This window comes from Leuciscus leuciscus (assembly GCF_965113295.1).
Source record: "Leuciscus leuciscus genome assembly, chromosome: 1".
NCBI lineage: Eukaryota > Metazoa > Chordata > Actinopteri > Cypriniformes > Leuciscidae > Leuciscus > Leuciscus leuciscus.
The window spans coordinates 11,632,547-11,776,725 of NC_138725.1; the positions used below are offsets into that span (position 1 = coordinate 11,632,547).

Sequence of the window (144,179 nt, forward strand, 5' to 3'; positions counted from 1 at the left end):
AGGGCGGGATCTAACCCGCCTTGCCACAATCTACCTCTAGCTCTTGCATCGTCACCCCGACGATGGACCAACTCCCATTACCGCCAAGAAATGACCTAAGTGCCAGGGCCTAAAGAGGGCAGAGACAGAATTAGACACAGGGGCCACCATAGAGACACCACCCCTCACCACTTCCGCTGCCCGAGGGAGGTGGTGTCGATTAGAATGATGACCAGCATTAGCTCGCCCCGTCTGTCGCAAGGCAATTCCACTATTACCAGGTTGATCTACAGTTAAGGGTTCCACTACCAATTCTTCACCACTATTTCAAGGACAATTAGGAAGAAAACAAATAAAAAGCTTTTATGTAACTCAAATATTACATATTTGTTAATTATTCCGTAATTTAATGCCCTGGGTTCTTCCCTACCCTGGGCCCGGGACAACAGACCCGTTTGTCCCCCCCTATCAGCGGGCGTGGTTCACAGTAGTGAGAGGGTATCTTTCAGAGAGAATCCCATTGTCTGCACTGGTGTTGGAGCTGATGTTCACTACAACACCATCTGAGTTCTGATTGTTCAATGGAGGTATATATTAAAAAGTATAAATAATTAAATAAAATTATGCGATGAAATGAAATGAAGCTAATTTTAAGATTTTAAGATTTAAGATATTTACCTGAATCTCAAGAGATATGTTGCTGTTGAAAGCTTGGAATTCATGATTGGACACAAAAGCCCTGTAATGAACTGAGAGATTCAGAGACAGAAAGTGAGAAGTAATAGTGATACAGACTTGTAATTTAACAAGCACTGTGCTTACTGACACAAATTTCACGATTCAAGTAGATTTCAATTCAGGAGCTTTTGATTAGAATCAATTTGATTTGATACAGATTAAGTGGGTCCTTGTAACATTGGTTTGGGTTTTTTTGGTGTTCATGTCTTTTATTTTGTAATTTGCCTTAGTCATATTCCCTGCTTCCTGTTCCTGTGTCCTTGTGAATGTGTCATGTTCTGATCATAGACTGTAAAAAAAGATGGAGGACGACCCTTCGCTCTCTTCCACTGGTGAAAAGTGAAGCCACCAGTGTCCCGATATGGCGCTGACATCTCGGGACCTGAGTCTGCGCAGTAGCGGTCTGTGGACCAGACCTGCACAGTAGTGAGCAGGAAGTAAAGCCGCGAAATCAAGGCCCCGCCCTCACTCTCGCAGAATCAATCGCTAGCACACGCTCCTGCACTTGTTTTCATGAATTATAGAAATTTAGACATTCAATTTAATGCTCCAATCTCCTCAGTCCTCCGAAGATCCCGAAAAAAAGTCTGTTGGTGCTTCAGTGACTACTTCACTCAGAGAACCTGTCAATCACTGTCAATCATGATGTCACACCACCGCATCAAATAAAAGCAAGCACTTCAACTTACATCAGTGTGATAACAAAAAAAAAAAACTACAGTAAATGACAGAAACCATCTTTGGAAAAAAAATATTTGAAGTGTAAATTAATTGTTTAGTTGGTCTCACGTGCCATTAAATAACATGGGGAGGCGGGGTTTATGACCTATACTAGGACCAGTCCCCGGGGGCGAATCGAGACGTTTTGGCTTCACTTTTCAGGGCTTGTGTGGCACACTTGGTTCTGATTGGTTGTTTTAATCATGTGTCTCGTTCTTATTGGTTCATTGCTTTCAGGTGTTTCTTGTTAAGTCTGTGTATAGCTCTCATGTTTCATTGTTCCTTTGTCTAGCTTTGTTTCCTGTAACTAGTGATGGTGAAATGAAGCATAAAGTCAAAGTGGTATCATTACACAAAGCTTTTCAACAAGGTGCACACTAACGACATCTTGTGATCAAAAGGTGGAAAATCTGCCTTTACGTCCCAGATGACCAAGCCATTATTTGGTTGTTTCATAATAAATCAGTTTGTGCTACAAAAATCACAAGACAATACAAGTATTTTGTCTATATAAATTAAGTTTTCACATATCATTGAACTTAAACAATATGAATAAATGACTCAAAAAATGAGAAAATACTACATGCACAAAACTACACGTTTAATATTCGTATTGTGTTTTATTCTTATCAAAGAAGCGAATGACTCTTGAACCTGCGCAAGTGGTTCGCGCTATTTTTGAAACAGAATACGAAGCAGTCACGTGGTTTGTGCAAAAATTAAGCTTTGGACGTTTTTTTTTATACAAGCTTCAAAGCCTCGGTGTTGAACGTCACGTCACTTCCTGTAACCACTGTTTGGTGAGTTTAATATAAAAATGATCATGTTTGTCTTATAGTTTTGTTTATTTTGTATCACGTTTAAATAATAAACTGCACTTATAGATTCAATTCATGTGTGCTCCGTGCTGCCGCTTGATCTGAGGTGGTAAAGTGATCTGTTGTGCCACATTAAAGAGCCCCAAAACAGTATATGTTTGAATTTCGTAATAAAATTGACAGATCTTTAAAGCTGAGTCTTGGTTTCATATCAAGAGCAACAAAGCACAAAGCTTACTGTGATTTATTGGATAGGAGGCAAAATATGCTGTGTTCAGCATAGACTGAAATATCTATTCTTGGGATTTAAGCATTCAGCTCTTCAAAATGATAATTGAATAAAATCGAGAAATCTTTAATTTTAACCTTGCTCTAGAGTGCTTGGTAGTCATGGAGCTGACCAAACCTGCTGAAAAAAGATTCGGAAAAATCTGTGAGACTGGTTGCGGAATTTGGGAGTTTCCACAAAGCTGAGAAAATTATCATGGTGTCAAACGGTCTGGATACATCTTCCTTCAAACTGATAAACCGCTTTACAACCCTGGAGACACAGGATTGATCTTATGAAAAGAGAAGAAAAAAGATTGTATGTGCTAGTTACTTATCTCAAAGCTTTACCTGATTTACATTTCTAGTTTCTACACACACAGACAATAAATACACTTGGTCTTCTGAGCCAACCTCAATGGTTTTGAGATCACTATAGTAGTTGTCTGAATTGAGGATGGCAGAATCCCGTGTCAGGACGGATTCCTTCCCGAATGTATAGACAATAATTTTGACTGTGATTGGCTCGGACAGGCTGTGCGCCTCTAGAAAGATATTCAGTTTGGTTCCAAGTCTCAGTCTTGCTGGAACTAGCATGATAAACCTGAGAGAGAAAACAAACACTTTCATTACAAAGTCCTTATCAGCTTTGCATAAAGTAAAAATGCATGCATACTGGATCACCTGCTATCTGCTTTATGTTTTTGTATGTGTTAACACTGACGAGACTGGAAAGTTATGTACTTACTCTGGTGCCGAGTCAAGAGCTTGATTGCCACTGTAAACACAAACAAAATACTTAACATTTATCATGTCGTTCCAAACCCATAAGACTCCCGTTCATCTTCAATGCCAAAACAATATTTTTAATGACACATCAGAGATTTCTGCTATCCACCCAAAACTTTGACGTTCATAAAAACATTGTACAAGTAATCTATATTATTGAGCAGTTTGATTCAAGTCTTCTGAAGAGCAGATCATTTCATACATTACAAACAGATTTAATTTACACTGTAAAAGTTATTAAGCAAAAAAGATTTTTTGTGTGTGTTTTACAAAAAAAAACTGTTTTAGTCTTTCTACTTAATAATTTCATGTTTTAATTCAATGTGTTACGTGCTGTTGCGAAAAACAAGTGTTTACCTTTTTATGTATTTGTTTAATTTAATCATGGGCTTCTGTTGCTCTTCTGAACTACTGAAACTAGTTACCCAAGATTGTCCTCATCTGTCTTGTTGTTATTTGATTCATAAGTGAAAAAAAAAAAAAAAAAAAAAAAAAAAAACATAAATAAATAAATCACAAATCAACCTACAAGTTACACAGTATATTTAAAATTCAAGAAACCTTGTAATTGGATACCAACAGTACCCATAAAAGCCGTGGAATAAGCAGCCTCAAAATGCAAAGATGGCAACAGTAGGAAAGCTTAAATAAGAAACATCCCTCCTCCTCCTAAAGCAAAAAAAAGAAAAAGAAAAAAATCTTTTGGAAAAAAAAACTCAAACACTCTTGGCCACATAGACCACATAGAAATCTGTAGTGCTGTCAAGATTCGAGTAGTTGAGTTAAATTATTATTATTATATATTTTTTTTATTAAATCAAGTTACGATCCATCTATTAACCGAAAAAAACAAAAACAAACAGAAGTGCTGCGTCCCACAGACGAGAATCTATGAATCGCATTATTATAATGCATGACTGTCACACTCACACACATCAGATGGACTTTGTTTTCAGTTTGCACCATTTGTCATTTACATTTATATAGCGCTTTTAACAATATAGATTGTTTCAAATGAGCTTTACAGTGATAATAGGAAATTTAACAGATTGTTTTGGCTTTACAGCAGCTCTAGAATAAAGTTATTCTCCAGCTAAAGTTATTACCTTGTTTGTTATTACCTATTACCTTGTTTGTCTCTTGTATTTAAGTTCCTGTGTTTCAGTTCTTAGTTTCGTCTAAGAATATGTGTGGTTGTGCTTAACCTGTTTGGATCTATGTTTGCCTTTTGTATTATATATTAAATATGTTTATTTGATGACTATCAAATGACTATATTTGATGACTATAAGATGACTTTCATCTTCATCGCTGTGTGCCTATCTACAACCGCAAGTTGTGACAATGAAATTTGAAATCATAATATGTAATGGTACTATTGTGAGGACAATCTGACCAATCATAACAATGCATTTTGTCTGAAAAACACACAGGAGAGTTAGTAGATGTCAGTGTACTCAAACTTAAAATATGGTGTGCATCGACGTCTTTCTGCGGTTGAAACAACAAACCTTCTGATGTTCGTTCATGTTTATTACGTGCTATAACTAGAAGAGATGATGATCGGTTCACATGCTGCTTAAAGTGAGGTGCTACATACAGTATAAAACATTATTTCACATCAAAAGTAACTGCTCTGTCTTATCTGTTGGCGTGTTGTCAGTGCCCTCTTTGCTCTACGATGGATAGCGGAGTAACCCCTTCAGCCGTGACATATTCACGATACAGCACTAGCCTCCAGTACCTTATTATTTTTTATAAAAATTTTACCACACAATACAAATATTAAAGCCAAAAAATATGTATCAATGCATCTTTCATGAAGTAAAATCACTAAAAGCCTTCCTTCCGCTAGAGAAAAAAGTCCCTGACCGTGAACAGCAACAGAATTTTCCTATGCGTCATCTCATGGAGCTCAAATGAAAAACAGACTATTCCCATACACTGTGTCCTTATTTCTGTTTAACATTTCCAGCACATCTACTGAGATGTACACAGTGACGAAGTGATTTTGCCAAGTTAGACATGATTTTGTTCCAGGAACATGTACTGTAAACAACATATAATAACAGCATTCATTGGTGGACAGGTTTGCTCTCATTGGCTGCTAGGCTGTAACAACATCACTCTGTATACCTTGTCTAATCTCTCGAAAAAGGTGATGTTGTCAAACTTACCTACGTTTATCTCTGATAAAGCAATAATAAATGCTGAATTCGCAACGCTTGATGTGTCTGTAAAAAGGTGTCTGTAAGTCAATGAAAGACTTTGTCTGTGGAAAATATGATCACATTAAAACTAGGGGTGTGAACCTACACTGCTCTCACGGTTCGGTTCGATTACGATTATCATGTTATCGATTCAGTTCAATTTGATATCACAATGCATCACGATGCACTGCATCCTCGATTTTCAATTTTACTTCACAAGTGATGTGTGCGTACGCGTGTTTGTCTGTTCGGGAAGTCGCAGTGACATTCCAGTTTAAGTTTCAAGGGAGTAAAGTATTTAAAAGCAGCGCTCATTCCTCAGTGTATTATGTGATTAGATGCAGGAACCATGGGCACATATCCAGGCCGGGGGCCCGTTCTTCGTACGTCGCTAACTCACTTAGCTGGATTTGATTGTTGGCGATTTGGCATGATCTTGGATTGTTTGGTTCTTCAACGCTCATCCTGAACTTGCTGTCATAGCAACAGGTGCGCAATCTTAAACCTGCTCGGGAGCAGCTTATTTCATGTTAACAGGATTAGACTGCGGCTTCATAAGCGGAGCTGATACGGGAAGTCCAGCGCAGTGCGATAGTGCACTTTCTGAGATATATATTTTTTCTCGTGACTCGTGAGATTGTCGTTTACATTATTAATTTGTTGGAAACGCACATTTATGTTCGACTTGTCGGAGTCGGGCTTTAACTACAGCACAAACTGTTTGCATTGCCCTATGATTATTTGCGAGTGGCTCTTTCCTTTACACTATTGGAGATGCGGAGAACTTGATGGAAAGTGCTGTCTGTCGTGTCATTCGGAGTTTACCTGGCACTTTCAGGTTTAAAAAACAGTTTTAGGTTTTTTTGTGGCATTTCCAAGCCACTTAAGACCCAATGTTGTAAAGCAGTTTTTTTTAAAGCAGTTTTTTTAGGCGATCATAATTTTTTATGAAGATCATGCAATCATGACCATGCCGATTACAGTATGTGTCACTCAGGCTTCACTAACGTGATTGGTACCACCATAGACTATAGGCTAGACCATGCCATCAAGGCCTCAATGAAGGGGATTATGTGAACAGAAAGGGGATTCACAATGTAAATGTGCAGCCCAGTTACTATTGGGATTCTTAATATTCCAGATTAGTAATATAATATCAAATTAAAAAAAGGCAGTTGACTAAAATCTTCCATATCACAAATGTGAAAGCAAAATGGCCAGGATCTGTGCATGACTTAAGAATTTTCAGAGATTCACATTTATGCACATTATTTGAAAGTGGTAAGGAAAGTTCCACAATTAAATATCAAGCTCACTGTATTACATACACTTATGCTGATCCTAACAGAACTGCATTTTTTCATAGGTGATTATGACATGTTCCTGCAGACAGGTGTTTTATGACCCCATTCCCTGACCCAAACCAGTTACAATGCAGCTCTAGCCAGGACAAGGGCACACAATGAAATGAACTTTGGCTAAAGGGAAGATTTCAGTGTCTGATAAGTCTGAGGGTTGCACACCTGACAGGGCCTGTGACATTGTTGCATGTGCCATATTACACAACATTGCCAAAAAAAAAAAAAAAAAAAACTTTTCATTAAATGTTAATAAAAGACAAATATGCTTAGTTCCTTGAGTTTTATTTCAATTGTTCTTTGTAAAGAAAAGCCAGTGGTCAAGTGCCTGCAACAAGAGATATTAGACACATGCCTCATGCAACAAATAAAAAGGAAAAGTTGGCTATACACTGCCCACCTGTAGGCCTATGTCTCCTCTGTCTGTGCAGACTCTTCTGTAGGCCTTTCTGTAGATGTGGAATCCTGCAACTTATATTGCAGCCATAAAGCATACAAGTATAAATTAAGTAAAGTTATTTATGCACTTGCAGGTAGGCTAGTTCCTCCATATGACAGTTATCTGAGAGGGTTTATTCACTGTCCAGTGCAATGGAAACAAATGGACATTACAAAGTCTTATACTTTCTTTCCTTTGGAAAGTTAGAAAATGTCCACTTGCTGCACATATTTCAGCCACCTACTTTTTGCCAGCCCTCTCTCCTGGCTTTTGTAGACTTTGAGGTGTTCCCTGGCGTTTTAATTAAACATTAAAATTCCGAATAAACTTCGACTATTAGTTCTTGCTCTGCTGAGGAGAAAAACTGAGCGCGCTCTTTGGCCACGCTGAGCAGCCAATAGCAGCGTTGCTGATCAATGTTTCTACTATCGATACATATCCCCTTTTAAACCGGCGCATGAACGCGCAATTATCTCACTAACTCAATCCAGCTATACTAATCATAACCGGCAGGTGTGTTCGAAGAACCTAATTAGCCAGATCATGATTACCACGATGATATCATCGTGGATGTCTCATTAGATCTCGGATGTTTTAAGCAACGTACGAAGAACGGGTCCCGGGTCTCAGATTTGCTGAGAGTTAGCCAGCCCGAATTCCAGGCACGATTCGTTGACCGAAAATGCGTGCAAGTCCCTACCCTCTAGAGAGAGACCAAGCAAGCAGGAGAACTGTTTCTCTAAAAACAGGATGTTTAACTCACTGCCTGCAGGGCTCAAGGGAGGTATATGCAGTGCAGTAGCACCGACGATAAGTCCCAAGAGGGTAAAGAGGGGGCGCAAGGCGGATTCTGTCTCCTTGCTCCCCTCAGGAACCTGACAATCAAGTCGTGCTGGTGGAATGGTATCCACTCATGGGCGTCGGAACCATTGTATATGGGTGGGACAAGACCCACCCACTTTTTAAGACCAATGATTTTGGACCCACTTACTTCTACCGTCTCTAATTCAGCGCATTTTTTCTAATCGCTTTTCAGAGCCGCTGTCAGTCAAATCAAATTATTAGGGAATTCCCTAATAAATTAAACTCTGCTGAATCGCTACATTATATTTCTCAACGAGCCGCAACTGACGAAAGTAACCGCCCGTTGTACCTTTCCAGTCAAATATTGCGTTGCAAACATTAATAACAGCTTTAAATTGTCATTGCAGGCAAATGACCATGGTATTAGCGGGATAATCCACAGATAGCTGTGCATTTAATGCACGACGTGGAGGCAAAGAACCGCCCGACGTGAAGTGGAGTTTAGTTTACTTGGTTTAATTAAAAGGCACCAGAATACATGAAATGGTATACTCCAGTAACATTTTTCTGGGGGAGGACCCACCCACTTTTTTTTTTTCTTCCGACGCCCATGTATCCACTGCATCATGATGGGCATCAATACAACAACAACATTTTGAGGTGGAGGAGACAGCCCTCAGTCCAACCCATTAGCAGGAAAGAAGCACTGAAGTGATTGAACACCTTCGGGATCTCCTCATGGAGAGAAGACTCAATTCAACGAATAGGTTCCACTTCTAAGGGGGAGCGTGCCTCATTTTGAGAGGGTGCTCTCACAGAAGTGATGGTCTCTACGGCATACAAATTATTGTGGTAGTAACCAGAACCTACGCATCCCGTTCTTTTTAGAACCAAACCTGGAACTCTCCAAGGTCTAGACGCGGGTGCCATCATGCCCCATCCCTGAGAATGTACTCAGAGGAAGGAGTCAGGAAGGGCTGTCGAGAGGAGAGATCTGCTTGGGCCAATAAGGGGCAACTACCCTGTAGCAATACCTGATCCATCTCCCTGATTTTAGCACAGTTGTGTACAAGAAGGCTCACTGAGGAATGCATTTCTGCAGGTTCCCCAGGGCCAGCTGTCGCCAGAGTTTTTTCTGTGTCGAGGGATGTCCACTTTGAAAGGAGAAAAAAAAACTGGCGGAGGGACGAGTCCGGAGGGGCAACATATGTCACTTTGCGGCCCGAAGTGGTCCCAAACATCTTGACCGACTGAGGATGGAGACTCCACTCTCACTGGGCCATAGGCTGTCGTGAGGCCCGTCAGCGGCACAATTGAGCAGGCCAGGAGTAAAAAGTGTAATGAAGCGACCTGAGAAGCTTCTGACACTGAGGAGGAGGTGACGGGCAAGTTGTGACATGCGAGGGAAGCGTAGCGCAATGGTTGCAATGTTGTCTTTTCAGACCAGTACAAATTTGCTGAGCAGCGGTGTCTCAAAGTGAGATGAACTGCAAGCAACTCGAGGTGATGGATGCCAATGCAGTCGGAGGGCCGCCCAGGCCTCCGTTACTTCATGCCTTTTTTATACGTGGCCCCTCAGCCAGTATTGATGGACACTCGTTCTATGGACCGTTGGCCCGGAGAAACAACAGGTCTGTTATGGACTGAGGGTTTGGGGCAGGCCAGGGCTGCATTTCCCAAAAGCATCGTAAGCCTAAGTAGATCGTAAAAACGATTGTACGACTGATCTTAATATTACGGTCTGTTTACCAAATGGATCGTAACTTAAGTTGCACTTAAAAATCATCACAGATCTACGAGTGCTCTGGAGTAATCGTAAGTGCATCGTAAGAAGACAGATTTATGAGGTCGTCTGCAGGACAACCGGCAGATTACACTTTTATCTAGATTGAACAGATTACACTGCAACGTGAGTGTAATATAAGGTTTTGATTGTACTTTATTGTACACTTTGTTGTACTCGTGTTTTGTTTAAATTAATTTATAAATGAAATAATTAAAAAGGGAAGAAAAAATAGAAATACACATCTAAAATTAAATGAATGAAGAAAATAATCATAAAATAAGTAATGTGGGAAATATGCTTTAAAGACTGGGCAAAATAGGGATGAATTAAAAAAATCTGTCAATGACTTGCTGACGTGCACGAAAACCAGCCATGTATTGGGCATTTCTTGTGGACCTCCTTCCCTGATCTTTGAACACCCCTGGTTGCAATTAGTTTGCAATGTTTTGTTTTTTCCTTATTTGTATGGTGTCCTTTAAATCTGTTAAAAATAAAATATTTGTTTCGCTCTATCTCCTCTAAAAGGACATTATTTTTATCTTTTTGAAAGGTATCTTCTCTTGTTTTGTTTTTTATTCAGCCATTTTGTCAGTGCCTCCGCCTGTATAGGTGATTTATATAGTCTTGTCTTGATTTCTTATCCACAACAAATGACGATTCTTAGGTTCAACGTTCAGAATACGATTCCATATAAGGTTATATTTCAGCACTTCACGAATGGACAGCGACGCTTAAGTAGCACGTAGAACGCGTTCTCGCGTGTTCATGTTAAGTGCATTTTTTGGAAATGCGCGTGGAATTGCGGCGAGCGTTCGTAACCTTGCGTACAGAGCGCTCTTAAGAGCTAAGATACATCGTTATCGGGAAACCCGGCTCAGGATGCTTTCACACGGAGCGTGCCGCTCTGCCACGGCCACCTCGGGACTCGGCCGTGAAGTCAGTGCTGAAGCGGTCTTCATATGGAGGAAGCCGAGCGGCTGCGTCTACCATATGCCCCAGGAGCCTCTGAAGAGTTTCAGTGGGACCCTTTCTCACTTCTATACAGCACTAACCATCCACACACTCTTTTTCAGAGATGCGGTGGACCGAATCCACCTCCAAACTAGAAAAGAGGTCCTCAGCCTGTGGACTAGTTTACTCTTTCCCAGTTGACCTGAGGACCCAACTGGCTATGAACACTTGAAGACAAGGACTTTTTACTGATACTTCACACCTTTTGAACGCACGGACACAGGATGGCCTGTGGTGCGGAAGGATAGAGATCTGAAGAACATGTGTGTAAGAAATTGAACTGAGGCTTTCGAAAAAGGGGCCGTCTCAATTAACACAGGACCAAGATGGTCGTGACCCACCTCTCTAGGGTACAATGAAGTAGGGACTTATAGAAGCCATCCTTCATATCGACTGGAGGGAGTACTGTAACGGATTCTGAACGAACTCATCTTTGAGATGAACGTGTTCTAACGCATTTTTAGTCAATAAAATGTTAACACAATTGTAAATTGTGGGGGGGGGGGGGGGGGGGGGGCAATGGATAAGACACAAGCCTTTGGTGTGAGAGACCCGGGTTCAAATCCACTGTGAGACACCAATGTGTCCCTGAGCAAGACACTTAACCCCTAGTTGCTCCAGAGGCGTGCGACCTCTGACATATATAGCAATTGTAAGTCGCTTTGGATAAAAGCGTCAGCTAAATGTAAATGTAAATGTACATATTTGACCATTAATTTTGTTGACATTATAGGGGAAGCCGAGCTTCCCTTGCAGTCTTAAAGAAATCCCCACTGTAGTGCAAGTATAAGATCTGCAGTCCTGCACTCCTTCCTAAAACGCTTCGTTCAAACACGCCCCCACAAATCTACGTCAGTGTGTGTGTGCAGAGTTTCATAACACCGCCCAAATGTACACGCAAAGAAAGAAGGCATAACTTTAATTCTCACTGTATTATTAATATTCATCACAGATGCAGACATAGTTTCATGTTTACATAGTGTTCTCACACCCGTAGCGCGACGTAAAAAGACAGTATAATCATTATAATCAGTTATTATGTCCCCAATGAAATAAAACCTTACCAATCTGATCTATTCTGGTCCAGTCGCGCTGGCAAAGTTGATCGATCAGCTTGGTCATAGGCATTATCCGGATCAGATTCGGGCTTGAATTGATAAGGTAGAACCCACATTATCACCTATCATTAATGCTTTGGGAGCTGATGTTCCAAATATGGTAACGAGCGTGACATTTCCCTTACTCTTAAGGTTTTTGGGCCAATCAAAATGCACTGGATCTCTGGCCAATCAGAGCACACCGCACTTTTCAGAACGATGAGCTTTGTAAAAATTGACGCGAGTGAAGGGAGTGGTGTGAACCTTGGGCACGTATCCGAACACCACTCAACAAACAGGTTCCACTTCTGTAAAAAAAAGGTTCCACTCCACAAATGTAAAAATGAGGAGGAAAATTAGTGATTTGGTTTATATCCTTAGTACTGATATTAACATTTAGTGCAGCAGCAGTGAGCATGTGTATTAATTCAGACCTCGCTCAATCACTGAAGCTGTCAGTTCAGCACAAAGTCACTGATTTCAGCACGCTTGCAAAAACTCCCATTTTAATCAATTCAATCTTTAAAGGTGAACTAAGTAACCTTAACTTTTACCTTAACCGAACAGCTTCGGAGTCATTGGAATAATTATATGGCTTTTTTCGGGTTGAATGGTGGTCGTCTCGCACCCCCCGAGCGCCTGTGAGCCGAAAAACCACCCTTGCAACTTTGGGCCGCCGGCCGCAGCGTCAGGAGGTATCACGTGATATCAGGTCTCGCGATGTAACGAATTGCTTTACGGTACTGCACACATACACTATCTAAACATTTATATGCTAGCCTTCTGTGTATCATACATACCTCAGTGGACATGGCTACGTGCGTTCGTCGGCTTCTTTGAAAACAAATGCACATGACCAGCGGGAGAAGATGGGAGGGGGGAGAGTCGCCAACGAGTTTTGACGACAGTGTTGTCAAATATCTATTCCGAAGCTGTAGGGGGAGCTCTATATAGAAACCCGCGAGCAAAAAGCGAGAAAACAGCGAAGAAATCGGCAAAGCTGCATAGTGCTGCTTTAATTGTCAATGTTTTTTTGTTTTTTTTCCACACGAAAACTTAATTTCTACTCTTCTACTGACATCTTTGACAGACCCAATTTGTTAGTTTACAATATTAAAACATACTGGAACAGATACTGAGAAATACTTTACATTGAGCCTATAATGAGCCATGTGAGACATTTCAAATCTATACATAAATGTTAATATAGATAAATATGAATACAGTTTGACACAGAAACATTTTTTTTTTTTTTTTTAGTTTCTGTACATATAAAAACTGTAACGTGTCAATGATCTAATTACATAATCGCAGTGAATGTAGTTTTAAAATCAGACTATATATTTAAATCAGTATGGACATATTATGGTGCTGTATTTATTAAGGTGTAGTGGTTGATGAAATTGAGTGTCATTGGTGTTTGTTTTTGTATTATTGATGTTTTGTCCATGTCATATTGCGAGAGATAACAGTATTAAGGCCCGTTCACACCAATAATGATAACTACAAAGATAACGATAAATATATAGTTCTTAAAATTGTTCTAAATAAAGAATAGCTGAGTTCACTCCACAGTTTTAATGATTACGGCACAGAGAAACAATATTGTTGGAATTACTTTCAGAACTATTTTTCTCCAGCTGATAAACGTGTTTTGGATATTGATGTTGATATTGTTATTCAAAAGAAACCTTTATCAAATAGATGTTATTTTGCTTGCTTTTAAGTTAATGCCATATAAAGATGTTTGAATGCTGCTTGGAAAGAACCTGCAATACTTAAAATGGAGTTCATGTAGAAATAAATGTATTTGACTTCCCTTTTTTTGAAGAAGAAGAAGAAGAAGAAGAAAGAAGAAGAGATGGGCAAAAGTTGTGAAAGTTAGTTTCCTGAACTTAATGTTTCTTAGCCAACCATGAGGGGGAAGATAACCTTTTTGAAACTACAAGACAGACGAAGACTACAGTGAAGAAGAGCAAGAGTGCTTGAAGAAGACAACAGTGTAAATGACAGAAGAAGGACGGTTTGTATAACTACAAACTGAACCTCAATAAAGAAGCAGCACAAGTGAGTCTCCGTCACTTCTGAAAGTCTTCAAACTGTGGGCGGGGGAATATTATGAGTGAGCTGATTCAACTGATGCACATCCTTCACATAGCATCAAATCTGTGTCAAAATGACAATAATGTATAGCTATAGGATATAACAATGACAAATCATGCATTCAATTAACATCCAACAGTCACCTGGTATGAATACACAGAGTATGTGTCTTGAGACATCTCAAGATCAAATAAGACATTCATGTTCATTTCCAGTCACAATCCTGCCTCCCACTCTCCCACCCAGACCCATACTGTGTTTGTTTGTTTTTGTTTTTCCTGAAAGTTATGTAATTTACTGGGAAGAGAAAGCAGACATATGATATCTCAGTAACATGCAGATCCTATGATTGGCTGGCATACATCTTACGTTACATGAGTACACGTATATAAGCCCACAATGTTGTGGCAAAATAATACAGCAGAAGAATTCAAGAAAACAAGACACATCTCTTATATACTATCCAGCAGAAAAACTGTTTGCTGTTTGGAACACAGATTTCCTCAGGTTTGACTTTTTCACATTTACATTTACATTTATTTACTTTTACTAAAACCCATGTAATAATTTTTTGATTCATGCGCGTTCTGTGAATATTAGTTCTGTTGAACATTCCCAGACCAGAGCCTAGATTATAATTTTTTTTGATTATTAAGAATGTATCCTGTGTTTTATGTTGTGCGTGTGTGTCTCACGCAGGTTATAGGCAGATTAGTGATTCTAAAATGCTCAATCTGGAAGTGCTGAACGTGCTTTAAAGCATTAGACAGTAATGTTGGAGGATACACATCATCTAAGCAGCCGTCTTGATAATCTCTGTGGTTGGTTAAGAAACATTAAGTTCAAGAACCTAACTTTCAAAACTTTTGCTTATCTCATTCTGCTCTACAAAAAAAAGAGGAAGTCAAATACAGTTGTTTATTGACTCCATTTTAAGTAATGCAGGTTCTTTCCAAGCATCATACCAGAGGGTTCAACAGAAGACAGTTCATTTATCCAAAAAGCTTCTCTTCTCAAGACCAGTTTAACTATGTGACCTCCTCTAGGGTTTGGCAATACCCTCTCAATACCAGTAAACCTGAGGGAGGCAGCAGGACTATGGTTCTTCTCTGTATAATGTTTAGCAATGGCATAGTCAAGGTTATTGTTTCTGATAGCAGCCTTATGTTCTGCGATCCTCAGCTTAAGGTTACGTTTTGTTTGTTTTGTTTGTTTGCGTAGTGTTGGCGCAATGAGCACATCTACCACATCTATAATTCCCATAGACTTGTTGAGAAAGCCAGTTTGTCTGTGTGGGTTCCTGATACATATATATATATATATATATATATATTGTTTTTTTTTTTTTTTTTTACATTTATGCATTTGGCAGACGCTTACATTGCATTTCAAGGTTTGAGCTACAGGAAAGCTGTATTCCCGTTTATTGGTGTGAATGGGCCTTAATACTATTATTTCTCACAATATGACGTGTATAAAACATAAATAGCACAAAAACAAACACTAATGACACTCATCTTCATCAACCACTACAGAGAAATAATTACAGCAGGATAATATGTATTCAAGTTTTTTCCTATTTTTTTCTTTTTTTATGAAATAATTAATTAAATTCAGAATGTTTTATATCTGGCAAGAAAACATTGCTGCTGAAAATCTCTTAATAACAAGCAACCACTTTTGATCACATTAGTCAATTTTCCTTTATGATGATGAGTGATGCATCACCTGACCATCTTTGTTAGCTAATAGTGACCTACCACATTCAGCAGAGTTATTAGAATGTTAATAGTGCATTACTCATTTGTTGCTGTGTAGTTATTCATTAATGAAGGAACAGTATTCAAAGTTCTTACCATTCACAGTATATCCCAGTAGGCTACTTTCTCGAAAACAACAAATATTACCCAGAATTCATTGTTTTCCACAGTATCTACGGTTCATTGATCTCATTACAGTCTTAATGGGAAATGGTATGTTACGGTCAGAATTTGGCCTTTTACAGCAAGGTTTTACTGTGTAAATATTTGTACATATTTGCTGATGACAGCAACAATCCTCCATTCATTCCAGGTGAACAAAGAGCATCTTATGAAGAGTGTGAGAAATTAATAAACCATGTACATAAAACATGCACTCTGATGCAATTACAGAATAGATGAATAATATCTATTTATTCTTTATAACATTTATGCATACCAAGAACACACATAAAACAATAATGGTATTATAACAGAAGTGGCTCAAGTACAAACTATACAAAAACAGTGTTTGCACAGGAAGTGAGAACATGAGCATGTGAATGATGATGCTGATAAACACACTCCCTTCCAGAATATAAAAAGATAAACCAGGGCTCCGCTCAACAACGCAATATCCAGACGTTGATATTGATCTACTGAACTGGTTCGTGTCACAAAAATAAAAACGTTGAAATAATTAATTCTGAATATTTCTGTTTCAGTATTCAGAGAAACAATGGCGGTCTGGACTGTCTACCTGTCTCTCTGTCTTCTCGTAGCTTTGACTGCTTCAGGTAAGAGCATTATTCCACATTTCACATCATTTTACCATGAATTGTAGCACACCTGGGACTAATCAGAAGACTGAGCTAATACAGTATGTGCACTAAAGTAAACCTGAGTTTGTTTCTTAATTATTATGATAGCATTTAGACAATAAAACAATAACAATTATATCAGCTAACGTTATTGATTCTTATGAATGTGTTTTCTATTTGTATTTGTTGACAATAAACAAATACACATGTTAAATCTGTAGTATATTGATTATTATTATTAGTAGTAGTAGTAGTAGTAGTAGCAGGGCCGTTTCTAGGCATAGGCAAACTAGGTGGTCGCCTAAAGCGCAAACAGCTGGAGATTTGCCAAACAGCTGGAGATCCGCCCCACCAAGAGATTTGTTTTATTTATATCTATTATTATTATTTTGCTATTTGGAGGCATTATGATTACTTGCGAGTATCTGAGTGACAAGTCTCCCTGGTGATAGTGGCCTCTGCTGTTAGAGAAATGAGATGTAGCCTAGAAGGCGGCAGGGAACGTCGTCATAGCCGAAAAGGTCAAAGCCATCAGGGGCTCAGTATCATAAAAAGAAAACAGGATGAGAAAAAGAAAGCGAAATATACAGGTATGTTACTAAGTGGTTAATTGTTCTACTACAAGCTGGTCGCTCCATCATCACGAGCAAAACATGACGGTGACTGCATATTAGCACCACGGGACGGATTTACCACACGTAATGCTCATTTCAGCAGCGGAATATTATAGCATAGTAAAGTAAAAAAAATTAAAAAAAACATTATCAGAGATGGCTGTTTAGTGTAATTGATCAAGTGATAGTGTCATAATCATGACAAGTTTGACAACCAGTGTGGACCAAGTTTGACAACCAGTGTTTTTTTTTTTTTTTTAAATACAAAACAATAGAGTTTTACATGAATTCAGTGCATATCAAGAAATAACTTATGCATAAATACAGTAAATAAATGCATTTCTTTCTGCTGTAAAAGTGCAGTTGAAGTCAGAGACAGACAGGCATTGTGATTTGGGTGTGTAGATTATGAGAATCTGTTTGTTTATGCTGGAGAGTTTTATATTAATGGTTCAAACTATGTCAAATTATGACAGGTGCATTTTTGGAGATACACAAGACAGATGCTACTGTAGGAAGAGAAGCATCAGAGGCTATTATAGAATAGTTTCAAAATGGTTTAAAATGGTATGTGGCAATGCCATGTCTGATTGTACATGTAGGTGAAGACGACACATCGAACTCAGAGGCAGGCAGTGGATTGACACCACGGGATTCTGGCCAGACTAGGTCATCAGCAGGTGTGTGCATGTTTCTCATATGAAATACTGCTTTAAACCTCCTCAGACCCGGTGTCCACATACGTGGACATCACATTTTTGGATGTGTGCAGCATAATACTTAATTCTGTGTAACTGGAACATGTTTTTCACAAACGTGGACACTTACACTGCCATCTGGTGGTGTCAGAAGAAAAAAAAATGTAACATAAATGTCAAGATGGCGGAGAACACAGGCGAAATGTCACGCAGCCACATCAGACCAAAACGTCCACAATGTAAAAAAATGAATAACATTTCATTGTTGATTCTTGTTAAGTTATGCATAATAGTGTTGTATGATTAAAATGGCATGCACATTTGACAAACTTTTGTAACAGGGAAGATTTACTATGCTGCTAAATTTGATGTCCCATATGTGGACACTGGGACTTAACTTCGAAGAAACTGTATAAGAATGTGAGCAAAAAAATGAGAATTTGTAGTTGCACTGAGCTTCGTGACGCAAACTGGCTCACGATCGCGCGCGCGCGCACACACACACACACACACACACACACACACACACACACACACACACACACACTCTTGCTCACTCGCGATCGGGTGCACAAACACACACACACACACACACACACACACACACACACACACACACACACACACACACTTGCTCACTCGCGATCGCGTGCACAAACACACACACAAACACACTTTTGCTCACTCACTCGCGCACACACACACACACTTGCTCACTCGCGATCGCGTGCACAAACACACACACACACACTCTCTTGCTCACTCGCGATCTCGCACACACACACACACACACACACACACACACACACACACACACACACACACACACACACACACACACACACACACACACACACACACTCTCTTGCTCACTCGCGATCTCGCACACACACACACACACGCTCTTGCTCACTCGCGATCGCGCGCGCGCATACACACATGCTCACTCTCTCACACACACTCTCTTGCTCTCTTGCTCACTCGCGATCGCACCGTACACACACACACACACACACACACACAAATAAAAAGAACATTACTAGTTTGGAGAAGTTGAAGTTTTGGAGTGTTACAAAAAAGAAAGCAAATTTTCATGTTTTTTGGATCAGTTTTTTATGCATTTTGTTTTTCCATATCAATGTTCAGAAGTGGTGATCGGTTGACAGCTCCGCCCCTCTCTTCACTCGAGTGTCCAAGACATACGGCCAGATGAAACGACCACAAAGTCGATCATTGACCTCCGGCCTAGGGCGTCCTGGTGCCATGTGCACTGATGGGCACCCTTATCCTTGAACATGGTGTTCGTTATGGACAAGCTGTAACTGGCACATAAGTCCAATAACAGAACACCGCTCGGGTTCAGATCAGGGGGGCTGTTCCTCCCAATCACGCCCCTCCAGGTGTCACTGTCGCTGCCCACGTGGGCGTTGAAGTCCCCCAGTAGAACAACGGAGTCCCCAGTCGGAGCACTTTCCAGCACCCCTCCCAGAGACCCCAAGAAGGCCGTGTACTCTACACTGCCGTTTGGCCCATAGGCGCACACAACAGTGAGAGACCAATCCCCGACCCGAAGGCGCAGGGAAGCGACCCTCTTGTTCACTGGGGTGAATTCCAACACATGGCGGCTGAGCTGGGGGGCTATAAGCAAACCCACACCAGCCCACCGCCTCTCACCATGGGCAACTCCAGAGTGGTAAAGAGTCCATCCTCTCTCCAGGAGTGTGGTTCCAGAGCCCAAGCCGTGCGTAGAGGTGATCCCGACTATCTCTAGTCGGTACCTCTCAACCTCACGCACAATCTCAGGCTCCTTCCCCGCCAGCGAGGTGACATTTCACGTCCCTAGAGCTAGTTTCCGTGTCCAGGGATCGGGTCGTCGAGGCCCCTGCCTTCGACTGCTGCCCGATCCTCTAAGCACCGGTCCCTTACAGTCCCTCCTACGGGTGGTAAGCCCATGGGAGGGCGGCCCCAGGTTGCTTCCTCGGGCTGAGCCCGGCCGGACCCCATGGGGGGAGGCCCGGCCACCAGGCGCTCTCATACTCCAGGGTGGGGCCCCGGCTAAATTTTCGGATCCAACTCACCTGGGCTGAGCTGTGGGTCCTGTGCTGTGGGACATGACTGAAAGGACAAGATCCCCGATACAGGTGACCGAAATGAGCTTTCTCCCCAGGGTGGCTGGGCGATCCCTTAGACTAGAGATATGGTGAGAAGCTCGGTCACTCGATAGGAGCTCAGCTGAGGTGGCTCGGGCATCTGTTCCGGATGCCTCCTGGACGCCTTCCCGGGAAGGTGTTCCGGGCGCGTCCCACCGGAAGGGACTATGTCTTCCAGCTGGCCTGGGAACGCCTCGGTGTCCCCCCGGAAGAGCTGGAGGAAGTGTCTAGAGTGAGTGAAGTCTGGGCATTTCTTCTTTCTTCTTCTGCCCCCGTGACCCGGCCCCGGATAAGCGGAAGATGTATGTTATGTATGTTCAGAAGTTATACAAGAGTAACAACGAAAAATGTTCAGGCACAGGCTGTAAATAAAAGAGATTTGCATTTTGTTACACAATGGTGTCTTGATTGTTTTCTGTGAATTCAGACCCAGTGTCCACATATGTGGACATCATTTTTTTCAAAAAGTGCTTCATGTTCAAAGATAATATCTGGTTATTATATGTATTGGTCCCTCCTAACCCCAAAAAGCTAGAAGAAATCTAAAATGCACGTCAAACCAAAGCTCGGGTCTGAGGAGGTTAATAGTTACTCTCATACACTGGATAGGGTACTAAATAATTATAGAACACAAGTGAGTGGTGTATTGCTATTGATCAGTATATCAATATCAATATTGTTGTGTTAAAGTAATTTAGTTTTTTTGCATTTCAATTATTTGCCTGTTTTTCTGGTGAAGTTTAATACACAGTATATTTTTACATACTTGAATTTGGGTAATTTTGCAATAATTATTAAGGTTTTCATTAATGTTATGTTTTTTTGTTGTTTTTTTTGGATGGTGCAAAACGTTGGTATGGTGTTGGGAGGGTGGAGCCATAGGTTAACAAAAACAAAATACTTTGATTAATGCAAAATCTTAAATGTATTTTCACATCATGATGTTTCTTAGTTCAAATATTTTTTTTAATCCTTTGTTTATTTAAAGTACACTATGTAGCTTTTCTGTTCAAAATAAACAAAATTGTAAGTAATGAGTCAAATACATCATTAATCCTTCTTAGCCTGTTATAAGTGTTTATATTTTAGACCTGTCGGACCAGTTTTCATGGGAGATTGCGGACAAACATCACTCGCCCGTGCGTGTCTCGTATATTCTCTAAATAGAGAAAAGTTGCTCCGGCTACTTTGCCATGCGTCTGGTGTGTGAGTGGCAGGGGTTAGCTTTCACATGAGCAAGAAAGGAAGAGATGGAGCAGCTAAATCTCCAACCTCTTGAGATTCACCCTGTAGACTTAAAAAAAAAAAAAAAAACATTAAACAGTATTTTTTTTAATCTTCAGACCCGTTATAAACAAACACCGAACAGACGAGAGTCTGCTGAAGAAAAGAGAACGAGACAGAGCTCGTAATAAAACTGAGGGAATTGAAAAGATTGTAAAATTGAAAAGTTGTAAAAGTGAAGTGGAGATGATGGTGTTTTTATTACTCAAAGGTGTTTTATTGAACAGATATACTATCTATCTCTCTAACAGAGTTCACTGTAAAGCATCTATTGTGAAGCGTCGCCTTCATCTGCACTGTCATGCAAAGCCGAAGCACGACCAAAACAATGTTGCATGCCTTTTTGTTTTTTAACTGGTAAAGGGACAAAAGTTGCATACTGTACCTTAAAATTATTAAGTTAATTACATGAAAGGTCATTAATGGTAAAATAAATTTGAAAAATATAACACACAAAACTTCCCTTTAACAGTCTGTATGGATGGGTGGTCTGCCTTTGGAAACAGATGCTTCAGGTTTTTCAATAACCCTCAAACATGGATTGATGCAGAGGTATGATACATTCAGCTTCTAATATGACTTAAAAATCATATAAGTATATTCTTGGTTAAATACAACTTAAGCTCTGTAAACGTCTGTGACACCTGTCAATTATCGCAGAAAAATTATTTCAACTTGTTCCTCAGTTTAAAAACAAAATTTGTTAACAGTAAAGAAATTACAATGGAGCTCTAGGGTGTAAACATATAAGTAAGGGTTAATGCCCGACGAGGTGTCCATTATCAGGTATTAATGGACGACGGCGAGGCGTGAACCGTCCGACGCGCAGCGGAGGATTAATACCTGACAATGGACACCTCGAAGGGCATTAACCCGCTTATACCATGGTCACTTACGAAAGAAAGAAATATTTAATCAATTAATAATACTTTAATGTGTTTTAGAGTAAAAATCGTGAGGGTTTTTATTTATTAAGTCGAGCGCACTATTTAATATCTCCCGTATACAGGCGTTGCCAAGCAACAGCGACCCGACCGCAGCAGTTGATCAGTGAGTTTGAGCCAGCGCAATCATTTAGAACTGTCATCAGGCAAATTGACGGGATGCCTTTCCTAGGTGTACATTATCACTTTTTAATGGACACCCTGCAGCCAATCAGAATCGAGTATTCACCCAGACCATGGTATAACACTGTGATAATAAAACATCACAATGGTATGAAAATAAAGACAACACATTTCATGTTATCATGAGAGGATAACTGAAAAACTTTATATATGTGAAGTTATATCTAATCTACATCTACAGTATAACCAGAACCTTTTCTAGAAAAGTAGTCCCACCTCTAATGGCAGATTTTAGACTTAACCAAAACAAAAAATAAACAGCACGAGTAAAAATCATTTCGATGGTAATTGAAGGCATGTCACAGATTTTGGAATATTAATTAAAAATAATACATAATTTTTTATAAATAGTGGTGTTTGTTCATGTCTCTGCCTCTACAGAGATTCTGTTTGCAGTCTGATGGGAACCTTGCTTCTGTGCACAACCTTGAGGAGTACGCTTTTATACACTACCTGATTAGATCCGAAACTCAGGCCACAATGCGTTCCTGGATCGGAGGCCATGATGCTGTTCAAGTATGCAATTCTTTTTTTGATCTTGATTTTTGTGCTACTGGGCATTTACAGTTACATTTACATTAAAACATTTTTCAAAATGCATAAAGATAGATGTGTTTTAATCTGTTTTGGTCCTTAGAATAGTTAGTTTAGGGCATTGGCAACCATGAGATGGGCACCACCACATAAGCCCTTAAGTATTTTTTTACATATTCTTCACTGATACCCTGTTTGTAATATCATTTCTGTTCATTTCTGTTTAGATATCTGACATTTTTAAAGTGGAGATGGGGTTAGGGTTCATAAGGAATCCTCTTTTAGATGAATAAAGATCAAATTAAGCTTTGTGAGCTGTGGACATAAACACAATGTCTTTTTTCTCTTCTGTTCACAGGAGGGAGTTTGGCTCTGGAGTGATGGAACCGAAATGAACTTTCAAATGTGGGCGCCTGGAGAGCCCAATAACCTTGATGGACATGAGAACTGCCTTGAGATGAACTTTGACTGTAAGTAATCTAAATAGACTAAATAAACATATATTTTTTTTAATAATACAAAATTGATAAAATCAAATATTTTGTTCTATCTTGCCACAGATGTCAAATGGAATGATGACACATGTTCCAGAAATATGCCGTTTGTGTGTGTGAAGAGAACCAGCATGTGAAAAATCAATAGAAGAAACAAGCAACTTTAACTCATTTGCTTTCCTTTAGAAATGTTCAATGGAGGTAAAAAATGTGTTTTAAAGAATGTTAATTTTGTTTCTTTGATTCTATTTTGTTAATGACTCAGTGACACCTGTTAACCCTTTAAGTGTCACTTTCAGATCTTTTTTTCTAAAATAATTGAATGGATGCTATCTTTTGAACTCTTGGCATGAAAACAAACTGAGGTTTCTACCATTCTTTCATGATTTTTCATGTTCATTGCTATTTCAAAATAAAGGTCTGAACACGCCTTTGGAATATGAAAATATTCTTGTTGCAAATTGATAAATTACGGCTCCTCTGTAATTTATTTGGAAAATCATTCACCAAATATGAAAACTAGACAAACTTTCAAATGATATATAGTTTGTCAAGATTAGTTTAGGTTTAGTATAGGATATTACTGTTTTAAATATGTAATTTTTTATAATTTGGGTATCACTCCAGTCTCTCTTTTTTCACTTACACAAGTTAGAATAAGTAATTTGGCATCTTAAAATAGCACCAACAGTAAAAAAATAAAAAAAAAACACAAATCCCCCACGCGCTTGAGAGGGGCCAACGCTAACAAAAGTGCCACCTTGAGAGTAAGAATCCGGTCCGGAGCTGACTCCAAGGGTTCAAAGGAAGGCTCTAATAGCCCCTCCAGAACAACTGATAAATTCCAGTTGGAGACACTAATAGGACGTGCAGGCCTCAAGTGTCTAACTCCACGCTTAAACGAGGAGACCATACAGTGTTTACCTAAGGGGACCTCGTCTGACTCCCGATAGGCAGCGATAGCTTACATAAACTCTCAAGGTAGTTGCAGCCACTCCAGCAACAAATTTATCACTGAACCGACCGGTCAGCTGACAGGGTCCACTGCATGAGCCGAACACCAAGACTCAAAAACCTTGCACTTAGAGAAATACAGCAGTCTAGTAGAAGGCGCACGAGCATTATCAATGGTTTCCCAAACATCAGCGGGAAGACCAGACGCCATTGTCGCTAGCGATTGCCTCTTATCGCCCACAGCCTCCATATCTCGAGTCAAGGATGCCAATTCCTGCCCTGGAGCTGAGACAGCAGATCTCTCCTGATAGGTATCTGCCAAGGGGACTCCTCCACCAGGGAGCTCAGTTCCGAGAACCACATCTGGGATGGCCAGAATGGGGCTACCAGAAGGAGGCAGATCCCACATTCCCTCACTCTGCAAAGGACTGCAGGGATTCGCTTGACTGGAGGGAATGCATACAGTCTCAACTCCAGCCACGGATGAGCGAGGGCATCTATCCACAGAGGTGTCGAATGAGCTGAGACAGGGAAAACCATAGGGGGCACTGTGTCGAGCTCTGCGACGCAACGAGGTCCGCCTCGCCAAACATGCTCCAAATTAGAGGGAGTTTGGCTCTGGAGTGATGGAACCAAAATGAACTTTCAAATATGGGCGCCTGGAGAGCCCAATAACGGTAGTGGAATTGAGGACTGCATTGAGATGAACTATGACAGTAAGTAACTGCTGATAATGCTCATAAACTATCTAAATAGACTAAAAAAACAATTATTTTTTTAATATATAATACACAAATGATAAAATCAAATATTTTGTTCTATCTTGCAACAGATGGCAACTGGAATGATGACACATGTTATAGAAACAAGCCGTTTGTGTGTGTGAAGAGAACCAGCATGTGAAAAATCAATAGAAGAAACAAGCTACTTTAACTCATTTACTTTCCTTTAGAAATGTTCAATGGAGGTAATAATGTGTTTTAAAGAAGGTTAATTGTGTTTGTTTGATTGTGTTTTGTGAATGATAAGTTAATGACTCAGTGACGCCTGTTAAACACCATTTTTTTTATAATTTGGGTATCACTCCACAGTCTCTCTTTTCTCACTAACACAAGTTAGAAGAAGTAATTTGGCATCCTAAAATGGCACCAAGAGTTAAAACAACAACAAAAACACACACGGAGATTGCTCGAATAAATCCCAATAAATAAATAAATGAATAAACAAGTAAAATTATAATGTGAAAAAGTTAGTCACTGTGGAAGTTTAATATTTTCTATATGTTTGCATTTAATTATATTTATAGAATCTTAGAAATATGATGGTAATTAGATTAATGTAGTGTTGATACATACCCTTATGAATGTATTTATGTGTATGACCTTGTATATGACCTGACAAAAGTTAATGTGTGACTAAGTGTATGACCGAGACAGAGAGTCTCCATTCAAGGGTATAATATGATTAATATGAGACAAATCTAAACAGTGTGTTAGTTATGGCTGAAACATATCTTCATTTATCCTCGGGAAAACAACCTTGGGGGAGGAACAACTATAAAGAAGGAAAGATGGCCTCCACTTGTGATCACACTCTGCAGGCTCTTTGTAATGACTGTATGACTGCTGACCTTTGCAAGAAAATAAATAACCTTAAAGACAATTGATACATGTTTGTCTCTTATTCGGTAATATAAATTTGTTTGCCACCACATCACACTCACCCAATATATTAAAGCCACTCTTATTTTGTGTCTCACTACCAGGTTATTATCCTGTACCTTTAATAAATATCAATTATTTACTCCACTTTCTCCAAAACCAAGTAGTCTATATGACATTTTTTCATATGCATCAACTTTCTGTAACCCATGAAGGACGGTGACCATGGCAAATCCACAGACTAACTCGTGAAAGATCGGTAAATGCAGTATTTGAAAAAGACAAGAGGCATGACGTGATTGGCTGCCAAAAAAACACCCGTTAATCTTTAAGGTTATGTATTTTTTCTTTTTTTTAAAAGTTTTTATGGGATACCAAATAAAATATACCTATTATTTTTCATAAACACAAACTGCCCTCCACCCAGTGTTATTCTATCCAGTTACATTTAAAAATCTACACAACATGTGAAAATACCATCAACACACTCTGTTGTATTTAACACATCTCTTTTTACAGTGTGTAGACTTTAAGATCCTGTAAGCAACGTCTCTTTAAAAACTAATGTGCAGATAACGGCAACATTGCTGATCTCGTGCTGGACAACCACAATCATAAAAACCTTTTAAAAGTCACCAATCAGACATTACACACTTGCTGAGATTAACTGTATAATATTATCATATGATTACATTTTTCATATCTCATGGCTATTCTTGCTGGTTCAAATGTGCAAAATAAACACACAGTTAGTGTGACCAGAGAAAAACTAATGTTAGAGAGTCAAGGGTCCAAATAAAGCTGACACTAATCACGATTCTGGTGACTTCAAATGAAACATTCAATAAAACGTCTACATTTAAACATCTGTTAATTCTCAACAAGCACTTCTGTAGACGTCTGACAGAACTAAAGTCAATCTGGTGACGACATAAGGGGAAAATTCAAGATCAGCCCGTCTGAGATTTCATTTGTTCAAAGGCAGAGAAAGATAGCCAAAGCTCGGTTTACACCGACTGAAATTTCTAGCCACTTGGGGACCATATACAGGCTAGGGGAACTCATATTAATCGAGACTGGATTACTGTAATGCTTTATTAGCTGGTTGTCCTGCATCCTCAATAAACAAGCTACAGTTAGTCCAAAATGCCGCCGCTAGAGTTCTTACGAGATTAAGAAAATATGATCATATAACACCGATTTTATCATCACTGCATTGGTTACCTATAAAGTTCTGTATTAATTACAAGGTATTGCTACTGACTTATAAAGCCCTAAACGGCTTAGCTCCAGTCTATTTAACGGATCTTCTATCACCCTATAATCCATCGCGCTCTTTAAGATCACTAAATTCAAGGCTTTTGGTCATACCTAGGATATGAATAGTCCAAAACTCTGGAATAGTCTTCCTGATACTGTTCGTTGCTCAGACTCGCTCTCCCAGTTTAAAACTAGATTAAAGTCGCATCTCTTCAGCCAGGCATTCATATAATCCCACAGTTCAAACTACAATCCGGCCTCTAGCTCATAAATGCCAGAGGAGAACTGGCCCCCGACTGAGCCTGGGTTCTCCCAAGGTTTTTTTTTTCTCCATTAGGTCACCTGATGGAGTTTTAGGACACCATTAGGTCACTTGATGGAGTTTTTCGGTTCCTTGCCACTGTTGCCTTTGGCTTGCTCAGTTGGGGATATTTTGGGGATATTTAATTTAATTTTATCAATAAATAAATTCCTCTTGAAACAAACTTTGTTGTATTATTTTAATTTAATACTGTGAAGCTGCTTTGATACAATCTGTATTGTGAAAAGCGCTATACAAATAAACTTGACTTGACTTGACTTGACTTAATGTTAAAAAAAACTTTTCATGGAATGGGACCTTTAACACATCTCTTTTTACAGAGTAGACAGAGAAGAAAGGACACTGACCAAAAACCCTTCAGAAAGTCCAGTGATTAAATGATGACCAAAATAGACATTGGGTGAGATGAAAGAAAGCTGGAGAGTGTTGGCGAGTAATGGAGGCTTTCCTCACGTCACAGGTTTGTAGTGTTGAGGGCAGAGAGATTTCAGGTGCGGGTCCTTGCAAAAACTACAAACATGCGAGAATTTACATTTAGGACAAGTCCAAACAGATTAGTTGAAATGATTACACCATTAAATGAAATGATGGAGAGGCCTCTTATATCTAATGGAGCGTCTACAGATTCAGCACCATGGACAGCGACTGGGGCTTTAGCCAGTAACAGACTAATCTGGGCTGCGTTTCCCGATAACGATTGATCTTAGCGCTTAAGAGCGTTTTCTACGAGTCATTTTACGAACGTTCGTTATTGTTCCACGTGCATTTCCCAAAAATGCACTTAACACAGTCGCACGTAGCCGTGCTACTTAGGAGTCGCTATCCATTGGTCAAGTTCTGAAATGTCACGCTGCAGAATGGCTCGTCATTGTTGCACATGCTGTTATAGCAATCTATCTAATTTTGGATTTCCGTTTCTTCTTCTACTTGTGTGAATGTATATTCAACTCGAATAACATAAAAAGTCCTTTAATTTCTTCTTGAGCAAGTTTAAAAACATAAATTAACTGGAAATGTTGCACTGTAAAAACACTGTCTTGCACCAATCTCGCATAAAACTAATTCTAACGGTCCTTGCCGGAAATGACATCAGCAGCATTTTTGATATTTATATGAAACCTTAATTATTTAAGTAGAATTACTTATCAATTTCTTTATCAACAATTACTTATCTCACATCAAAATAAATAAGTAAGTAAATAAATAAGCTCTTACATTTATTTTTGAAAAAGTTTAGCCTAATTGTCTTCACCTGATGTGCATTTGCTATTAGGAGAAAAATGTAAATAAGCACATACCTAGGGGTGGAGACACTAGCAAAATGGCTGAAACCAAAAAAAACAAAGAAAAGACATCTTTCAAAAAGAGGAAATTAATATTATTTTAGAGGAGGTGGAGCTTCAAAAACATATCATTTTCAGCAGGTTTAAGGGCAGTCATACAAATAAAGAAAAACAAAAATAAAGGCATTAACAGATCAGGGAAGGAGGTCAGGAAGAAGTGGCAGGACTATTCAAGCCTAGCTAAAAGAAAAAGGGCACTGCAGAGGACAACAATTAATAAAGCAGGTGGAGGGTCTAATGACGCCCCCCTTCTTACAGCAGAAGAAGAAAAGGCACTGTCAATTCTTGGAACAACTGCCTCAGATGGGATTTGTGGTGGTATTGACCTCCGTGGAGGAGTAGGGTTGCGTGTTCACAAGAGCAATCAGGTTAACCTCCTATTGATAGACACCTACCATCTCCCAGTCCTCCCAACAGTCCATCCATGCCCCAGCCTCTATCTTCAATTGTTCAGGCTACAGCCACAACACCTCAGCGATTTGAGAATGTCTGTGGTTGTAGTCAGGACTTAGTACAGCTGGAGCGAGAGAAACTACATGTTCTAAAAGACATCAGACAATGTCTTAAAGAGGCCAATGAGATGAGCAACAACTTTCAGAAGCAAATCATTGAACTCAAGAAGGCCAAGCTGGCTTTGGAAGAGAGGAGACTTTCACTGGAGGAGATGAGATTTGCAAGGCCCTCCATTCCAGTGCCCATTATCTTGCCAGATGCGTCAGGTAACATTGTTCAATGTTGTTTAATCATGAATAATTATATGTTTTAATATAATATGTTGTGCAACATGAAATATTCTTTTCCATATGTACACTCATCACATTTTGCAATGTCTTTTGCAGATCCTGGGGAACAAACTACAAACTTGAATCATTACTGTTTACATTCAACGTTTTGATGTTTGTTAATCCACTCAAAGCCTAAGGGTCATTGAAATACTATAAAGCAGAAGAACTCTTATTATAAGTGTTTCAAATTTAAATGGCTACTTGTAGTACCTTTAAAAAAAAAAAAAAAAAAGTATATATATATATATACATATACATATATTATGCACTGACATATTTTAAGATCAGTCAGTGCAAGTGTTCTTCATTTGAAAAAGCTCAGACTTACATTTTAGTCTGGACCAGGCTTAAGCCTTGTCTGTGAAAAGAGGGGTATATATTTTACTACAGCTTGAGTCTTGAGGGTGTGTGTGGCAATATAGTATTAGGGCCGACACTGCTGTATATAAATGGACTCTCCATATATATTTATAAAAGCACAACCTTTGACCATGATGAACATAATAAGAGAATAAATTCAGGGAAGAGGTAATTAATGTAATTTGTAAAATCAGTGATTCAGTTTCTTCAAGTGGGGCCTTCTGCATGGTTCTTCTGCAAATAAATAAATGACAATCAGTGTGTGACATGTCAATACTATCACAGCCTGAAAAACTTTAATCATATGGTTCCTGTGAGCAATTTTAGGACAGTATATAAAGTTCACACTTCAGTAGTCTTGCAGAGAAAATCATGGCTGCACTACAGCGAGTTTTCCAGCTGAGAGTGAGGCAAAGAGAAAGGCAAAGACAAAGACAGAGACGACCACGGAGTACACTATGTACTATAAATGCCTTCATCAGGCAGCATCAAAATCCTCTGGATATGCTTGATGATATGGCTGTCATTGACAGATACCGTCTGCCACGAGGAGAAATAGTCCAGCTGCTCAATGTCACTGGGCCTCAGCTGATGCGTGCTACAAAGAGGAATTTTGCCTTGTCCCCTGATGTGCAACTCTTAGCTGCTCTGAGATATTATGCAACAGGCAGTTTTCTTCAGGTACTTGGAGATGGAGTTGGACTAAGTAAAGCATCTGTGTCCAGAGCTGTACAAGCAGTCACCTATGCACTGCTTCCACTTGCGGCTGAACACATACAATTTCCAGCATCAAGACAGGCCATGTCAGACATACAGGAGTATTTTTTAACACAGTACCATATACCACAAGTCATTAGAGTGATTGATGGTACTTTAATTCCCATCAGTATGCCTTCTGTGGATGGCCATACATATATATGCCGCAAAGGTTATTCAGCAATCAACTGCCAAGTAATCTGTGATCATAAGTGTTTAATCACAGACATTGTTGCAAGGTGGCCTGGGAGCACACATGACTCCTATATCTTTGCCAACTCATCTTGTGGGTCAAGAGGCCCAAAACTCGAAAGGACAGTGGAGGCTGCTTGGTGACAGCGGATATCCATTGAGGCCATATCTGTTCACCCCTGTTGCTAATCCTGTCAGTAACAGTGAGGCAGATTTCAATGAGGCTCACCATGTTGCCCGAAGTATTGTGGAGCGCACTTTAGGGAGGTGGAAGCTACGCTTTCGGGCTATTCACAAGTCCAGTGGTGGTCTTCTCTTTGTGCCACAAAAGTGCTGTGCTGTAATAACAGTAACAGCTATGTTGCACAACATTGCAGTGTGGGCAAGAGTGCCCTTGGACATCAGGGAGGAAGATGAAGAGGTGGAGGAAGAGAATGAAGTTGAGATGCGACTTCATGATGATCAACCAAGACATGTTCAATACATGGCTGGATTTCATGCACGCCAGCAAGTCATTGACACATTTTTTTGTGTCATATAAATAAAGTTCCTCCTTTATTTGTGTCCTCTTTAAAGCACATTAAATATTTTTTGTTAAATACAACATTTGTAGTACCCTTGAAATGTCCATATACAACAGTGTACTTTTAAAAATGTTTTCATTCTAACAATTATTCATGTTCAGTTATGTCATTTTTATTTTATTACTTTATTCGTTATTATTTCTATATTGAATTGTGTAATGAGTAGAAAATATAAATGAATAAAAATATATGTAAAAAAAAAAAGAGAAATGACTTTGAAGAGTAAATTTTAGGTGCAATTTGCCGGTTGTCCAGCAGGTGCCCTCATAACTCTGTCTCCTTACGATGCACTTAAGGCTTTACGATTACTCCAGAGCACTCGTAGATCTACGAAGATTTTCAAGTGCTACTTAAGTTATGATGCTTTTGGGAAACAGACCGTAATATTAAGATCAGTCGTACGATCGTTTTTACGATCTACTTACGATGCTTTTGGGAAACGCAGCCCTGGTGTTGAATACAGAGATGAATGAAGCAGATTTAGCTGAAAATGATCTGTGGTTTTCGTATCAGTGGCTAAAGTCTGCCATCATAGCCAGAGAAAGGTCTAGTCCCTCCCTGTGCTCTGGGAAAACTTGACTGAGGATATCTCTGTAAATACCTAAAGCGATTCAATAAAAGAGAACGTTTTCAGGAAGAACACAGCCATGTCTCCACAGTTAACAGATTTGCTCTTATGTGTGGAATGAAACATCTACTGGAAACCAGCGCTGGAACTGCACTGGAGAGGTGATGATGAGACGCTGAAGGAGGAGCAGATGTAGCAGTGCAAATCCATTTACTAAATTATACTAACTTGACTGCTTCATTTCCACTGTAAGAGTGTCATTAAAATCCTTTGTGTTGCAGTTACATCAGAATCAGCTCTTCCTCATCCTCAGGTCAGCTGGAGAACCCAAAGCTAGAGCTGATGTGCTCTAACAAGTTTCTATAACTCATCTTTTTGACAATCAGTGTGAAATTAATCTGATGAATTCTTGTGACATAGAGAATGATACAAACATAATCTGTAATTCCCCAGTGGTTTTGTTGTTCAGACACACACTGGGCAGAAGTGGAAGTTCACAGGTCATCGGTGAGAGTTTAATGGCAGCATTAGAGATTTTGATCACAGTATTGTGTAATAAACATTATTTTCATGAAAAATATTTTAGTAATGTCTAAGTAATGAATTTGAGTAAAGACTGAAAAACTGTAAGCGAATTAAAAAATCTGCTATGGATCATTTCAGTTTTATCACTTCAATTCATTTCAAGTCAAAACTAAATTTTTCATAATACGAGGTCTGTATTAAACAAGTGTAAAAGGACACTGGACAAGGTCAGTAAATTCATGATGTGTCCCCAGAGATGTGGAGTGAAGTAGTTTCCACTGGAGTAATTATGATATAAATCAGATCGACGGCTCTGAGATGTTTAATTTGCCGTTTATTCCTCACACTTTCCTCCAACCGTTTGATCATCAGCACTGAGCTTAACAAACACATTCATATATGCACTTCAATCATATATCAACAATCTATCATTAATATTCGTATCACAGATCTTTTTCAGTTCATGATAGAGATTAAGCTGTTTTGATTAGTAATAAACTCTAATATTCATCAAGCATTTTGGAGCTTTATCAGCTTTATCATATGTTCAGAAAAGTTGTTTTGTAGTTCAGATCATGTATGAGGAATTGGATCTTGTCTTTAACTCTCGTCTGGTGTATTTGATGAAGCTCAGATCTTCTGAGGTGTAGATGAGCTCAGATTCTCACTGATGAATGTCACAGAAACTAATTTCTTACTAAATCTAAGAAGAGACACGAGAGTCTCTTTCTTTACCTGCTTTATTATGTGAATTTTTCTAAACTCTCAATAGCTTCATGTTTTGAGTATTGTCTCCATTCATGTGGAATCTCACCACTCCCCTCAAATGTTTTACTGTAGTGTTTTTCCAGATCTTTCTGGAATCTGCACACAAACCACTTCCAGTAGTTCAGTTCAGAGAGATCAGGGCTGATGCTCCATTTAGCATAATCTCCTCCTGCTCTTCTGTAGTCTCTATATTTAAACCTTCCATGTGGTGTATTAAAATCCTGATGACTTGCTACTACATTTGTGCAAATATTAGGACAGAGATTCTGTGTTGAAGTGTAATATGTTCCATTAATTCCCCACACTCTGTGGAAAGGAGCACTGTGATCTCCACAATGGTCTTCTATGGTGTTGGTACAGACGGCTTTACAGAACGGACACTGAACCCAACAACACTGACAGTAGTGATCAATCAGAAGCTCATCTGGCCTGAGTTTACTCTCCAGCTTTACTGGAAATGTCGCTGTGTTGAATCTACTGCTGATGTCAGTCATTATAGCAGGAAGTTTGTGTATTATCACATCTTCTAGGAGGCTGAAATCATCAACATCATCATGTTTGACTCCACTGAGGTCTTTTTCAGAGAAGATCAGCTCATCTGAGAGCTTCTGTGTGAAACTCTTCAACCACAGACCAACATCTCCTCTGTTCTCTTCAACATGTTCAGTAGATTCATGTGCAGCTTTCATGATCTTCTGCTGCAGGAGTTTAATCTTCGCCGTCATCTTGGGTAAAACACTGTCACTGAACTTATCAGTGATGTACCGACTGACTTCATCTCTGATGAATCTCTTGAAGTGATCTCTGGGTTTATGAATGTAGTTCATGTATTTGTTAAAATCCTCCTCTTCTGCCAGTGTCTTCAGGATGTGTTTCTCCAGATTTGATCTGTTTGCATTCAGTGATGGACAGTTTGATCTCATTTCATCTGTCAGATCTCTGGCAGTCTTCTTGTAGACGCTCTGCTCAATAGGCACTTTCAGTTTCTGACAGATGAACTCACCTAAATTAGCAGCTGATGTTGCTCCATGACAGTATTTCTGGAAAATAATATAGTACTCTTCTCTCTTCTTCTCAACATATGTTACAGGATCATTGGCATCTCTAAACTTTCTGTGTTGGTCAGTGATTGTCTCCTTTGATCTCTTACAGATGGAAAAAACCAAATCCATGAAGAATTCATTCTTGAACACATATTTCACTGATCCGTCCTGATGTTCTGTCACTCTTGCCTTGATGTAATCTATGAGCTGTTGGATGTAACTGATGTTGTAGCCCATCTTTGAAATGTTAAATGACTGAATCATTGAGTCTGTCTGCTGAGCAACATCTGTGACTAATGATCTTATTTGGACTTCATCCTCTAAAGACATATTTTGATTATATCCGAATGATTCTTTTATTACTGTTCTGTAAGTATTCACAGCCTTTTGCATCCAACCTTTTCGGTACTTTCTGAGAACAACACAATCTGAATAACTCAGCAAGGTGAAAATATCTCTGCTCTCCCCCAGGTGATCTACAGGAACACTTTGATAGATGTCAGTGATGATCTTTCTCACATCTCTCATTATGTCTATGTCTCTGATTGGAGGATTGTCTGTGATGATTGTTTTCATCCACTGTTCCCAAAACAAATCAAACTCTTTCTTCAGCGTTTCTTTGTCATTTGCTTTTAGTTTCCAGGCAAGTTCTTTGCTATTTTCATAGAGAGTGTTTTCATGATGTGTCCTCTGAGCATCAATCTTTTTCTTCAGGTCTCGCTGCTGAAGAATCTCGTTTAATTTCCTCTTTGTTTCTCTCACAATGTTTTCCTGAAGATATTTGATTTTGATTTCAAATGACGTTTTCCACTGAATCAGTATATCTCTATATTTGTCTTTCTCAAAGAATTCTGACATTGATTTCTTCACTTCTTCACTTGTCTTCCTCAGTTCTCTTTGAAGATCAGTTTCCTCAACCTCATGAATTGCTCCATATTCTATTTTGTTGTGTAGTTTGTTCTCAGTTTCCAGCATGGCACTGCAAAGACTCCAGGTCCACTTGCTGTATTCGGTCTCCAGTCTCCTGTAGGCTGAAATCTCCAGAGAATTTCTGAAGCTGAAGACGAATCGTTCATTCAGTAAAGCCTCCCAGAGATCTTTAACACGATCTTTTAGGTCTATCAGCCTCATTCCATGTGATTTTGAGGCATGAGACATAATAGTTTCCTTCAGTTCTTGTATATTCTCACAGTAGTTTGGGTTTGGTGGTGCCATTGGTGGGCTTCCCTCCCAGAGCTGAGCGAAATACTTCACATCATTCTGAACATCAAATCCAATGACATCACTGAAACATTCTGCATCACAGACTTCCTCTTTAGCAGCGAGTTTTGTCATCTCATCCAGTGTCTCCTGCAGTCGTCTCCTTCCCTCCATGTTTTTCTCTCCAGCTGTGACGTCTGAAATGTTCTGATGAACAAACACACAGCTAGGATTCAGCCTGACCTTCTTCATCCTCATGAAGGCCTGAACAACAATCTGAAGAACGTCCTGCATCTCAGATAGGTTTTCTCCAAAGATGTTGATCAATGTCAGATTTCCAAGACCAACAACAAATGTGGCCAATTCATTATCATGATGCTGTGTTGATCTTCTAGCCAGTTCTAGAGCACGAAGACCCTCAGTATCAACAACCAGAATATAGTCAAAGTTCATCTGTGGTTTCATCTCGCCTGAGACTCTGACCAGCTGCATGAAAGCTCCTCTGGTGGTCCTGCCAGCTCTGACGGCAAACTGGAGCCCAAACATGGCGTTCAGCATGGTGGATTTCCCAGAGCTCTGAACCCCTAAAACTGACAGCACAAAGACTCTCTGGTGTCCCAGTTTCTGGATGAGTTGATCTAGAACAGCAGAGATCCAGACCAGAGGAACATGAGCAGCATCTCTATCCATCAGCTCCAGTGGAAATCCAGAGATCATCATCTCTGCTGCAAGACTCGGGAGAGAAGATAAGTCAAACTGCAGGCCTTTCTTTTGCTTCTTCACAGATGAACATGATTCATAGATCTGACCGATCTCCCTCATGATGTGCTCCAAACCAAAGGCTGCAGCCCGAAGATCCTCAGATATTCTCTCAAGTTCTGCTTGTTTAGCTTTATGATTCATAGCTTCAGATTTATTACTGTATTTCAGTTCTAAGACTTCTGACCATGTTTTATCATACTTGTGGAGTAGAGCAGAAAGGTCAGCTGATGTGTGTTCATCCAGGAGGATTCTGAGCCATTTGAGAAAAAACATCTTCCCATGTTTAGCATTTGAGTTCATTTCTTTAATGAATTGCATCACAAATTTGCCAATGTCACATTCATGCTGTTTTTCACGGATTTTCTTCATCTCTGTTTTTTTCGCACTTGTTACCCTTTCTATATTTTCTCCTTGAGGTTGATGCAGTTCCTTGTTCATCTGACTCCACTGATGCCACAGTTTCCCCTGATGAGGCAGAATTGATTCTTTATTTTTTATTAGATCTTTCTTCTCCAGTAAACTCATCATCTGCTGTGCAGCTTCTCTTCCTCTCCTGCAGTCATCATCATCTTCCTCATCTACTCTGATGTCTGAGTGTTTGGACACATCTTCAAGTCTGAAAGTGGAAGATGATTCTGAGAGACACTTTTTTATCGCTCTTCTGAGTTCTTCAGATACATCAGACTGATTTTTGTATTTCAGACCAATTATGAATTTCCCTTTCTTTAACTTAGTTACAGCAGAATCATCCTCAGTAAAAAGACAAATGAGTGGCTTTGAGTCCTTGTACAGGTTTTGTATCTTTGCTGCATGTCTGTCATTCCTGTCCAGTTGTGGAAGAAGAACAACATTGACTGAAGCCATTTCAGTGAGGATCTGCAGCTGTTTCTCATGATCTCCTGCATCACCGTGTAGATTACAGAACGCAACACAGTCAGTGAATTTATCTGTGTCTTTCCCAGAGGGGCAGAACCAGGCGATCTCCACCACTCCATCCATCAGGACTCTGGATCTGCTGCTGCCTGGGCAGTACTTGTGGAAGAACGTGTCATGTTTCTCATTGATCAGACTGTTCATCAGCTGAGACTTGGATGAAGACACAGAGCCAAACCTGAAGAAAAACACCATTGGAGTTTCTGCCTTGTAGATCGGCTGGGTTTGACTGATGATTTCATTGTTGGTGTTTCTCATCTTCCAGCTCTTGTTGATTTGTCTGAATGTCCAGAGAGGAAACTCAATCTGTTGTGTGAATGGATCAGGAACAAGCAGAGGCAGAGCGCACTGACACTGGGACAGTTTAGTCACCATCAGCTGCTTCAGGAGACCATCAGCACAGTGAAACGCAGCCATCTGAACATCCATCGGGTGAATGAGTTCAGACAGACTTGTTTTTGATAAAGGTATCTCCTTAAAATCATCAAACAAATCACCCTCATCTTCACATGAAACACTGTCTCTTTGTTGTGTGTCATCCTGTTCATTAGTCTCTTTAGCATGAATATATCTTGCTCTGTAGTCCATCATCAGTAGTTTTTGTATGAAAGTCTGAATAAGCTCATCTTCAGCACAAGACTCATGTGACTGTAATGAATGTTTGGTTATCTGAAGAACATCTGCAGCTCTCAGTTTATTGAGGTGTTCGACTTCAACATGGAGTCTGTGAAATAGATGCTTGATTGTTTGTCTTTCACTTCTCTCCAGTTTTTCTTCAAAGTTCTGTTGTTGATCTTCTCTTATGTTTATTTTTTCTTTCAGTCTCTTCTCTAAATCCTCTAGTTGTCCTTGTCTCTATTATTCCCTCCATTTCACTCTTCAGTTTCTGTATCTGTTCATCACAAATCTGTTTTTCTCTCTCTCTTCTTTTCTCATCTTCTCCTCTTCTCGTCTTTTCCTCCAGTTTCTGCTGGTCCCATTCCTCTTGTTCTCTTCTCATCTGGATTTTATATCGTTCTTCTCTTTCTGTATATTCATCGTCTCTTCTCTTTCTCTCTTTTTCATGATTCTGTCGTTCATTCTGTATTCTGTTCATCAGACTGTCTATTTCTGTGTTGTATGAGATCTTAAGTTTTTCTTTTTCTTGCCTCATTTCCTTTATTTCATCTTTAAACATCTCTTGTTCTTTCTTCATTTCATCTCGCATCTGCACCTCCTGTTCCTTCATTTCTCTTTTATATCGTTCTTCTCTCTCTTTCAATTCTTGTTCGCTTCTCTTTCTCTCTTTCTCTCGATTCTGTCTTTCTTCCTCCATCATCATCTTCATTCTCTCTTTCTCTACTTTATGTTTCATCAGTTCTTCTCTTTCTCTGCTCATTTGCTCCACTCTCTCCATCAGGATCTTCATCTTGTTTTCTTCTGCTTCATGATTAGACTGAAGATCTTCTTTCTCTTTCATTAATGTTTTATATTGTTCTTCTCTTTTTATATATTCCTCTTCTCTACTCTTCCTCTCATTCTCTATTCTGTTCATCAGTCTGTCTATTTCTGTGTCGTATTTCATGAGCAGGTTTTCTTTTTCTTTCATCAGTTGCTCTATTTTATTTTTAAATGCCTCTCGTTCTCTTATCATTTCTTCTTCTAGTTTCTTCATCAGTTCTTCTCTTTCTCTGACTCTGTCCATCAGGATCTTCATCTGTTGTTCTTGTTTTTCTCTTTCCATCTGTCTGAACAACTTACACGTGTAGAAACTCCCTCCGTTTGCTTTCACCATGTTGTCTATCTTCTCCAGTAGATCAGACACCTGTGTTCGGTCTCCAGGCTGATTATTGTTCAACACATGATATCTGTTTCCACACGCTTCAATCAGCTTCATCAGAGGAGATCCAGGTTTCCCCAAACACTGTTCAATAGTTTTGTTCTTCAGATAATCACCTCTGGTGAAGAGCACCATGGTGAACATTAAAGATTTCTCACCAAATGTCTCTTGGATGATCTTCACTGTTGTTGCTTCTTCTTGAGTGAATCGTTGTCCTAAATTGAGCACAATGATGAACACATGTGGTCCAGGCAGGATCATGGAGATGCAGTTGCTGATTTCTCTCTGGATCTCCTCATTAGTAAGTTCAGTATCAAACAGTCCTGGAGTGTCGATCACAGTAACGTGTCGGCTGCTGATTTCAGATGATTCTTTTTTACTCTCTTTAGTCACGGACTCTTGAGATGTTTCTGCTGTAAACACTTCTCTTCCTAAGATGGTGTTTCCAGTTGCACTCTTCCCAACTCCCGTTTTTCCCAGCAGCACAATCCTCAGATCATCTTCACTCTCTGTTGAACCTGTAAAAGAGGAAATGTTTAAAGCCTAAAAAGTTTACAAAGTGTACAGTTTGTGCTATAGTTTAGAGTAATATTGTTACCCCCCTCCATGCAATGGCCAATCAGATGCATTTAAGACAGAATCCACACACCGCTCAAAACTGAGTTTTTGTTCAGTGCTGAATTTTGTACGCTGGCGAATCCTCTAATTATAACAAACAGTATTATGAAAGATTCATTGTGCATCACAGGCTTTGTGAGATTGAGATGAACTGAGATGTCAGCTAGGGATTATTAACATTGCATGCATTCTGTCATGCCAAACCATGCACACAGTAGTCTGCTTGCTTTCACTTGTTTCTGCTTCTTCTTCGCCATGGTGTAAGTCTTTAAGAAGATGTGTCGTATATCATATACGAGTAAAAACACGGAAAGCTAGAAAATTCCTTCAATGGCGAGGAAAGTTAATAGATAACGAACTATGTCTGCATGAATACATGGTTAGACGGATATTTTAAAATGCTGTAATTCAGTGCGTATATGAACGTTCAATTGCAATGCGGAGCTAAAGAGAACTGAATTCAGGATTGCATGCTGTCTAAGGCATCTTTCTGTTTCAGCGCAAGTAACACATTGAGATCTATTGTGTGCTTAACTCTTTTAACGTCTGCCATTGTCAAGTACATTGTCGTGTTTAGATTTCCAACTCGGACATCGGTCATGCCCAAGGCATTTGGATAAATACAGAGATCTTGATCAAAGCAACGCATTATAGTAAAACTTTCAGCCTCACCATTCCAAGGGATTGTAGTCGTTTGATTATTGTATTAATATACTTTTCATTTGGAAGACTGAAGCTTGACCTTTGACCTTGTTTTTGTACAGTCAGAATGTTTTTATTTTATTTTAGAATCTTCTGAATTTCACCTCTACTGTTGTAAAATACAGAGCACCACATAAACGAGTCCATTTAGTAAATGTCCCATCTAGTTTAGTTTAAATTGTTCTGGTCATTACCTTGTGACAGTAAATGTGTCTCTAGTGAGTCGATTTTCTTCTTCATATCTTCAAATTGCAGCAGTTTTTTCACCTGCGCCTCCAAAAATGTTTCTTTGGAGAAAAACTCTCCTCTGTTTTCGTCCACCATCTTCTCAACGTTCTCCATCAATGTGGACACTTGTTGTGTGGTGGGATCAAAATATTGTGGTCGTCCTCCATCAATGACCGACTGTGTTTCTTCATTGAGCTCTGCTGTCTGATGCTCTGAATTCTGCATTATGAGGATCATGATGTGTTTGTTGATTCTGGAGCCGAATATCCTCTGGATCTCATCCATTTCTGCTTTATCTTCATTATTGAGTGGAGCTTCAGGAACTGTGAGGAGGAAAACATGAACTCCAGGATGACAGAGAGACACACAGCGGAGAGTCTGACGCATCACTTCCTCCTCTGAGAGCTGAACGAGAGCTGGAAGCTCTACCAGACGGATCAGACGCCCATGAAGCTCCTCATCTGATCTTCTGTCTGTGTCCTGCAGGATCAGCTCTGATATGGAGGATTTTAATGTGCCGTCACTTCCACACACAACCAGATTCAGCTTCTCTCCCTCTGAAACTGATCAAAGAAAAACAAGAGCTAGAATTCACAAACATAAAACACGTGCAGAATATGTAATTTAGTGATTATTCTCCTGCTTAGCATTTACAGCGCTAAATATTAAAAACTGATCATAGACACAGTTCATCAAATCTATATAACTATATCATAATGCAGTTACTGTAAATCAGTTTAACGTACAGTTGGGGCGATCCACATCTGGACTTCTTCTTTCCACTGAAAAATAAACGCACGCACACACACACACACACACACACACACACACACACACACACACACACACACACACACACACACACAGATTGTTAGTGGATCTGATGAACATTATTGTGTACTACAGGAATTAATTAATTCAATCATTCAGAATAAAGATGAACAATCTGAATCTATAAATGATATTAATTAGGGGTGGGCGATATGGCAAAAATATCATATCACGATTTTTTATCACGTTTCTAGTTGGTTTTACTATTTTGCAAGTGACATGCATTACAGCCAAACTAATGTCCCTATTTTAAAAACAAAGCCTTAGGTAACAAAATATAAAATAAAAAAGAATGGAAGACATTTAGGCCAAATCTCCAAGATTCTTTGTCATTATTTTTCTTTGTTATTAAAAAAATAAGAACAAAGATACACATTACATAACTTAATATACAAATGAAATAAACAGTGCTTTATTTTTTTTCAGCTACAGCATATTTAAAGGTCCCATGACATGCTACTTTTTGTAGGCTTTAATATAGTCCTTAGTGGTCCTTAGTACTGTATCTGAAATCTCTTTCCAAAAATTCAGCCGCGGTGCAGAATTATAGCCACTACAAGCCAGCAGGACGTTTCCGAATGGTTAGTTTAAAATATTATGTCTGGATACGGTACTTTATTCGGATGGTTTACAGTTATCATCATGTAGCTAATGCTAACCTACTGTTGCCTTTTCATGAGAGATCTGTAACGTCTGTAATTTATCTTATTACAATTACATCAAGCTCTGCGATCTTGAAATGCGGATATCGCGCGCGCCATATAACCAACAGGAAAACGGTTATCCAAATAACAAAGACGTGTACAACACTCGCGTTACAGTGTGTGTAACTTGATGCTGTCTACCTTTACATTAGCGCAAGTAACTGCATAGCTAATGTGACAGCCACATTCTACGTGTAACAAGCTAGGTAACCATAAACAGTAAAGCAACACACTTATATATAATTTGTTGACTTACTTGTCCGACGTTCAGCAAGCCCAGCTCTGTATTGACCATTCGATGTTCATTTGTACATCCAATTATTGAGCAATTATTATGCTTCGCTCGCTCAAAAGCCATGATATCTCTCGTGGACAAACTAAAATCGTGCGCGCATTCTACTTCCTAGCTCATTTTCTCATGGGCGGGAAATATTCTCTGGGCGGGCAAAGCAGAGAAAGGGGAGGTAACATTTCTCCTTATGACGTCATAAGGAGGAGATTCAAGATCAGCCCGGTTGAGCTTCCATTTTCTCAAAGGCAGAGAAAAATAGCAAAAGCTCGATTTACACCGATTAAAATTTTTAGAAACTTGGGGACCATATACAGGCTAGGGGAACTCATATTAATGTTAAAAAACCTCAGAAAGTGGAAATTTCATGTCATGGGACCTTTAACAGTAGCATTGAAGAAAGTAATTAAATGAACAAATATGAAATTAAAACACTACATAGACTTCACTGTATAAATTATACATTGATTCTTATTAAAGCTACTATTAAAGTTCTCAGTCAGGAGCAGCGAGTGATTTCCTTTCTGTGTTTTGTTGTTTTATTAACATTAAAGGGATAGTTCTCCTAAAAATTTTAATTGTCATCATTTACTCTCTCAAGTTGTTTTAAACCTGAACAAGTTTATTTCTGTTGAAAATAAAAGTTATTTTGAGAATGTGGGTAACCAGACAGTTGATGTACCCCAATGACTTACATAGTAGGCTATATTTTTTTTCCTATGGAAGTCAATGGAGACCAGCAACTGTCTGGTTACACACATTCTTCAAAATATCTTCTTTTGTGTTCAGCACGAGAAAGAAATGAATACAGGTTTGGAACAACATTAGAGTGAGTAAATAATGACAGAACTTTTGTGAATTGCAGTGTCCCGTATCTGCATTAACGTGTGATGTGAATATACGTCGCGTTGTTCAGTATGTTGAGACGGAGGCGCCAGAACAGCAACTGATAGAATGCACGACCATACGATATTTCTTCAAAAGCAGATCGTGGAGACAATTTAATCATCCACGATCAAAAATCGTAATATCGCACATCCCTAATATCAACAATCAAAAAAAAAAAAAAAAAACCTTAGTGGTGAAAATCCAGTTTTTAATCTAGTTTATATGTCTATGTGGTGTTTTTAATATGCTAAGACAAACAATGTGTAAATTCATAAGTCGACACCATTGCTGAGTATTTTCTCCTTAAAACTGCAGTGAACCAAAGACAGTCTCAAAAACACGCTTTGAAATCGCTGGTGCTTCTGACGTCACAAACTACCTTGTAACCAATCAGATTAACGTGTGATCGTCAACCAGTGGGGGCCCTATCTTGCACCCAGCGCATTTGACTTTGTACACCGACGCATGTATCATTCCTATTTTGCACCCGCGCAAAGCGCGCTTTTCCCTCCACAGAAGCACGTCGGTAAACTAGGGAATGAACTTGCGCTCCCTGGGCGGTTCAGCGCAAAAAAGGAGGCGTGTTCCGGCGCAAACGTTCCTTCATGCTATTTTGCAGGTTTAGAAAACAATTGCGCCACTAACCAGGAAAAAATAGTTTAAAGTCAGTGGCGCGTTGCGCATGATATTCATATGCTATTTTAAGGGCGCATGCTTGGCCATAATCAAGTAACGTGTGCACAACGCGCATACACTTTGATTCTCTCATCTACACAGAAGCAGCAGTTTTCATTTTTGCAAATCATACATTATTACGATAGATAGATAGATAGATAGATAGATAGATAGATAGATAGATAGATAGATAGATAGATAGATAATTTATTATAAAAGCATACATCTAGCTTACACATTTACCCAAAGTATCATACGCCTTTTTAACCGAAGTTAATTTGGGTGGGTTTCTCCATCCCCAACGTCCCTGACGAGAGCGTTGCTCTCCTTGGCTGTGAACCGCTCCTGGCGCGCGCCTGGCAAATCCGCCGTTATAATAGGAATCCGCTTTAGAACAAACGCGCCTGCTCTTAAAGGGAATGTGAGATGACGCTCTGATTGGTTTATTTCACGTTACGCCCAAACCACACCTATGAATAATGAAGCTACTTCAGACCAACCCATTTTAGATTTGCGCCTGGCGCAAGAGTCATTTATCCCGCCGAGAAAATAGCAACAGCTCCAAGACCCGCCCACAAAGTTACTTGCGCTTTGCGCTTTGACACTTGCGTTTCAGATCGTTAAAATAGGGCCCTGGATCTCTGAGCTGAGTGAGTGAGTGGAGGCGGGGCTCATTTACATATTCATAGAACCGCGCATACTAAATGAGGCAAGGGTGTTGAGTTACATTCAAGATATTTTAAAGCATGAATAATTTTTTTTAGGGGTGTCCCCGACTATGGATTTTCATAGTCGAATCAGAATCGTCAAGTCTTGCCTATAGTCGACTAATAGTCGAATCATGTGTATGGGGGCGGGGCTTTAACATTTCAAAGCCGCGATGTACAGAAAATCACACAAAGATATAGAAGAAAATGTATAAAACTATTTTGGATCAATAAAACTAAGAAATAACATAAATAACTCCAGAAAGGCCACACTGCAGACAGGATTTACATTTCACATGCAAATCAAATGAAATCAGCTAAATGACCTGTGCAAGCAGGCTCTAAGTACAGCACAACATCGATGCATCATGCGCTGAAAAAATAAACAATTAATTTACTAAATTAAATTAGAACAGAATATACCTTTCTAATAAATAAAAATACAAAATGAAATAAATCAGAATAAGTCACAAGATGAGGAGCAAATGTGTGCAAAATGCCTAAAGTGCAGGGGAACATATATTCAAAACACAAGCCACAAATATTTAGATTAGATAACCCTGACAGATCAATAAATAAAATTAAAATAAAGAAATGATTAAAATAACGATAGTAGCCAGAATTTTCAACTTTGTCTTTTTAACTGCAGAAACAACAATAAATGCTAAACTGGAGAGGCAGTCTTTTTAGCTAAAAATTTTCACAGCATCCAAAAATCAAATTAGAACCGGCTGAAAAGTTTTGAAATCACTTGTACCCGATACCTGATCGAGAGAACAAATCAGTCGTTCACTCTGTCTGTGTCCGTTGGAGTCTTTTCAAATTGTGCGCGTGGGTTAAAATACATTCTAAAACACTTAACGTGAAAAACGTTTAATGACTTAATCTCCTAAAATGGTTCAATTAAAATATGAAAACGCATTGCGTTCATATTCTGGGTTCATCTGCACATAGTATGGTTTCTTAATAAAGTGTGTACTGTGTGTACATTAAGCCACGTTAAAGTGCCTTTTAAGCGTTTTAAAAGCTTTTTTCACGTTAAGCATTTTAGAATGTCCCGTGGAAAACCAACTTGTTAACGTTGGCCGGCAGAAGTGCGATCATGGTTTTCCTGATGCTAAATCCAGCCTTGGAGAATATCCTTTCTGATGGTGTACATGATCCACACTTTAGATTTTCTTATCCCAGACATTGTTAAAGATTTAAATCCTTGCCACGAAGACGCTCCTCTGTCGGTCACGGATTGAAAGTGAAACTTAAATCTGTCACGAGGTGTTTGGATTTATTCACGCACGTTAAAAAATATTTATTAAAAGCTTCTTTCTTTGCACATTTTTATATACAGCATTATCATAATAGGCTGAATGTTAACGTATTGACAGAAAACCGGTAGTATGTGAAATCAGACATTGAGCGCCCTCATATAGCCAAAGTGGCATGATCCTCGTTTCATAACACCTCTGCGAAGATTCGACCGTGAGATCGGTAGTCGAATCAGGCTCCTCCAATCGAAGCATCGAATCTTCGACTATTCGGGGTCACCCCTAATTTTTTTCAAGGAATAAATCGTTTAAATATGCCATTTTTGTGATCAAAGGTGAGTTTTAAGGTATAAAATCATTGACTACAGGGGGATTTTAAGAAACAGCTGAAGACAAACCTCTTGCATGTGGACATCATGCATAAAGACACTTGCATTATTTCAAGAAACTATGCTTTTTCTGCACTTACCTTCAGCTCTTGAAACTTGATATTGTGTGCTACAAATATGTTGTTGACTTGTGTACATAAACCATAATACTTATTTGTTTGAATAAAAATGATTAAGAAACTAAGTACAATAAAACTGCTCACAAGTTCACATGATGAAAGAGAGCTTGAATAGATTTGACTTGTATTGATTGAATTAAATAACCATTAATGTCAGATTTAGATTGGTCTGTGTTCATCACCTGTGCAGTCAGGGCTGGACATGTTGATATTCTGTTCTCTCCTCCGTTTCTCTAAGTCTTCAGCTGATCATCTTCTGTTACGTCTGACGTCTGTCTGTTCATCATCCTGAGAGATTCTTCAAATCATGAGACTCAGGATTCTGAGAAAAAAGAAAAGAGACTTGAGATCCTGAGATCATGTCGGAGCTGCACATCTGCAGAGATTCACAGGTTTGATTCCCGATGAACACACACACACACACACACACACACACACACACACACACACACACACAGATCAAACATCACTTTAAATAAAAGCATCTGTTGATTTACTGATGTAAATAAGCTGCTCTCTATGACTTGGTACAATGAAAACGTCCAAAATATAAAGTCAGTTGAACAACATGATAAAGATCTTAAATCTCTACACTTACAATTTATGCAGTAATTTGACATTGTTTGTGTTCCAAAATCTCATCGTACATGTTACATTTGTACCTAAAGAACTTTCACACACAGCTTTGCTTCTGATATAATAAACTGAAACCCATCGTTACAGCACCTCATCAAGTTATTAATCACATTCATCATCAGTTTTGTTACATCTCACATTTACATTTCATATAACAAACACAAAGAGGGTTTTTATAAGGAAACATTGATACCTCTGTGTCGAAGTTTCATTGAGTTTAGACGTTTCCTTCTTGCCAACATGAAAGCAGGAAGAGGTATTGGCTGGAGTCAGTCACATTACTAAAGTAATGACAGCAAGTGCAGGTTAAAGTTCAAGATACAGTTCCTATGAGAATATGCTCTGTCGTGTCTGCTGGAGAGATAACAACACAAGCGTCTGCTGTGTAATCACATCATTCTCTTTACTGAACTTTGAACTGAGCTCGATTCTCTATACACTGTATGTAGATCACCACTAGAGGGCATAGTTACTCCAAACACTATGATACCCGATATAGTGCATTCATTACATTTTCCTCCCCACTAGATTTATCTTACTAAGAAACATAACATCTAAAACTATGAACTTATTCTATAGCATTTACATTTACCTTAACACAATGCTGCTAAATACAAAAATAACTACACTTTTTAACTACAAACCTTTGTGGAGGTTTTCTACATCTCTCAGGATAACACGTCTGTGAGCTTGTGTGAGGTTCAGGCAGAGGTGTAAAGTCCAGGGGCCAGAAAGTAAAAGTCTGCCATGAATCCACATCTCTGAGTTTACAAGAAGAGATTCAAAACTTCAAAACTGTTTAAATCATTTTTTTATCACTGCTGATGTAAGATATAGCCTACACTTTTATTACTGAAATGCTGGAAAGTATTTACAAGAGCAATATTTCATCGCAGCTCCACCTCAGCGAACAAAAAATGGGAAAGAGAAGAAAGCACGTACAAAATGTAAATGGTTATTATTGTGACAGCAATATATGATACAATTTTAAAATATGTGCTAGGCTATTATAATTTGGATTATTTTAATAATATCCCATGAGTCCTAATAAATGCAATTTCAACTATTTCTGAATTGCAATTCAGCAGCATCGCCACGGACAGCACCGGGTAACTTTGCACGTAAGAAGGGATATCTTAAGCAGCTTCCTAAGGTATAGTCCGGGGAACACGCCTAGCAATCGTGTACCTTCAGTTAAGTTATACCTTAAGAGTCTTTGTAGCGCGCTAAGAGACAACGTTATCGGGAAACGCAGCCCTGAACCACTCTTCACCTTATCACTGTTGACCGATATGAATATAATTCTGAAGTTTTAATACACCCAGACAGTGTTCAATTAGGCTAATTCAAGTGTTTTCATGCAAATAATAAAATTGTCATTACACTGATTGTTGTTAGATTTTTAATTATAATATTATAATTTAATTAATTATGGATTTCCCGTTGTCTCTTTCCTGAAAAGGAAACTTATAAAGGTATACCATTTCATACCTTCTTACGTACGACGTAACCTGTCCGTGCCTCCGTGGCGATGGTGCTGAATTGGTTGATATCGATGGCTATAGAGATTGGATAATTCACTCATGCTGGGACTGCCAAATAAACTGACCCGGTCTTAAACTGGTCAACACAAATTGTGACGCTTCACGGATGACCGGGGCGAGCAGCGCTGCATACACTACAGCGTACGACGGCGACGCAGACATCAGAAGACTAAAGCCCATGATCTGGCTAAAGGAAAACAGCTCAAACGTATTTGTTGATGTGAAGGCTATTTGTTTTTAAAGCAAGTTCTAACCGCTTTTCTAAGCAGTCGAGGGGCTACTGTTCCTGTTCCTTTTTAATCCCTTCTCCTGGAGTTATTTTATGTTTTATTAAAGCGTCTTAACTTTGCATCATGTCTGTTCATTATACTAGAGACAGTTACACACACAAAAATAAGAAGATAATTTTTTCGATGTCACTATAGCCTAACCTAGGCTACTGTTTTTCATATTGTTTTTCATGTGGGATAGTCAAGTAGCCCCAGGGCTGTATACCATATAGGCTACATTGAGGGGGACAAGTCTTATACGTAAATAATAATAACAATAATAAGTCAACAATTAGAAATGGCCAAATTGGAAATGCCCAAATGAATTCTTTCAAATGGATATGGCCATTTTGAGGGATGAAAGTTGCATGTGTTCAGTATTGAAGCTATTTTATTAATGAAAGTCGCGGGGCAGCGCTGACTAGTTTCTGTGCTCCTGAATGTTGCAGCGTGATCTCCGCTCTCTGAGTGCAAATTGTGTGTGTGTGTGTGTGTGTGTGTGTGTGTGTGTGTGTGTGTGTGTGTGTGTGTGTGTGTGTGTGTGTGTGTGTGTGTGTGTCAATGAAAGCAGCATGGTGTCTAATGTGAAGGAGTAGCCCGAAAGGTTCAGCCTATAAATAAAGGTACTATAAAGCCCATGCAGATGTTAGATATCGTTTCAGTCAGTAAAGATTAATTTTGGAATCTAAAAAGACACATCTCTCGAAAACATGCAGTGTGCTATGTGAACACGCTGGGAAGAAAGCAAAAGGTTAGCAAATTGAATACAGTAACTTGTAACAAAGTGTAAATTAAATATAGCGTAATATTCAAACAATTGATACAAGCCCATTTAAATTTTAATCCTGCGCGCTGCGCAAAAGTTCAGTTATAAGAATGTTGGCCTAATAGTTAATTTAGCCTACTTTTAAAACGTTTATGTATATGTTTTTATATTTTTGTTTATATAAATTTTATTTATATTATTAGGCCCATTTATTCATTTTATTTTACAGCAGTTTGTGTGTACAATGGATATACGCCCATTTAAATTTTAATCGTGCGCGTTGCGCAAAAGTTAACATCAAAATTCTGGCCTAAAATTTTTATGTAGGCTATATTTTTGTTTATATAATTGTTATTTATATTATTAGGCCCATTTATTCGTTTAATTTTACAGGACTTTGTGTAGGCTATTCCTTCTTACATAGGCCTAATTTGTAATTTGAAATAAAACATTTCTATTTGAAAAATGTTGTTGTTGCTCATTAGTTCTTTAGGAGGTAAGGCTGTGGTCTAAGCTAACAGTGATATACATGTAGATTTTTTTTCCTTTTTTGGAGCGAGCGGGGGACGATTTGAGTGGAGCGCGGAGCAAACTGCGTTGAGCGCTGAGCGATAATGAGCGGAGCGGCCTGATGTAGCTTTGAGCGGGGGAGCGGAGGGGTGGACAGTTCCGTGAGCGATGAGCGGAGATTCTCACCGCTCCACTCCGCTCATATGCTCTCTATAGTACTATATAAATTACAAAGGTTTAATTGGCATCTTTATTTCAAACGACCCGACCAACTGCGACCCGACCAACTGCGACCCGAATATCATTAAAAATATTTTTGGATGACTCGTAACCGCGGGTAACCGCTCATTTCGGATCAACCCGCGCATCACTGACCCCCAACACTGCACGTTAACCCATGTGATAATGAGCTGATGAATTGAATCAGGTGTGTTTGATTAGGGAGACAAAGAAAATGTGCAGTGTTGGGGGTCCTCCAGGAGCAGGGCTGAAGAACACTGATGTTGGGCCCTATCTTGCACCCAGCGCAAGTGACTTTGTACACCGACGCATGTATCATTCCTATTTTGCACCCGCGCAAAGCGGACTTTTCCCTCCACAGAAGCACGTCGGTTAACTAAGAAATACACTTGCGCTCCCGGGGGCGGTTCAGCGCAAAGAGGAGGCGTGTTCCGGCGCAAACGTTGCTTCTTGCTATTTTGCAGGTTTAGAAAACAATTGCGCCACTAACCAGGAAAAAATAGTTTAAAGTCAGTGGCGCGTTGCGCATGTTATTCATAGGCTATTTTAAGGGCGCATGCTTGGCCATAATCAATGTAGCGTGTGCACAACGCGCACTTTGATTCTCTCATCTACACAGAAGCAGCAGTTTTCATTTTTGCAAATCATACATTATTACGATAGATAGATAGATAGATAGATAGATAGATAGATAGATAGATAGATAGATAGATAGATAGATAGATAAACAATTTATTATAAAAGCATACATCTAGCTTACACATTTACCCAAATTAACCGAAGTTAATTTGGGTGGATTTCTCCATTTCAATGTAACTTCTCTCTTTTACGGCCGTGACGAGAGCGTTGCTCTCCTTGGCTGTGAACCGCTGCTGGCGCGCGCCTGGCAAATCCGCCGTTACAATAGCAATCCGCTATGGAAAAAGCGCATCTGCTCTTAAAGGGAATGTGAGATGACGCTCTGATTGGTTTATTTCACGTTACGCCCAAACCACACCTATGAATAATGAAGCTACTTCAGACCAACCCCTTTTAGATTTGCGCCTGGCGCAAGAGTCATTTATCCCGCCGGGAAAATAGCAACAGCGCCGAGACCCGCCCACAAAGTTACTTGCGCTTTGCGCTTTGACACTTGCGTTTCAGATCGTTAAAATAGGACCCCTAGAGTGTCATGACCAAACTAGTGACTTATAACACAAATCATCTTCATGGCGTTAAAATAGATCATAACCGGCTCAGCAGTTGTTGATTAGATTAAAATGACTATTGAACTCATCAGTGATCTTGACTTTGAGCTTCACTTTTCATTTCATATTTGTCTCTCATTTGAAATATCACATGATATAATGTTTTTTTTTTTTTTTTTTTTTTTGACCTGATGGTCTTGAACAAGAGAGGAAAAACAGAGGCCAAAAAATCTGTCTCCTGCCCTCAGTGTAAATCAAGTCTGAAGATTCACATGAGAGTTCACACTGGGAAGAAGCGGCTCAGGCTTTCACTCTGAAATCACATCTTACATGATTAGACTGTACTGGATGAGAACTCAAATACTGCTATACTTCACATTAGCATCCATTTTGTGTCATCACTCTTTTAACATCTCTATTCAGTAAACAACTAATCAACTCAGCTTGAGTAACAGTGAAATTTACAATACTCACTTTCTCTCTGGACGCACACAACTTTAAACACTCAATAAACACTGATAGGTCCCAGAGTGAGTTAAATATAACAAATAATTGTGTCTGATTTGTCTCAGTTGTTACAACAGTAGGAACAAAGAAAAGCCCTAAGACCATCTTTAAACATTGGCTTAGAACCATACAAATGGACAGAAAACTGTAAGGAACATGTCCTACATATCTCCTTATTCATCCAGGGAACTGAGCACACACAGCACAAACCGCACCTGGAATAACAGCCAATGTAATCTCACCCACTAACACAGAAATGGACATCTGGGTGATTACCTCAACCAATTTACATCAAGTTTGGACTCTATGAGTTCAGAACGCTGCCGCAAGGACTTTGAGAAAGGTTTGGAAAGGAAATAAAGCATTTCCAAGGTTCTAAAGGCACTGTTTCATTTAACTTTTATTTTGGGACAAATCCACAAGCTCCACAGGGTGGGAAGGTGGGACGTGATGGGCGGACACTTGGAATGCAACGACCCAATTTGTCTCACTGTGAGGCGGGAGGAAGTAGGAAGGCGGGAATTAGTAATCGCCTCCCCAACTGGAAGGTTAGCTTATATTTATTTTCCACGTTGTCGGGTGATCAGTCCTGCAATGGGCTACGTCTTCCACTGGTATCTTTCCATTCGCAGTGGGAGAAAACTGGATCGCTTTCCACCAGTTGCAGAGCCGCACTGAGACTGAGAAACCTCTTCCCAAAGGCCTTGGCATTAGATTGTTGGTATATTAGATTGGTATTTGTGTAGAGACTGTATCTAGGGTCAGCATATACAGTTATATACGTTAGACATGTTATCTGTATATTCATAGTACATTCAATGCTTCATCCAGTCCGTTGCTCATCTACTTGGAATTCATTGTTATCGTCCATTTGTGTAGTAGTTTGTAGTTTCTGTTTGATTATTGATTTAATTTCCATAGTAGTTTAGTCAGTTTCCTTAGTAGTATTTATTGAGTGTGATATTTTTCTCATGTATATATATTTTTTTTTTTATAAATTCATTTTTATAGCAACTGTGTCATTCTTGTGTTGATAATCAGAGGCTCTACAACAGGGAACGACAACTGGCGGCCCGCGGGCCAAAACTGGCCCGCCAGCAATATTTTCTGGCCCGCCGGATTATTTTGGAAGTCCTAAATGCTGCACAAAACTCTTCCACTACTTGAGAAAAGCCGTAGTCGCACGGCGATTTCACCGCCGCATACTCACTGTGTGAAACGCCCTTAGGGAATCATGCGGCGCGGGATTAAATTTTAAAGTATAACGGTGCGTTCACACCGGACGCGAATAGCGCGTCAAATTCGCGCCTGCCGCGTCTAGTTATGCGCTTGACCACTTTGTATCCATTCGCGCGTCAAAAGACGGTTGCGGTCGGAACTCTGGTGTACTTTGGACGGAGCGTGCGATCTGACTGACAATAGCCCACTCCCGACATCTTTTGACAGCGTATCCGCACTTAATTCTGACCACCTGTACACCTCTGAGGAGCTGTTTGGAAACCATTGTCAGTCAACAACATTCTTTTTTTGCAAGGATGTTTGAAATAGTTCGGCAGAAAATAGCCTGCTTCATTTGTCAGTAGGGCAATATGATTTTCGTTTATGTTGCTTAGAAATTTGAGTGATAGGCTTTGTCCTATTTAATTTATGTTATTTATATTTCATAATTCTTTTCTGTGGCATTTTTTTTCTCTGCTGACAGTAGGCTACAATGTTAAAATAGCCTAATATTGACACGAACAGTTTTTTGTATAGCATTTATAATTATTATAGGCAACTTAATCTCCTTCTTTTCGTTAGAGATATTTGAATGTGAGATTATGGAAATAGGTTCTATTCAGCAACCGCTTAAAATACTGTTGAGTAGCCTACTTGGTCTGTTTAAAATTATTTCCTTGATATATGCCTAAGGTGTTAAATTAAAAATTAAAAATCAAAATTAAAATTTGTCTAATCCAGTAATAATTTTTTTCTATTTTTGATCTGAGCACAATCAGAAAATCAGAAAACCCGTCGTTATTAGTTTTTTCATTTTAGTTCAGGAAATAAATAATGAAAAAACAAGTCGTTTTTCATCTTTTTATTTTTGGTTTTAATTTGAAAAAACGATTGAACGAATGGTCCACGGACGGTGAAGGACCCATCATATTCCGCGATTATAGGCCTATATAAGAATATTTAATTTGTATCCATAGGCCAACTCTGTGTAGCTGGCCCGCCATCTACTGGCTAAAAAAAATATTGGCCCGCGGCCAAAGTTACATGCCGACCCCTGCTCTACAAGCTCGCCAGAATCTCACTAAATCCTTCAGATTGATCAGATGATGAACTTCCTATAATTTATATAATTCTAATTCTGTCAACAATCGTCCATGATTGTTCTGCACTGTCAAGGTGAAATTCCTCAGTTGGTGCCCTGTAATATAGGAAGGAATCCTCTGAAACTCTCACACTTGCCTTAGTGTGACCAAACATTTTTTTCAAAATGCCGCAGCTAGATTGCCGACAGGTTCTCGAAAGCGGAACCATATCACTCCAATTTTGTTTTCATTACACTGGTTGCCAATCCGTTACAGGATTGATTTTAAGATCTTGTTGTTTGTTTTTAAATCTCTAAATGGTATGGCACCACCCTATCTCTCAGATTTGTTGCAGATATACTCACCATCAAGATCACTTAGGTCTTCTGACCAGAAACTCTTAATTGTCCCAAGGTCTAGACGCAAATTTTGGGGTGATCGTTCTTTTTCAGTGATGGTTCCGAAACTCTGGAATAGTTTGCCTTTGCATATTAGAACTGCCTCCTCAGTGGTATCTTTTAAATCTCTTTTAAAAACTCATCTTTTTTCTCTGGCGTTTTTGTCTAACTCTAATTGCTGATATGTTGGTAGCTTGTTTGCTTTGTGAGAGTAGTTATATTGATGTATTACACTGTATAAATGTTTTGTACATTCGCTCTTTGCATGTTTCTACAAATTGTACAGCACATTGGTCAACTACCCATTGTTTTTAATTGTGCTTTATAAATAAATTACCTTACCTTACCTATGAATACTCCTTGCGGTTGTCGATGCCAAGCTCTGCTTCCACATTATTGATGTGGGTGCCGCCTATGCGGGAGTGATGGAGGCACACTGAGGGAGCCTGCCTTTGGTCGCGCTCTCCAGCAAGGCACCTTGGGAGTCCCACCAGATGCCATCATCCCTGGAGCAGAGGATCTCGGGCCACTTCCACACACCTTTGTGGGGGACGAAGCCTTCCCGTTGCGCCATCACCTGATGCGTCCATATCCTGGAAGGAACCTCTGCAGACGCCGTCGGATGTTCAACTACCGCATGTCTCAGGCAAGAATGGTAGTAGAGCAAGCCTTCGGTGTGCTGGTAGCCAGGTTCAGGATCTACCATCGAGTGATGTGGCAGCATCCACACAATGTGCGTGAAGGCAATCTGTGTCCTCCACAACCTTCTTCGCCGTGATGCCCCAACACGCCCCATAGACCAAGGGAGAATCGAGCGCCCAACCCACCCCCCAGTGTTGTCTTGCCCAGTGTCATCTGACAAGGTGCCAATAATTCCACCGCGGAGACAGTTCGTGTCAGAGAGGCCTATACGACCTACTTTTCCTCTGAGGCGGGAGGTTTCCACCGACATGATCCTCTGTCAGAATTACAGACAATGACCAAAAGGCCCTTTTAAGAGCCAACCACAATGTCATAAATTGCAATTCCATGTCAGTGTTGTGTCACTTCATTTGCTAACTAAATTAATTTAAAGTAGAAAACTCGTCATTAATTGTTTGTAACATAAGTGTAAAGTATGCAAGTAATCACGTGCACTTTCTACATACGCTTTCTATTAGTGTTTTGTGTGTGTGTCGCAGTCTCTTCTAGCTCTCTCTCTTGCAAAAATAAACCACAGTACTGAATAATAGTTCAAATGAACTTTATTATACTAATGATACTACTGTGTGTGTGTGTGTGTGTGTGTGTGTGTGTGTGTGTGTGTTCAGCTCCACCAGAAGCACCAGATTCTGTAAAACAAAAAACAAATAAAAATGAAAGGGTGAGTAATGGCAGCATGTTACACATTATTAATGCCATTTTGGAGAACATTTCACAACAAAATACACTCAAATTCAGCTTCATATATCATCTGGTGCATTTTCAGCTTCATAGCAGCGTTTTTTTGGATGGACATCCTTTTTAGGGCGGGGAGCAGGCTGTCCAAGAAGGCCTGGTCTGGGTCTTTCTCCTGTGTTGGTGGTTGATTGGCAGATTCTATTGCATTCACAATCATCTGCTCAAACGCTGAGGGGCTTGCAGAGACAACCCGCCGCCTACGCCTGCACTCCCCTGACAGGTCTGGTGTGCCCTCTATTTCGTATGGGCGCACGCTCTCCTGTGTGTGATCTGTATCTGTGACTCTCTCTTCCTCTCTCTCCTGGTTCTCTCCCTCTTTCTCCTGTGAGACCTCTCCATCCTGGGTCTCTCCTTCTCCCTCCTGGGTCTCTCTCTCTGTCTCAGTAAGGTTGGAGGTTGTCCTTCCTGGCGTGATAAAGGAGGAAGGACATAATCTGGGCATAACGCCAGGGCCTCTTCTGAGAGGCAGCAGCCCCACTTACCCGTCTGGACTGGTCCTCCCTCCTATACCGAACATTGGCATCACGGAGGTCCCTCCACTTTTTTTTTTTTACATCCTCCACTGAAAAGCACAGACAATGTTCAGCACATTTTAATTAATTAATTGATCTGTGTGAACTGAACTTTGAACTAGTTCAAAAAATAAATATAAAATAAAAATCAGAAAACTTAAAGGTACAATATGCAAGAATTTTGCATTAAAATATCCCATAATCTCAAGGCCAGTGTTATATATTTTGTTAAGTTGATTACTTACAATATCCCAAATGTTTCCAACTATTTTTAAATCGTGAGAAAATTGCGATTTTAACCAAGGAAACGGGGCGTTAGAGCAGGGGGGAGCTGGGAGTCGCCAGTCAATTGCGTCATATCCGCGTTACCCTCGGTTTCCGCTCGTACTGCGTGGAGTCCTGGACAAATGCGGAAGTTGTAGTTGTAGCGTCTATCAAGCAACACACGTAGCTTGTTTCTTGCAGTCGTTATGGAACATAATTATTCTTTACCGATTGCAGCTGGTTCTGTCGACAAAGTAACGTTATGCTTAATTTTATATTTCCTAATGTAGCATTCGGTATGTAAGGGAAGTATTATTGCTTTAGATTTCTGTTTAGTTTATTGACATTGTTTATCACGTCTGGTGTTTATGGCCATGTAAATAAATATAGCATGTGTTATACATAAATATTAATCAGTATTTTGGCAAATGATGTGGGTATGTTCGAATGTACTTTTACAACAATTGTTTAGAACACGTAAAACTGCCCCACGTTATCACAACAATGAATTCGACATACAGTAACATCTATGATAACCAATGTAGTATTAAACCTTACTTTTCTTGCGGTTAATTCATTTTAATGAAATAAAAGTGTGATGAGGTTCAAGAGTCAGGAAGGAAGAAGACAGGGGTCGGCGTGACTGGGACTCGTACTTTATTAAAATAAAGCAAAACAAACAAAAGTCGTGCACAACGCGCATTCACCGTGGCAACCGCGACGGCACAAAACAGTTCAAAAATGAGAGCTCGGATCCACCGGTTTTCTTTCTCTGCGTCCAATTTTCTCTTCAGTCTCTCTCTCGTTCCAGCGCGCGGCTTATAAGCGGTCTCTCCACGCGGATCACTGCAATAAAACACAGGTGTTCGTCATTTGCACTTGACCTACTTGCTCGTCTCTTCTCTCTCCCATTACAGACCGCGCTGAACCCCCCCCCCTCGCCACAAAAAGCATGTCATTATAAAAAAAGAACTTAGCCTCATCCATGAACATGATTTTAGATTCCCGTCTGACTGATTTACATCCACGGTGGAGTTTAAAACGACAGTTCCCATCATTCCACGCTCCTTCACATCGTCATCAGAGAATGTCTAATATGGCGAGAAGTTTCACTCTCACTACACTTCCGGCTTCTGAACTGGTTGCAGTTCCACTCTGATTCCATATGAGGGCGCTCACAGGACGAGTGCAGAATGAATGGAGGTCAATGGCGGTATACCCCTCAAAATCCACTTTTCTCAGGATATAATTTTTTGTCTAGTAATTTGAATGTTGTATTCGAAAGGAGATGCAAAGAAATTACACATTGCTGGGTGTTAGATTTTTTAGAGTCACTTATTTGATTTAAAAAAGTCTTTCAAAAGAATGCTGACGTCATTAGCAGAATGCTAGCGTGTTATGGGCAACAACAACTCAACCTGTAAGAAATCAAAACGACATAAGTACTCGTTCATTCAACTTTCGACCTAAAACCCATGTTGAACTTGCAAAATCTACAATCACATCTGAGATTTCTCAACGGCAATCGGGTGAAAGAGACAAATTTAGCCGTCTAGCCCCATTGACTCCCATTCATTTTGCACTCATGGCGAGCGCCCCCAGTGGAACTCTGGTGGTACTACAACCAAAATTCGGTACAATAGGGCTTAATAGGGAGTGGACAGGCTCTCCGTAGACGGGCTCTGTCGTCATCAAGCTACGCCGTTGTTGTTGTTTGGAATGTAGCGCCCTCCAGAGGCCAAAAATTCTTGCATATTGTAGCTTTAACAGGATTTGTTTGAACGTCAGAACTTGTTCTCTACACTACACTCACAAACTTGTGTTTTGTTTTTTGTCAAAGATGTTATCTTTAACAAAATGTTTGACAAGCAAATGTACACAAAAGACAAGTCTTCTGCATGGATAATAGGTAATACTAATAGCATTAATAATAATTATAACAGAAGATAATGTCTCTAGTCTATCCTAATATTAATTATAAATACAATGTATATACAATATCAAAAACAAATACAATGTTGACCACCTCCTATGGTGTGTAAGGTATTTTGCAGCTAATTCTTTCCGAGCATATAGTGAAGTTTCTCAGAGTCATTTCGACTGAAGAATGAAAAATTCAGTGCTGCAAATTGTGGAAAAAATATTCCCCTTGTAGTGGTACTTGGGACAGACAAGAAAGTGTTTTCATCTTCTGTCTATCTGATTCAAATCACTGTATGCTAATTCAGTGGTATGAATTGAATTGTTGTTTTTATTTATATTGTTGTCCATTTCGAACTTCCATGCCTCTTATATAGTAATTACATACTATTATGTACCAATTTACTAATGCTCAAGACACACTCGTCTCTCTCACGCGTGCCCTCGGACACACTTCGCTCAACTCAACTTTTATTTATTTATACTCCAACATCTCCACGAATTATTGACTGGCGTAATAATCAAGCGACACAATGAATCGATAATGAAATTAGTTGCCAACTCTTTTAATAATCGATTTTTATCGATTCGTTGTTGCAGCCCTATATACCACTATATAACATTTAGCTGACCTGACATGTCAACGTCCTGGGCAACGTCCTGGGCAACTTTCCTCCACACAGCAGCCTTCCGATTGATGTCTCTATAACCCTCATCAGAGAGATTATACAGAATTGTACATTCTGACACTGACAAGATCAACCGTTCTAATCTCTCTGCCATTTTTGTTCTACTCGTTTCCGAAGCTTCCGACACTTTTCAACGGTGTAGTACGACGTCCGCTGGGGGCGTAATGCATATTACAGAGCTGATTTCAACTGCCAGTGTGAAGGCGGCGTTACACGGTCTACAGGTGTAGAGAATCTGCTCCTAATAAGACACAAAATACACTTTCAACCACTAGAGGGCAGACAGACATTAGGAAAGGAAACGGTAACCAGTCAAACTACCAGTTTATTTCGTCTTCTTCCTCGTCGAATTTCTGTCGCTCTACATAAGTCATCTGGAATAATTGAAACGAATGGCTATGAGCTACATACAGGCGCATTTGATAGACATCCATAGCGCCCAATAAATGGCTCTGGGCATTCGTAAACCACGCCTCAAATACGAGAAAATGAACATGTGGTTCCCAGACCACTTCTCAATGAGACAAGGTCTGGCGCTAGCCAGGCTAGTATTTTACAGTAAAAACGTTATAATATATCCGATTTTTATAGTCGATTTTTACTCATCTCAGTATAGCAATAGAGTTTGGTAAAAGCTGTTCATTCATTCACACACAGAAACGCGATTCATATTTAAACAGTCTTTTTGCAACATGACATCATGACTTTGCGTAAACATACACGCCACTTTCAAGTCAAAAGTGGCGTGTTATCTATACGCATTTTGAGCTATCCGCGTGTATGTTCACGCCGAAACGAACCGTCATCTTCCGCGTGTATGTCTACGCCGTTAAATGTCCGAGCGAAACGGAGCAAAATGTACTTGAAATAATCATGTTGGTCCCCTTTGGAAAACGTGTAGATGTCACAGTTTAACAGCCTCAGACGTGAATCTTACACGTACCATTATCCCCGGACGTTTGTTAATCCTACCCCTAAATCTAATCATAACCATTTCTTAAAACTATAGGCTACAATTATAAAGAAAAACAACAGACAGACAAGTATAATCACAATAATTTATTTAATGAGAAAATGTCAAAATCGGTACCAAAAGTTGTTCACGTGACGATGTGTCGCAGTCCTCTCTGGCAGTGGTTTTGTATGAGGTAACAGACAGAGCAGAATTTAAGTTATTAATTCAAATCCATGAAAACGTTAATCCGTCTTCGGTTCGGTTCGCTCTGAGGGCTGCGCGGCAGTGCGCACTTCATTTCAAATGTGAATGTGCATGACGCAATCTGTGACAAAGCAGGCGAGACGAGAGCCAATGAGCGTCTGATATTACTGCCGTAACCATAGTAACCTGTCGCTTCTTGAGGGTGCAATTTTTGAATTTGAATTCATAACAAGCGCGGGGTTTGACGTTTACGGTCAAGATGACGATTACTACTGGATAAAGGGCTGAGTTTGGATCTTTTTCTTGCAAATAATATATGGATTCTGAAGGTTTGGATTACATCAAGCTAATAAAATTGGTGTATTTTGTGAATCGATGTTGTGTTGTAAGGTTAGTATATTATGGTTCTATAGGAACCATAAATAAATTATTGTGATTATACTCGTCTGTCTGTTGTTTTTCTTTATAATTGTTGCCTAGGTAGTTTTAAGAAATGGTTATGGTTAGGTTTAGGGGTAGGATTCGTGGCTCAAACTATCTTTCAATGCCATATTGTTCATAAAAATGCCATTTTCCTACATATCTGTCCATTACGTTTTATCATTTTAATATTGTCCATAAAATGGGTATGTTTAGGTGTGGGAAGATTAACCCCAGTGACGGGTAGGTTTAGGGACTTTTAGGGAGTTGGGGTAGGTCATATCTATACAGTAATGTAACGTTAAGTCAACGGCGTTGATAAACACGCTGAAAAGCGATTATGCGTGTTGATAGCACGCCAAAAATGGAAATCGAATTGGCGTGTCATACATACGCCATTTCATGAGATCAGTCTGCTTTTTGTGTCTACAGACACTATTGTGATTAGAACAAAGCAAATATAGAACTGACCTATTCCTCAGCTGGATCTGTTGCTCCTCGAAATGAAACTTCCAGCACTTCTGAGTTAAATTTTCCAGGATTACTATTAAGTATTATTCCTCACAGCGTCGTAAAGTACATGAGTCTGATTACTCGCGGTGTGTGTTATCCAGCTGATGTGGGCGTTCACAGGTTTGCATGGATTGACTCGGATCATTTGCGTTTGAATAGCACGCGCTCTCCGTGGGCGGGGTCACATTAAAACATAATGAGCTGAGATGAGAACTGAAGAAAAGATCTCTCTTTTCATACATATTACATAAACTGAGAATATTTGTTTTTTATATAAATTACTTCATTTAAAAGAAAAGAATTCAAGCTTCATGCCTGTGTGTCTGTATGTCTGTTTGACTGAGTATTCGCTGAGTTAGTTCATTTTCGGAAGTGTTTCAGAATGGACTACACTGACAGAGAGAAGGCAGAGCTTGCATCATGTTTATTTTTCTTTATTTGGCAAAAAGCACAACACTTTGTTTTTATTGTGAGTATACACAAAAAAAAAAAAAAACACACTTAACAGGATCGAATGATGTATGACACTTGTATGTAAAATCAAATGCAACAGAGTATTTTGAGTCTCTTTTGCAAAGAGAAGAAAAAAAGCGAGCAGATCACGGCGGCGTGATTGCCGACCCCAGGGGGTTAAAGTTGCGCATTGAATTAAAAAAGGTAAGAGGATTATGGTCACAGCACACCACAAGAGGGTGAGAGCATGCCAAGTGCACCTCAAAATGTTGAATAGCGAGGACTAAAGCCTCCTTCTCAATAGTAGAATATTTCCGCTGTGCACAAATAAACCCATCCATCCACCCCATCTTCTACAACTTATCCGGGGCAGGGTCGCGAGGGCAGCAGTCTAAGCAGGGATGCCCAGACCTCCCTCTCCCATCCAATAAATCGCAATAATCTTTGTGCTTTGTTACTATTGATAAGAAACAGTCTCAGATTTCAAATTACGTCCATTTTCTTACGAAATTCAAAAACATAAATAGCATTTTGGCGCTGTGGCGTGAGATCGCTCTGGCACAGCTCAAGAGAAGCACATGATCTTCTCTTCCGCATTAATAATACTAGGTACAGCGCGAAATAAACATGAATGAGCATCGAAAGTGTGTTAAAGATAGAGTACAACTTATCGAACTTATCCATATCATGTTACATGCAATCGCTCAATCACTGTTTCAACCGTGGAAAGACGTCAGTAAAGCACATGTAAACAATGTTATGTAACGTCACATTTACCTCAGAAAAACCATACCCAATGACCATAAACTTGTTAGTCTAGAAAAATTTACTTTAGAGAGGAGCATTTTGCTAAATATATGCACCATATTACATATTATAATTTTAATGTTCTTCAATATTTAATGTATGTTTGAATAAATCTGGCAAGTTTTTATAACAGCCACCATTTAAATGTTTATATTTCATTTAACTTTATTATTGTAAAAATAAATGTGTAATTTCAGTGTTTTTATACAAATCAGTTATTTTTTACTTTCAATATAGTAGGCTAATGAAGCCTAGTGGGCTACAACTGACTCCCATAGTTTACAGCATTAGTTGATTTGTTTTCCTTGATAAATTTTGCCATGTATTGTACCTGATATCCAAAATAATCAATGAATCGAATCAAATCGAATCGAATTGCAAGCTTGTGAATCAAAATTGAATCGAATTGTGAAATTTGTGCCAATACCCAGCTCTAACTTGAACAATGTAAAAATGAACAGCACTCTAAACATTTCTTATTTAAAAAAAAATGTATATATTTTTTTTATATACAGTATAATTGTGCTTCAAATTTAAAAAAAAGTATTTACCTTCACCTTATTCTTGTTTAAAATCATTTATATAATATATATGAATGTATATGGAGCGTGATAAAAAGGTAACCTTGAAATCGTGGCGTTAAAGGCGACACGAGCCGAGGAAAATTTTGGTGCACCTACATTTTGTGCTGGTGCTCCTAAATAAAAAAAGTTAGGCGCACCAGTGCAACCAAGGCTCTGGAGCCCTGAGCATGTTAAAATTGTCACTTTTTAAATGGTGAGCAAATCCACAAAGCCTCTGTACAAATCACCATGATAAAAACAGTCTCGTTATCCTTATTAACTTATGTAACATTCAATACACATGCACGAAGTTCAAAACAAGAAGGGTATTGCCTTATAAAAAAAGAAAACACGCAAATATCGTGGTTGCTGCGGTTACTTGCATTCCTCTGCGGTTGGCTTGTCAGTAGCGCGATACTACAATATTGTGGTTATCGCGACAGCCCTACTCAGGCACAGGGGGCGCAGCTTTCTTCATTACCTCACACAGACACACTAAAAATTGCAAAAACTTTTAGCCTTTTCAAACCAGAGTCAGAGAATGATGGATAGACTCAATAAGTGACCACATATAGAATGCAACAGGACATTTCTAAATGGTTAGTTGATGAATTTTGGTGGCTTATGTGTAGTTATCTTCTAGTCAGTGATCTTCTCCTGTAGCTCAAACAGTAGTGTGTTGGCGCTTGCAACGCTAAGGTCACGGGTACTGCAAAACTAATTCAACGTGCATGAGTGACCTGCCCCATAACAAATACAACAATACAAATGGCTGTTTGAAGACATCAAAATACTGATGTTCTTTCTTGCCCGGTGCTTATTGTAGGATTTTGGCAGTACAGTAATCACTGTACAGTCTACATTTATGTCATTACGTCCATATTATGTCCATGTCCATATTACATTACATCCAAAATGTCATACCAAGTTTGTTAGATACATATCTAGTGTGATTTATAATCTTATAGAAATGCCAAAAATTGCAGTGTGTAGCAAGTATGACAAGTGGGAGTCAGAAACAGACCTTGTTTCTCAAAACAAAGAATGCAAAGAACGGACTTGTGTTCTTGGGGAGAACGCTCTTGCTAGTTGTTCTTGGAAGAATGAACTCACAAGGTGACGAGCACACAGAACGCTGCTGACAGTTTGAGATGATGTGTTCTTGCTGGTATTGTGCAATAATACCCTCGCACAGACGCCGTCTGCAGTACCCAAACATAACGAGAATTATTGACGCTAACAGCCAGGATTTATCGCCCAAGCCTACCCTCAGCTCAAGGGATTTCTCTACTGTACACTACAATGTAATGTATATTCATAACAATAAAGCAACGCTTATGGAGATTCTTACTTCCGAAAACATTTGAGCACATTTTCGATTCGCCATACATTTTTCGTGAAAATGCCAATATTTGAAATCTACACAGTTGATTTCTCACATCAAATGTTCTCAGAAGTGAATTTAGTGATGAAAAACGACTTGCTATATTAACCTGCCTCTCTTTCCTCGAATGCCGAAATGAATGCTGGGATATTTCTGCCGTCAAGTTCACACAAGTTACCAACCGATGCATCCTCGGTAAAATGGGCATGTCAAGAACACTTCCAGGATTTTTAACCGTTTTTGCCAAAATGCAAACTTGTGTATTGGGACAGTACTTGGGCAGCGACTGATGACGTTTCACAAGTCCACAAGAACACAAGTACAGACAAGAACGCATATTGAGAAACGGCCAGAAAGTTGCGCAGCACTGTTGTTTTTCCGTTTTTCCATGAGCGCCACCTACTGTCAGAGATTGACACTGCATTTACTGACATTTTTTTGCATTGGTCTGAACAGACAAATCTCATGTGAATTTGGTGCCGAACATTCTTGTTAATGTGAAAATGTCCTGTCGCTCATCGTGGCTGTTGGGAAACTAACTTAGAAAAAACATGTTTCTCAGCACATAAAGATGAGCTACTGTGATCTCAGACTGAGGTGATGTGGTTTCTCTACTGCATGGATCTTCATGTGTCGCTTCAGGTTACTTTTAACAGAGAAACTCTTCCGACACTGATCACACGTGTGTGGCTTCTCTCTGCTGTGGATCCTCTCATGTGTTTTCAGAGATGATGACTGACTGAATCTCTTGTCACAGGGTGAACACTTGTAAGGTTTCTCTCCAGTGTGGATCCTCTCATGTGTTTTCAGAGATGATGACTGACTGAATCTCTTGTCACAGTGTGAACACTTGTAAGGTTTCTCTCCAGTGTGAATTCTCTGGTGCAGTTTTAAATTGTTTGCTGTAGTAAAAGTCTTCTCACACTCAAAGCACATGTACTCTCTTACACCAGTGTGAGTTTTCTCATGTGTATGTAAAGATTGCCACTGTGAAAAACTCTTTCCACACACAGAACATGAATGCGGCTTCTCCTTTGTATGAACTGTCAGGTGTGACCTCAGGTCTGATGACCTAAGAAATGTTTTGCCGCATTGATCACATGAGAACGGCTTCTCTCCGGTGTGGATCCTCATGTGTCGCTCAAGACTTTGTTTGGTTGTGAAACTCTTTCCACACTGAGTGCAGGTGAAAGATTTCTTGGCTCTTCTTTTCTTTAAAAATGACTGTTTAGTATTTGAGCGACTCAAAGGTTTTTCTCCAGGTTTGACATGAGGTTCCTCCTCCACTTCACTCAGTTCTTCACTCTCCTCCTTCACTTCACTCAGTTCTTCACTCTCCTCCTTCACTTCACTCAGTTCTTCACTCTCCTCCTCCACTTCACTCAGTTCTTCACTCTCCTCCTCCACTTCACTCAGTTCTTCACTCTCCTCCATCAGGTTTGACATGAAAGAAAAAATATATAAAATTTAATTTCATTCATTACCACTTCATTCGCCATGAACTTGTTCGTTTCTTTTATTATTTTATGCAATCAGAAACCCTCAATCCGGTCGTGCTTTGTATCTCTCTGTGCAAATCCTTCCTTCTGCTCTGCCAGAAAGCAGCTGTCATTTACTGGCGGAAAGCATGACAATAACCGCAATAAAGCTGTATATTGCCGAAAAGCGCATGTTGTCTTTTTTAGGAGCAATTTGAATGGTTTTGATAGGACCCGATGTCAACGCAGTGCTGAAGTGCCAACTAGTCTCTCCCTATGGAGGATCCCTTTACCACTCTACAGATAAAGCGTTGTTGGGAAAATTCGTTTCGCGTACCTACCCCGAAGTCACAAAATAAAATAAAGGAAAAAATAAAGGAAAGACCAATACTTTGTTTAGGCTTGGTCTGTAGGGAATTACAAACCTGCGCACATATATTCAAACGCACATAACTATAGAACCAATTCTTAATGCTCATGTGAACGCCATCAGCGTTTCTCACAGGTTCGCGTTTAAAGTCTGTGTAGAGAGAATCGTCTTAGCGGCCCCTAATTTAATAACAAATGATCGGTGCGACGGAAGTGAATCAATCAAAACTAACTTTAAGTGGAAAATAACTATTAAAGAACCGCTATAAAGCCAAAACAATCGGTTACCTTAAATTATACGTTTATCTCTGTAAAGCTGCTTTGAAACAATCTACATTGTTAAAAGCGCTATATAAATGAGGATGACTTGTAACATGTCACCGTGCAGCTCTCAAGCCAGATGCTGTGGACAGGCTGGTGTTTTTAATCACACACCTTGAAACGCATGTAGATCCAAAGAAACGCAGTTAATGGCAAAACATTTTCAAGCTGCTGAAAGCCTGTTTCCTCTGTTCGAGTGACTTTTATATTATAAAGGCTATTTTACCTTTTAGTCTTTAAATCGTAGACTTTGTTTACATTTGGGCCGCAACGACGCGTCAACGTCATCGATTACGTCGACTATGAAAATAGTGACTACGCGTCATTCATTAGTACGTTTAAATATCGAGTAATGGCAGCTTCTGCTCCCTCTCATGCTAAAAATGACAGACCACGATCATCTAAAGTATGGGAATACTTTAAACTACGGCCGAACAGAAAGGTGCTTTGTTTACTATGCAAACTATGCCCCATTCGGCGACAATAAAATGGACTTTAATTTATAACTTCAACTTAAATCTGTCAACGAAGCTGTCAGTGCATTTGCCAGTTTTTAAAAATAGCCCCTTTCACACAGCACTTTGAACCCTGCGAATTGCCGGCAAATTGCCAGAGCGCCTTCTGTGTGAACGCAAACTCGACCCGGGATTTATGCCGGGTTCGATGCCGGGTCGGGACCTAGTAACATTGCCGTGTTCAGTCACGGAACGCGCGCTGTGTGAACAAAAGCCGTAATAATGCCGTGTCGTAGTGATGACGCTGAAGCCGGGATCGTTCGCCAGCTGTGAAACGGTACGTAATGCGCAAGTTTATGATCGAATCAGAGAAAAAATGCACAAGCGTGGTTTCTCGAGAGAGAGAGAGAGAGAGAGAGAGAGAGAGATCGCAGCTCATAAGCAAACTTAAGACGCTGCTGAGATTACAAGTCACATCGATGTCACGTGTCTTTACGGCATTTTTACGGGTTGTGTGTGAACGCACTCTCTGATTCCGGAAAATCACTGGCAGTGTGAATGAACCAAAATCAAACGAACCCGGGTCAAATCCCGGGTCACTTTATCCGTGTATTTTCCGGAATCTCTGTGTGAAAGGGGCTAATGTGTATGCACATGTAGACTAGAGACCTGCACTCCCGCGGGACCCAACGCAAAAGAGTGCGGCGCGGAAATAGATCGATGGCTATTTTTTTTTTTTTGCAGGGTGGTAGGGGAAGACTCATGAATATTCATTAGGGAACTCAACCCTGATAGGCTCGCCGATACTCCAACATTCTGAGAAGCCATGGTAACCCCAAACAATGAGATATCAGATCGCTGCGTCACCAGAGATGGGGAAATTCCGTGAGGGATTGTGATTGACCTACACAATTAATGTTATGATTTAAGTGGATTAGCGATAAAGATAGGCGCCTAGTCTATTTTCGACAGACGCCGCGTCCAAGCCAAGTAAAAAAAAAAAAAGTCAATTTCAAAATAAACACCCATGTGCAGACTCCCAATTATATTGCAAATGTATTATAGCCTATAATTTGAAGCCCCAAAAGCAGGACCTCAGCTTTTAATTGCACATGCTTATTTAACACAATTCTCTCACGTGAAGACCGTGTTTGTCAACCCTCGCGGAGTCGCGGCAAGTGCACACTCACAGCACCAGAGTAATCTCAACAGCACTCGCAAGAAAATGGATAAGCAGCTACATAATCAAATTCACAAATATTACACCATTTAAACATTATTAAAAATACATAGGCTACTGAGTTATTAAAACAATCTGTCAGAGAATACACTTGTATGTTCACAGTTTGAACGCTCTTATTCCATTTGTTTAATTTCAAGATCTGAGGTGAATTATCCATTGTTGTTTTTACAGCTACAAAGCTGAAGCACTAAACGATATTCAAAGTCACATTGCATGCTTTTAACATTAAATAAAGCACATAAACAGTACCTGAGATTATCATTGCCACACTTTGTTTGTTGTTCCAGCCGCGACGTCGCAGAAAAAAAAATGTGGGGAGGGTGGGGAGGGGGGTTGAGGTTTAAAGCGGTTTACCGCTATACCGCGGTAATTTCTTGCTTTTCAACCGCGGTAAGAAAAAATCCATACCGTCCCAGCCCTAGTGCTAATTGCATGGGATCACGGTCAAAATTCCCAATATAGGCTATCACACCAGAAATCATGTAATTGTAGCAAACCATGAATAATTATTATATTATGGTAGTCTTTTCTCTCTGTTTTGCATGCGTCATCATCATCATTATTATTATTATAATCACAATTTATTTATTTTTGGCTCTTGTCACAGTGTATAGGCTACTTAACCTGAATTACACTGTTCATAGAGGTACAGTAGGCAACACCATTAGGATCATGTAACATAAAATAAATGTTTCTTTATGATACAGGGACTAATCTTATGTTTCGTTTTTATTTTGTTACCATAAGATCTGCGGACATCACTGGGTTTTAATTTGAGGTATAAGAACTTGACGATACATATCGTGACATAGCCTACACATATTGAAACATAATATATTTATTCATATAACATAAATTGCACCATTTTCTTAATTTCTAAGTCAATAAAGTGTAGGCTAAATTAATAAATGTAGTGTAAATGTAGTCATGAAACAAACTTCCATTCAAAAGTTTGGGGTCAGTAGTTTTTCAAAACAAATTAATACTTTCATTCAGCAAGGAAACATTAAATTGATAAAAATTGACAGTAAAACTTTAACATTGTAAAAAAAAAAAAAAAATCTATTTAAAAAATCTATATGAATATGAACTTTCTGTTCAAAGAATCCTTTAAAAAACTATCACAGTTTCCCAAAAAATAAAGCACCACAACTGATTTCAACATTGATAATAATAATAATAATAATAAAAATAGTTATGCTAAAATTTATCTTTGCATCACAGAAAAAAGAAAAAAAAGAAAGAAAAAAAAAACCACATTTTTAAAATATGTCCAAATAGAAACTGTTATTTAAAATCGATTCGTGGGACTCCCGCAAAATAGAATTATCTATAAATTGAACATCTAAAAACGAATAAATTATCATTCATCTGTTGCACAAAAGCAACAAGAACAACTAAAACAAAAAAGAAACGATTTACAGGCCAGAGTTTCTATTTATAACATGTTTGCAGCGTTGAACAATGTAGCCAATAGAGCCCGACCGATAAAGGATTTTTAAGGCCGATACCGATACAAATATTTGGTGATTTAAAAATCCGATATTCCAATATATTGGCAGATATATATATTTTTTTTTTTAAATCCAGAAATGCATAACAAAACATGAACAGATTTCCCTAACATTAGTTATTTGTCGTTATTTAAGAGTCCTCAGCCTTACTAAAATAATATGATAATGCAGTTTAAAAATAAACTTGTTTGTTTTATTGTCACAACAGAACAGAAAATATTAAAGTTCTGATAAATATAATGTATAAAAATACAAACTTAAGATATGAAACTTACAAGTCCTTTGAACAAAAAAAGTCAACTATTATTATTAATATTGACAGTAATAATTAAATTATGTAATTGTGTGTGTGTGTGTGTGTGTGTGTGTGTGTGTGTGTGTGTGTGTGTGTGTGTGTGTGTGTGTGTGTGTGTGTGTGTAGAACTGATAAGATTGTAAATGTGTACCTTGAAATGCAATGTAAGTCACTTTTGATAAAAGCGTCTGCCAAATGTCAATGTTATAAGCTACCTTATAATTACAATGTCAACTTGCTTATCCCTTTACCTGCACTCTTTTAATTCTATCCATCTATTCCATCAAGCTACAACAAACCATTTTCAGTCATCATTTGCTGCCTGCCTTCTAAAATCAACTACTTAGTGATGCACTAAATACATTATGTGACTCGTTAATGCTGCGGCTAAACGAAGTCAGCAACGCACACTTGGATTTCACACACGTGTAAAAGAAAAGCTAACTTTTATGCACAGGCTATGTTTGATACTTTTTATCTATGTCTAAATGTTCACTCCTCGCGTGCCTAACTTACATTTTACAGTGCAGAAACTGGAACTACAGATATGCTAGTTATAAATACAGTAATCATTACTTTATTTAGGCAGAATAAGTTCGTTGTGATTTCCAAGCTTTTCCACTGTCGGGCCAGTGCGAGCCAGGGCTTTAAACGGGCCGTGCCGGGCTAATAGCACCGGGCTTGCGTTTCCACTGTCGGGCCAGAAGCTCCACAGCGCTTCACTAAAACACGCCCGTAACACGCCTCTCTGGAACTACGTCACACTAACCCATTCACCAACAAATGGAAGTTTTATCAGAAAACTAATCAGAAATCACTGGAAACAGCGTTGAAAACAAACATGATAAAAGCGGCCGTTTGCTGGCATTTTTGTTATTTACGATGTTTTACCACAGGTTTACAATAAAAAGTGATACATTGATCATAATGAATTAATTAATGTCAAAATCGCACATTGGTCACTCAGAAATAAATTACCGTTAGGTCTAACTTATTTCACAAAAGAAAGAGGACACACTTACTTCTTCAGTCGCGTCTGTTACTGTTTATCTGGTAGTTACAGGACATATTTACATCACATTTAGAAAGAATGATAATTTCTACAAATATATGCCACCAAAAATACGACCTGAGGAGCTTTAGCACTCTCTCGACTCCCATACAGATGTTTTCAGTCAGAGAAACAGAGGAAGCTCCCGAAAAAAAAGTTGCTTTATTTTATCATGATAGTCCGGTATAAAGAGACGAGACGTAGGCTACTGACAGATAAAATAAAAACATGACTGTGATAGCCTTTATGATTGGTCTGATTTCTTCAAGCGTTCACTATGTTTTTTTACTATGCGTATCTTCAAGCGTTTACTATGTTTACTATGGTAATGGTTAGCGCGCATAGTCTTTTGCATCACAAACACAAGGCATTCAAACATGAACGCGAGTTAAATTATTTTAAAAGTCTTTAATGCTGACAGAATCATCCGGCGCTGCCGTCTCCCGACTCAGGTGAACTCCGCCTCTGTTCGTAACCACTCCTCTAGCCCGAGCTGGCCCGCTCTGGCCCAAGGTATTCGACGAGCCAGAAATCCTGGCCGTTGGCCCCGAGTAAGCCCCGATCAAGCCCGGGAAGTGACAGTGGAAACGCGACTGGCACGCACTAGCACGGCCTGGCCCTGGCCCGACAGTGGAAACGCGGCTATTGATGTTAGCGATCTTCCTTGTATAGTGCCTTCTGGTGGACAAACTATGCAGCGCCAACACTCATAACATGATTGAAGGGTGTTTTGTCCGCTTTTATTTTATTTTTTAAATATTCATTTATCGGCCATTATAAATGCTGATACCGATAGTTTGGAAAATGCCTAATATCGGCCGATAATATCGGCCCGCCGATATATCGGTCGGGCTCTAGTAGCCAATCACAGACATGTGTGTTGATTTTTTATTTATTTATTTATTTAACCTTTATTTATCCAGGTAAACTGTTTGAGAACCACTTCTCATTTACAAACATGACCTGGCCACCTGGATTTATTGAACACCAATCAGATGCATTTAAGATAGAATCCCCTCACCGCTCAAAATGGACTTTTTGTTCAGTGCTGAATTCTGCATACTGGCAAATCATCTGATTATAGCAAACAAAGTGTAGATATTATGAAAGATTCATTGTGCAGCAGTTTCATTGATAATAACAGAGATTTGTGAGATCGCGATGAACTGAGATGTCAGTTTTTTAGGAATTATTAAGGAAGAAATCCGTCCCTCGCAGGTCTCTAATGTAGACTTTAAAAACAAATGACTAACATTATATTTACATTAACAGTAGCCTAGGCTGCAATCTAGTGGATGTGAACCTTTTAGCAGAGAAACACAAGTGCATTTTCAACAAGTTAATGGACGAGTTAATTAAGTAAATCAGATAGATTAATCGACAACAAAAATAATCGTTAGATGCAGCCCTAGTTTACATACATATTTTTTTCCTGAGTGCAATATTGTACAAATCTGATTATCGTTATCGGCAAAATCCCCAAAAATATTGAGATAACATTTTTTGTCAATATCGCACACCGCTACGTTAATCACATTCATCAACCCTGTTACCAAGGTTATTATAAGAAGAATCTCTATAATTATGAATAACTTGTATGATATTTGACAAATACAACTTCAGTAACTTAGTGTTTACTGATTATTCCTAAAAAAAAATAACAATTTAGTAAACTATATTGAAAATGACAAAAATTCTGGTAACATTGTTGCAAATTGGGAACCAGATATAAAATAAATGTAAAATAAAACAGTTAAAGTAGTATTTAGCCTGATCTGATGTTGACAATCAATATAAAAATGTCTCAAACCTCCCTTTACTGACCATTTGTTGAAGAAAACCCAGAACATTCTGTACCGTTTCATAGTTGAACTGTTTATCTAAATGTGATGAAGTGCTTGAATGTTTCTAGCATGAATGTTCTTCAGCATCATGAATGAATGAAGAATAAACACCAACCTCTTTGTTCTTCAGGATCTTCAGTGTGTTTCATTCTGCAGGGTTCTGGATCAATCATGTTCTCACTGTCCTCTTTAATAAACTCAGTCTTTGCAGATTTCAGCTCTACTTCACTTGTTTTCCAGCATTTATTGGAGATCATGTTTTCTAAGTTTCTATGAATATAAGAAAATGCAAACACATAGAACATAGGCCTATACAATTTCTACCACAACAGAAATAAACATAGGCTACATATCGTAACCATCAAATCCCCTCAGTCTGCTGACACCAATGAAATGAGCTTTAAGTGTCAATTTACAGGAGATCTGAAGACATCAGCATAATAAATGAGGTGAAAACAGGAACTATTGTCATGAAATAAAGAGTGTTTTCAGCAGATCTGTTAATATTGATGAGCCTCAGACTATCAACACTCATTCAACAAGCCATTCAGGATCATCAGCAGATCATCTCACTTTATTCTGAGTGTTTGCTGTTAGAAACACATTATTTGAGTCAGGATACATGACAAAAGCCTGTAAAACTGCTCTATAGATAAATAATTACAGAAGCATAATTTGTACATTTGAATCAAAGTATAATTAGATTTTATGACAATCCCGAAGTACTTAAATCATTAAAATATTACATTTATGTGCGCTGAAACTGATAATGATCATAAAACGTTTAAAAATAAATAGCATCACAAAGCAATATTGTTCCAAGAGTAAAACGCTATTAATTTATTAATATTAACATTTAAAAGTTGATTTAAATGTCTGACGTTGCTCATTATAGACTCAACGTAAAGTAGCTTATCAGTATAACACTTAAATCATGTCCCATCAATTCCCCTCACAGATCTCAAACTTTAACTCTTAACTTGACATTCAGTAACAGTTCTCACTCCAAACATCGAGACAATCACACAAACGAACACAAACTCGCTCAGGTCTGAATGAACTCAACATATTCTCCTCATGCTCGCTGCTGCTGCACTAAATGTTTATTTCAGAAGGAAGACGCCAGAAAAGACGCACAAGTATCGCTGTGATCGATGAAAACAATACAGAAATGAGTCTGTCGCTTAATCAAACTGTATAAAGTGTGTGTGATGGTTGTGTAAATATGAGAAATACCGTGAACTGCTCTCCTCACCTCAGAAGACTCGACGCTGAAACTCTCAATGAGGGAAACAGTGTTGCCAACTATTTTCAAAGGGAAAGTAGCGAACGCATTCTTCTTCTTCTTTGTTACGTTTTATGGCGGGTGGCACTAGCATTATGGTGCATTACCGTCACCTACTATGTTGGAGCTTCTATGCATATAACTGTTACTATTTTCCTACTCTTAATAAAAAAGAGAGAGAAAAAAATATACAATTATTTAATAAAAAAAATAATACATATTCCCTGCTCCCTAAACTCTATTGATCAATCCAGTTTCTTTCAAATAATGGAATAATTTCCATACCTCAATGTCAAATACATTTTTTAGACTTAATTCTTCCTGTCCAAGCTTTTTGCTTTCCCTCCTTATTAATTCCTTATTAATGTTTCTTGCTCTCGAGAGTATTTTTGACAGTGAAGAATCACATGTTCTACTGATTCCTCTATTTGACAGTGTTCACATAATCCTGAAGGGTGCTTATTTATTAAGTGCAATGTTTTACTAAAACATAAAAACGAATGAAAACTGACTAACTGCAATGCATTTCAATGGACGTGGAAGCAGAGAATGTTCGAGTGTATGGGTTAGTTATGTGCACTGTGATTGGCTCATCGCTTTTGGGGGCGTGGCTTAGCCATAGGTTAATTAGCATACAGGCGCAGGGAAAAATAAATGTAGAAATGTGGAAATACAGAAATAAATAAATGTAGAAATGTAGAAAATAAATAAATGTAGAAATAAATACATAAATAAATATATAAATATATAAATAAATGTAGAAATACATAAATAAATATATATAGAAATGCATAAATAAATAAAAAATACATGTAAAAATACAGAAATAGCCATTTATATTACCAAAATGTATTTATTTTCACTATTATTTCTGAATTTATTTATTTATTTCTACTTTAATTTATTTATTTTTCCTTCTGTCATTTTTAGTCCTTCATATGTCACCATTGTCGATATTCATATGTTTGTAACCCTTTTCTCAACTAATTTAAGTTAAAATTTCCCTAATCAAGAAAACCCTGGATTCCCGGCAGTTGAATGGTGAATTTGGCCGGTATTTTTTCTTTCAATGCAAATTAACGTAAAGTATTTTTCCCTATACCAATTACACAATACTTTTACTAAAATGATAAATTAAATAATTCTTATTTATAGTTTCCTAGAAATCAGTACCTTGTTAAATGAATAAACTTATCAAACTCCAAAGAAATACCAGAATACAAATGTTAAGGGAAAAAACTAACAAATATTTATTTTACATTAATGTAATAACCCCCTTTAAAAGAAAACAAAACAAGGAAACACCTTTTTTTATATATGAAGACAGATAAACACTTATACCCAATGGTATGTAAATTACTTATTCTTTTTTTTGTAAATAAAATATGCAAAATCACCTGTTCAGTCTCAGAACTGTTCCTTGTCTCTTTTATGTTTGTTTTTACACTTGCATTTTTACCTTTTTCCTTTTCTACTTTAAAACACTGTCCTCAATCAGCAACATACAAGTGGACAAATTCAGAACCCTGTTAGATATAGGCTAAACACTTTTCTACTGAGACATGTAGAGCAATAAGGAAAATAAAAACAATATTTTGTTCAAAAACAATTAAACACTTGAAAAAAAAACCCCACGATTCACAACATAAGTGTTTTTCCCTTTCAGTGTGAAAATCAGTTATGAGTCAGTGACGCAGTCAAATATACACGAGTCAGTGACGCAGTCAAATATACGGTCGTTCGTTATCGTTGGGGCCCAGTTCGTTGGTGCACATTTACGGCTCGGCTGACGAATTCAATGTACTCCCGCACATTTAACAGATCCGAAAAATGAGTTCACTTACGTCCATCCGACGAAAGAAGCAATGGGAAGTCACTTACGATACGAACAGTTTCACACAAGCAGTCCCGATAGCGATGAATGCAGTTGATCCACGTCCCACGACGACTAACCACACAATCTTTCCAGTCCTGGAAGAATTCCGAAGTCCACCACGAACGTCCAATAACTTCGACACAGTTATTGACCATGAATTTGAATGTCACTAGCTGTTAAGCCCTCATCACGCACATCTTGACTCAGCGCCATGACTCAAAGATCACGAAGAAGATGACAGAAATACAAAAATAAAACACTTCAAATATCAAAAACAAAATAAACCACACGTCGTTTCTCTACACTTTGGGCCTTATATTACACAGAATATATTAAGTCTCCAAAATGACGCACTTCTCACACAAGCAGCCAAATTGCGTCTTCTCATGCCATGTGCAATGCTCCTCCCCCTTCACGTAACTTAACGCAACGTGCGTCCGTAAACTTTCAACAATCTCAATGCTGATTGGTCAACATTAAAACACTTCAGTTCAACAGAACACCTCATTTGAGTAAAGGCACACAGTACAAATGATAAAGAAACAAAGAATGTTGGTACATTTTGTTACATCACATTATCAAATAAACAAAAAACAAAATATCAAAAGTATATATTTTAATACTCTGCAATTTTCAAAATAAGGCGTATTTGTAAGGCATATTTTAAGGGGTCCCTACACACTCCCCCCACCAAAAGTCCAGTATGCCCCCATGCTGGTCATAGAAAACACCCACACCATCTAAGGAGTGACCATGTTTTTAGACAGGGCTAAGACTAATTGGTACAAGTGTGGGAATATTGTCACACACATTGCATAATGCATTCGCATTGCACCACCAAGCATGTGAACTTTTGTAGCCACTAGAAAAATACAAAGCATTGGTAGCTGCTACATTAACACTACATCGCTTTGATGCAACAATCTCAGTATGTGGCTCTCCTAATGTATCATATGTAAATCGGGTATTAAGCTTTCTCTCCCTACAGGATCTTCGTACTACAGGAGGTACCACATCTGACTGAACTTCAGTACCTTCACCACTAGTAGCTGGAGTCTGCATAGCATTATCATGACCTACAGCCATTACATCGTCAGTCACATCAACCCTTTCAACATCAGGCTCATGCTGAACAGCAGAAGTTTCACTTTGACATGGAGCTATAAGTGCTTCGGAACTACTATGAGAATCACAAGACTCTGAGCATTCTACATCTCGTACAGGGGTTTCAATCTGGATCTCTGCCATTGGAGGAATATCTGTCACATCCTCAACATAAAACCCAAACTCAGACTCTGAATCAGAAGAATGGCGTTCTCTTGGAACGGAATCAACTACAAGAGGAGAGTTTGCTAACTCAGCAGTTTTCCGCTTCTCCTTTGCTCTCCTACGCCTCAAAGCTCTAGGTGATGGAGTAGGCATGATGTCTGCCTGTGTATGTAGCCTGACTGCCTGTCCCAAAGGCAGGATATGATTTCGATGCAGGACTTTGACTGGCCCCTTACCATCAACAGGCTTCAAACGATACACAGGAATGCCAGAGAATTGACCCTCCACTACATAAGGATTAGCACTCCACCTGTCTGCAAGCTTTTGCTTTCCCTTTAGGCCAAGGTTTCGAATCAGAACTCTGTCTCCAGCATTCAGACTATGGTAACGGACTTTCTGATCATACCGCTCTTTGTTACTCTGATTCATCTTTTGAGCAGTACAGCTTGAGCCAACTGATGAGCTGCCTGTAATTCCTGCTTCATTTTGGCCACATACTTCAAATATGACACAGGCGAGGTGTTGTCAGGGGAAACTCCAAAGCATACATCAACGGGTAATCGGGCCTCCCTGCCGAACATAAGAAAATATGGTGAGAAACCAGTGGCCTCGTTGACAGTACAATTGTATGCATGGACAAGATGAGCTATATGCTGACTCCATTGGCACTTCTGACTAGGCTCAAGGGTACCCAGCATGTCCAACAAGGTCCGGTTGAACCTCTCCGGCTGAGGATCACCTTGTGGGTGATAAGGTGAGGTTCTTGACTTCTTCACATTCAGCATTGTCAACATGTCAGACACCAACCGGCTCTCAAAATCCCTGCCCTGGTCTGAGTGTATTCGAGTTGGAAGGCCATAATGGATGAAATACTTTTCCCAAAGAGTCTTTGCCACAGTAGAAGCTTTTTGGTCCCTAGTGGGAAAGGCTTGCGCATAACGGGTGCAATGGTCCGTGACCACCAAAACATTACACACATTGCGAGAATCTGCTTCGATGGTAAGAAAATCAATGCATACAAGATCCATAGGCCCTGAACTCTGCATGTGGGACAAAGGAGCAGCTCTCTGAGGCAGCGTTTTCCTCTTTATGCAGCGGTCACATGTTTTACAGTAGGCCTCTACATCACGCTTCATGTGTGGCCAATAAAATCGGTCACGGACCAGACTGTAAGACTTATCAAAGCCTAGATGTCCTATCTCGTCATGCAAAGATTTCAACACCATGCTGTGGTACTGCTTGGGAAGAACAAGCTGTCGCTTTACTCTTTGGTCACTCAGCCTAATGGTTCTGTACAACAAGCCATTATCTATTGACAACTTCTCCCATTCTCGTTTCAGCAACTTCATCTCAGGTTGATTTTGATGGACACTACTTGCAGGTTTCTTATGACAGACAGCTTCCCACACCTCTCCCAGGCATGCATCATTTCTTTGGGCAGCTTGGAGCTCACTTGGACTAAGCTCAGGTAAGTGATCAGCAACCAATGTAGTAGTTTGACAATAAGCCTTAGGAACAGCAGACATATGGGCCCCTATCTGTTGCACAACACATGGATAAGATACACAACCTGCTCTTCTCTCCACAGACATTTCCTGACAAAGAGCTCGGACACCCGCCGCTGGAATTTCCTGCCACTCATCATCAACACTTGGGTGAATATGTGGACGTCTGGACAAGGCATCAGCGTCGACGTTCTTTCGGCCTGGCCTGTATTTCAGACTGAAATTGTAGGTGGTGAGGGCTGACAGCCAACGATGACCAGTTGCATCAAGTTTTGCTGACTTCAGTATATAGGTTAGAGGGTTGTTGTCAGTTCTAACCTCAAACTGGACACCATAAAGATAGTCATGCAGTCGGTCCACAATTGCCCACTTCAGAGCTAGAAATTCCAGTTTGTGCGCAGGATAATTTCTCTCTGAAGGAGAAAGACTTCGACTGATGAAAGCAACCGGGCGGAGACCTTTGTCATGCTCCTGATACAACACTCCTCCAAGTCCATCCAGACTTGCGTCCACATGCAAGACGTAAGGCTTTTGTACATCAGCAAAGGCTAGCACTGGAGCTTGGGTCAGACAATTTTTGAGTATTTGGAAGGCAGTGTCACACTGAGCAGTCCATCGGGAGCCAAAAGGTTCAGAGAATTTGTAGCACGGCTTGGCATTACAAACAGGTGAGTTGTTATGTTTCTTTTTAGAGGATGGGTACCCCTGCAGCAGTTCATTTAGGGGCCGACACAACTTTGAGAAATCCTTCACGAAACGGCGGTAATATCCACAGAATCCCAAAAACGCTCGAAGCTCTGTCACTGTTTGTGGTTTGGGCCAGGATACCACAGCCTCGATCTTTGAAGGGTCAGTAGATATTCCATCCTGTGAAACGATATGTCCCACGTAGTTCACAGATGTCCTGCCGAATTGACACTTATCAAGGGAGATCTTCAACCCTTCATCCCTCAACCTATCCAGAACCTTCAACAGCCGCTGTTGGTGCTCTTCAAGAGTCCGCCCAAAAACAATTAGGTCATCTAAGTACACAAGCACCTCCAAGAAGTTCATGTCTCCTACTGTTCTCTCCATGACCCTCTGGAAACTGGCAGGTGCTCCACAGATACCCTGGGGCATACGCTCAAATTCATAAAAACCCAAAGGGCATATGAATGCGGTCTTTTCCTTGTCGGGGTCACTCATTGGTATTTGATAATATCCACTTCTCAGATCTAAAACAGTAAACCACTTACTCCCAGCAAGACTGTGAAGAGCATCTTCAATTCGGGGTACGGTATATTGATCTGGTATGGTCCGTTGGTTGAGCGTCCGATAGTCCACACACATTCTGACCTTCCCTGACTTTTTACGCACCACTACAATGGGCGAAGCGTAGGGGCTTCGGGACTCTGAAATTATGCCAGCATTCTTAAGTTCTTGTAGATGCTGCCTCACATCCTCCCAATCAGCTGGGGCGAGACGTCTAGATCTTTCTCTGAAAGGACGCGAATCATTCAGCCTAATCTCATGCATGGTACTTTTTGCACAGCCCACGTCCCACTCATGAAGGGAAAACACTTCTTTTCTCTTCATCATCTCCTCACACAAACTCTGTTTTGCTTCTTCCGGCATCGGAGAATCTCCAAAATCAAAGCATGTAGGTGACAAGTTACTTTGTTCTGACTGGCGGTTGGAGGAAAGTTGCGGCACCATGGTCACAGGAAATACATGAGCAAGAGGAGTTCCTCGCTTTATCCATACTTCTCTTGTAGACGTGTTCCTGACAGTCACCATGACCCGTCGGCTGGACACAATGGATGCAGAATGAACTTCAGGTCTCACTTGCAAGTCAACAGTAAAGGTATCATCAACTTCCGCTTTATCTACTAACAACAAAGATTCTGTCATCCGACTGGGTAATTTAGGTAGACCTGGGAGTTGCATAACCTGACCTGGCTTCAAGACAACAGGGGAATTCTTCACAAACCAAACTGTTCCGTGTTTGTTTGGATCACCCTGACACACGTCTGTCTGCTGAATAGACTCAAATGCTTCTCGTATTACAGGATGCATAGTCAACACGTTCAGGAACTTCTCTCCAGCCTGTTCACGACAAGACTCAAGCAGCTTCCTCACTAAGCTAGTGTTGGTCCCAACCAAAATGGCTATCCCCTCTCTTTTCAAAGGGTCTGGACACACAATTGCGAGAGTGTCAACCACCTGGTGCACCCCAGCCACATTTTCAGTAAATTCAAGTCTGAGGGGTAAGTATCCATCATACGGATATTTATGCGAGCTAAGACCCCAGATCTCAAGATTTTCCACAGGTTGAAGAGGCAAGTGCTTCAGGTACGTGTCATAGAAACTCCGATACAATAGAGTGACCTGAGAGCCACTATCAAGAAGAGCTTTTGCGTAAATCCCTTCAATTTGAACAGGCACCTCAGAGACAGGCCCTACTAAACCTACAGGCAATTGTGGCTGGCCAACATCAAGCAGAAATGAAACATGAGTGGAACGTAGGTTATCTGGAACTCCGTGCCGTTCCGTCACTGAGCTCCACTGAAGTTTCCCTGTAAGCGGTGCATTTTCATCAGCTTCTGATTTACCTTCCTGAGATCCTCAGGTCCTTTGCACTCCCACTTCTTATGACCATCTTCACCACAGTTATAACAGAAGATAGCAGGCAGAGTTAACTTGGAAGTTTTGGGCTTGTAGGCACTGTCTTGGTTCATAGCTTCCTTTGTCTGACTGGGCATTTTCTGTGGGGCACGGTCAGAGGCAGGGGTCACAGTGGCCACGCTCAACAGTTGACTCACCTGAGTAGACAATTCTTTAACCTCCTTCTTCAGGCTTTGTAATTCAGGCGGCACAGGCACGTGGGGAGAGGCAACATTAGCAACAGAAGCTTTAACATTCTCTCGTGCAGCTACCCAGTGTTCTTCCTCTCGAACTTCCTTCATCAACTGTGAGAAAGAAGGGGGATCATGCAGAGTGTGAGTCATTCTCATTCGCAAAGCAACCATATCATTGGTCAGAGCCCCCTTAATCAGCTGCTCCATTCTGGCTCTATTTATACCGGCTGCCTCAATCCCACCCTTCAACAAGGCTCTGTGGAGAAGTTTATCTAGGCGGTACAAGAAAGCTGAAAGTTTCTCTCCACTTTCCTGGTAGGTATGGCGAAATCTGGCCATAAGGTCAGGCCCACTCTCAGTAGTTCCATATACAGTCTCAAGGGCAGCTAAGTACTCGTTTGCAGTCGCTGATGGGCTACTCACTTTAAGAAACCTGACAATATCAGCCGCGGGACCTCGCAAACTCTCAACGATGCGTTGCTTCTTTGCAGATTCGGTGCATTGCCATTCACTTATCATTTGAGCGGCCTGCTCCATCCAGACTTCATACTCTTCCTCACCTGGAGGGACAGGTTTCAACCCTGAGAACAATCTCAGTTTTCTGTAACTAGGACCATCACTAGACACCTGATTACACCGATCTACTAATTTGCCTATGGCATCAACTAGATCCACACTGATGTCAGATTTAGGAGGCTGGTTTTCCACAATCATGGCCTTCACTTCATCCATAGACTTGCCCTCCTGCTGTAACAAGGCTTGCAGCTTTAACTGGAAAGTATCACCTTCGGAGGCAGGACCATGGGCTACTAGACTACCCACTAAGTTCACACTCCAGGGTCCAGCTTCATTTGCTATACCTATCTCAGGAGGGATAACATCAGGATCTAGGTCAGCACTGGTCTCCACTAAAATAAACAACCATCTGCCAGTTACATCACCACGGCGACCACGTATTCTAGTGCGACCAAAAACTTTTACTGTGTTTAACACTTTCCCAATAGTGTCGTTACTGGCATCCAAAGGAACATTGCTCAAAACAATAGCACGCGAGACATCAACACTCTCTTCTCTGCTCCACTCGACAGTCTGCGACAGATCCATAATTTTGAAAGTAAATGCAAGTCACTAGTATTATGGCAAAAATTAAAAAAATAGTTTTTCAGATCAGCTGTTACCGCTACACTAAATTCTAGAAGAAAATATAGACGCTGGTAAACAGGGAAAAAGAAAGAAAAAAAATTATCCCAGCGGTGCCTCCAAAAATGTAACCCTTTTCTCAACTAATTTAAGTTAAAATTTCCCTAATCAAGAAAACCCTGGATTCCCGGCAGTTGAATGGTGAATTTGGCCGGTATTTTTTCTTTCAATGCAAATTAACGTAAAGTATTTTTCCCTATACCAATTACACAATACTTTTACTAAAATGATAAATTAAATAATTCTTATTTATAGTTTCCTAGAAATCAGTACCTTGTTAAATGAATAAACTTATCAAACTCCAAAGAAATACCAGAATACAAATGTTAAGGGAAAAAACTAACAAATATTTATTTTACATTAATGTAATAACCCCCTTTAAAAGAAAACAAAACAAGGAAACACCTTTTTTTATATATGAAGACAGATAAACACTTATACCCAATGGTATGTAAATTACTTATTCTTTTTTTTGTAAATAAAATATGCAAAATCACCTGTTCAGTCTCAGAACTGTTCCTTGTCTCTTTTATGTTTGTTTTTACACAGTTTGCATTTTTACCTTTTTCCTTTTCTACTTTAAAACACTGTCCTCAATCAGCAACATACAAGTGGACAAATTCAGAACCCTGTTAGATATAGGCTAAACACTTTTCTACTGAGACATGTAGAGCAATAAGGAAAATAAAAACAATATTTTGTTCAAAAACAATTAAACACTTGAAAAAAAAAACCCACGATTCACAACATAAGTGTTTTTCCCTTTCAGTGTGAAAATCAGTTATGAGTCAGTGACGCAGTCAAATATACACGAGTCAGTGACGCAGTCAAATATACGGTCGTTCGTTATCGTTGGGGCCCAGTTCGTTGGTGCACATTTACGGCTCGGCTGACGAATTCAATGTACTCCCGCACATTTAACAGATCCGAAAAATGAGTTCACTTACGTCCATCCGACGAAAGAAGCAATGGGAAGTCACTTACGATACGAACAGTTTCACACAAGCAGTCCCGATAGCGATGAATGCAGTTGATCCACGTCCCACGACGACTAACCACACAATCTTTCCAGTCCTGGAAGAATTCCGAAGTCCACCACGAACGTCCAATAACTTCGACACAGTTATTGACCATGAATTTGAATGTCACTAGCTGTTAAGCCCTCATCACGCACATCTTGACTCAGCGCCATGACTCAAAGATCACGAAGAAGATGACAGAAATACAAAAATAAAACACTTCAAATATCAAAAACAAAATAAACCACACGTCGTTTCTCTACACTTTGGGCCTTATATTACACAGAATATATTAAGTCTCCAAAATGACGCACTTCTCACACAAGCAGCCAAATTGCGTCTTCTCATGCCATGTGCAATGCTCCTCCCCCTTCACGTAACTTAACGCAACGTGCGTCCGTAAACTTTCAACAATCTCAATGCTGATTGGTCAACATTAAAACACTTCAGTTCAACAGAACACCTCATTTGAGTAAAGGCAAACAGTACAAATGATAAAGAAACAAAGAATGTTGGTACATTTTGTTACATCACATTATCAAATAAACAAAAAACAAAATATCAAAAGTATATATTTTAATACTCTGCAATTTTCAAAATAAGGCGTATTTGTAAGGCATATTTTAAGGGGTCCCTACATGTTGATTCTTGATGTCTGTGTGGGATAAGATTAGTGTAGTATTGTACGTTATGATGCTGAAAACGATATCACCTGATCATCTTTGTTCCTGGCTTTCTTTGCAAAAAGTTACGTGTTTAAGTAAACACTGTTACAAACTCAAATAAAAAGTAAAGAGTCAAACTGGCCAACTAAATGAAATACTGATCACCATAATGGTGACCAAACATTTTAATAAATCATCAACATCTAAACCTCTGTTAATTCTCAATAAGAGCTTCTGTAAATGGATGACAGAAATAAAGTCAGTCTGGTTATTAATAAGTGAAGCTGGTAATGCTGTTTGTGGAGTTGTTTAATCCTCCTCTGCTGAGATGGTGGATGTTTTTGGGAAATTTAGTTATTAAAAGTTTAAAGCTACTTAAATGAACGAAATGACTCGAATAAAGATTTGTTAATTTTGATGAACGAGATCGAACGAGAAAGTCAATTAAAATGATCCGAACTTCCCATCACTAATCTTCAGAGATTGAGGCCTAGTCCACACGTACACAGGTATATTTATACACCGTTTTTCCTCCTTCGTTTAAAAAAAAATTGTGTCCACATGAAAACGCAAAAACGCGCTATGAAGCGCTGTCAAGAGCATGCCAAACCAACAGGTGGCGATATAACACTAACCCTAAAGCCCTTTTGGCCAATCAGAAGCCTGGAAAAAAAGGTTATTACCGGTTCCAGTTCCGATGTCACAAGCCTGTATATATATATATATGTATATTTATATATATAATATAGGGATAGTATCTGGCAGTTTTGTATGTCCATCTAGTGTTGGTGTCATCAGAAGTCTTCACAAGTGAGGCTAAATCCAAACTACAACTGGCATAATATCTAATAACCTTGGGATGGGCTGGGCATACCGGGATAAAAACAGGAAATCAAGAGAAGAAAGATTAGCATAGCTGGAGAACTACATAATTAATCATTAAAAGATCACAGTCTTGATTCACACACCCACGCGATCTTATTCTTAAATGACAATGATTCAGTTAAGTCTATTACACCGGTTGCACATCACAAATGTCAGTGGAGCATGAACTGCACGTATGTTGCACCATAGGTGGTAGTCCCTATTTTTGCTTACTTAGGTTTATGTGGTCTACAATTACAATCAGATTTTTTCTAGATTCCTTAGTAAATGTATTATTTGCCCTCATTACTCGGAGAATAGACACAGTCTCTATGAAATAGACTACATATGCTACAGTATCTTTTAAGTGAGAAGAACATAAGCCATCATAACATAATAATTTACCACCATAATAAAAGTTAGGGGTCAGTAAGGTTTTTCCTCTTTGAAAGAAGTCTCTAATGTTTGCCAAGAAGACTGCATTTATTTAATCTAAAATAAAGTAAAAACAGTAATATTGTGAAATAGTATTACACTTTAAAATAACTTTTTTCTACAGTATGTGAATATATTGTAAAATGTAATGTATTCCTGTTTTGGTAAAGCTGCTGAATTTTCAGCATCAAGGATCATGTGACACTGAAGACTGGAGTAATGATGCTGAAAATTCAGCTTTGATCACAAGAATAAATAGCTTTTTGAAATATATTCAAATGGAAAATATTGAAAAATTGCATTAATTGTACTGTTTAACTGTATTTTTAAATAAATGCAGCCATGGTGGGCATAAGAGACATCTTTCAAAAATATTTTTACCAACACAAAACTTTTGAATGGTTGTGAGGTTTTACTTACTTTTTGCACCAGTGGCGTGCACAGACCTCCTCAGGGCCAGGGACGGAAGGACCAAAAAGGTCTGAAAAAAAAGAGGAGTTCCTTGCTTTTTTTATTTTTTTTATCCTTTTTTTCCTTGGCATTCTATTAAAAGTCAAGTCAAGTCAAGTATATTTGTATAGTGCTTTTCACAATACAGATTGTATCAAAGCAGCTTCACAGTATTAAATTAAAATAATACAACAAGGTTTGTTTCTAGTGGAATTTATTGATTGATAAAATTAAATTAAATATCCCCAAAATATCCCCAACTGAGCAAGCCAAAGGCAACAGTGGCAAGGAACCGAAAAACTCCATCAAGTGACCTAATGGTGTCCTAAAACTCCATCAGGTGACCTAATGGAGAAAAAAAAAACCTTGGGAGAACCCAGGCTCAGTCGGGGGCCAGTTCTCCTCTGGCGTTTATGAACTAGAGACCGGATTTAACTGTAAAATTTAAAATATTATATGAATGCCTGGCTGAAGAGATGCGTCTTTAATCTAGTTTTAAACTGGGAGAGCGAGTCTGAGCAACGAACAGTATCAGGAAGACTATTCCAGAGTTTTGGAGCCAAATGTGAAAATGCTCTCCCTCCTTTGGTGGTTCTGGATATCCTAGGTATGACCAAAAGCCTTGAATTTAGTGATCTTAAAGAGCGCGATGGATTATAGGGCGATAGAAGATCCGTTAAATAGACTGGAGCTAAGCCGTTTAGGGCTTTATAAGTCAGTAGCAATACCTTGTAATTAATACGGGACTTTATAGGTAACCAATGTAGTGATGATAACATCGGTGTTATATGATCATATTTTCTTGATCTCGTAAGAACTCTAGCGGTGGCATTTTGGACTAACTGTAGCTTGTTTATTGAGGATGCAGGACAGCCAGCTAGTAAAGCATTACAGTAATCTAGTCTCGAGGTCATGAATGCATGAACTAACTTTTCTGCATCAGAAACTGATAGCATATTACGTAGCTTAGCAATGTTTCTAAGGTGGAAAAAGGCTGTTTTTGTAACATATGAAATATGGTTTTCAAAAGACAGGTAATTTCTAATGATTTCTAGATTTATTTTTAATAAGTCTAATTTCAGAATTTTCAAATTTCTAAATTTCTCTTTTAGATCTAATCACTTCAGGGAATAAGTCTTGAACTGTAAAAGTTAAGAACTTATTCCACCAACATTTCCCTATTACAAATATTGTTAGACTCATTTATTGTTATTGTGTTGTATCCTCCTGTTCAAGTTGTGGTTATAAACTTAACCATTCTCTTTTACTTATTTACCTGTTTATTTAATTTCCCTTTTCTTATTTTGTCCATTATCGTTACTACTTTCTTTCATTTTATTCTAGCTTGGGAGTGAGACACCTGATCCTCTATAGGAGAGATTGCTATCTCACTACGAGCTTCAAATAAATCAGAGAGAACCCTCTTACAAAGTTTTATTTTTGGGTGTTTAGTTGTTCGTCAACTATCAATTCTATACTCGTAGTTCGACACAAAGGCTTCAGAGCCATTTGTGGATCCAGTCTCCTTCCTTTCCCTTCTTCTTCACACGTCTTTCCTGTTCTGTCCTGCTTTATTCCATCCCATTCTTCACATTTGTAGGGAACAGACCTGGGAGAACCATCAATCGAGTCTAAAGAAAGAGAAAGATAATCTTTCCAAAGAAACAAACCATTAGGTATTTGATTTTTAATCAAACCCTCTCTTGTTCTCCATACTCTCCCTGCATTTGAAAACGCAATTTACAATTTGACATCTTATCCCAGATCAGTTAACAGAGTGTTGAGCAACCGTCGCCTTCAAAGCATCCCTGCTGTAAGTGTCAATCCTGTCAAACTCAGAAAAGAGGTATCAGCATTATTATGGTATTATTTTTCCTTGTAAACATAAACAATAATATAGTTTACCTTGCTGGAAACAGATTCTCATTGATAAAGCATTTACGAGAAAAATTATATTTCTCCTAGTTAAGAATTTTCTTTCTTGTTTTTATTGAAATTGGTTTTAACCTCTCTCTCTTTTTCCCTTACTCAGTTGAGTGACATAGTCCTCACATCACGAGTTGAAACCAGCTTTTCATTGATAGAAAATATTTCTAAAAAAAAGTATTTCTCCCATTGAAAAAACTTTCCCTTTCAATTGAGATTTGTTTTAACCTTTTTCTCTCTCTTTCCCTCATTTAGTTGAGTGACGAAGTGTCCACATCACTACACTGTAAAAAATGCTGGGTTAAAAATAACTCAACTTGGGTTGTTTTATAACTCAGCCGCTGGTTAAATATTGCACCAGCCCAGCAGTAGTTAATTTGACCCAGCAAGATGGGTCGGTCATATTTAACCCAACAGATGAGTTAAATATTCTACCCAAATGCTGGGTCAAACTAATTACAATTATGGGTTGATTTAACTACATACTTTGGTTAAATAGTGTACCCAAATGTTGGGTCAATTTAATTACAATTATGGGTTGATTTAACTACATATTTGTTATATAGTGTACCCAAATGCTGGGTCAAATTAATTACAATTCTGGGTTGATTCAACTACATACTTGTTATAAAGCGTACCCAAATTCTGGGTAAAATTAACCCAAATGCCAGATTAATTCTAACACATTACAGTACAATTTAAGAAAATAAATTGCAATAGACTACCCATAGCTATAAAACTGTTAAACTACAAACTTAGAACAGAATACATGCTAGATTTATGCATATATTATGCAATAAACACTTAAACAATACAAAAACAAAACAACAATGTAATCTCTGAATTTTTTTTTTATTAACATTAATTAATTGCAACAATATAGTGGAACTGGTGCAGTTCATATAAAAAATATAGTGGAACTGGTGCAGTGGAGATTTGCATGCCTTGGCCTCATGAAGGTACTCCACCATGTTTATTCCAGGCTAAAAAAAGAAAGAATACAAGAGAGCGGGAGTTAGAGAGTGCAAGTGAGTAAGGACCAAGTGTCTACCGACTACTATAGTATAATTAAAATATAGACATTGTGAGGACCATTTTCCTGGTCCTCACTAGAGAAATTGTTTTATGATAAAGTCTAGTTAACTTTACAATTTGGAAAAGATTCGGTGCATTTATAATTCAAAAAGTTGAACTGTAATAGTCTACATCTCATTGCACATAACAAAATATTTTTTGATTAAGTCTTAGAGCATATAGCTCACATTACAGAAAACAATTTTAAAAAACGATTCAGACCTCAATTGACCTAAAAAGCCATAAATTGATTGACGATATATCATTACAATAAACATGTTCAGAAAACGAATGTGGCCCACCTATCTGACTATCCTATCTGGCCGATGGGCAGCGGGGTTAGGTCAGATAGATGGGCCGCAAATGCTTTGTAGATTTAGAAGACTTCTTTAGAGTCAACCTCATAGAGTCAGATCCAAATGGGTTAAAATACAACAGTGTCAACTTTCTGATAATTATGTTAATTTCTGCACTCAATACTTTGTTGGTGCCTGTTTTAGAACAAATTACTGCATCAGTGCGGTGTGGTACAGAGGTTACCAGCCTGTGGCACTGCTGAGGTGTTCTAGAAGCCCAGGATGCTTTGATAGTGACCAACTTAAGCTTATAGAACAGCCATTTTCTGAATACTGTCAGGCTATATTTGATGCCTGTCCCCAAAAGTATAGTAAAAAAACACCTGGATATGCATGTGTGCGTGCACAGTCTTGAGTTCAGATATGTTGATAAAATGAATAAAGTTTCCCCCTTTAGATGTGCTTGAGGACTTACAGGCTTATGGTCGATGAAGGCCAAGCTGCATTCCTGAATGGTGTGGCAAACCACTTTCGCACCGCGGCCATCTCTCCAAGTTGTAGGTGGAAGCAAGGCTGGCAGTTGCCTCAGGGCGAGTTCCCCAACACCATCTGTAAGACATAGGTGTCAATACAATGTGGAATGGCATACCTGTGATTTCACAATCCTCGCAATATCGTCGCATAAATATCCTGCATATTCCATCGCATTTTTTAAGAAAACGTGCCACATAATCAAGGATTTTTGCCCGCAACAATCACAAAAAAACTCTGCGTTTTTCTGGAGGGACTGGTTAATGTTATTAGTTACACCGGTACTGCTGTGTTGACTCTGCTGTGAAAACTTGGCATTTTTTGTACCCAATTAGCATAAAGAGGCTGACGGATTTATTTAACTATTCCTATGATGATATCACTCACTATTCTGGCCAAAATTATGTGAAAAGTTTTTGGTCAAAAAACTTTAAAAATGTTGGAAAGAGGAATGCTAATATATTAATATATTATATTACGAATATATTACCTGGTGTTAATCCATCCAGGGGCAATGTCAGCTCTGTCTTGCCAGGTACAGGATCTTCTCAGCATAGATGGGTAGCCATGTTTCAAACAACTTTGATGCAGTATCCCAATGCAGGACAAGAAAGTTCTGTGCAATCTATAAAATGGAAAACACATTTTTAAAATTAATTCAATGTAGCACACTAATAAAACGTTTTAAACAATGCATCCTCATATTCAAGATCATATTTCCCTATACCTACCATGCCTTTGGTCATCAGGCGAAGGAACTCTTTGAGGATCTGATCGATGGTCCAATTGTAGTCCCTAATCCACTTGGCCCTGTAGACTGCCGTGTTCTGCATGTAGGTCTCTATCTGGCTGAGGGGCTGAGAATTGTTTCTCAACCATTATTTAAGCTGTGACGCACGTTCGTCTGATATGGTACATTCTGTAAAAAAGAACAAAGTTGTCAGTCACTGAAATATGATTGTTTTGCTTCATCAAATAATTATTCCGTTTAATAATTACCTGGTATGAGAGCCCTTGCAAGAGCGCCATCAACTTAAGTTATACAAAATATAGAGAAAACAATCCTCCCTCTCTACAATTCATATGACAAATTGCATAAAGTTACATGTAAATTGTCTATGTTTCTACTCCACAATAATATTTGTGGCTGCTCATTGCATAGGGCACAGAAATATATTATATATTTCTTAATGTTACAGGCCCCGCGCAGAAGGCCAAGTAACGTTAGAGAGACAGTTCTGCAAAATAAGTGCATCCGATCTTTATAATTATGTATACATAACTTAAACCAAACACAAATAAAAGTAAACTCATAATGAACACTATAACCTTGTAACTGGAGTCAATTTGAATCGAATTAAACACATTTCACAATAACCTCGTGTGTTACAGCGTTCACAAAATGGCGGACAGTCTGCATAAACCTATATTCAACATATTCACAACCCCGAACGTCATTAACGTTACCCGAAATATCTGCGGTATGAACATATACATTTACATTACAGTGCATATTATCAAGTTGTTGTAACAATAGTACCTGCAAAATAACAGGACAAATTGATGAAACAGGAGACACCGCGTCACGTCGCACCAAATCCTCAGAAGATGTGAGGGGGCGCAGGCGCGCACAGAGTCCTCCTTTCAGTTTTCAAAATTGTCCCGGTTTCTCACCACAAAAGACTATATTCTTACACTAATCATGTAATGATTTACTTTCAAGTCCCACATCTCTGCATAAATAAAAATAAACTTTTGCTTAATGTATAATACCTTACAAAAATGTAATTCAGACCAAGCAGGCTATCCGTGCTGATAACGGCTAAATGGCTAACGTTAGCTACGTTGTTAGCCAAACCAACCAACTAGCCTCGACATCGACAATATACAGATAGTAATTTAATAGGTAACGCAACACAGACAATGTGAATTAGACATGTAGTGTACACATACCTTTTATTATTTGTTTGCCTCGCTGGATGATCAGTCAGGTTCTCTGCCGGCGTGTGGACTCTGGTGACGATATGATGACGTTCGAAGCACAAACAACCCACGTGCTGGGTCAAACGATATAATGTTGGGTTGATGGATTTTGACTCAACACATGAGTTGCACAAAATAACCCAACTTCCATATAAATAACCCATAATGGGTAAAGAATTTCATAACCCAGCGGTTGGGTAGATTAAATAACCCAGCATTTTAAAAAAATACCCAACTTCCATATAAATAACCCATAATGGGTAAAGAATTTCATAACCCAGCGGTTGGGTAGATTAAATAACCCAGCATTTTTTAGAGTGTAGCCTACCTGTCTACACTGAGACCAAAACTTAGACATTACGACACTTCACTATTGGTGTACAGTCACTGAAACGACACTTAGCTGTTCAACCACATATAGGCTTACACCCCACACAGATCTGTGTCAGTCTCTTCACCCCAGCGTGCCAACATGTCATGGACGACGAACCCCACTGACGACGTAGACGCCTGTCTCAGAGGCATTACAGACTGCCTCACACCAAAGACAATTGAACTGTTATTGTTTTTAATAATAATCATAATTCTGAGAAGATTCCTGACACATGATTCAAGCCAGAATCAGAACCACAACCAAGTGGAACTAACCAAGATTATCTGTTCCCTAAGCAATGCCTTCACAGCCCAGCTGACACTAAGCGACAAGCACATCACCCACCTTCAGGAGGAGCTGACACGTGCCCAGAGCCGCATAGACAAGCTGGAAGTGAAAGTCCAGGACAACTTCAAGCGTCAGACCACTGAGTTCCTGAGAGAGCTGATGCACACTCAACTCTGCACAGACCAGCTCAAAGCGAAAGCTCAAAGGAATAGTTCACTTTAAAATGAAAATTCTGTCATCATATACTCACCCTCATGTTGTTTCAAACCTGTATGAATTTCTTTCTTCTGCTGAACAGAAAGGAAGATATTTAGAAGAATGTCAGTAACCAGACAGTTTCTGGGTCCCATTGACTTCCATAGTATATATTTTTTCCTACTATGGAAGTCAATGGGACCCAGAAACTGCCTGGTTACTGACATTCTTCTAAATATTTTCCTTTCTGTTCAGCAGAAGAAGGAAATTCATACAGGTTTGAAACAACATGAGGGTGAGTATATGATGACAGAATTTTCATTTTAAAGTGAACTATTCCTTTAAGTGCCTGATGAAATGGAGCAAGAAACAAAGAAACAAGTTGACAAGCTCCAAGAAGCCCTTGCAGTCACTGAACGTGACAAACGAGAATTAAAGACTGTCCAGAAGCACCTGGTAAACCAACTCCAGTCTACTGAACATCAGCTAGAGAAAACCAAAGCTGACATTGAAGATAAGAACTCTGAAATTAATGCTCTGAAAGACCACCTGGAAAGGTGCAGTGCTGAAATCGACCATCTGACCCAACGGCGGGATGACGCCCACGACGAGCTCTACGCGGTCAGAGATCTAGCATGTTTTCAAACAAAAACCAGAGCCAAGAGGGGAGAGACCTCCCTCAGCATCACCACTGCTGAGCAGAACAGAGTCCCCCATCCAAGAACTGCCAGAAGAGGTGAATGGCCACAACCCGAAACGTCACCAGCCTTCACCACAGAACTGTTCACTGCCAACAAACGAAGAGAGCTCATCAAGGCAGACTTCAAAGCTCCACAGGGGATGACCTTTAAAGATCTCAACAAGCTGGCTAAGCACGAATCTCAATATATTGACTGTTTCTTTAAAATTGAGTTTTGTTATTTTGTTTGGTTGAAATGTACTTGCTGGAAAATGTGGAAATTGTTATTGGATAAGAGATCGCAAAGCCCACCTGCTAGAGAAGTATTCATGACGGTGATTGGCTGTTGTGAGGGTGGAGACAGAATAATGACAGGTTGAGTCAATTGGTGAAACGGAGAAATCCAGATCGGATTGATTCCTATATCGTCATTTGTTTTGTTTTACTAATTAGGATTAATATCTAAACTACAACAAAGTAAACATACCTCTAGGGGAAAAAAAATCACCATGAGACTTATTTTAAAAGTTTTTCGAATCACCAAAAATTGGTTTCATTTTACTTAACAAAAAGGTTTCAGAATAATACAAAGACAATAAATTCAAAGAGGAAAAAACAACAGAAATGCGTATAGGTCTTCACCTCGAAGTGCGGCCCCGAGCAACAGGAAACAAAACCACAAACACTGTGGTTGCAAAGCAAGCTTCCAACATGCTTCTAGCGCTGCAAGCTTCTTTTGCAAGCAATGACATTTAAACTACAAAACATCACAGGGCAAGTTTGCATCAAGTGATTCGAACTTCTCCTGTAAACAGGATATTTCACAATTAGGACATTTAAACTGATTCTCTAACATAACTCCCCAAATGATACTAAGTAATCTTTTATGCAATCTCTCCATCTGCCTGAGAATCGTCATCATTTGTCTGCTTTGATAAGTCAGCTTGTTCCGTGGGCGTTGGGTCCTTCTTCTTCCTCTTCTCCGTTTTCTTATCTTTATGAAGTTCTCTGGCGTGGTCTTTCTGGAGTCGTGCAACTAAAAGATCGTCCATAGATATTTCAATTTTGTCAGTTACCTTTGAGATATGTAAATTATTTCGAAGAGGTTCCCAATTTGAGGGATTTATCAGAAGATTTCATATTAAAATTCAATAACATAACAGTTGTCAATTGTTAATCTGTTCAGAATCGTGATCTCTGTCTGAAACACTAAAAGAATCAGATTCTCATTTTAACTTAATTCTAACTTGTTATTAAAACTGTGACTCTTAAGTCAAGCCATCCTGGAAATGTAAGAATCATCAACACCTGTGATCACCTCAATTATTTCCCAAAGACACAAAGCACACTTTAAAAGCAATCATAAATAAAAAATAATTAAAATATTTTAATTATGCATCATTCTGTCGGCCCATTCTATCATGGACTGAGAATCTGATTGTGAGAAACTACCTAATAATAAAATGACAAAAAAGTCTTGAGACATATAATGTATTATTATTATTTTTGTTTATATATATATTTTTTTTTTAATGGTTAACTTGTATCAATGAATGAATTGATGCTTTCAAACACATCGCACATGCATACTTTATAAACTGGTTTTATTAATACAAAATTAAATCGGAATAGTCTGAATAAATAAACGGTAATTCTCTGATTTCCCAAATGCCCTTCCAGTGACATTCCAATACCATGACCATTCCAACTGAAGTTTAATGCTGTTTCTGTTTTTTATCCTGAGTAAAAGTTGTTATTTCTTTCATAAGGTATTGTGACATGTGTAAGTAACATGATTTCTCTAAAATCATAATCTCTAAAAAAAACTAATTTGTTTTGCAGAGGCTCTTAAGAAGACTGCACAGATCAACTGGCAAGAAACTGAGAGGGAACTCTCACAATAGTCACAACAGTGTCTAGAACCAGTCAGCTGGTGTGTGGTGGGCGTTCTGGCACAAAATGGCTGCCGTCGCATCTCCCAAGGCGACCTCCTTCCGTTTTATCTCCGGTCCTTCCCCAGCACCACCAATCAAAACTAAAGACAACGGAAACATGACAACATTAACATAATTAAGATAATAAACCTTAATTAGAGGACTCCAGGCCAGGCGTTCGTGATACACGCGTAACACTTATAGTACCCACAAAAAAACTAAAGCTGGGACTGAGATGGGTCTTGTGCATGTAGCCCAGTTGGGGCCGACCTGTTTATAAGTGTCATCCTATATGAAATCCATGTGGGCAATTAACATGGGGCCATTATGGAACCCATGGACAATCCTATGGGGCCCATTTTTCAGCCCATTTCATATGGGCCCCACATACAAATGTTGGCTGGGTGTGAATGACTACTCAATGTCTTCAGTAAATTTAAAAGGAAAAAAATATATGACTTAAAGGTGACAATCTATAAAATAAATAGCATAAAGGTTCTGTACAAAACTGTTTGTATTTATTTCTATCATATATACCAGATATTTTTTTAAAGTACAAATACAAACACTTTCTCTTTCTGATTTGTCGTGTTATTTCAAGGAACTGCTCTGTTGTGATTTCAAAGAAATCATGTATCATGTGATTTCAAAGAAATCATGTATCATGTGATTTCAAGGAAACCTGTGTATAGACTTCAAGTAGCGCTGCACAGTCAGTGTGTGACATCAAAGTATCGCGAGAGCGACTCAACAGCACATGCAGCGCCTGTTCTCCAATCGCTCTCGCGATACTTTGATGTCGCAGCGCTGCCTGCAGTCCAACAAGCCTGATAAAAGCTGAGAGCTTTCACTTACTGTTAGACGTCTGGGGCTGGACAGAAGCCACACACAGAAATCAACACTCAGGTTTGTCTTTATTTCCTTAATATTATCAATTTGATCACTTTCATTTCAACTGTTATGTATTACATTTTTTTACAGAAGCCCTGAACCAAAAAAAAAATAATAATTAAGTCGAGAATAAAGACATTTATAAAGACATTATAACATTACGAGAATAAAGTTGAAATATTTCGACTTTATTCTCGAAATGATACGACTTTATTCTCGTAATTGTAGAAAAAAAAAAGGATTTTTTTTTTTTCGTTGTTCAGGTACAATCCAACACTAATTGTAAATTTGATTATATTAATTCGTTATTTAATGTTTAAAGCGGCAGGAGAGTCGGAAGAAGAACGTGTTTGTCCAGAGAGTAGTTCAGAATTTAAATCTTCACATATCTAATATAGTAGCCTACAGCAAACTGTTGATTTGAGTTGTGCATTTGTAATGCTACTGAAAAACAAATTGCGTTCAAATCATGCAGAGACAAAACTTGCATTTATGTGGAGAAATAGCCAAATCAACGTAGGCCTTACTCTTTTTAATTTATACATTTAAATGTTTTTGTTTCCTTTTTTATTTTTAATTGGTTTAAAATTTTGTTTAGCTGAGCAACAAACGTAAACGTTGGTCGTATAGTGATGTCACTAAATTATATGCTGATCTTAACTGACTATCTGCACTATATGTATACACTATATTTGCACGTTCATTGGAATAGCATCAGAAAATAGAACCCGGCATCAGTGTAGACTGTTAGGTTAAATCACCTGGAACTATTGATATGTAGGGAGAGCGGGGCACAATCTACACTTTTTGAGTTTTGTGGTGAGATCTGGTATTTATCTCATCTCCTGAAGAACCCCTAGTATCGCAGTAGCTAGATGCTCTTTTGCTGTCAGGTCAGAATAGGATTAAATCCTCACTAGCTTGTTTAGCCTATACCAGTAAATCTAGGTGTGTCCCTCCCTACACCTTCATGAAACAATAACAATCATTGACAACTAGGCCTATTGATCAAATTCATGCTTACCCTCCAGCAGAATCTTCCCTGGATCCTTCGTTGTCCTTAGTCTTGCAAGATATACCATGATGCTCTTTCTATTACTTATAGAACTGTCTTTGTAAGCTGAAGTAAAAGTGAACAGTATTTGTCTTTATAAAATCAAAATTTATTTGAACAAAAGATAAAAATACTGGTTACACAATGATTAATATTTGTAGCAAATCATCAAAAGGTTACAGGTTATAATACTTCAGCTTATCCAATCTCAACAGGGCAGTCCTGTATGAGTGGATATTACACAGGCTATTTAACTTGTAAGCAGTTCAAGCAATAGATGTGAAAAATAACTTGTCCTCATCCGAGCTTTTCAAGTTAAGATGATACAGCGGAGCAATTTAAGCAAAAAGAATCTCAGTTAATAAACTGAACTGGAAGAGAGCTAATTTCTCCCCAGGGATGCACACGACATCAAAATCAAAAATGCAACAAACAGTCAAGAAGCAGAACTGGGTTACATTGTTCCTATATGCAATTTCTTGGAACTAAATCATGTGACCTCAACCTTCTATTGCCTCAGTCAAGGAGGCGTCTGGTGTCGACATTAGGCTTGTTTGAGATGCGCCTTGCCTCGCCTGAAATGTATGCGAGAGTAGGAGCGGCTGCAGTGAGAGGAGGAGTGAAAAAAGCGCAGGCAAGCCGGACAGTTCTCTCTTCTCATAGTGGATCTGACCATTGCGAGATCAAAGATGGATATCGCGGGATTCACGCTCGTGCACAGTAGGCTTGTTTGAGATGAGCAAAATCTGCGCAGAACCGATCACCGGTGATCAGCGCGAGATGCATGCCGGTTAGAAATGTGTCCGAGTGCCGACCGCCTGGCTCTGATGTCATGCTGACGTATGTCAAAAATCTCTCGCGAGCGCAAGGCGCACGTGTCGGATTTTGCAGTCGAGCGCAGTTGCTCTCCACCGACTGCGCTGATCAAAAGGTGTGTTCGACATCGGCTGCGGCTGGATGTAACCGATCGGCGAGAGTAGCCGCGTGCAGGCGGGGAGGAGCTGCAAACGGAGACGTGAAGTCGGACACTTTCTGGTTCCCGTAGTGACCGCTCACGTGGTGTTTGCATACTTTACCACAGCTGAAGTGAAATAAATGCAATATTTGCCAAATAATACACAGATGTTTCAGAGACATTTTCATTCAATACTTTATGTACTGCTTCATACAGCGTCTGTTTGAACAAGAATAAAGTTCAACATAAGCTACTATCAATGAAGTGGAGTCTACGTTTTTTAAGCAGTTTTAATTTGATAAACATGACACAATATAACATGACAACGACATGAAAAGAGTGTTCACTGTTATAATAAACTGATTTGAGAGCTTTAGAGGAACTAAAGGTGTTCGAATAAACACGAAACGCACGTGATCGTTGTCATGCAGTGAATCCGGCCAATCGTGGTACAGCTGTGTCGTCATCAGCCCTCCTGCAGCCCAGTGCAGCCGCTCTTGAGAAGCTGCGCTGGCTGAGTTCTCCGGCTACTCTCGAATCGCTCTCGCGGTACTTTGATGGCATACGTCACAGTCACGTGGCGTCGGCGCTGTATCAAGTCGGACAAAATTTCTAACCGGCATGCACTGCTTCAAGTCAGCCGCCGATCGTTCTGCGCAGAGCTGCATGAAGTCGAACAAGCCCAAAAGCACGATGGGAAACGACTTGCTGACGACACAGCTTAATGCTCATTGGTTTAAACAACTGTGATGTATTGTTCTCTTTTAAAATGTTTGATTTTAAAACTCTAATATCAGGTTTTATGTGTATATATGTTATGTGTGAATATTCCCAAACTATCTGACAGTGCGATCTCTTTGGGTTATGCAATTAAATTTTTATAAAAAAAGAAAATAAATCTATTTAAACCATGTGTGTTAACACGCAGCCCCGTGTTAGTATATGCCCTGCTCACCCCTAATGAGGCTAATTCATATTCACAAAGCACGATTTGCAAATGCATATCCAAATTTGCGTTAAAAATCTGATTCACATATGCAAAACGCAATTTACAAATACACAAACACTATTTCTGAATGTTTCTACATCCAGTGTTTAATGGCTTGGGTTGGTGCGTGTATTTTCAGACTGTCCTGTCAAACTCTTTAATCAAATCACATTTGAGCTTAACAGTCAACCAATCATATTGAGTGTATGTCTCTGCAGTGGCATTATTTATTTTTATTGTATTTGCCTTTTATTTAACCAGATAAAACTTTCTGAGATTAAAAATCTCTATTACAGAAGTGACCTGGGCTGTGTTTCCCAAAAGCATCGTAAGCCTAAGTAGATCGCAAAAACGATCGTACGACTGATCTTAATATTATGGTCTGTTTCCCAAAAGCATCGTAGCTTAAGTAGCACTTGAAAATCTTCGTAGATCTACGAGTGCTCTGGAGTAATCGTACATCCCCAAGTGCATCGTAAGAAGACAGAGTTATGAGGACACCTGCAGGACAACCGGCAGATTACACCTTTAACTTTATATGTGATTATAATATAAGGTTTTGATTGTACTTTATTGTACACTTTATTACTCTTTTTTGTTGTTGGTTAAATTAATGTATACATTAAATAATTAAAAAGGTCAGAAAACAAAACAAAAAAATTGAAGTAATTTAATCTAATAATTTTAATCAAAATTAATGTAATGAACAAAAAATAAATAAAAAAAATCCTTTAAATCTGTTAAAAATTATATCTTTGTTTCGTTCTATCTCCTCTAAAAGGACATTCATTTCATCTCTTTGAAAGGTATCTTTTCTGGTTTTTTTCAGCCATTTTGTCAGTGCCTCCGCCTGTATGTGCTTTATATAGACTTGTCTTGATTGCTAATCCACAAGAGATGACAATTATTAAACGTTCAGAATACGATTCCATATAAGGTTATGTTTCAGCACTTCACGAATGGACAGCGACTCTTAAGTAGCACGTAGAGCGCGTTCTCGCGCGTTCATGTTAAGTGCATTTTTGGGAAACGCTCGTGGAATTGCTGCGAGCGTTCGCAACCTTGCACGTAGAAAGCGCTCTTAAGTGCATCGGAAACCCGGCCCTGGGCTGTGTTTCCAGATAACAATGGATCTTAGCACTTACGAGAATTTTCTACGAGTGAATTTACGAACGTTCGTGTTCATTTCACGTGCGTTTCACAAAAACGGACTTAGCACGATCACACGCAGCTGTGCTTTAAGTCGCTGTCCGTTTATCAAGTGCTGAAATGTCACCTTGTAGAATGGCTTGTAATTGTAGCACACACTTGTATTTTGAAATCTATAAAAAGCACAAACCTTCGGGTGGAGACACCAGCAAAATGGCTGAACCAAAAAAAAGACATTTTTCTAAAAGAGAAGATTAATGTCATTTTAGAGGAGATGGAACTATCCAAACGTATTATTTTCAACAGGTTTAAAGGCAGTCAAGCAAATAAACAAAAAATCTAGGAGGATATTGCTAGAAAACTGACTGCAACTAGGGGCATTAAAATATCAGGGAAGGAGCTCAGGAAGAAGTGGCAAGCTGCATCCATGGAGGAGTAGGGTAACTCAACCTGAGCCTGAGTCAGGTCCTTCATACTCGGAGGAACGATCAGTTTCATCTGCCATCTCCTAGTCCTCCAAACAACCCTCCCAGGCCTCAGCCTCCATCTTCTGTTGTCCAGACTGCAGCCACACACCTCAGCAGTTTGAGAATCTTTGTAGTTGTAGTCAGGACATATGTCCAGGAGACATATGTCATGTGTCACAGGAGAGTGTCCTTACTTAGGGAGGAATAAGATGAAGAGGAGGAGGAGGAGGTCAAAGATGGCATGATGGGACCACATGATGGCCAACCAAGAAATGCACAATACATGGCACAAGATTTATCTTTGCTATCTTTGAAGCATATTACATATTTTATCATTTTTTTGTTCATTCATTTAATTTAGATTAAAATGATTAGATTAAATTATTTTTTTTGTTTTGTTTTCTGCCCTTTTTAATTATTTCATTTATAAATTCATTTAAACAAAAAAAAACGACGAATAAAGTGTACAATAAACTTAAAGTACAATCGAAACCTTATAATTACATTGCACTTGAATAAAGGTGTAATCTGCCGGTTGTCCTGCAGGTGTCCTCATAAATCTGTCTTACGATGCACTTGGGGATTTATGATTACTCCAGAGCACTCGTAGTTCTACGATGATTTTTAAGTGCTACTTAAATTACGATGCTTTTTGGAAACAGACCGTAATATTAAGATCAGTCGTACGATCGTTTTTACGATCTTCTTAGATGCTTTTGGGAAACACAGCCCTGGCCAAGATGAGCAGCACAACATTATCAAAAAAGTAATTTAGGAGATTTAGTAAGATTTAGGAGACTGAAAAATAAACTCTCTTTGCCTATTACGCTACTCATCAATGCCCAGTCCCTAAAAGCAAAAACTGACAAGCTGACTGCAAATATCCGCCACCTGCATGAGTACCGTTGTGCCTGTGTCATGGCTATCACAGAGACATGGTTGGACAACAACATCACATCCAGCGAGGTGGGACCCCTCGGGTTCTCTGTGTTCAGGACTGACCGGGACCCTATAATCACGAGGAAGACCTGTGGGAGCGAGGTCTGTCTACTCATCCGGGACGTGTGGTGTCGTACAGTGGTGTTGAGAGAGAATTTGTGTACCCCTGGTATTGAACTGTTGTGTGTCTCCCTTTGGCTTTTCTATCTGCCTAGAGAGTCAAGTCAAGTCAAGTCAAGTTTATTTGTATAGCGCTTTTCACAATACAGATTGTATCAAAGCAGCTTCACAGTATTAAATTAAAATAATACAACAAAGTTTGTTTCAAGAGGAATTTATTGATTGATAAAATTAAATTAAATATCCCCAAAATATCCCCAACTGAGCAAGCCAAAGGCAACAGTGGCAAGGAACCGAAAAACTCCATCAAGTGACCTAATGGTGTCCTAAAACTCCATCAGGTGACCTAATGGTGTCCTAAAACTCCATCAGGTGACCTAAAGGAGAAAAAAACCTTGGGAGAACCCAGGCTCAGTCGGGGGCCAGTTCTCCTCTGGCATTTATGAGCTAGAGGCCGGATTGTAGTTTGAACTGTAGGATTATATGAATGCCTGGCTGAAGAGATGCGACTTTAATCTAGTTTTAAACTGGGAGAGTGAGTCTGAGCAACGAACAGTATCAGGAAGACTATTCCAGAGTTTTGGAGCCAAATGTGAAAATGCTCTCCCTCCTTTGGTGGTTCTGGATATCCTAGGTATGACCAAAAGCCTTGAATTTAGTGATCTTAAAGAGCGCGATGGATTATAGAGCGATATAAGATCCGTTAAATAGACTGGAGCTAAGCCGTTAAGGGCTTTATAAGTCAGTAGCAATACCTTGTAATTAATACGGAGCTTTATAGGTAACCAATGCAGTGATGATAAAATCTGTGTTATATGATCATATTTTCTTGATCTCGTAAGAACTCTAGCGGCGGCATTTTGGACTAACTGTAGCTTGTTTATTGAGGATGCAGGACAACCAGCTAATAAAGCATTTCAGTAATCCAGTCTCGAGGTCATGAATGCATGAACTAACTTTTCTGCATCAGAAACTGATAGCATATTACGTAGCTTAGCAATGTTTCTAAGGTGGAAAAAGGCTGTTTTTGTAACATATGAAATATGATTTTCAAAAGACAGGTTGCAATCGAGTATAACACCCAGGTCTTTTACTGTATAGGATAAAGTAATAGGACATCCTATGATGTTAAAGTTGTATTGTGCGAGGTTTTGTGGGCGGTTTTTTGAACCGATAATTATTACCTCTGTCTTGTCTGGATTTAATAAAAGAAAATTACGCGTCATCCAATCTTTTATATCTTTAACACACTCTGTCAATTTGGAAAATTTAGCGTTTTCATCCGGCCGAGATGAAATATATATTTGAGTGTCATCAGCATAACAATGGAAACTAATTCCATGTTTCCTTATAATATTTCCAAGTGGCATCATATATATGGAAAATAACAGAGGGCCTAATACAGATCCCTGCGGCACTCCATAGTTTACTGGAGTTATGATACATTTTTCTCCATTTAAATAGACAAAATGGTTGCGGTCAGATAGGTATGATTTGAACCAGCTTAGTGCTTGTCCTTGAACACCAGTATAATTTTGTAGTCGATCTAAGAGTATTGTGTGATCTATAGTATCGAACGCAGCACTAAGATCAAGTAAAACTAGTATTGAGATACAGCCTTGGTCAGAAGCTAAAAGTAAATCATTTGTGATTTTAACGAGCGCAGTTTCAGTGCTATGATGCGGTCTGAATCCAGACTGAAACTTTTCATAGATATCATTTTGTTGCAAGAAAGAGCCCAGTTGAGCGGACACCACTTTTTCTAATATTTTAGACATAAATGGAAGATTTGAAATGGGTCTATAATTTGCTAGATTATTATGATCTAATTGTGGTTTCTTAATGAGAGTTTTTATAACTGCCAGTTTAAATGTTCTTGGAACATGACCTAAAGATAAAGACGAGTTAATAATATTGAGGAGAGGCTCTTCCACTACAGGTAACACTTCTTTCAGTAGTTTAGTTGGTATACATGTTGTTGTTTTAGATGAAGTGATAAGTTTATTTAACTCTTTTTGTTCTATAGTTGTAAAGCACTGTAATTGTTCTTTCGGGGTGATAATTGAAGCTGAATTATAAGGCGCGATTGAAGATTGAACGTTTACAATTGTGGTTCTGATGCTTTCTATTTTCTCAGTGAAGAAGTTCATGAAATCATTACTACTGAACTGTAACGGGATATTTTGTTCGGGTGACGTCTGTTTATTTGTTAGTCTAGCCACGGTGTTAAATAAAAACCTTGGATTGTTTTGGTTGTTTTCTATTAGTTTGCGGAGGTGCTCAGCCCTGGCCGCTTTTAGTGCCTTTCTATAACGTGACATACTGTCTTTCCACGCGATTCTAAAGACCTCTATATTAGTTTGTTTCCATTTACGCTCTAAAATACGGGTTTCTCTCTTTAAAACATGCGTAGTATTGTTATACCATGGTGCTTTATTTTTCTCTCTGACCTTTTTTAATTTAATAGGTGCAACCACATCCAATGTTCTAGAGAGAATGGTGCTCATAGTGCTAGTTAGTTCTTCTAGTTCATCTGTTTGTTTGGGTTCAGGCAGCAGCTGAGACAGATTAGATAAGCAATTTGAGAAATGATCTATGGTGGATGGGAGGATTGTTCTGCCTGGTTGATAACGCGACGCCGCATGACATATTACAGCAGTACGTAATATGCAAGTTACCATGTAGTGATCAGTGACTTCATCACTTTGTGGAATGATATCTATATCGGTTGGATCGGTTCCATGTGATATAATTAAATCGAGTGTATGATTAAGACGATGTGTTGGTCCGGTGACGTTTTGCTTGACCCCAAATGAATTTAATAAATCTGTAAACGCAGCCCCTAACGCATCATTTGGATTATCTACGTGTATGTTAAAATCTCCAACAATTAATGCTTTATCGACATTGACTAATAGGTCTGAGAGAAAATCTGCAAACTCTTTTAGGAAATCAGCGTAAGGCCCTGGCGGTCTATATACGGTAGCCAAGGCTAGAGATAATAGGGATGTTTTTCTAACATCTAAGAGCGTAACATTTAGTACAAGTACTTCAAATGAAATAAACGTATAACCCGTTTTCTGAGTAACATTTAGAATATCTCTATAAATGGTTGCAACACCTCCGCCACGACCAATCAGACGGGGCTCATGCTTATAACAGTATCCAGGAGGAGTAGACTCATTAATACCTAAATAATCATTTGGTTTAAGCCAGGTTTCAGTAAGGCAAAGTACATCGAAGCTATTATCTGTGACTATTTCATTTACAATAACTGCCTTAGGTGTGAGTGATCTAATGTTTAGAAGACCTAGCTTTAGAAATAGTTTTTGTTTACTAATAGCAACATTTTCTGTTTTAATAACAATTAGATTTTTCCTAGATCCTGCAGTAGATTTATTATTTGATCTCACTAAACGAGGAATAGACACGGTTTCTATGCAATGTTCTACACTAGTATTTATATCAGTTAAATTGGTGCAGCAGAGACTATGATTTGGACTTTTGGTTACTAGTCAAAGGGTATTTAACATTTTGGAGATGTTATCTCCAAAATGTTGTTAATATCTGAGTTCCCTCAGATATTTTTTACTGTCATATATATATATATATATATATATATATATATATATATATATATATATATATATATATATATATATATATATACACCCAAAGGCAAATTTTGACAGGGCACTGGACATTATTTTCAATCTCTCCCACAAGCTCGATCTGTTAGAAAAAAAAAAAAACTGTTAGAAAAAAAGGTAGAGTGAAGGTACAATTTTGTTCCTGGGTACAAAATTTATAACTGTACCTTTAAAGAACCACAAAAGGTCCTTAGAGTACAATTATGTACCCAAAATTATGTACTTATAAAGGTACAACTTTTTAGGTTTGGATGTGAAAGTTCCATTTTTGTACCGTTAACTTTTTCACAGGACAATTATTAAAATCTCCTAAGAGAAATTTAGGGTCATCCGGAGACAGTACACTGTCAGAACAAAAGTACCAAACTGTACCTTTTAGGGTACAAGTGGCTGTCACTGGGTTGGTACCAGAGTATGTGAGCGGTGCGGAGTGGGAGCGGAGCGAGGAGCGGTGTTGCGTGATTTTGCCAGGAGCGAGGAGCGGATTTTTTTTTATGTCGGAGCGTTGTGATTTTCTCTCGCTCCAAAAACGCTCCACTATCGCTCAGGACCAAACCACTGTGACTCAAAATGTTTCTAATCATATTTTGTATTTGTTTGCATTTGTATTGTTTTACTAGTACTTTCACAAACATTTAAGTATATATCATGTAATTAATTTTACACATGCTTTTAATGATATTTTTACCGACCCCCTCGCGATTTCTACCTGTGCAACTCCATTATATGATGGACGATTTTATAAGGCCCTGCCTGTTTACACGAGAACGCTCGCGGGTGAAAACGTAAAAATATTTTATCAGATGTGCCTTTCGTTTAGACGGCGCCGGCGTTTTTGGGGCTTAAAAACGCAAAAAAAGTGAAACCACCCTCCAGAGTGGAAATCGTCTCGGGTTACGTATGTAACCCTTGTTCCCTGAGAAAGGGAACGAGACACTGCGTCGGTGACGACACTAGGGGAACGCCCTTCAGCGTAGCGCGTCTGAATTTATGAATGAAACTCAGTCCAATCCTATTGGCGTTGCGTGATGACGTAGTGTGTGACGGCATATACGGATGTGTACAAAAGCACGCCGGCACACAGAAATGTCAGCTTTTGCTATGAAGCAAGTGCTCCAGGCGGGGTGAGGTGTGGCGAACCGACGCAGTGTCTCGTTCCCTTTCTCAGGGAACAAGGGTTACATACGTAACCCGAGACGTTCCCTTTCGAGGGAACTCGAACTGCGTCGGTGACGACACTAGGGGAACGAGATACCCACTATACCACAACGAACCCCGCTCATCCTAGTGTGAAGCTGTCTTCAGGCACAACTTAGGACGAAAGCACTCGTGCACCGGGTGTAGAGGGAAGGTCCAGACTGTAGAATCTCATGAATGTGTGCGGAGTGGCCCAGCCCGCCGCCTCACATATGTCATGGATAGGAGTCCCTGAAAGGAGGGCTTTGGAGGACGCCATGCCTCTAGTAGAGTGAGCCCTCACGGCCATAGGTGAAGGCAGATTGCGCACCTGATAGGCCAGGGAAATAGTCTGAACGATCCAGTTGCTGATGGTTTGCTTAGAGGCGGGAAGCCCTTTCTTGGGGGACCCGAAACACACCAGCAACTGGTCCGCCTTCCTCCATTGTGAAGACCTCTGAACATAAATGTCTAATGCTCTGACAGGGCAGAGCAGGTGAAGTCTTCCATCCTCTGCCGTCACATGAGGTGGGGGATGAAACGCCTGCAGAACCGTAGACCTAGCCATATTGGTTGGCACCTTAGGGACATAGCCCAAACTGGGGTGCAGGATGGCCTTGACTCTCCCAGGAGCAAACTCCAGGCACTGAGGAGATACCGAGAGTGCCTGGAGATCTCCCACCCTCTTAAGAGAGGTGATGGCAAGGAGAAAAGCCATCTTGAGAGTCAGGTTCTTGGCCTCAGCCGACTCCAGCGGCTCGAAGGGGGCCTCAGCCAACGCTTCGAGGACCACTGCCAGGTCCCAGGTGGGAACCCTGGTGCGAGTCGCAGGTCTCATCCTCCAGGCTCCCCGTAGGAAGCGTACGACCAGCTGATGCCTCCCCAGAGGCCCGTCACTCAGAGGAGCGTGGAAAGCCGCAATGGCAGCCACATAAACCTTGAGTGTGGATGGGGTAAGTCCAGCAGAAAAGCGGTCATGGAGAAACTCCAGTACTGAAGCCACCGGGCAGTTAACTGGGTCCAATCCACGCTCTCTGCACCAAATGGAAAATACATTCCACTTCAGGCCGTACAACTTCCTCGTGGAGGGAGCTCTGGAACTGAGAATAGTCTCAACTACTCCTGTAGATAGGCCGGCTTCTAGGTACTGTGCCCCCTCAAGGGCCAGACCCACAGTTTCCACAGCTCGGGCCGAGGGTGGAGAACTGAGCCCCCTGCCTGGGACAGCAGGTCCCTCCTCAGAGGGATCTGCCATGGCTGGCCTGCCAGGAGTGATATGATATCCGAGAACCATACTCGGGCCGGCCACGACGGGGCTACTAATAGTAGACTGACACCGTCTCGACGGACCCTTTCCAGAACTCCCGGGAGCAGAGCGATCGGGGGAAAAGCATACAGACGTAGCCTCGGCCACGTCTGTACCATGGCATCCAACCCCAGCGGGGCTGGATGCGTGAGGGAGAACCACAGGGGACAGTGTGTCGTCTCTCGAGACGCAAATAAGTCCACTTCCACCGGGCCGAACCTCTCGCATATCAACTCCACCGTCTCGGGGTGGAGTCTCCATTCCCCGGGCCTCAGCCCCTGCCTTGACAGGACGTCTGCTCCCTGATTCTGGTCCCCCGGGACATACACCGCCCTGAGAGACGATAGTCTCCGCTGGGACCACAGGAGGATCTGATGCGCCAGTCTGCACAGAGGGCGCGACCTCAGACCCCCCTGGCGGTTCAAATAAGACACCACCGACATGTTGTCGGTTCTCACAAGGACATGGCGACCGTGGAGGTCTGGCAGGAAGCTCCTCAGAGCCCGGAACACCGCCAACATTTCTAGGCAATTTATGTGCCAAGAGGAATGATGGTCCTGCCAGAGACCTCTCGCAAAGCGGCCGTCCATGACCGCGCCCCAGCCCGTGAGGGAGGCGTCTGTCGAAATCGTAATTCGGCGACATAACGCTCCCAACTTGGGACCTTGGGACAGAAACCAAGGTTTCTTCCACATTGATAGGGAACGAAGGCATCTGCGCGTAACCCTTATCATGCGGAAAGGATTTCCCCTCGGGGAAAACCCCTTGGCTTTCAACCACCACTGCAGGGCTCTCATGTGCAGAAGGCCAGAAGGAATCACGCTGGACGCTGCTGCCATGAGACCCAACACTCTCTGGAAGTGTTTCACTGTGATGGTGTGGCCTAGCTTCACCCTGTTTAGTGTGGTCAATATGGACTCGATACGTGCAGGAGACATTTGTGCCTGCATCGTTGTCGAGTCCCATACCACCCCCAAGAACGTCGTCCGTTGGGCGGGTGTCAACACGCTCTTTTTCGTGTTGAGCCTCAACCCCAAGTGCTGAATATGGCCAAGGACGACATCTCGATGCCGAACTGCCAACTCTCGAGACTGGGCCAGGATTAGCCAGTCGTCGATGTAATTCAGCACACGGATGCCCTGGAGCCTCAGCGGGGCCAGAGCTGCATCCATACACTTGGTGAATGTGCGAGGGGAGAGTGCTAGGCCGAATGGAAGAACCCGATATTGGTACGCTTCGCCCCCGAAAGCGAACCTCAGGAACCTCCTGTGACATGGAAGGATGGATATATGGAAGTATGCGTCCTTTAGATCTATCGTGACAAACCAATCCTCGGATTGGATTTGACTCACGATGATGGGAATAGTGAGCATCTTGAACTTGAATCTCCTCAGAGACTGGTTCAAGTGCCTTAGATCTAGAATTGGACGCAACCCTCCATCCTTCTTGGGAACTATGAAGTACCGGCTGTAGAACCCGGACTCCCTGACTGGTGGGGGAACATGCTCTATGGCCCCTTTTTCCAGCAGCGAGTGAACTTCCTGTTCCAACACCAGACCCTGCTCTGGGTGCACTGAAGTCCAGACCACCCCGCTGAATTTTGGTGGGCGGACCTGGAACTGCAGTCTGTACCCAATTTCTACAGTGCGCAGGACCCATGGAGAAATATTCGCGAGGTTTTGCCATGCCTCTGCAAAATTCACCAAGGGAACCAGCCCCTCGGGGCTGGTGTCCAGTGTTTTGTGCAAGTCCTTGACGGCACCCTGAAGCGGAGGACCGGCAGGGAAAGACCGACAACGACTCACGGTGTGCGAACCCAAACGCTGACTGGCTGCAAGCCCTTGGGGCAGACAGACCAGCGTGTGCTCGCTGGAAGCTAGCGTGTCCCGAAGCGTCAGAGACGGCGGGATACTGACGCCAGCTTCCTGAGGGCCCAACGAGAGAAGGGACCTCAATCGCTCTCTCTCGGGGGGGGCGGCCCTCCGAGGTCTCATAGGAGTTAGGACCTCTTTCCCTTTGCCTTCCTAGACTGGATGACGGTCCTCAGATCCGCCTTCTCAGGAGGCTGTGGGTGAAAGCGCCGCCTAGAGTCCCAAGCTTTTTGAGGGGGACCTCTAGAAGCGACACTCCCTTTCTGGCTCTGGCGGTAAGAGGAGCTGGCTGATGGCTGTGACTGATCTCTAGCAGCCGCCCTCCTAGACCTTGAACGGCGTGGGAGATATTGCTTGAATGCTTCGCTCTGCTTTTTTGTATCTTGAAATCTGTCGACGACAGCATTAACCGCCTCGCCGAACAGACCAGTGGTAGCATTGGGTGCATCAAGGAGGAAGGCCCTGTCCTTCTCCTTGATGCCTGAGAGGTTAAGCCACAGATGCCTCTCCGTGGTTACCAGAGCTGCCATAGATCGACCGATGGAACGGGCCGTCTCTTTGGTAACCCGGAGAGACAGGTCTGTGGCTTTGCGAAGCTCAGCTATATCCTCCATAGTAGGACCCTCGCCTTGATCTATTTCTCTTAACAGGTCGGCCTGGTACGCCTGCAAGATAGCCATCGTGTGCAGGCTCGCACCAGCCCGACCTGCCGCCATATAAGCTCTGCCCACCAAAGCAGATGTAGTACGACATGGCTTGGTGGGCAGTGCCGGTGTTTTAAGGGATGATGCAAGGTCAGGTGAAAGATAGCTGGCCAGAGCTTCCTCAACCCGAGGCATCATCCCATATCCGTTCTCCTTAACCCCCACAATATTACTATAATTTAATATTGGGGGGTTAGACAGGCGCGCTGAAAATGGCCTGTTCCAGGATTTACACAACTCGTTGTGTAAATCCGGGAAGAACGGTAAAGACCGGCGTGGAGGCTGTGCGCGGTGTTGCAGGAAGCGCTCGTCTAGTTTACTTTTAACGCGCGCTTCCTGCCTCTCCTGTGGCCAACTAATATCTAATTTTTCCACAGCCCGTGTCACAACCTCCAAAAGCTCATCATAACTTGGTGCAGACTGAACAGATTGGGCCGATTGTTGTGTCTCATTTAGATCCCCCTCCACAATACTGAGCACGTCTAATTCCTCAGAATCAGACAGCTGCAGTACTGGGTCTACATCCCGAACGGGAGAAGCCGCGGGGCGGGCTCCCGAACGGGGGATAGGGGAATCCGAACTCTCAGATGAGGATCGAGAAAGTGCCTCGGCAGTCTCGATCCCCTCTGCAAGCTCTCGCTGCGAGCCCCACGATTGAAGCCGCCGCATCGCCTCGGCAGATGCGGGACCTGAACCGCGGGGAGCGCGCATCTGGCCGTCCTCAGAAAACAAAGCCAGGCGGGAACGCAGCACTCTCATAGAAAGAGTCTCACAGTGACCGCAAGCAGCCCCCTCGAGGGCTGCCTGGGCGTGCTGCATTCCCAAACATGACACACACATCTCGTGTGTGTCCCCAGCCGTAATAAAACGAGGGCATGGGAACACGCACTTTTTAAACTGCACACTGGACATGATGGGTAATATATATGAACAGACAAACAACACCAAATAGAACGAACTGACTTTCACACACACAGAGCGCTTGCTGAATAGCAAAAAGCTGACATTTCTGTGTGCCGGCGTGCTTTTGTACACATCCGTATATGCCGTCACACACTACGTCATCACGCAACGCCAATAGGATTGGACTGAGTTTCATTCATAAATTCAGACGCGCTACGCTGAAGGGCGTTCCCCTAGTGTCGTCACCGACGCAGTTCGAGTTCCCTCGAAAGGGAACTTAAAAACGCTCCACCGCCGTGTTTCCGTCTAAACGGTAAAAGCAAAAGTCTGCTAGACAGTGAAGGCACCGATCAGTGCTTCACATTGCCGCTGAGTGCATACTACATTGAATTTCACACACTTTTGCGTCACCATATGCACGCAGATTTCCCTCCCATAACGGTCGACTAAACACAGAATAAAAGTTATACTTTTGCGTTTTCTCTTCAGATCGATTCCGAAATATTACCATGAAGAAGGGGAAAAAAATATAAATGTATTGTAAAAGGTAGTGATGACAAAGCAGAACGCGAGTGCGGGGAGGTGATTACAACGTCAACAGATTCCTTGTGATTCCTATTTTGCTTTGTTTTAAAGTGAGCTAAAGGATAGCCTAATTTATTGGTTTGGGGCTGTTCAAAATTCCAATAAAGTATGTGGATGTTCTTCTCTTAGTACTCCATTCGTTTTACAGTAGGCTACATTCATCTTCTGATCAGAGGTTGGTGTTATTTAAAAAAAAAGAATAAAAATTTACCGTGGAGCGAAAACGGAGCGAGACGTATTAAGGTCGGCGTGGGGAGCGAGCGAGCGGAAAATTGTACACCCAGAGCGGAGCTTGAGCGGAGTAATTATGAAATGCTTTGAGCGTGGAGCGCAAATTCTCTCCGCTCCACTCCGCTCACATACTCTGGTTGGTACCCTTCAGGATACCTTTTTGTACCTTTAATTCAAGTTTCAAAATTGTACCTTAAAACTTTGTACCATTTAAGGGGTAATTCTGTACCCCAAGGAACGAATGTTTATTGCACATATATTTTGAGAATTGTATGTTAATTCCTAAATATAAAACAAAATACATTCAGACACAGTCAATAATACAAATCTAATGTTGTATTTGTAGCGAGATACCAGCGGTCACGTGACAAAATAACGAAGACCCAGACCCGAAAGACTCGATGAACTAAACATTTGTCTTTCCGGTACTGACAGCATAGTCTCTATGGGACTGACAGGAAGAATGAAAGAATCGGAGGACCCGGCCGAGCCGAACCCGAACTCCCGAAGACTCGAACTAATCATTTCTGTTTCATGTACAAAACCTATGGGATGTTGCGCGCATGCGCGGTCAACACAAAATGAACTGGTACTTCAGTGCATCTCGAAAGTCAAACTCAAAGACACGAGGTGAGGAATAGACGTGATTAATTTGAAGTTTTATAAGAAAGAACGTCTCAGATCAGGAGGTGAGGTCAGGTGAACTAAACAGATAAGTATACAGATAAGTAAAATGTGTGAAAAATACTGTGTTTTTTTACACGCAAAACATGAACGCGTTATATTGCACACTGTAAACATTTACATTTACATTTACATTTACATTTAGTCATTTAGCAGACGCCTTTCTCCAAAGCGACTTACAAATTAGGACAAAATTCAGCGAGTCATCATAAAGAGGCAAAAGCAACAACAACGCAAGAAGTGCTCAAAGTACGAAGTTCGGGTATTATTCAGAGTAGCATAAGTCTGATAAGTGATGTTACAAAGGGAAAGGAAAAATTTTTTTTCTTTTTTTTTTCTTTTTTTTTTCTGTGTAAACACAATCAAAGCTTCAAAAACACACGAAAAACGGGACCTTTAACATGATATTTTAATTATATTTTGCTGAAATGAACGAAATTACTCGAAAAAAGTTTTGTTCATTTTGCTGAACGAGATTCAAATATCTTAGTCCGTAAAATGATCCGAACTTCACACTTATGATCATCACAGCTGTCTGTCATTGTCTTGTTATCATCTATGTATTTAGTTCCTGCTTGTCTTCAGTTCAGTGTCTGGTAGTGGTCGACCGATATATCGCCAAGGCTGATATATTGGCCGATATTTGGCACTTTTAAAATATCGGCACCGATAAGTTTTTCTGATTGGCCGATGTGTTAAAAGCGGGACTTTTATTTTGACGGCGCTCCGGACTTTCATTTTGACGGGCGGCACTGAGAACTAGTGGTGGGCAGATTGAGGCTTCGTGAAACAATGAAACAGTTGAAGTCAATGTGCCATACTGTGTCGAGGCTTCGAAACAATCCGACACCCGCCTCAATGGTGACACCTAGTGGTCACTTGCAGGTGTTAATCTGAAACAACCTTGACAATGAGTCATTAAAGAATGTGTTGTTTTTTTATTATTGTATTTTTCAAATATGTGAAACTCAAACTTGTAACCTGTAGGCTCCTCACTGTGCATAATGTTATTTTGGTCATGAAAAATGTATATTAATAAAAGAAATCAAGCCACAATGTCTCCCTTTTTATAGATTTTTATTCAAAAATATTCATTTCTCTGCTGTTGAAGGACTTGTCCTACTTCTTTTTTTACAGATAATTTCTCTTTGAAAAAATCCTCTCACAAAAACCAAGGAGGTCAAGATGCGTTGACTTCACTTTTATACAGATGTGGAATTGTGTGGTCTGTTCCCGACCCTGTCAATCAAACGCTGATTCGGCGGACCATGACACCTGTCGAAACACTTGTGAAACACTCTGAAGCTTCATTTAGCCGTAGTCACGTGACATGGGTGTTTTGAATCACGCTTCGGATCAGTGTTTCGAAACATCTGCGCTTCGGGATCTCGAAAAGCTTTGGAAAGTCAGTTTAGCGTCAGCCATCCCTACTGAGAACACCAGCGCCTGAGAAGAGAATGGCAGTGCTCACTCACATTCTCCGTCTTCATTTGTTTACGATCTCTGTCAGTCATATCTAATACTTTGTAAGAAAGAACTGGTAAACAAAGAAAGTAAATGGTAAGCGAAAAAGTAAAGTGTAGCTTTTATATTATTTGTTACAGAAAAGGCAAACAATCAGGCTAAAATACTTTGTCGTTTGCTGTCAACATTCAGCAAATGCGCATTACGTCATTTAAACAAATCTCTGAATATCTAATAAACATTTAATTTCACAAACCTTGCAGATTTAATGGAATCCAGCTGTGATATCTTGTGAAGTGTGCATTTGTAGGCTGGATAAACGTGTGACTGCGAGTGACGGTCGGTCCGTGTGAAGTGAGTGAATGCAAACAGAAGATCAGCTTCAGGAGACGCGATCGAAAAACTTTAAATCCTTCATTTTAAAATATGCTGTGCTATATCCAGTTGCCCACTGTGTCATAGTCATATCGTTTTCACTGTGCTGTATGTAATATTAGCATTACCTTGTCTTTACTTGAAAAAATATGATTACCAGTGCACACAATATTACCAGATTACTGAGTGCAATGTTACAGTGTTTACTTCCTTTATATTCACATATTCATATATTTTTAAACAATTACTTTATTTGTGAAAAATTCTGTAATAGGATTGCAGATTCAAGAAGTTGCCATCTAAAGTATAAGCACGTTTATTTTAAAGATGTTTTATCTAATTTATTTAAAATGTGTAAAATATTGATTGAAATAAATATAAAGTATATAATAAAAATATCGGCTTTATATTGGCCATCCTGCTCTCTAAGACCAATATCGGTCGACCACTAGTGTCTGGTATTGTTTGTGCTTAGCACACTGTTTCGTGTTGTTGGCTCTTTCTTGTTTAATAAACAGGGGTGCACATAACATTTTTGGTCTTGTTCTCAGGGGAGAACCTGGGGTTGTTGCTTGGTCCTCACATTTTCAAATGCATTTTTTCCGGAGGAACAAATTATAGGGATGCATGGATAATGTCATGTGACATGATTCACATGAACTTTAATTTCAACTGAAAATTAAGAGAAGTACAACAGAATGTCTGATCTTTAAAACCTTGTAACTTTCAAAATAACATAACTGTTTCAAGCTCTGGAAATTAAATGTGCAAATATCTGCTTTTCTAACTCTGAAAACCAAAGAAATTACAACTTTAAAGCGCTTACTAGAGTTACTATTTTAAAGCAAGCCTATCCAACACCACAGATTGCGCACCTATCCAGGGCCGCGGGAAGAGGGGGTGTTCATTAAAATGTATTCATTTTTAGCATTTAGTCATTTATTTGTAATAAACACTTTAAGTGGGCTATTTAAAAATGGTTATTTATATGTTAAATTATCTTTTTAAAACATAAGCGCAGAGTGTTATGTAATATTGTGTGTGTGTGTCGAAAAGATTTGTCCGCAGCTGCAAAAAAAAAAAAAAAAAAAAAAAAAAACAGTCAAATACCCCACTGTCAGTATTTTGTAAGGAACAGGCAAATATGTTACATATAGCAGGAGACATTTTAATTGTTTACTAATAAAACAGTTTTTTTTTTTATGTCATTGTCGGCTAGACAGATGAAGTTGACGACTCGCGATCTTCGCAGCGCCAGAGAGAAATGCACATTTCATACGAATTACATAAGCAGCGCAGTCTGTTTTCTTTCGTTTTGAATTGTTCTGCTTAAAAGTAGACATTTCAAGCTATCTATGTCTCAGGTCTGTGAGGCAATAGGCTACCTTATAGGCCCACGCTGAGTTTCGGTTCATTTATGAGACGAGCTCCAGGTTCGCCAGCGCCTCCGTGTCCTAATTATCTATTTTCTAATAGCCTATATTTAGCCTACTTCTTATTAAATCCAGACAAATGGTTGATGAAACATCGATTAAAATTAAGATACAATTAATACAAAACGAAATTAAATTTAAAGACAGGCTTTGTGCTTTCAGTTTGAGGTCTCTGTGAAAGTTTTAAAACATTATTTTATTGCCGCTTTAGAGCGCTCACGTCCGTAACGGAGAACTGTCTGTAACTTTTTTTTTTTTGTGAAATAAATTGCTAAAAAAATGCAACTTAGTCCAGTGCGACTTAGGCTATATGTTTTTTCTTCCTCGTGGCGCATTTTTTGACTGATATGCGTCTCCGGAGCGACTTATAAAATAGGCTACGGTAAGTTATTTATTCTTTTTGTGCAAATGTCTATCCCCAAATCTTAGGTACGCAAATGAGGGTTGCGGCAATTCATCTGGTACGCATTGTTTAATTGGGTAGCGCATGCGCACCTGCGCACCACTTAAAATAGTAAATTTTGATCGTTACAGAATACCGGACCTAAAACGTAATATGGGCATTTCCCGCACCCATCTGAACCCAACCGATCGCCTTCTGACCTGTTTTCAGAATGGCTGCTCTATTGAGGAATATGTAAGGGAGTTCCTAGAGATCTCACACCTGGACAGAGGAAGTCCTAAAGAACGTGTTCGGGCTTGGACTGGATGCTCCTCTGTACCAGCCAACTTCAGCCGCTAAACCCTGTTCATTCACACAATACCTAGATCATGTGCCGTTGTTGAATGAGTCCGCCTTCACTGTGGGTGAGGCTGATAATTACACAGCCACTCAACCACCATCACCAGCCATCTTCCTCGCCACACCACCTGAATGTCTTTACATCATACCGCCCGTCCAGAGTCTCGTCCCACCGAGACCGCCCGTCCAAAGTCTCGTCCCGCCGAGACCACCCGTCTGGAGTCTTGTCCCGCCGAGACCACCCTTCTGGAGCTTCCTCATGTCATGCCTGACCAGCCTGAGCTCCTTCACGTCATGCCTACCATGCCTGTGTCTTTGGCAAAGATGGTCGCCGCCATGCCTGCCAAGCCAGCCAAGCCTGAAACAGTTCACGTCATGCCCGCCGAGCCAGAGACTGTTCGCGTCATGCCCGCCGAGCCAGAGACTGTTCACATCAGTCCTGCCGAGCTTTAGTCTTCTGTCAGAGAGTCTGTCTCCGAACCTGAGTCTGTCCCTGAGCCAGAATCGGTGTCTGAATTCCCACCCAGCCTCCCTCTCCCACCTTCTCCCATCTGCCATCTCTCAACCCTTCTTCCACCACTGCCTGTCAGCTCCTTAGCTCCTCTAACCACCTTCAGGGAGGTGGAGTCGCCGTGGGTCTGCCAGCCTACAGCTCCAGCCTGGTCGGTGGATCCCCGGTCTCCGCCTCCGACCTCCGCGACCAGAACTCCGCCTCAGCCCGACGGTCCATTAACGTCTCCTTGGCTCCTACCTCCCTCAGCTCCACAGTAGCCCATCAGGTCATCAGTTCCACCAGGCTTCCTCGTCCCCCCGGATCCACCTTGGTTGCTTGTCGCCCTACCCTCACCTCTGGACTGCACTCATCTGGCTACGGCTCGTCCCTTTGTCCCCCCCGGCTCCGTTGGACTCCTCACTCCCTTCAGTTCCTCCTTGGTCCTCACTTCCTCTGTCTCCATCGCGCCCATCTGTGTCCCCACTTGCACCTCAGTCGCCAGAGCCGGTGGCATCGCCATGTCCCACCGGATCCTCAGCGTCGCCTGGGCTCGTTGACTCACCGGCTCCAACCTGGTCTCCTCTCCCACCTGCTTCGCCCCGTCAGTCGGCCCCCTGGAGTTGTCAACCCTGCCTCATCCATGGCTCCTCCCTCTGTCATCTCCACCCTGGCCGCCTGCACAGCCTGCTCTGCCCTGGTCCCTCCTGCCTTCTGTCTGTCCTTCACCTGCTCTTTGTCCTCTTCCTCCTGAGTCCCCTCCCTCTGCCACTCCGCAGTTGGTCTATCTTCGGCGTGAGGTCGCGCCTTCCAGGAGGGGGAGGTACTGTCACACACCTCAACGGCACTACACTTCCCAGCATCCCTCATGTTTCCCACCTGCACACTATTGGCCATCACCTGATCTATCATCTATCACCATGGACACTTATGATCATCACAGCTTTCTGGCATTGTCTTGTTATCATCTCTCTATTTAGTTTCTGCTTGTTTTCAGTTCACTGTCTGGTATTGTTTGTGCATAGCACTGTTTCGTGTTGTTGGCTCTTTTTATAAGTTCTTGTTTAATAAACCTTGACATTATCTTTATCTTCGTCTTTAGTGAATTTCGAGCGTTACACATTTTGTGTATTTACTGGTCATCTTATTATCTGTTAATAAGGTGTTTTACCTGTAAATTGTTGATTTTTAGTTTGAAAGGAGGAAAGATACACTTATTGTAAAACTTTAAAGAGTAAACTTTTTTTTTTTTTTTTTTTTTTTTGCCATTCAAATTGTACTCTTTTATTTGAGTAAACTAGGGGAGAGCCGGGACAGTTGAAACACTTTTCAGATAAACGTCGTTTTCTAAGATAAGGTTACAGATAGTTTTTTTTTTTTTTTTTGTGATCAACAACTCACATATGTGTTATTCAGTGAAAATATAGAATGATTTAAATACAAATTGACTTTGAACGGTAGTTGTGCTTTGTTTCAATCATTCCGCCTGAGCGGGATGATTGAATGCGCTCCAATTGAATGCTCCAATGCTCCAGAACACACCTCGTTCTCAGACCAGCAGCCCATGGGGGCACAAATGGGCGCTAATGCATTTGCTATTTAAACAATGTGGCGCAGGACGTGAAAATGAAAACTGTGTCGGACTGAAACTAGCAAAAAACATTTGCGTCGCGCTGCATTGCACCGGGTGTTAGATAGGGCCCAATATGCTAAATGGGGGATATCTATATCTAACAAAAAATATATAATTGTCAGAACGTCATCTCTCAGTTGCTGAATTTCACGCAGCAACGTTGCTACAGCCCGGTCGCATCTTACAATTCTACGTTGTTACAATGTTACGAGCATGTAGACAGCAACGTTGCCATAGTAGAAATACAACGTGCCACAGACGTTGTCACTTTTCACATTGTTACTTTTGTAGTTTATGAATTGACCTTTGGCTTTTTTTCTTTTTTTTATAGAAATCAAGAGAAGTTAAAGTCCAAGGTGTGATCGTCCCAAAAGTAAGTCCAAAAAGAAGACAGTATTTATATTATTGTACAACTTGATACATATAAATGGAATATAAATGAAGCTGTAGAAATATGGTAAATCATACATCTTTATACAAAAGTTAGTCCTAAACTTTGTGCACTCAAAAAACTGTTGATTTTTTTAATTCACTATTATACAAAGAGGATTTTACAACTGCCATTTGACAATATTGTGTGTGTGTGTGTGTGTGTGTGTGTGTGTGTGTGTGTGTGTGTGTGTGTTTCAGTGAGTGCTCTGAGAATTGTCCTTGTGGGGAAGAACGTGTCAGAAAACAACAGAGTGGGAAACTTAATCTTAGATGAAGAAGTATTTGGAAAGAAAACACCACAACCTGATGTACAGACATTCAGTCAAACAGTGGAGGAGAGAAACATCACTGTCATCAACACAACTCATCTGCTCAATGCAGAACTCAAACTACAAACAATAGCACAGACAGTGTCTGAGGTGTCTCCTCCAGAACCTCATGTGATCATACTGGTGCTGCAGCATAAGGGTTTTAATAAGAAGGCTAGAGATAGATTAACTTCAGTGTTGAACTGCTTTGGTGAGCAGGTGATGAAGCGCACAATGATTCTGACTACAGATGACAGTACGCACATAAATAAACAGAAATCTGAAATATCTAAAATATCTGGAGGACGTCTTCAACTTCAAAACACACAACACTCTCAAATACTTCAAAAAGTGGATGAAATAATCACTTCTAGTGGTTTTAAGGAGACAAAACAGAGCTTGTCACTGGATCAAGATGACAGTAAGTATTTTACAATTACAGCTGATATCACACTGCTGTTAGACATTTTTTAATAAACCGGTTTAATTTACAGTAAAATGTGTTTTTTTAAAGGTATACCTATAATTGTTTGTTAAATAAAAGGTTTGCTAACATAAATATAGCATTTCAAGAAGTTATTGTCCTTTATTTTGGATTTGGTAGCAACTGAAAATTAGAAGCAATTTGCATAATTTAGGTTGATAATTTACCAATGGGTTAAAGTAATAAATTTATGTTCAAGATACTTTCTCTAGATAGTCTCATAAAACCCATGCAATATTGCCTCTCAGGTAAAATGATCATCTTTTAAAGAGTTTTTAAGTGTTTTATTGGGGATATCATCTTCAGTTTATATCATTCAGTTTAATTATTTATAGTACAGTTCAACAGTATCACATGTTTGGATGGCTATAAGCTTATGGAAATTACAGTACAGTATATGAAGATGAAGCCATACACACTGTAAAATAATGAGTATTATAAGCTATGTTTGTGTTTTGGTGTTTTGCAGTAAGCACAAGTCCAGAGTTGGATCATTCCAACAGTAAGTTCATTGAATGATCTTAAAGACAGCAACAGAAAAGTATGATATGATGAAGACATTGGGCCCTATTTTAAGGATTTAATCACCATGTTTGCATGGTGAACCATCACTGAACTTACTTAAGCTGGACTGTGACGCTATTTTCTTCTAGAAACAATCTTTGTTGCATTATTTTCCTGTTATCTCTGTAAAGCTGATTTGAAACAATCTGTATTGTAAAAAGTGCTATATAAATAAAGGTGCCTTGACTGATAAATCTATTAAGATAAGCTATTTAATGTAATATAAACTAAGACTGTAGTCACTTCTTAATGTTCAGGGTCGTGAATGCCAAACAATACAATTCACAAATTGACAAATATCTGTGTATATGTAAAGAAGTTTTGATATCGGATTTAGTTCTCTCTTGTGTGTGTGTGTTTCAGTGTATGATCTCAGGATTGTCCTTCTGGGGAAGAGTGTGTCAGAAAACAACAGAGTGGGAAACTTAATCTTAGGGACAGATGTGTTTGACATTGAAGCTCCTCCAGTTAAAAGGAAGCTCCAGAAGTGCAGCCAGAGAGTAGGAAGAACATTGACGGACAGACGTGTGGCCGTCATCCACAGTCCTCAGCTGCTCCAGCCACATCTGTCACTCCGTCACATCACACATACAGTGAGAGAGTGTGTGAATCTGTCTGATCCAGGACCTCATGTCTTCATACTCGTTCTGCAGTACAATGACTTCACTGAAGAGGACAGATACAGAGTGAAAACTGTCCTGAAAGAATTCAGCGAAGAAGCGGTTAAACGCACTATAGTGCTCACAACTGACAAAGAGACAATAGGATCAAGGATAAGTTCTGTGGTCATGAATAGTGTGGTCCAACAGTTAATAAAGGAGTGTGGAGAAAGGCATCTGCAGCTTGATGAAAGTAAACCAGAATGGCGTTCAGTGATATTCAACATGATAGATAAGAAACTCAAGGAAAACATGAAAGAATATCTCACATGTGAGATATATGAAGATGTTAAAGGAACATCAGTGGATGAAGAGCAGAGCAGCTCAGAGGAAGAATATCAGGAGAGTTCTTCCTATAGAGATGACGGAAAACCTGAAGGGAGACAGAAAGAGAAAAGTGATGAAGGTAGTTCAAAGATTTCGTTCATTTTTGTTTTCAAAATTGTGCTTCTGAGATTATGATCATGAACTACAATTGCAGCTATAGAAAAAATACTGCCAGTATTTACTATGCTTCCAAAAATATTTTAACACACAAACTTGTCTGGGAGGTTTTCAAATTCGACTTTCAACTTTTTGATTACTAGGAAGTTTTCAAATTCGACTATCAACTTTTTGATTACTAGGAACTGGGAAAGTTACTAGCACTGTTTTACAAAAGGTAAATATGAGTGTAGGCTTATATTTATTAAACTCAAACTTAGAACTTAAAAGAACCTGAAAAGGAACTAGGATACAATAATTAATTGAGAAATAGTTAACACTTTGGACCAAACATGGTCCGAAAAAAAATAGAGCAAAAATGTATAAAAAAAAAAAAAAACAAGTCAATGAGAAAGATCCCAAACATTACACTTGTATTGTATTAAAGACGCAGGCAGATATAAAATCAGAAATGGAATGAGTGTAAACATTGTATTCTAATGTCTCTTCATTTGTATTTCAGTATCAGCAAATGTCTCTGGAAAACAGAAGCTGAACCTGGTGCTGTGTGGAAGTGATGGATCGCCTATGGTCTCTGTGTCCAAAATGTTACGAGGGAAAAAAATAAATCCTTCACGTGAGAGAGCAATCACTGAAGAGTGTGTGAAGAGAGAGGACAGGATACATGGGCGTCTGATCACTCTGGTGGAGCTTCCAGCTCTCGTTCAGCTCTCAGAGGAGGAAGTGATGCGTCAGACTCTCCGCTGTGTGTCTCTCTGTGATCCTGGAGTTCATGTTTTCCTCCTCATTGTTCCTGTTGGTCCACTGTCTGAAGAAAACAGAGCAAAAATAGAGAAGATACAGAAAATATTTGACTCCAGAGAGCACTTCATGGTGCTTTTCATAACAGATCTCAGTGTTGAAGGACCAGTGACAGAGTTTGTCAAATCCAGCACAGACTCTCAGAGGTTAATCAGTCTCTGTGGAGGTCAGTACAGATTGATGGGGTTAAAAGAGCATGGAAACTCAAGACAGATCCCAGAACTACTGGATTATATTGAGAACATGAAGACTGAACCATATTCACTTCAGATGTATGTGAAAGCCCAAGAGAAAAGAGCCAGACATGAACTGGAGGAGAAACTGAGTGAGATGGAGGAAAAAATAAAAGAGTTAGAAGAGAAGATTCAGTCAGAGGGTGAGTGGATTTTTTTTTACAAAATTCTGAAAACTAAAAAACGTAACTTGTATACTACATCTATACTGTAGGCAACAAACCACCTATGATGACAGACGAGATTAAACAGAAAATTTATATACTGCTTAAAAGTTTGCACATTTTCAAGCATTTATTATTTAACCATATTAAAACTGTTACATAAACACATGTATATTATGTTATTTAAACACATACAGTATATATAATAAAAAGACACACACACACATACAGTAAAAAAAAAAAAATATATATATATATATATACATATATATATATATATATATATATATATAGAGAGAGAGAGAGAGAGAGAGAGAGAGAGAGAGAGAGAGAGAGAGAGAGAGAGAGAGAGAACTACTAAAAATTATTTATTCATCGACCCGGAACCAAGTAAATTTGATAATTTGATTATAATAGTGTAACCCTCTTTCTCTCTCTCCGCTCACTGGTCTCTAGCACTGGCGCTGCTGCTCTGCTCTGCGTTGTGTTATGTATGTTCGTGGGTGGTGCTAGAAAGCGGGGACTCAGAGGAGTTCGAGATCGTGGCTTGACCGTTTATTCCACAGCACGGCATCTATAGCGTTGATAACATTAACTCAAGTTTTAAACTAGCAAAGTACATTTCAATGCACATGCAATTCAACAGCACCATGCATTAATCACATTTATAAGAAAAACAAAAAAACATTTTAACTCTCTACATTACTCTGCATTTAGGTCTTTAGCAAAATTTACTGAACTTTAGTGTGATTACAGCAAATATATTTTACATTGCTTTTTTCCACTACCATTAACATGGGCCAGGGGCGTTTCTAGGTTTTAAAAACATCAGGGGCTGGGGGTGGGTAATAAGATAACATGATACGATACAGAAAATAATGTATATTGTAGGCATATATACAGGGGGCAGACTGGTTCATAAATGCAGCCCTGGCAATGTTGCCACACCAGCCCACATTACCACACAGACATGCACATTAAAATGTGAGGTAGTTAGGAGGGTTCGGGGGCATGCTCCCCCAAGAAAATGTGGATTTCTCTGACCTACAAATGTGCATCTTAAGGTGTTTGAAGGTCAACAAAATTGGATAACAATAGCTTTAAAAGCATGTCAGTGAGCAGTAGCATGAACTACTTGTCAAGCAGAAAACAGATTCTTAAACATGAGAATGAGGATAAATGTTGTAATGAATGATCCACACAACAAAATGGAAATGCAGAATGTTTCTGCTTAATGTTGACAATACACAATCACATATTCCTAACAGGAATGGCCTTAAATGAGAAATCTTTCAAGGATTATTTTGCATAGATGTTACATTTCAATCTAACACTAGTGCAATCTTTATGTGTCCAGAGGCAAATTAGCAATTTATATATTAGCATTAAAGATTGGTTTCAGCAACTTGTTTCTTTCTTGAGTTAATCAATGTTTTTGGACTAATCGGTTCAATTAAATTCAATTGTTCACTCATAAAGACAGTCAATTGTCACCACCTTCTGGCTTAATGATGCAAGTTGCGCAAACACAGACAAGCGGAGTTTCTGTAATTAGCAAAGAACATCTGTGTTAAATAGGAATACATTGTAATAATGTTAATCAAGCTGACTAACACACAATAAAAATACAATATAATTTAAAACAAAGACAAGCTCATTATACAAAGGAAATAATATTACAGATCTAGACAAATTGGGTTGCTTATAGTTAAAAGAATGTCATGAACGATCATTTAGGCTAGATGTATTTTTCTCATTTTTGGTCACAAAATATACATATATTTTTTATGACACGAGTCAGTTTTGATGACTTTGCAATATTGATAAAATGTTAGAATATTAATAATGAGAAATGAGTAGGACTACGCCAAAATGTGTAACATTTATGTAGCCTACAAAAGAATACAAAAGCCCCGACATACAAAAGCTCCGAGTTTTGACGCAGCTTTAATCTCCCTTTTGGTTATTTCAATACTTAATTGACGACAGAATACTCGTAGTTCCCTTTCGTGGTCACTCCGAGTTACGTCGGATGACGACGATTGGGGTTTCGCCTAGAAGCCTATCACCTTCGAGTATATAAAACGAGCCAATGGCAATGAAATGCCATGGGTCTGCGGAATTTGCATAGCGTAACTCCGCCCGCCGCAGGGGGTATATAAGGAAGTACGCTGGCACAATGCAGATATGTTTTCGCTTCGGAGCCGAGAACTTCTCCACTCCTGCAAGCCAAATATTCGGAGTTAGTCTTCTCTTACCTTCGAGACGAGCGAACTCTCCGGTGTTGGTGTGACGGCGATTTCAGCGAGTGCTCACTACCCTGCTGATCTTGTCAGTGATCTGACAGATAGTGTGTTTCTCCCTGTTCGCTTCAGCATCCGCGGAGTTTTTCCTCTCACAAAAAGAGCATTGCACGTGGCACGTCTTTTTAAAGATGCCTCGCCCGTGCACTTCTGGTTGCGGTGGCGAGATATTTTTCTCTGATGCGCACGATCGCTGCTTAGTGTGTTTGGGCGTTGATCACGCTAAAGCAGCGTTCGTGGATGACTCATGTTCCCACTGCGGGAACATGACCATCTCTATGCTGCGGTCGAGACTCAATGAGCTCACTAGAGCGAGAGTCCCCCTACCCACACCCCGATCTACTGGTCCCGAGAGGGCTAGTACTTCGGCTGGTGGCCGGGGTGACCTGAGGGTGACTGTGTGGGACATACCGCCGACACGTCCACGGTCCACACACCCCTCTTCAGCATCAGCACCCGCGAGTGTTCAAACTGAGACCGCTGGTCCCTCTTCGGAGCCCCAGCGCGTCTCGTTTGGAGCTCCAGAGGAAGATACTATGTCCATCGCTGCATCACAAGGTGGGCGCGAGTCCTCGGGAAGTGAGGATTCGGCTGTGTTGCCGCCCTCGGGCGCGCCAGCATTGCCCGAGTCTGATCCCGAGCTGACCGCCATGCTTTCCCGGGCAGCCGCGGCCATTGGTATTGAGTGGTCCCCGCCACCTGATCCAGTGCGCTCGCGGCTGGATGATTGGTTTTTGGGAGCGGCCGCTGACACCCGTCGCCGCCCAACCCCAATACCATTCTTCCCGGAAGTGCATGAGGAAGTCACGCGGTCCTGGAAGGCTCCCATGTCTTCCCGTGATCGTTCGTCGGCTTTCTCCGCCTTTCCTCCCCTCGATAGAGCTGATGCTTGTGGGTACACTGGGATTCCCACGGTTGAACGTTCTGTCGCGATGCAGCTGTGTCCGACAAGCGCTTCATCACGTGGTGATCCTAAGCACCCGTCCAAAGCCTGTAGATTCTCGAAAATCTAGATTCTCGAAAATGGCGAAATCTTACAGAGCGGCGGGACAGGCAGCTGCCTCTTTGCATGCCATGGCCATCTTACAGGTCTACCAGGCCAAGATGCTTCGTGACATGCACGAGGGTAGGACAGACCCAGGGCTCTTCGATGAGCTGCGCGCCGCCACTGACCTCGCTCTCCGGGCGACGAAGGTGACCGCGCGCTCCCTGGGTTTGGTGATGTCCACAGCTGTGGTCCAGGAGAGACATCTCTGGCTGAACCTGGCCGATATGCGTGAGCCCGAGCGGACTCGTCTGCTTGACGCTCCCATATCCCAGGCCGGCCTTTTCGGCGGTGCAGTCGAGGACTTTGCCCAACAGTTCTCGACTGCTCAGAAGCAGACTGAGGCGATTAAGCACATTCTGCCCCGACGCTCTGCTGCTCAGCCGTCGGTACAGAATCCTCAGCCTGCTCGCCGCCGAGGGCGCCCTCCCACGGCTCCCGCCCCTCCCGCACGGCCCCAGCAGCAGCCTTCATCTGGGCCGCGTCGTGGAGGAAGCCGTAGGAAGGCGCCACAGCCCTCTCCAGCCCCGCAGCCCGCTAAACGCCAGGCTAAGCGGCGCTCCTGAGACGGGCAGCTCAGGATTGGCTTTCTTTTCTCTACAGGAGGTGGTAGCAGGGCCACTCCTTCCCCCGGTGGAGGGCCGGGGGAGAATCTTTTGTTCTCCACTCCCCGCTGCTCGTCTCACGACGGGCAGCACCCTAATGTGGTTAAAGAAAGAATCGAAATCCCCAATCCTGAGCCTACAGACCCAGAGGGCCGCAGTGCGCGCCACCCTCGGGTCCCGCCACTGCCGCCCTCCTCTGTCCCAGAGGTCTGGGATGACAGCACGCGCCGCCCACGGGCCACGCTCCTCTCATCCCCCTCTGTCGCCAGACCCCTGCCAGAGCACGCCCCCGTGGGACGCGCGCCCTCCCCTGGCCTCCTCTGGCAGGGCGCGGTTAATGACCGTGCCCCCGCGCAGGACCGCTATGCCGTCCTCGCCGGTGCCGGTCATTCCGCCTCGCTGCCCCACCGACGGTACGTCTGTGGTTCGGATGACCCCGCTGGTGCACTTTCTGGAGGCCTGGCTAGAGCTTCCCAGACTGTCCCGCTGGGTCGCGAGAACCATCAGGCTCGGCTACGCGATTCAGTTCGCGAGATCTCCTCCCCGCTTCAGGGGAGTCCGCTTCACTATGGTCGGTGGCAATGCCCCTGTCATGAGAGCGGAGGTCGACACCCTGCTGGCGAAGGGTGCGATCGAGATTGTCCCTCCAGCCGAAATGAAGTCCGGCTTCTACAGCCCTTACTTCATTGTACCCAAGAAGTCCGGTGGGTTACGGCCAATCCTCGACCTGCGCGTCTTGAACCGCTCCCTTCACAGGCTGCCGTTCAAGATGCTAACGGCCAAACACATCCTCCAGTGTGTGCGGCCGCAGGATTGGTTTGCAGCGATCGACCTGAAGGACGCCTACTTCCATGTCTCCATTTTACCTCGACACAGACCGTTTCTACGGTTTGCTTTCGAGGGGCAGGCATACCAGTACGCGGTTCTCCCTTTCGGGCTAGCCCTGTCTCCTCGCGTCTTTACGAAGGTCGTCGAGGCAGCCCTTGTTCCCCTTCGGGAACACAGGGTTCGCATCCTGAACTATCTCGACGACTGGCTTATCCTAGCTCACTCTCGAGACCAGGTTTGCGAACACAGGGACCTAGTGCTCCGGCACCTAGTCCGTCTGGGCCTTCGGGTCAACTGGGAGAAGAGCAAACTCTGCCCCGTGCAGAGGATCTCTTTTCTCGGTATGGAGATCGACTCGGTCGCCATGTGCGCGCAGCTTACGAGCGAGCGCGCGCAGTCACTGCTGACTTGTCTTCGTCAGTTCGAGGACAAGAGTGCGGTTCCACTGAAACTTTTTCAGAGGCTCCTGGGGCATATGGCATCCGCAGCCGCAGTAACGCCGCTGGGATTGCTTCATATGAGACCGCTTCAGCTTTGGCTTCGCGATCGAGTCCCGAGGTGGGCATGGCAACACGGCACGCTCCGAGTCCCAGTGACTCCAGCCTGCCGTCAGACCTTCACCCCGTGGGCGAACCTCAATTTTCTACGGGCCGGAGTGCCCTTAGAACGAGTTTCCCGGCATGTTGTTGTGTCAACAGATGCCTCCAACACGGGCTGGGGCGCCATGTGCAATGGTCATGCTGCCGCGGGCTCCTGGACAGGACCCCAGCGCCTTTGGCATGTCAATTGCCTCGAGTTGCTGGCTGTACGTCTCGCCCTGCACCGCTTCCATGCGCTGCTCAGGGGCCAGCACGTACTAGTCCGATCAGACAATACCGCAACAGTAGCGTACATCAACCACCAGGGTGGTCTACGCTCCCGCCGTATGTCGCAACTCGCTCGCCACCTCCTCATATGGAGTCAGAAGCATCTGAGGTCGCTTCGAGCCATTTATATCCCGGGACACCTGAACCAGGCGGCCGACGAGCTGTCTCGAGTTCGGCCTCTCGCTGGAGAATGGCGACTCCATCCCCAGACGGTCCAGCTGATTTGGGATCAGTTCGGCGACGCACAGGTAGACCTGTTTGCCTCCCACGACTCGTCCCATTGCGACCTGTTTTACTCCCTGACCGAGGGCACGCTCGGCACGGATGCACTGGCGCACAGCTGGCCGCGGGGCCTACGCAAGTATGCGTTTCCCCCAGTGAGCCTTCTTGCGCAGACCTTGCGCAAGATCAGGGAGGACGAGGAGCAGGTCATTTTGGTTGCCCCGTATTGGCCCAACCGGACCTGGTTCTCCGAACTAGTACTCCTCGCGACAGCACCTCCCTGGCCAATTCCTCTGAGGAAGGACCTCCTTTCTCAGGGACGGGGCACCTTATGGCACCCTCGTCCCGATCTTTGGAACCTCCACGTGTGGCTCCTGGACGGGACGAGGCAGGTTTGAGTACCCTACCACCTGCGGTGGTGGCTACCATCACTTCCGCTAGAGCATCGTCCACGAGACATGCCTATGCGTTGAAGTGGAACCTCTTCGTCAACTGGTGTTCTTCTAAACATCAAGAACCCACGAAATGCCCGATCAGTGTCGTGCTTTCCTTCCTGCAAGAAGGGTTGGAGCGAAGGCTGTCTCCCTCCACCCTGAAAGTGTATGTTGCCGCCATTGCCGCACATCACGAAGCAGTTGATGGTAAGTCTCTGGGAAAGCACGACCTGATCGTCAGGTTCCTGAGGGGAGCGAGGAGACTAAATCCTCCTCGTCCTCCCTTCGTACCCTCTTGGGACCTCTCAGTGGTTCTAACTGCCCTGCAGAGTGCTCCATTTGAGCCTTTACAGTCAGTGGAGCTTAAGTTCCTGTCAATGAAGACAGCGCTCCTGGTTGCATTGGCCTCCATCAAGAGGGTAGGGGACCTGCAGGCATTTTCGGTTGACGAAGCGTGCCTGGAATTCGGGCCGGCTAACTCTCACGTGATCCTGAGACCCCGGCTTGGATACGTGCCCAAGGTTCCTACCACACCCTTTCGAGACCAGGTAGTGAACCTGCAAGCGCTGCCCTTGGAGGAGGCAGACCCAGCCTTGGCACTGCTCTGTCCAGTACGCGCCCTCCGTGCTTACGTGGACAGAACGCGGTGTTTCAGGACCTCAGACCAGCTCTTTGTCTGTCATGGTGGGAAGCTGAAGGGAAAGGCTCTCTCAAAGCAAAGGTTATCCCACTGGATAGTGGATACCATTGCTTTGGCATACCAGCAGCAAGGTCGTCCGTGCCCCCTTGGTGTGAAAGCCCACTCCACACGTAGTGTGGCTTCCTCTTGGGCTCTAGCGCATGGCGCCTCGCTAACAGACATTTGTAGAGCTGCAGGCTGGGCGACACCCAACACATTCGCGAGATTCTATAATCTCCGAGTAGAGCCAGTTTCTTCTCATGTACTCGCTTCAACCAGCCGGTGCTAGATTCTGCTCATGTGTCTTCGCTTGCTCGCCATTCCTCTCCACGGACGGGATACGTGCGATATTCTCTCAGGTGAGTCTGATAAGCTCTGAGTTTCCTCCAGCACTGGTTACGTCATCGCCTGAGTTATGCCAAATTCCATAACACAGCTTTTGCGCTTGACTAGGTGCCTCCATGTGCATGGTTCCCCCTCTGGGCGACCCCCACATGTGTATTCCGCTGTAAGTCTCCTTGTGAGCGTGTGTCTTTCCCTTGGCAAGCCACCCTTGCCACCCCTGGGGTTTAAAATTCCACCTGCGGCTGGACACCCCAGTGATTTTCCATATGCAGCCCTCTGGGCCATATGTGTATTCTAAGTCCCCCCCATCATTGGCTGGGCATAATTGCATATTTCTCTCTGGAGATATGCTCCCCAGTGTACCTTGGTATCCCTGTGTTAAGTAGGACTCCTTCGTTCGTGCTAGTTTCACAACAGGGAGCTCAGACTTACGCAGGGCACTGGAAGACAGCCGAGGTGGCGTGATTAGACTGGAACCCCAATCGTCGTCATCCGACGTAACTCGGAGTGACCACGAAAGGGAACGTCTCGGTTACGGATGTAACCCTCGTTCCCTGAGTGGGAACGGAGACGTTACGTCTTCCTGCCACTTCCGCTGTACCGCTGAAAAACGCCTGGGGCTAGTCTCGGCTCCTCAGCGAAGACATATCTGCATTGTGCCAGCGTACTTCCTTATATACCCCCTGCGGCGGGCGGAGTTACGCTATGCAAATTCCGCAGACCCATGGCATTTCATTGCCATTGGCTCGTTTTATATACTCGAAGGTGATAGGCTTCTAGGCGAAACCCCAATCGTCGTCATCCGACGTAACGTCTCCGTTCCCACTCAGGGAACGAGGGTTACATCCGTAACCGAGACGTTTCTTCTGCGTGATACAGGGCGCGCCGCATTTGCGCGTCATATTGAAGAGTGCGAGCTGCGAGCATGCGGCTGATACAGGGACGGACTGGGGCTAAAAAACAGCCCTGGACTTTCTCCCAAATAGGCCCATCATCCCATTCGCCTAGCCGTGTGCAACAGACACTAGCCAGGATGTGCTGATACTATGCCACAATACTGTAGCCTATCAGACAAGCTATTCACAGCAAGTAACATCTCAATGATTATTGGGGTTGTGTTTATTAATGAAGCCTCAGCCTTCAAATAAAAACAAAAAAATGGACAATGCCATAAAATACAAATAATGAAATGTCACTGGCTACAGAAACCCCAAATTACACAAACTTGTAATTATAAAACATAGTTAGGCTACTATACCAGGGGTCTCCAACCTTTTTGTGTGCGAGGGCTACCTCAAGGGATAAAATAATCTAGAAGGAATTTTTATTTGTTATACTCCAATATTTATTATAGGCCTACATAACATGGTGACGCATTTTTACTTTTCACCATCATATGGGAAATAATAAAATATCTTGATATTCTGGTTCAGACTTACAAGCGTTTAATAAAAAAAAACAATTCCTGAAAAAATATGACAATATGTATTGTTTTTTTTTGTTGATTTTCTATAAACCTATTGTATGTGTTATCAAAAAAAGTAGCCCAAACATTTAGTATAAATATAAATGAAAAATAAAATAAAAATAAACTGCCATAACTTCTAAACAAAACATTAGGCCTACTGCATTAGGCATTAATTTATAAGTTTTGGTGTGAAATGTCTTCTAACTGGTTTGTTCTCGGAACAATGTTTCGCCTGTTTTTTTGTTGTTTTTTTTTTTGTTGTTTTTTTGCGTCAATATGTTGAGAATATCAGCGCTGTTTCATCTGGCTTTTTACAAGCTTAAATCACATAGTAATTTGTGGGTTTATAATAGAGATAGAGAATTCTGCGCTGAACAGCTCTGTGTAATAATGTTTGCGTGATCGAGATCAGCCCGCACAGCTGCTTTGTCCGTGATCGCTGTTTTTTGGGCCGAACTGATAATGCTGTGCGCTTCTCAGATCAAACAAATTTTGTTCCGCTTTTTGAGCGTTTGCCATTTGATGTTTCTCATACGCAACGCAAATGACAGCGTATAATCAAAGAGAGTTGGGTAATTTTGTAGAGGCAAAAGTTCAAATTGAAACGTTTAGTTGAAAAGGTCGCAAAATTATACCATTTATTCGAAGTCTGGAACCCCGACGGCAAGTTGGGGCTATTTATAGGCCTAGAATGTGTTTAGCGGGCAACTCACAGGCACCACGTTGGAGAGCCACTGCTATTCAAATATAATGTAAGCAAATTTAAAAGTGCAGCCTTATAAACCTAACTTTCTGTCAGTGGCTATAGGCCGACTCTTCTTTCTCAGTTGTTGTTTTTTACACGTATAAGTGGTCATATTAGTGCCCCTGCTGTTGGCTGTATTGCTTTATTAGACTTTTTTTTTTTTTTTTTTTTTGCCGACGGCCCTCGGTTGGACGGCCGTTCTGGACTTTTCCAGAACGCACAGATTGTCAGTCCGTCCCTGGGCTGATACGACAGGAAAGTTCGAGTTTTCGAGTTTAGACTGTGCGGCGGTGCTGACTGCGTTATTTATTTATTTTTTTTAATTGCTGTGAGATTGTTTGCTGTTGTGCAAATCCTGGAGATATTCTAGGATAGGCTGAAATCACTCACGTGGTGTGTCTCTGTGTGTGAGACATATTTCAACAATCACCAGTCAGAGACAGCAGCAAAGCCATAGCACATTGAAATAAGGCAACTTATGATTTCGGGGGTTTACATAGGCTATTGTCCGGTTCCATATTTGTCAGTCAACTTTTTAAAATAAAAACTTATACTGTAGTTAAATACTATGTACACATGTAGTTACCATGTAAGTTCACAGGTATTAGGGCCACAATATAAAGTGGGACAGCAGAATACCCATGCTGTATCACTAATGTAGACAAACAATATGAGCATGAGAACAGACAACAGGGATGTTAAAAGCTAATAGTGAAAATCCACAATGAAGAGCATCAGTGACATTGTTCAGTGTATGAGTTTTAAAACAAATGATATGGATTAAAAAAACAGCTGCAAACCTGCACTATATTAATACATGAATTATTGCATGATTTTCAGGCGAAGCAGGTGAAGCCGGTGATCCGCATTGTTTGAGGATTGTGTTGATCGGAAGGACAGGAAATGGAAAAAGTGCAACAGGAAACACTATTCTGGGAAGAAACGAGTTTGTGAGTAAAGCAAGATCAGATTCAGTGACGACTGATTGTCAGAAGGGAGTTGGTGAAGTTGATGGTCGATCAGTAGCTGTTGTTGATACTCCAGGTCTCTTTGACACGACACTGTCAAATGATCAAGTGGCAGAAGAAATAATTAAATGTGTTTCACTGTCTTCACCTGGACCTCATGTGTTCATCATTGTGTTGAGTTTGGGAAGATTCACCAAGGAAGAAGAAGCCACTATAGATCTGATAAAGAAGATCTTTGGTCCAAAAGCTGCTCAGTTCAGCATCGTTCTGTTGACTAGAGGAGACGATCTTCAGGGTGAATCTATAGAGGATTATGTGAGTGAAAGTAAGTCTGCTGATCTCAAGAAACTTATCAAAGATTGTGGAAACAGATTCCTGGCTTTCAACAACAGAGAACAAGACAAAACTCAAGTGATTCAACTGTTGAACATGATAGAAGAGATGAAGAAAACTAATGAGGGTCGATACTTCACTAACAGCATGTTTGAGGAGGCAGAGATGTCCATTAAAAAGAGAATGGAGGAAATAATGAAAGAGAGAGAGAGAGATATTCAGGCTCAGAGAGAAGAATTACAAACCAAATATGAGATGGACATGAAAATCATGATGAAGACACTCGAGGAAGAGAAACAAAGAGCAGATGAGAATAAAATGACAATGGAGAATCAATTCAGAGAAAAAGAGGAAAAACTCAGAAAAGAGTTTGAAGAAAAAGAGAAAACAGAACAAAAGAATCGAGAGATTGAAAACCAGAAACGATCAGAAGAGGAAAAACAGCAAAAAGCTCAATATCATCAAACAATAGAAGACATGAAGAGAGAGATTGAAAATCAAAGATCACAGTATGAAAAACAGCAAAGAGAAAAAGAAGAAGAAGAAAGAAAGAAAGAAGAGAAATTCAGACAAGATCAAGAAAAGATGAAAAATGAGAAAGAGCGTATTATATCAGAGTTACGAATGAAAGAAGAAGAAGAAACTAAAAAGAGAGATCGGGAGGAGAAAAGGAGGAATGAAGAAGAAGAGGAGGAGAGAAAGAGATGGAAAAGAAAATTAAAAGAGGCTGAAAATGACAGAAAAGAGGAAATTAAACAACAGCAGAGAGATTGGGAGGATGAAAAGAAACGACAGATGAGAGAACGAGAGGAAGATGAAAGAAAGAGAAAAGACAGACACGAGGAACAACTGAGAGTAAAACAAGAAGAACTGGAGAAAATGAGAAAGACATTTGAAAAAGAGAGAGAAGAAGAGAGAGAGAAGATAGAGGAGGAGAGACAGAAACAGAGAAGAGAGAGAGAAGAAAAAGAGAAAGAATATTCAGAGAAGAAAAATAATATGCAACAGCTGGAGCGAAAGAGAAACGAGGAGTGGGAGAGAATAAAGCAAGAAGATGAGGAGAACCGAAATAAAGAGAAAATGATATGGGAGGGAAAAATTGTTGCTTTTAAACGAGAGCAAGAAGAAGAGAAAAGGAGGAGAGAAACAGAAGATAATAAGAAAAAAGAAAGAGAAGAGAAAAAGCGAGATGAAATGAAAAATGAATATGAAGAGAAAATGAAAGTCATGATGACGAAATATGAAGATGAAGCCAGAAAAAAAGCAGTAGAACTGAATGATTTCAAAGAGAGAAAAGAGGAACTCAAAGAAATGCTGGATGAACGTCAGAAACAATATGAATTACTGGAAAAACTCTATAGACACCTGGAAGAGACCGAAAAAGAAAGAAAAGAGCAACAAGACAAGAAAGAAAAAGAAACAAAAGAGCAACAAGACAAGAAAGAAAAAGAAACAAAAGAGCAACAAGACAAGAAAGAAAAAGAAAGAAAAGAGCAACAAGACAAGAAAGAAAAAGAAAGAAAAGAGCAACAAGACAAGAAAGAAAAAGAAAGAAAAGGGCTACTCTTTGGAATTAAAGAGCTGCAAATAAAAATATGTGTTACTCAATGATTGGTTTCACAGCATAGCAATGATCCATATTCCGAACATAAATGTCTTACCGGAATCTTTAACTACTTTTATTTTTGTTTGCTATGATGATATTTGATTGAAAATGTCTTGCCTTTTGGATATAAAGGGGTCATGAATTGAGCAGCCCAAGGAGGAGCTTTCAGATTCTTCTCTGAATCCTGAAATTCTTCTTAGTTTTGCTTTCTATTTTTAGTAAGCATGGGAACAGAAACATTTACTGAACCAATTACTGAAAGAATCCTGTCATATAGACAGATAAGTCCCATCTTTAAAGCGAAAAGGTTCACAAAATTAACAACTTAATGTAGGCCTATATATGTTTGGTCTTCTGTCCTCAATCTCACACGCCTAATGTCTGATGCAAGAGCGCATATTGTAGCAGGGAATTATTTGAATTTTGAAAGATATTATGAACCTACAAATACACTTCCAGATACGCACACACTTACACAGAGGCCCGGGGAACATTGTCGACACCAGAAGCCTCCTTGACTGAGGCAATAGAAGGCTGATGTCACATGATTTAGTTCCTCTGGAAAAAAAAAACAAGAAACTGCATAGGAACAATGTAACCCAGTTCCGTATAAATATGACTGCTTCTTGACTGTTAGTTGTTGCATTTTTTGCATCTCATCTTAACTTGAAAACCTCGGATGAGGACAAGTTATTTTTCACATCTATTGCTTGAACTGCTTACAAGTTAAATAGCCTGTGTAATGTCCACTCATACAGGACTGCCCTGTTGAGATTGGATAAGCTGAAGCATTATAACCTGTAACCTTTTGATGATTTGCTACAAATATTAATCATTGTGTAACCAGTATTTTTATCTTTTGTTCAAATAAATTTTGATTTTATAAAGACAAATACTGTTCACTTTTACTTCAGCTTACAAAGACAGTTCTATAAGTAATAGAAAGAGCATCATGGTATATCTTGCAAGACTAAGGACAGTGAAGGATCCAGGGAAGATTCTGCTGGAGGGTAAGCATGAATTCAATGATCAATAGGCCTAGTTGTCAATGATTGTTATTGTTTCATGAAGGTGTAGGGACACACCTAGATTTACTGGTATAGGCTAAACAATTGTCACGGCCGGCTCGCAAGCCGCGACAAAGAAGGAGATGACACGTTACAATGATGTGCAAAAGGAATAACATTTATTAAAGTAAAAGTAATAAAGTAATAGAATAAACCAAAAACGAGTACAAAACAACAACTGCGACGATAACAAAATGGCACGAGGGGAGCGCGCCGTCACGACTGAAGGGAGCTTCCTTTATTTGCCGGCATCAGGTGTGAACCATCAGTCATCATGACATCACTCACTCCAACCTACAAAACAAATAACAAAGGACAAACAAATCCACACAATATGACCCACACTGAGGTCGTAACACCCCCCCCCATAGAAAAAAGGGTGCACATTTATGAAACCCGTCACCCGACAACTCAAAACTGGAAAAAACCCACCACTCTGTAATACTCTCCAATATCCTCAGCAACCACGGGCCCTGTGGAAGCAATTTAAGACAGACAAGTAGAGCAGAACAAAACATAGTTGGTCAATCAGTTAAAAGGAATAAGGAGCTCTAGACAATGCATCAGCTACCACATTGTCAGTCCCCCTAATATGCCGGATATCAAGTGCATACGATTGCAAAAAAAGACACCAACGAGTCAATCGTTGGTTTGGGCAACGCAAAGAATGTAAATAGACAAGGGGGTTGTGGTCCGTGTACACAACCAATGGGTCTGATACGGATCCCACATACACCTCAAAGTGCTGCAAAGCCCAAATCAAAGCTAATGTCTCCTTTTCAACCACAGAGTAATTCAACTGATAAGAATTAAACTTTTTTGAGAAGTAGCTTACTGGACGGTAAATCCCTTCCTCATCAGCCTGTAACAACACTGCTCCAGCACCCACATTGCTAGCATCCACACATACTTGAAAAGAACGATCAAAACGAGGCGCTGCCAACACAGGAGTAGAAGTAAGAAGTGATTTAGCGGCCTCAAAAGCAACCTGACAGGCAGCTGTCCAAACAAAAGCTACTTTGGCTTTCAACAGATCAGTGAGGGGGGCTACCACCGTAGAAAAATTCTTACAAAATCCCCGATAGTACCCTACTAAACCCAAAAACCGCATCAACTCCTTCTTAGTAGTAGGAGAAGGAAATTGATCAATGGCCTCAACCTTGGCCCGAACTGGTCGCACACATCCTTGTCCAACTACCTTACCTAAGTAAGTCACAGTGGCCTTGGCAAACTCGCATTTAGCCAAATTGACGGTCAGGCCAGCCTCTTCAAAATGAGAGAACAGGTCTGCGATATGCTTCAAGTGCTGCTCCCATGAATCACTAAAAACTACTACATCGTCCAGATAGACGGCCACTCCCTCTAACCCAGAAACAACCCTATTCATAAGTCGCTGAAAGGTTGCAGGCGCATTTCTAAGGCCAAAACTCATAACGTTATAAGAGAATAACCCCTCTGATGTAATAAAAGTGGAAATCTCTTGAGCTCTTTTGGTCAATGGAACTTGCCAATAGCCTTTAAGCAGATCAAACTTGCTTACAAATTTTGCCGCCCCAACCCGATCAACGCAATCCTCAATACGAGGCAGTGGAAATGAGTCTGGTTTTGTTACTCTATTTATTTTACGATAGTCGGTGCAAAACCGATAAGTACCATCGGATTTATTCACAAGCAAGCAGGGAGATGACCAACTGGAAAATGAAGGTCGTGCAATATCATGATCCAGCATATACCGAACTTCAGCGTTAAGATGCAGGAGTTTATTTGGGGACACCTGATAAAAATTCTGGCGAATGGGTTCCGAATCCCCAACATCAATATCATGCTCCAACCAATGTGTGCGCGAAGGTACATCACCAAATAAAGAAACATGACGATTAATAATATCAATCAAATCGCCACATTTATCATCAGGCAAATGGGCCAACATTTTATACAGATCTTTAAGAGTCTCTGAATTTTTTAGACGCCCCAGTAGTACTGTATCCTCTGGAAAGGAAACTCCCTCATCTATTCCCTCCCCCACAAGAGAAATTCTCTCCACTACTAACGCAGGTTTTACCTCATCCTCTGAGATCTGGTGAGAACGGCAATAATAGGGCTTCAATAAATTAATATGACATAACTGGGTGGACTTTCGCCTCTCTGGAGTGGCAATCAGATAGTTTAAGTCAGTAACTTGTTTTTCTACCACATACGGACCTGTAAACTGAGCTTGAAATGGTGAGCCTTCCACAGGTAACAGAGCCAACACCTGATCACCAGGCATGAATTTCCGTTTCTCAGTTCGTCGATCGAAAATAGTCTTCATACGCTTTTGCGAAGAATGCAATTGTTCTTTTGCCACTTTACCTGCTTCATATAATCTACGTTTAAAGTCATTCACATAACTTATCAAGTTTTTTGGTGGTGCACTTTCAACCCACTGGTCTCTGAGTACAGCCAGCGGTCCCCGAACTGTGTGCCCAAACACCAAATCATTGGGACTGAACCCAGTACTTTCTTGACATGCCTCACGTGCTGATAGCATCAACCACGGCAATCCTTGTTCCCAATCTCCTTCCATCTCTGTACAATAAGAACGCAGCAAAGACTTCAGCGTCTGATGGAAACGCTCCAAAGCCCCTTGGCTTTGGGCGTGATAGGCACTGGCTTTATTGTGTTTAATGTGCAGCAGTTTCAAAACCTGAGAAAATAAATGAGAAGTGAAATTAGAACCTTGATCACTTTGCACAATCTTTGGAATGCCAAAAATGGAAATGAACTGAGTCAAGGCTTTCACTACTGATTTGGAAGTGATCGTACGAAGAGGATATGCTGCAGGATACCGAGTAGAGGCACACATCACCGTGAGCAAATAAATGCTACCCGACTTTGATCTAGGCAGCGGGCCTACACAATCAATAATCAGGTGCTCAAATGGTGGACTGACAGCAGGAATGGGAAACAACGGAGCAGGTTTGATCTTCTGATTTGGTTTTCCTGTTAGTTGGCAAGTATGACATGTCTTGATATATTGTGACACATCCTTCTTCAATTTTGGCCAAAAGAAATTACAGAGGATCCGGTGATAGGTCTTTTTTACCCCTAAATGACCTGCAAGTTTATCATGGGAAATCTGTAATACCAGTGAGCGATACTTTTCTGGAACTACCACCTGCATGATAGGATCCCCAGCAAAATCACTACCATGAGGAATCCACTTTCTCACCAACATTCCATCCTGCAAAAAATAACCATGAGCAACATTTCTAATTTCATCAGCAGACATCACACTCTCAAACAATTGATGGAGAGAAGAATCCAGTCGCTGCTCTTGGAGCAACTCAGAAGGTGAAACAGAAAAGTCATCAGGCAAAGAGAATGGTTTGACTACAGCAGAATCAGGGGTTACCCTTGGCTGAGCAGAGGTCATGGAACGAGTTACCGCACATGCAGTGAACACTTCCGGATAATTCTTGTAACTCTCGTCAGAACCTGGAAGAGGAACAGATAAAACCACCGGAGGTGAAAAGGTATCAGGCCACACCCTACCCCCTGCTAAATTATTCCCCATGATTATATCCACCCCATCCAAGGGCAATGATGGACGCACTCCAATCACCACTTCACCATTCACAAGCTCAGATGACAACATTACTCTATGTAAAGGAACAGACATCACATCCAACCCAATTCCTCTAACAAGAACACTAGTACCAGTATCACTCAAAACTGAGAATGGCAACACATCCTCCAATATAAAAGATTCAGAGGCTCCTGTATCCCTTAATATTGTTACTGGAATCTTTAACTCTGTACCCATCATCGACACATGTCCATAGGTGATAAAAGGCGCATAATCACTATTTTCCAAAAGATTATCCAATTTAGGAAATCCTTCACACAATGTACTAACAGGACTTAACACGGGTGCCACAAGAGCAGCTGGTTTAACGCGAGGAGCCTTTCCCCCTTTACTTCTGGCTTTAAGCACAGGACACTCATTTTTCCAGTGGCCTTTACCATGGCAGTAATTACAGATAAGAGACGAGTTTTTGGACACACGATCTCCCTTATCTTCGAAAAACTCGTCCCTTCTCCGAAACTCAAAACTCTTGTGTGTTAACACATAATCATCAGCTAATTCAGCAGCTTTAGCAGCTGTGTTCGCTTTCTGCTCATTGATATATGTGGCAATACGAGCGGGTACAGAATTCTTAAACTGTTCCAGCACGATTAAGTCAGTCAACTCCTCAAACGTGGTCACCTCAGATGCTATACACCAGCGACTAAAGGCAGTACTGAGCTCTCTAGCAAACTCAACATGAGCAACATTAACACCTCTAGACAAAGTTCTAAATTTTTGTCTGTACGCTTCTGGTACTAATTCGTACGATTTTAAAACGGCTGTTTTTACGAGATCATAGTCGTTACAGTCTGAGACTGATAGAGAAGAATAAACTTCCTGAGCCCTGCCAGTAAACACACACTGCAAAAGTAGTGTACGTTCCCTACTAGGCCAACCTCTCGCTTCCGCAATCCGTTCAAACAAGGTAAAAAATGTATCCGGATCTCGTTCACTAAATTTAGGCATCAAACGCAAGTTTCCCGCAGTGTCAAACATTTTAGAAGCACCCGGAAAAGCATCATCTGAACCGTCATCGATTCTGCCTTCTCTAAACATATCCAATCGATATTTTTGCAGCTCTATATCTGTCTGTTTAGTTCTATTTCTCTCACGCTCCATTTCTAACTTTACACGCTCCTGTTCAAGCTGCAAAAGCAATAACCTTTCTTGCTGTTCAAAAGTTAAAAGGCCAACTGGTGGTTTAATTTGACTAGCAGTAGCTGTATCAGACATTTCAATCAATATAGCCTGTTCTATCAATTTTGTTTTAATTGTTTCTCTAATTGTACTTTCTTTTAATCTCTTATCTTCAAGTTCAATTTCATAATGATCCGCAACCTTAAATAACTGATCTTTTGTAAACAACTTAAGTAATGCTTCAGAGGGAGAACTAATAAAATCTTCTACGAGATTAGACATACTTCCTCTAAAAAAGTACGTTACAATTAATATAGTGTGATTCACAAACCTCACGTGGTAGAATAAAAGTCCCCTTTCCCTATCTATAGAGAAAAAAAAAAAAAGAAAAAAAAAAAACTAACTAACTCACCCCTAATCTTCGTGTGGTTACTGGCGAGGGGTATTTAAGCACCAACTCCCGCTGGTACAAGAAAAGCAACCAGCACGCTGGCGACTGTCTCATACCACGGCCATGCTCCCGAGACAACTGCTCTACTCACGGTCGCCACACAAAAATAACAAAAATTACATTACCTACTTGTTCCAAAAGGGACCAAGCAGCTACACCTAACAAGGGAACATCAACAATATTCTCACCACGATATGATTTGCAAAATCACTTACCTCTTAGAAACAGCATAGAACAGCCAACTGATGATACAGCAACATCTGTCCTCACAACAAATAAATTCAACGCGCATTTCCTTCCAAACGACGAATAATCTCTCAAACAATAGCGTTTACCCCAAACAACATTCTTCCGATTTTACGTTCAGTTAATGGACGTGCCAAGTTCATTATCAAATAACCGAACGCAAAAAAAAACGCTTCCAAAACATGTCGACAGGAATTTTCAAAAGTTAGCAAACAGGCGGACGAGCCCCCATTTGTCACGGCCGGCTCGCAAGCCGCGACAAAGAAGGAGATGACACGTTACAATGATGTGCAAAAGGAATAACATTTATTAAAGTAAAAGTAATAAAGTAATAGAATAAACCAAAAACGAGTACAAAACAACAACTGCGACGATAACAAAATGGCACGAGGGGAGCGCGCCGTCACGACTGAAGGGAGCTTCCTTTATTTGCCGGCATCAGGTGTGAACCATCAGTCATCATGACATCACTCACTCCAACCTACAAAACAAATAACAAAGGACAAACAAATCCACACAATATGACCCACACTGAGGTCGTAACACAATCTAGTGAGGATGTAATCCTATTCTGACCTGACAGCAAAAGACCACCTAGCTACTGCGATACTAGGGGTTCTTCAGGAGATGAGATAAATTCTAGACCAATGGCCTAGGACCTCAATACATTGCAGATATGCTCACTGAATATAAACCCAACAGATCACTCAAATCATTAGGATCATATCAGCTAGAAATACCCAGGGTTCACTCTAAGCAT

General features: G+C 40.5%; 4 protein-coding genes and 2 long non-coding RNA genes across 12 annotated transcripts; 2 read left to right on the forward strand and 4 right to left on the reverse strand.

Annotated features, from left to right (window-relative positions):
- Window positions 1–3,037: 3,037 nt before the first annotated feature.
- LOC309503888 lies at window positions 3,038–3,900 on the reverse strand. The gene is made up of 3 exons (XR_014207921.1): window positions 3,669–3,900; window positions 3,271–3,300; window positions 3,038–3,126 (listed from the first exon to the last, which is right to left on the reverse strand). It is a non-coding gene; the product is annotated as an uncharacterized lncRNA (long non-coding RNA).
- Window positions 3,901–14,524: 10,624 nt separating this feature from the next.
- LOC309502567 (galactose-specific lectin nattectin-like) lies at window positions 14,525–26,204 on the forward strand. 4 transcript variants are annotated; one of them, XM_082174972.1, is made up of 7 exons: window positions 14,525–14,626; window positions 16,584–16,655; window positions 17,896–17,973; window positions 21,898–21,977; window positions 22,934–23,068; window positions 23,445–23,556; window positions 25,367–26,204. In XM_082174972.1, the coding sequence occupies exons 2-7, from the start codon at window positions 16,598–16,600 to the stop codon at window positions 25,435–25,437; spliced, it is 534 nt and encodes a 177-aa protein (XP_082031098.1). In that variant the 5' UTR covers window positions 14,525–14,626; window positions 16,584–16,597; the 3' UTR covers window positions 25,438–26,204. The 4 variants fall into 4 exon arrangements, with proteins under 4 accessions (XP_082031098.1, XP_082031099.1, XP_082031096.1 ...); XM_082174973.1 differs by lacking the exon at window positions 23,445–23,556 and adding an exon at window positions 25,138–25,250 and having other exon boundaries at window positions 22,934–23,067; XM_082174970.1 differs by lacking the exon at window positions 25,367–26,204 and adding an exon at window positions 23,647–23,803 and having other exon boundaries at window positions 14,526–14,626.
- Window positions 26,205–33,207: 7,003 nt separating this feature from the next.
- LOC309502975 (interferon-induced very large GTPase 1-like) lies at window positions 33,208–48,226 on the reverse strand. The gene is given in 7 exon segments (XM_082175640.1): window positions 33,208–38,452; window positions 38,454–39,933; window positions 40,930–41,526; window positions 41,710–41,745; window positions 47,010–47,149; window positions 47,657–47,744; window positions 48,108–48,226. Coding segments are annotated over 5 exon segments (6,954 nt in total). The 5' UTR covers window positions 47,032–47,149; window positions 47,657–47,744; window positions 48,108–48,226; the 3' UTR covers window positions 33,208–33,633.
- Window positions 48,227–65,284: 17,058 nt separating this feature from the next.
- LOC309502121 (uncharacterized protein) lies at window positions 65,285–74,088 on the reverse strand. 3 transcript variants are annotated; one of them, XM_082174375.1, is made up of 2 exons: window positions 73,994–74,088; window positions 65,285–66,696 (listed from the first exon to the last, which is right to left on the reverse strand). In XM_082174375.1, exons 1-2 carry the CDS (start codon window positions 74,049–74,051, stop codon window positions 65,885–65,887), a joined length of 870 nt encoding a protein of 289 aa, XP_082030501.1. In that variant the 5' UTR covers window positions 74,052–74,088; the 3' UTR covers window positions 65,285–65,884. The 3 variants fall into 3 exon arrangements, with proteins under 3 accessions (XP_082030501.1, XP_082030500.1, XP_082030499.1); XM_082174374.1 differs by having other exon boundaries at window positions 65,285–66,714; XM_082174373.1 differs by having other exon boundaries at window positions 65,285–66,726.
- A 16,003-nt stretch (window positions 74,089–90,091) lies between these two features.
- On the reverse strand, window positions 90,092–91,998 carry LOC309478478. Its single transcript, XR_014199007.1, has 4 exons — window positions 91,842–91,998; window positions 91,601–91,735; window positions 91,055–91,188; window positions 90,092–90,192 (listed from the first exon to the last, which is right to left on the reverse strand). It is a non-coding gene; the product is annotated as an uncharacterized lncRNA (long non-coding RNA).
- A 5,408-nt stretch (window positions 91,999–97,406) lies between these two features.
- LOC309498033 (uncharacterized protein) lies at window positions 97,407–137,538 on the forward strand. Of its 2 annotated transcripts, XM_082168511.1 has the most exons (7): window positions 97,407–97,468; window positions 120,704–120,745; window positions 121,003–121,533; window positions 122,066–122,098; window positions 122,524–123,225; window positions 123,766–124,440; window positions 134,842–137,538. In XM_082168511.1, coding segments are annotated over exons 2-7 (4,014 nt in total). In that variant the 5' UTR covers window positions 97,407–97,468; window positions 120,704–120,744; the 3' UTR covers window positions 136,914–137,538. The 2 variants fall into 2 exon arrangements, with proteins under 2 accessions (XP_082024637.1, XP_082024638.1); XM_082168512.1 differs by lacking the exon at window positions 122,066–122,098.
- The last annotated feature ends 6,641 nt before the right edge of the window (window positions 137,539–144,179 follow it).

Excerpts from the sequence above, each read along its gene's own strand:
- LOC309502121 (XM_082174373.1), bottom strand. The coding sequence starts at position 74,051 with ATGATTGATCCAGAACCCTGCAGAATGAAACACACTGAAGATCCTGAA. Across the intron at positions 66,727-73,993 it reads AGATCCTGAAGAACAAAGAG|AACTGAGTGAAGTGGAGGAG; the intron begins GTTGGTGTTTAT and ends AGGAGAGTGAAG.
- LOC309498033 (XM_082168511.1), top strand. Across the intron at positions 122,099-122,523 it reads AGAGTTGGATCATTCCAACA|TGTATGATCTCAGGATTGTC; the intron begins GTAAGTTCATTG and ends TGTGTGTTTCAG. Across the intron at positions 124,441-134,841 it reads AGAGAAGATTCAGTCAGAGG|GCGAAGCAGGTGAAGCCGGT; the intron begins GTGAGTGGATTT and ends CATGATTTTCAG.
- LOC309502567 (XM_082174972.1), top strand. The coding sequence starts at position 16,598 with ATGGCGGTCTGGACTGTCTACCTGTCTCTCTGTCTTCTCGTAGCTTTG. Across the intron at positions 23,069-23,444 it reads GAGGCCATGATGCTGTTCAA|GAGGGAGTTTGGCTCTGGAG; the intron begins GTATGCAATTCT and ends TTCTGTTCACAG. Across the intron at positions 23,557-25,366 it reads CCTTGAGATGAACTTTGACT|ATGGCAACTGGAATGATGAC; the intron begins GTAAGTAATCTA and ends ATCTTGCAACAG.